Source organism: Salmo salar, chromosome 11 (assembly GCF_965601325.2).
Source record: "Salmo salar chromosome 11, fSalSal1, whole genome shotgun sequence".
Classification (NCBI taxonomy): Eukaryota; Metazoa; Chordata; class Actinopteri; order Salmoniformes; family Salmonidae; genus Salmo; species Salmo salar.
In genome coordinates, this window is record NC_138301.1 from 15,404,455 (window position 1) to 15,548,633 (window position 144,179).

The window sequence follows — 144,179 nt, forward strand, 5'->3', positions numbered from 1 at the left end:
TGGGGTGCTGGGACTAGGAAAGTGGACACAGTGTGGGGGAGCCTAGGCCTGGGGCTGGAGGCTGGGGAGCTAGTGGCTGGGAGTGTGATGGAGATATAATGAGGAGAGAGAAAAGAGTGAGGTTCGGTGTTACCATGCAGACATAGATTGTGTAGGGAGAATAGGTCGTATGGCTTATATGAACCCTAGGTCCACACCCACACTGTTCCCGTAGACCCACTTCTGAAATATTGAGTGACGTTGTGGCCTGCTGAGTCCTCTGGACCCTGAGCTTTTTGGAGGCCCTGAGAAATAATTGGCTCGATTTTTCAGATGAGCGTCCTTCCCCTTTCTTTTTCCCTCCATCCATCCTTCCATCCGTCCCTCTCTTACTGACTGTTATCTCCTTGCCTTTGCCTTGCTAACTGTGGCCTTGCTCTGTCTACAGTTGCCTTTTTAGAATCTCCCCAGTCACATTAAACAATATTTACCTTGAACACAGGGGTTCCCAAACTGTTTTACTTCGTGACCCAGCAATTGAGGTGTTTTTTGAGTCGCGACCCACCATAAGGTTTGAGCGGTAATAAAACGAACACAGACCAAAGAATAAGACCAGGCACGACTCCAACACCATCATCAAGTTTGCCGATGACACAACAGTGGTAGGCCTGATCACCGACAACGATGAGACAGCCTATAGGGAGGAGGTCAGAGACCTGGCTGAATGGTGCCAGGACAACAACCTCTCCCTCAACGTGATCAAGACAAAGGGGATGATTGTGGACTACAGGAAAAGGAGGACCAAGCAGGCCCCCATTCTCATCAACGGGGCTGTAGTGGAACAAGTTGAGAGCTTCAAGTTCCTTGGTGTCCACATCACCAACAAACTATCATGGTCCAAACACACTAAGACAGTCGTGAAGAGGGCACGACAAAGCCTATTCCCCCTATTCCCCCAGGAGACTGAAAAAATGTGGCATGGGTCCTCAGAGCAAGTCTCTCTTCCTTTAGTAGTGGTTTCTTTGCAGCAATTCAACCATGAAGGTCTGCTTCACGCAGTCTCCTCTGAACAGTTGACGTTGTGTCTGTTACTTGAACTCTGTGAAGCATTTATTTGGGCTGCAATCTGAGGTGCAGTTAAATCTAATGAACTTGGGCCTTCCTTTCATGTGGCGGTCCTCATGAGAGCCAGTTTCATCATATCGCTTGATGGTTTTTGCGACTGCACTTGAAGAAACTTTCAAAGTTCTTGAAATTTTCCAGATTGACTGACCTTCATGTCCTAAAGTAATGATGGACTGTCGTTTCTCTTTGCTTATTTGAGCTGTTCTTGCCATAATATGGATTTGGTCTTTTACCAAATAGGGCTATCATCTGTATACCACCCCTACCTTGTCACAACACAACTGATTGGCTCAAATGCAAATTAACTTTTAACAAGGCACAGCTATTAATTGAAATGCATTCCAGGTGACTACCTCATGAAGCTGGTTGAGAGAATGCCAAGAGTGTGCAAAGCTGTCATCAAGGCAAAGGGCGGCTACTTTGAAGAATCTGTTTGTTTAACATTTGTTCGTTACTACATGATTCCATATGTGTTATTTCATAGTTTTGATGTCTTCACTATTATTCTACAATGTAGAAAATAGTAAAAATAAAGAAAAACCCTGGAATGAGTAGGTGTGTCCAAACGTTTGATTGGTACTGTACATTTTTACACAAAGAAAATGTAATCCAGCGACCCACCTGAACCCCTGCCAAGATCCACAAGTGGTTCCCGACCCATCGTTTGGGAATCATTGCCCTAAGAGACAGGCTTACTCATTGGAGTGGAGTCTGCAGATCAGTTTCAGAAACAGAAAAATACTCCAGAACTGATTATGTTAACTGCTTGTCATACCTGTAAACAAAGAGCATGCATGTACGTGTGTGCGCATGCACGGGCGTGCACACAAACATCCACGTACACGGTTAACTACCAAAACAAGCAAGTGAGGTAGTGAACAGGGAAATTAGTATCATAATGCAAAATGTATTAATTTATAATGACATAAAACAGACGGAAATCACCCCTGCTGTGAAATAAACTCTTGCGGTGGAGAGACAGACAGAATGGCACGGCTTCATTAGCATGGAGCTCCCATTCGGCAGGCCATTAAATGTGCAAATTAAGAGTAAGCACAGAAACAAATGCTATTTTACATACATCAGGGGCAATAAAAGTGAAGTTATTCAAATCCGAACTGTGTATTTCACATAACAGATGGCAAAACAGCATAATTTCTTCAAGCTCGGATGGAGAATATACTTGTGCATTCCAGCTCAAAGACGTCTCCTGTTAAGCACTCCTATAAGACACATTCTCATCCTTTGTTTTATGCAGAATTTGGCTCTCTCAAATACAATCCTGGACCTCTTCCACAGCATCTCTAACATTTTATATCATCTCATAGCAACTAATATTTCCCAGTTGAGAGATAACAAACGCATCTGTCACTGTTTTGGCACACATCACCTGCCATTCCACAAAGTCAGAAGCATAGCATCAGTAACATCACCAAAGCAATGGGTTCCTGCACATTCAATATTTTACCTTGAACATACCCTCGAGTCAACAAGACGAGATTTGGAAGGATAACTCAGCACATTTCAATTGAGATAACCCATGGACCAATTCAGGTCTTGGATTGATACACACTGTGAGAGTCTGCTTTTGTCTGTTATGACTCTCCACTTCCAGGAAAGGTAAGAAACCCCTCTCCTGTAGATAAGAGCCCATCATAAAGAATATTTCCTTGACAAACATGGAGACCACTCCACTTACCTGCTCTACTGAAGAGAACTGATTGGTCTTTTGAGCAAGTGCAAGTGTTTCAGAGCTTGATCAAGACTACAGGAAGGATAATTGGTATAGACCAAGAATCACAAAACTCATCCTCCAAAAATGTGACTCGTTTCAGGAACCTCTGATTATGTCGGGCGTCACTACTTCACAGGAGTGCCATTTGAACTGAAACTTAAAAAAATAAAAAAGAATGCGTTTTTGGGCAGAAATGCCTTTTGGAACATGTGAACTTTCATGTGCCTTAATAACACACTTGTATGCCATCTGTAAATACGAATACAATTGTTAAATTACGAGCCTAGTTGGTTTAGTCATGGAAAAAGTCAGCAACCTTCCCACTACTCATGATTGGCTGAGATAATGAGTGGGCTGGACATGCCGAGAGATGAGTTCAGATTGGTCTGCCATGTAGCTCGCTTCTGTCTATAATATGAGCTGGTCAGTATGTGTAGGTAATCCTTTCTAACACAGGTTTTTTGAATGATATCACGTAGTAGAACTGCATAAGTGTTGCTCTCCACTTTCTGGAGGACGTGTTTTGAAATCAGTGGAATTAGGGTATTATAGCTAAGGAGATGGAGAAAATTCTGGCGTTTGATTGCAAATATGCAGACTAACATCTTACACATCTCTAATTGTCAGAAAGTTGTTTTCATTGCAAGTTAAAGTGTACTGTTAGCTAGCTAGCTAAAGTTAGCAGGCTGGCTAGCTAGCTAATGTTATGTGTATGATCTTTGTAGTAATATTATTCATATCTCAGAGCCATTTGCATTGGTAGTTATAGCCTAATGTTAGCTAGCTAAGAATGAACCTGGTTGGTTAGCTAGCTAGCTAAAGTTAGCAGGCTGGCTAGCTAGCTAATGTTATGTGTATGATCTTTGTAGTAATATTATTCATATCTCAGAGCCATTTGCATTGGTAGTTATAGCCTAATATTAGCTAGCTAACAATGAACCTGGTTGGTTAGCTATCTGCAGATTCATGCAGGGTAGTAACGTTATGAGTTGGGATTATGGTTCATTGTTTAGCTAGCTAGTTACATGTCGAAACAAAAGACTCCACTCGATAGACGTAGCTGGTATTCGCTCTGGCTATCTACTCAGATTTCAGAGCACTCTTGTCTGAGTGTATGAGAGCGCAGAATAACTGACGAATTTACGAAGGCTCAACACCCATTGAATAGTATGATAAAAAATAAAACATATTTAACCTTTATTTAACTAGGCAAGTCAGTTAAGAACAAATTCTTATTTACAATGACGGCCTAGGAACAGGGGTTTAACTGCCTTGTTCAGGGGCAGAATGTCACGTCCTGACCAGTAATAGGGGTTATTTGTTATTATAGTTTGGTCAGGACGTGGCAGAGGGTATTTGTTTTATGTGGTTTGGGCTATGTATTTAGGTAGAGGGGTGTTTGGTTTATGTGGTCCGGGGTTTGTTAGTCTATGTTCTATGTTAGTATATTTTCTATGTTCTATCTAGTCTTTTGTATTTCTATGTGTAGTTAATTGGGGTTGGACCTTCAATTGGAGGCAGCTGGCTATTGTTGCCTCTGATTGAGGGTCCTATAATTAGGAGTTTGTTTTCATGGGTTTTTTGTGGGAGATTGTGCTTGTTTAGCTGTGTGCCTGACAAGACTGTCCAGTTCGTTTGTGTCTTGTATACATTTATTGTGTTTTTCCTTCTTCACCAAATAAAAAGAAGATGAGTATACATTTTCACGCTGCGTCTTGGTCTTTACCCTACGACACCCGTGACACAGAATGACAGATTTTTACCTTGTCAGCTCGGGGATTCAATCTAGCAACCTTTCAGTTACTGGCCCAACGCTCTAACCACTAGGCTACTTGCTGCCCAAAATATGGCCGGTGTCAGTAAACATTTGCAAAAAAAAGCGTAATTAAATTGTTGCCAGCAGCATTGTTGCAGTTACTAACGCTCTAGATAACATAAAAACAGCCTAACCAGCTATGCTAGGGTGAGTAAAATGGTCAGAATGAGCTGTTCTCTCATTTGTGTCTGGAAGTAGCTAGCAAGTTAGCCAACGTTAGCCAGTTAGCTTTGGTCCTTGACTGCTGTTGTTAGGTCAGAAAGCTTGGATCAACCCTACTTTTCGGCCAGAGCGTCCAGTGTGCGCTCTGAATTTACCAGCGGCCAATCTGACAACACTCTGAGTTTACGAGCGCCCACCCAAAGCACACTCTGACACTCCAGATTAAATTCACGAACACACCCGTAGTATAAACCAAAAATCTTTGGTTGTTTAGTACATAGACTCATGTGAATCCTTAAAGAGATGGGTGGGGCTAAAGCTTAAAAGGGTGTGAACGATGTTGAATGGGTGAAGACAAGGAAGAGCTCTCCAGTAGGTACCAAAACATTCAAGGGCCATTTTCTCAAAACTGAGGTTACAAGTTAATCAACTTTCAAAGCAGAATTACTTTCCCATTGTTCCTAAACTTTAGTGGATGCTGTACAATTTTCTAGCTCTGAGTCTCTACTTTTATCCAATGTAAAAAACACAATTTCAAATTTTGCTACATACAGTGGTTCCTCCTTTAAAAGTTGCAAACTTACACCGCGGGACTTAGAGGTACCCAGCGTCACGGCTTCATTGCTCCAGACCACCACAAGGGGGAGTTAGAGCACACACTATGCATTTTGGGTCCCAAGGTTTGTATATGACCAATCATATCGAGTGTTTCCAATGACAAATTTCACTCGAGCCACCCGTCCCTGGTGACTTTCTTCAGCAAAGATGGCTGACAAAACATTACGGGGAAGCAAATGTAAGTAGTTATTATGGCATAATGAGTCACGCAAAAAAATGTACAATTGAGAGAAATATGTTAGTTAGACAAACGATTGTGCATATTTGTTGTCATAAAGTTAATATACGAAAATCGCTATTTAGCATGTTTTTTTCAGTCATATCCAATACCCGGTGTATCAAACTCCATTCTTTGAATGATGCTGTGTCTGCATGTATATATTACAATTATACACTTCAACAGTGTTTACCAATCTTGGTCCTGGGACATCAATGGTTACACATTGTAACTATGCAATAGACCAGAAACATGATTTAAGTAAAGGCTGATTTGTAATTCATATATACAGAATAAAAAACAGTACATCCTGCCATCACGCCCACATGCGTGCTGAATGACGCATGGAAGAGAGAGAGGAACGAGATGGGAGTAACAATCCAGGCTATTTGCTCTGAGACCGGCATAATAATGTAATGAAACAAGCAGGGAGCAGGTTTCAAAACCTCAACATTCTAGCCCGAATTCCGGCACGCTATTGACTGTGCCCAAATGTATTAACTGAGGTTGGGGCCGATTGTGGCTAAAAACACTTTATCAATTGGAATGTTTAACATGTGGAAAAGGGAAAAAGGTTGTTTTTTCCCCAGAACATTAACCGTGTGTAGGTAGATATGTGTGTTGGTAGATGTGGAAAGATACAATTTATTTGTTGCAAGTTGGGGGGGGGGTTACACCTAGCTCAAGTTGGGGAGGGTGTGGTTCACACCTAGATCGGCTATTAGAGAATATATATATATATATATATATATATATATATATATATATATATATATATATATATATATATATATATATATATATATATATATATATATATATATATATATATATATATATATATATATATATATATATATATATATATATATATATATATATATATATATATATATATATATTGGTCATGGATCCCAAGTGGCAGAGCGGTCTAAGGCACTGCATCTCGGTGCAAGAGGCTTTATTACAGTCCCTGGTTTGAATTCAGGCTCTATCACATCCGACCGTGATTGGGAGTGCCATAGGGCGGCGCACAATTGGCCCAGCATTGGCCGGGGTAGACCTTGATTGTAAATAAGAATTTGTTCTTACCTGACTTGCCTAGTTAATAAAGGTTCAATTTAAAAAACAACTGGAGGCAACCGCAGCGCAATCAGTAGCAGTAAATAGTGGCTAGTGCTGAAAATATAGCTAACTTGTTAAGCAAGTGTTTCACACCAACAGATGGAGAAAACCTACACCAGTCGAGCAATTCATTTCAACAATAATCTTCATTTTAATTTGACTTTACAAACAACAAGAGGGATTAATTGGAGTCTACTTCTTCGGAGCCTAGACCTATATAAAATAACTTAACTGGCTGAGGTAGGCTATCAGGCTTTTATTAGGCCTACTTACAATTGCAAATGGTCAAAAATGTAGCATCCTACATAAAACAATAATTTAAAGAAAAAAAGTCTGCACATTCGAACTAAAACAATGTAACTAATAATTAAAAGCGCACATTTCTAAATGCCAAACTCTAAAAGTAATTGGAAAGGTAGACACAAATTATGTGTGACATTGTGGTTACAATAACGAATGTAGCCCATCATGCATATTAGCAGGACAATATACTTTTTATAGCCTGGCTACTGTTGTGAAAATCCCTCAAACTTGCAATGTATTTGATGCTTAAGTACTCTAAAGTGTTACATTTCTAACTCAAACCTGTGAGCTCTGGAACTCTGACAGGCAGAGTCAACATACTGTACGTCACAGGTTTGTCAGGTCTTCGGTTCACCCTGGCATTTCCATTCCTCTTCTGACAACAGAAATTGACCAACTGCTCACCAGGCACGGCAAGGGCCGCCCGGACCGTTATGCTGTTCTGCTATTCCAAGGATGTGTAACCGAAGAGAGATACCACGAGTGGGCACAGAATACATAACCTTCCCGCTGTGGGCATCTATTTCAGCAACGTTTCGTGCTGCTCTGAGATAAGCATGGCGAAATCAAAATGTTAAAATATTCCATGATATTCTTAAGATATGTGTTGACTGAATATAAGCAAGTGATGTCTGCTAAATAATCAAGTTAGGTTTCTCCAGAAATAAATAATTCTAAATAACAAACTGGCTTTATTTACAAATTAGTGAGAATGGCTAACCCCATGTCCAAGAATAGGCCTTTTTCTCGCTCACTCTAGGTTAAATGAAAACGAAATCTCCAAAATATTGTACATTTTTAAACAAAGCGATTATTATTATTATTAATTTAGAATTATATAAAAGCCCCTTAGGATATGTGAGAATCTAAATGTAATTATTGTTGGAGAGTCACGTCATTGAAAACATTTTTTTCCAATATACTGTAGGCCTACCATAGGTGAAATGAGTCTCACCAGTGTTGAGTAATGTGCTGTTAAAAATGGTGTAGGTCTTATTCATTTAAAGAGCATATAAAAGCCTACAATTATTTTAGCACTGTTTTGTGCTGCTCTGAGGCAAGCATGGGGACTGGTCTTCATAAATCAATGAGATTTTATTTTCACTTAATCTCCATTTGTGTATTGGTTAGACAAGAATTAGAAAATTAGGGTGCAGAAATGTTATGCTCTTAGTGTAACCTTTATTTGACTAGGCCAGTCAGTTAAGAACAAATTCTTATTTACAAGGACAGCTGACTCCTTCCTCGTGCCCTGCGGGGATTCTTTAGCTAAATAGCCCAGTACTGTACTGCCCACCGTCACATTGTACAGCGCCATATTTTCCTTTCCATCCCAATGGAAACCCAGAGGATTTTTTGTTTTTCTTGGAATAGAAAAAACATAATATTAATCAAATGAATTAAGTAAGTACCAGTCAAAAGTTTGGACGCACCTACTCATTCCAGGATTTTTCTTTATTTTTACTATTTTTGACATTGTAGAATAATAGTGAAGACATCACAACTATGAAATAACACCGGTCTCCCGTGTGCCCTGCATTCTGTAGTACAGACATGGCCTGCTCTCCCTTAAGTAAGGAATTAGGCACTTTCCCATGTTTACTACAGTATGTATTGTAGACTGCACAGTAGCCTAATAAACAAATAAACATATTTCGTTAATAAAATAATGATGAAAAATACTCTTTCAAAATGCAGATGTTGATTTAGTTATGGATCCATAACGAATTAATATGGGAATAAATATCACTGATTGACAGAAATATTGGAACAAGGTTGTCTAATGAAGGAAAACAACTTAGAATCCTCCAATCCTGTAGCCTACTCCTGACCGTCACGTTGCACAGCGTCATATTTCCCATTCCATCCAAACAGAAACTCTGAGGGTTTCGTTTTTCATTTTTCTCTGAATAGAAACACCATAATATTAATGAAATTAATTAAGCCAAATTTCTTAAAATCAATCCCATATACTATGTTATTACAAAAAAGGTTTTAAATTCTCTGGTAATGCTAATACGGAATACTATCAAATGCTTCTCAAAGATGCCCTCTGGTGGTCAAACTAGCAATAACTTGCAGTAACAGAAAAAATGGCTGACAATTAAATGACGTGCCACAGAATGCTGCAGCAGCACTCAAGGTGTGCCGCAGTATGACGCAACTTCTTAGGGATCAAATCCCTTTAGTGGGATCGATTTGACAACATCCGGTGAAATGGCAGAGCGCCAAATTCAAATTAAATTACTATAAATATGAAACTTTCATGAAATCACACATGCAATACACCAAATTAAAGCTACACTTGTTGTTAATCCAGGCAATGTGTCAGATTTCAAAAAGGCTTTACAGCGAAAGCAAACCATGTGATTATCTGAGGATAGCACCCCACCAAACAAACACAGACAATCATAATTCAACCCGCCATGCGCGACACGAAACTCAGAAATAAAGATATAATTCATGCCTTACCTTTGACGAGCTTCTTCTGTTGGCACTCCAATATGTCCCATAAACATCACAAATGGTCCTTTTGTTCGATTAATTCCGTCGGTATATATCCAAAATGTCCATTTATTTCGCGCGTTTGATCCAGAAAAACACCGGTTCCAACTCGCGCAACATGACTACAAATTATCTCATAAGTTGCCTGTAATCTTTGTCCAAACATATCAAACAACTTTCCTAATACAACATTAGGTATTTTTTTACGTAAATAATCAATCAAATTTAAGACGGGATAAACTGTGTTCAATACTGGAGGAAAACAAAGTGGAGCCTGCTTTCAGGTCATGCGCCTCAACCACAACAATACACTTCACTCGACCCTCGTTCTGAACAGGGCTACTTCTTCATTACACAAAGGAAAAACATCAACCAATTTCTAAAGACTGTTGACATCCAGTGGAAGCGATAGGAACTGCAAGCAACTGCCTTAGAATTCTAGATTCCCATTGAAAACCCATTGAAAAGAGAGTGATCTCAAATGTTTTATTTCCTGGATGGTTTGTCCTCGAGGTTTCGCCTGCCAAATAAGTTCTGTTATACTCACAGACATCATTCAAACAGTTTTAGAAACTTCAGAGTGTTTTTTATCCAAATCTACTAATAATATGCATATCCTAGCTTCTGGCCCTGAGCAGCAGGCCTTTTACTTTGGGCACGCTTTTCATCCGGACGTGAAAATACCGCCCCCTAGCCTAGAGAGGTTAAAGGAGGAACCACTGTAAGACCGAATTGAGCTGGTCAGTCACAAATATGAAAGCATTTTACAGGACAGTACCCGTCCCCTTCATTCAAAACGTAGTCATAGCAGCAGCCGGACAAGGGGAAAGAGACATCTTCAAAAGAATATCAGAACGGGGACGGGGACTCTTTTATTCCAACGGCCATTGGGCTGTACAATGGATAGTCTATTGGTCAGCATATTGCACTTTATTGCACTTTCACTGTGAATATGTAGGCTATTGCACTTTCAAATTAATTTTTACTGTGTATTATTCTGTGTTTTTATGTTTTGTGTACTGTATTTTTAAGCACATGACCAAATTAACTTCCTTCTGGTGGGATAATAAAGTTGATCTGTACTGAAGTGCTCAACACAACACTTGGTCACGCTATTATTTGAGTGTGTGCACACAACTTGTCATTGTGTGCTCCCTCTCCGGCCTCTAGGTCACCAGGCTCCTGATAATTGCTCACCATCGTCACGCGCACCTGGACCCCATCACCTCCTTGATTACCTTCCCTATATCTGTCACTCCCCTTGGTTCTTTCCTCAGGTGTAATTGACTCTGTTTCATGTGAGTGCGTTGTTTGTGTTTGTTGTTTTATGCACCGTTTATTTATTAAACACTCATTCCCTGTTCTTGCTTCCCAACTCTCAGTGTACATCATTACAGAAAAACACCTCACCTAAGGGAAGCATCAGGGAGTGTATTTGTTTTTGTGTATGAGTTGGAAGGTATGTCAGGTCCGGGTGTCATTTACAGGAGCTACCAGGGAGGCCTCAGCCCGCTTGTCAGGCTCTCACGCCTCAGCTGGCTCGTCGGGCTCTCAAACCTCAGCCGTCTCGTCGGGCTCCTACGCCTCAGCTGGCTCGTCGGGCTCTCAAACCTCAGCCGTCTCGTTGGGCTCCTACGCCTCAGCTGTCTCGTCCGGCTGTCACGCCTCAGCCGTCTCGTCGGGCTCCTACGCCTCAGCCATCTCGTCGGGCTCCTACGCCTCAGCCGTCTCGTCCGGCTGTCACGCCTCAGTCGTCTCGTCGGGCTCCTACGCCTCAGCCGTCTCGTCGGGCTCCTACGCCTCAGCCGTCTCGTCGGGCTCCTACTCCTCAGCCGTCTCGTCGGGCTCCTACGCCTCAGCCGTCTCGTCAGGCTCTCACGCCTCAGCCATCTCGTCGGGCTCTCACTCCTCAGCCGTCTCGTCGGGCTCCTACTCCTCAGCCGTCTCGTCGGGCTCCTACGCCACAGCCATCTCGCCGGGCTCTCACGCCTCAGCCGTCTCGCCGGGCTCTCACGCCACAGCCGTCTCGCCGGGCTCCTACACCTAGGCCGGTTCGTCGGACTCTCACACGTCACCTCCTTGATTATCTTCCCTATATCTGTCACTCCCCTTGGTTCTTTCCTCAGGTGTTATTGACTCTGTTTCATGTCAGTGCGTTGTTTGTGTTTCTTGTTTTATGTACCGTTTATTTATTAAACCCTCAAACCCTGGAGGAATAAGAGGATGAGGGTCTGTAGAGTAGACATGAGACAAGAACAGTCAGCTCCTAACATCATGAAACAAACACCAGTACCCAACAATTGGTGGAGCTTGGACTGTATGTGTCTATCACTGAACTCCAACAGAGCATGCCGTCTGAACCTTACCTGCTCTCTTGGTGTGGAGGAAAAAGAACATCAGGCCGCAGTACACCCAGACAGTCTGGACACAGCAACCTGTTTATAAGCCACTTAGACAGTGAGACACAATAAGTAATCTAACATGAACCTTGACAGGCCCTTCAACAGCCCTCAGTTTCACAGCGGAGGTTGTGACCGACCGCAATACACTGTACACTGTACCTTTGTTCATTGGAAACTGAACTCACATCAACTCCATTACCACACGCTGCTTCTGAACTCTCAATAGGAGGAGAGGAGGGTGGAGGGGATGAGGAGGGGTGAGGAGGGGGGTGTTGGGTGTACACTATGACAGCCTGTGTTGTCTCTGCTCTGTGTCTGTGAGCACAGCGACATGGGGAGTAATAGACGGGTAGAACGGAGTCAGGTGACAGGACCTGTAATTACTGTCACTGAGACCAGGCACTCTGTCTTCTTCTCCTCTCTCAGGGAGAACAAAAAGCAGCTGAGCGCTCTCCTCTCACATGCTCTGTGTCGTCACATGACTCACGGAAGTGTAGCCAGTCTGCCCGCTATTGTTCCAGGGGAGAGGAGAGCCAGAGGGGCAGGTGGGCAGCAGGGAGAAATGCTTTGTGCCCCTTAATCCTCCTAACACAGCTCTAGGTGTGGCCAAACTGGGTCACTATAAAAAAGGATTTTAGTATTGCGAGTATTTTCAAGTATTGTTTCAAGTACACTCTTGGTCCCCATAGGATAACACTTTTTGGCTCCAGGTAGAACCCTTTGGTGGTGAAAAAGGTTATCCGTAGAACCTTTTTGTGGTGAAAGGGTTCCACATAGAACATTGTATGAGTAAAAGGGTTACTACTTGGAACCAAAAATAGTTATTTTCAGAGGGTTCTCCAAGGGTGACAATTGAAGAACCCTTTATGGTTTTATGTAGCACCTCTTTTTCTAAGAGTGTAGTGGAAGTCTGCAAATCTTAATCAGGTAACTGTAGCCACCCTAAGTGCTATAAACCAATGAGACAGACCTAAGATAGTCTCACAAAGCCCGTATCCACAAAGCATCTCAGAGTTGGAGTGCGAATCTAGCATTCAGTTTTGACTTTGAGATCATAATGAATAGGATTGTATGGACAGATCCTAGATCAGCACTCGTACTCTGAGACGCTTTGTGGATATGGGCCCAGGACTCACTGTGCACTGGATACAGGAGACTCAGCTTCTACTCTTTCTGTTTAACAGAGAAAACTGTAGACCAGAATGTCTGTTTTTAAAAAAACACAAATAGCCCCTTGTTGACAGAAATACTATGTGACACAGCGCAAGCACAACTGATTTGTGTCTCTTACCCAGAGGTAAGGAACGCAGTGACAGTCGGTCTAAAGGCAGGTTGAGCCCTGAAAATATACAGAAGTGGAAGTGTACATAGTTTCCTGTCAACCATAATGTATCAGCACCACACATGTATCAAATGACAGTTGATAAGGTAAAATCGTTGATACCACTACTACTAGTATTAGTAAAGTGCCAAGTACTCAGTACTTCAGCAGAAAATAGAGCTATTAATTTTCAAGAGTGTTTTGGGATATGTAGTACATGGCATGAGGGCCATGTGACACAGCGTATCTGAGAGAAAACAAAAAGACGTGGAGAAATGAAATCTGCTCTGTGAGAAATCCCAGATGGAATGTCTTTCTGTTGGATATGTCTGTGCTGAGACAGAGCTTTGCGACGCTTGGAAGGGAAGCCAAGAACATGACGAGAAAAACGCGGCGGGACTTTGATGTACGACAAGCACATTAGAGGCAAAGTAACATTTCTTTATGAAAGGAAAAGGGATGGAGTCTATTGTTGCCAGTGAGGCAATAGTGTCTATTTTTCCTTTATTTCCTGTCTGTTACATTCTGGAATCCAGTACACTCTTTTTTCACTCTGACAGCAAAGTGAGGACTTTTTTTATTCTCATTTTCTTGTTCCTTTCTTTAGAAATCCCAACTGATTGTCCCGTCACCATTTCCTAGCTGCCTCCTCACTCTGTGGGGACAGATCCCTCACAAAATGGAATAAGAAATGACATATCTAAACTCACTAGATTGCCCCAGTTTTATTAGAAGATTAGAATTTAAAGCTATCAAATGAAATTTGGGATAAAGAAGCTCCATTTATGTTTTCTCCATGCCTTTGCACTTACTGTAGTAGCCTTGTGATGATAACACATTACGAACTGCATCATCACAGCTTTGAAGTATTGATAGAATCCTGTTCAAAATGATCACCTCAACCAATCCTTATACTGTTTTACCCCTCTTTGACCCTTAACTAGCTCCCTGTTCTCAACAGTTCTCAACAGTATGTGAGATGTCCAGTATATTCTCGCACAGATGGACGGCCAGTGTCAAATTCTCTAATTTTACAACATCCGCCATAATCCATCAGCCAGTAAAGACAATATTTTTAAGAGGCCTGAACTCTGGATTAGCTCCATCTCCTTCGCACAGCCAAATTGCCATTTGTGCCTCTAGCAAGTGGGGTAATAGATTAAAGAAGACACATTAAAAAAGTCAAACCTCTCAGTTTCATTATTCATTCATGAAATCCAGGAGAAACAACTGCCCTGTTGACAATGTCTAAATTACAAATTACCTTTCAATCACGTCCAAGTTATGAAATGAACTTCTGGCCACCAGCCAACTCCAACAACGTGTGTTGAGGATACAGTATGTTGATCTCACCTGTCAGTCTCACAGTCTCAATGGCAAGTACCAGCCCTACAAGAGTCAAAATACTGGATCGTGTGTGTGTGTGTGTGTGTGTGTGTGTGTGTGTGTGTGTGTGTGTGTGTGTGTGTGTGTGTGTGTGTGTGTGTGTGTGTGTGTGTGTGTGTGTGTGTGTGTGTGTGTGTGTGCCCCTAACAGTGGGCATCTGGATGTCACCTGGAGAAATGTAGCTCCAGCTGTAAAATCATCACCCCATCAGAACACGGCTGACACACATGTAACAGCCTGTTAAAAACATAATGAAACAATGAAATAGAACAGGAAGGAAACGAACATGTAGAAGAGAAAATGAGGGCACGTGTAGGCCAGTTGCTAGTTGCGCAGCAAAAGTGAATGACACAGGCTATTTAAACATTGAAAGTCAAAAATCCTCACATCACAACGGAAAATAAAAACTATAAAATGTGAATGTTTGTGCACATGGCTTGGAGCAGAATAACTAAAATATACATGCACATACTATACTGTACATAATGTCCTTCCACACACACACACACACACACACACACACACACACACACACACACACACACACACACACACACAGGCATGTGCTCTCACACGTCCGGAGATGAAAGTGAATATCTGCTAGTCCCCAAGCATAATTATGCTCAGATCAATTTAATCTGCTCCTTTCCTGCCTCAAACCCATTAGCTTCATAATGAGAAAGGCTGAGAGATTACACAATGGACTAAATGAACATAATGAACTATGGTCTGGACTACAAACACTGACAGCTCCACAACGCAACACAGCACAGGTCTGTAGGGGGGGGGGACCCAATGTGCAGAATACACAGGCCTATTGTGAAATACCAAGACAAATCAAATCAAATTTTATTGGTCACATACACATGGTTAGCAGATGTTAATGCGAGTGTAGCGAAATTCTTGTGCTTCTAGTTCCGACAGTGCAGTCATATCTAACAAGTAATCTGACATTTCCACTACAACTACCTAATACACATAAATAGGAATATGTACAGTACATATACATGGAATAGAAATGTACATATAAATATATGGATGAGCGATGGCCAAGCGACATAGGCAAAATGCAATAGATGGTATAAAATACAGTATATACATATGAGATGAGTAATGTAAGATATGTAAACATTATTAAAGTGGCATTTAAAGTGACTAGTGATCCATGTATTAAAGTGGCCAATGACTTGAGTCTGTATGTAGGCAGCAGCCTCACTGTATTAGTGATGGCTGTTTAACAGTCTGATGGCCTTGAGATAGAAGCTGTTTTTCAGTCTCTCGGTCCCAGCTTTGATGCACCTGTACTGACCTCGCCATCTGGATGGTAGCGGGGTGAACAGGCAGTGGCTCGGGTGGTTGTTGTCCTTGATGATCTCTTTGGCCTTCCTGTGACATCGGTTGCTGTATGTGTCCTGGAGGGCAGGTAGTTTGCCCCCGGTGATGCGTTGTGCAGACCGCACCACCCTCTGGAGAGCCTTGCGGTTGAGGGCGGTGCAGTTGCCGTACCAGGCGGTGATACAGCCCGACAGGATGCTCTCAATTGTCCATCTGTAGAAGTTGTGAAGGTTTTAGGTGACAAGCCAAATTTCTTCAGCCTCCTGAGGTTGAAGAGGCGCTGTTGCGCCTTCTTCACCACACTGTCTGTGTGGGTGGACCATTTCAGTTTGTCTGTGATGTGTACGCCGAGGAACTTAAAACTTTCCACCTTCTCCACTGCTGTCCCGTCGATGTGGATAGGGGGGTGCTCCCTCTGCTGTTTCCTGAAGTCCACGATCATCTCTTTTGTTTTGTTGACGTTGAGTAAGAGGTTGCACTTCATGATGACAAAAGTGAGTGCTATGGGGCAATAGTCATTTAGTTCAGTTATCTTTGCCTTCTTGGGTACAGGAACAATGGTGGCCATCTTGAAGCATGAGGGGACAGCAGACTAGGATAGGGAGTGATTGAATATGTCAGTAAGCACACCAGCCAGCTGGTCTGCGCATACTCTTGAGGACGCGGATAGGGATGCCGTCTGGGCCGGCATCCTTGCAAGGGTTAACACGTTTAAATGTCTTATTCACGTCGGCCACGGAGAAGGAGAGGCCCACATTCCTTGGTAGCGAGCCGCGTCAGTGGCACTGTATTATCCTGAAAGCGGGCAAAGAAGGTGTTTAGTTCGTCTGGAAGCAAGACGTCGGTGTCCGTGACGTGGCTGTTTTTCTTTTTGTACTCCGTAATTGCCTGTAGAAAATATGGAGAGTGATACTCAGTAATGTGTTGCATTGGATTTGCCCTAAACATAACACTTTGTATTCAGGACAAAAAGTTAATTGCTTTGCCACATTTTTTGCAGTATTACTTTAGTGCCTTGTTGCAAACAGGATGCATGTTTTTGAATATTTGTATTCTGTAAAGGTTTCCTTCTTTTCACTTGGTCAATTAGGTTAGTAATGATATTGATCCATCCTCAGTTTTCTCCAATCACAGCCATTAAACTCTGTAAATGTTTTAAAGTCCCCATTGGCCTCATGGTGAAATCCCTGAACGGTTACCTTCCTCTCCTGAAAATGTGTTAGGAAGGACACCTGTAGCTTTGTAGTGACTGGGTGTATTGATACACCATCTAAAGTGTAACTAATAACTTCACCATGCTCAAAGAGATATTCAATGTCAGCTTTTTTTTTTACCCATCTACCAATAGGTGCCTTTCTTTGCGAGTAATTTGAAAACTTCCCTGGTCTTTGTGGTTGCATCTGTGTTTCACATTCACTGCTTAACTGAGGGACTTTACACATAATAAATAGTATGTGTGGGGTACAGAGATGAGATAATCATTCAAAAATCATGTTAAACACTATTATTGCACACAGAGTGTCCATGCAACTTATTATGTGACTTGTTAAACAAATGTTTACTCCTGAACTTATTTAGGCTTGCCATACCAAAGGGTTTGAATACTTATTAACTCAACCTTTCATTTTTTCATTTGTAATACAACTTCTTTTTTTTCTTTTTTTTTAAACAAAATTCCAGTTTGACGTTATGGGGTATTATGTGCAGGCCGGTGACAATAAAATCTACATTTGACACATTTTCAATTCAGGCCGTAACATAACAAAATGTGGAAAAACTCACAGTTCAGTGTTACATGGTTGTAGCATCCATGCTCACCCCACACAGTTATTACTTTCCTCTTCCACTGACAAACACCCATGGGAGCGAGCTGAGAGCGCACATTTCATTACCTGTTGTTAGCAGATTGTGTGCGTGGGTGTGTTGTATGTGAAACTATGTGGATATGCCTATCTGTCAATAAACCATTCCATAGTTATGTTACGTGTGTATAATGTACACTGAGCAAACCAAACATTAGGAACACTTTCCTAATATTGAGTTGCACCACCTCCCTCAGAACAGCCTCAATTCGTCAGGGCATGGACTCTACAAGGTGTGGAAAGCGGCCCATGTTGACTCCAATGCTTCCCACAGTTGTGTCAAGTTGGCTGGATGGTGGACCATTTGGACCATTCAGGTAGTGGAACCTTTTTTGATAAACAAGGGAAACTGTTGAGCGTGGAAAACCCAGCAACGTTGCAGTTCATGACACAAATTTGTGCGCCTGGCACCTACTACCATACCCTGTTCAAAGGTAATTACTGTAAATGTTTTGTCGTGCCCATTCACCCTCTGAATGCCACACATACACAATCCATGTCTCGATTGCCTCAAGGCTTAAACATCCTTCTTTAACCTGTCTCCTCCCCTTCATCCACACTGATTGAAGTGGATTTAACAAGTGACATCAATAAGGGATCATAGCTTTCACCTGGTCAGGCCATGTGATGGAAAGGTGTTCCTAATGTGTTGCATACTCAGTGTGTATTGGACTGAGGTGGGAATAGACACGAGGAAGAAGAGATTCCATAGTGTTTTTCAACACAATATTCAATCCCATTTTAGTGCAACCAACTGAAGTGAACAGCACGTCAATAGGAGCAAGACAGCGGTGTACTCATACATTAGGGAGTGATGTTTTGCCGTTGGAAGCAGACCAGGGACTGGTGTGGGAGCAGAAGGGTTCATCTATAACCAGATGGGCATCAGTAGCATGCAGCAGTGGGTAGGTAGGAGGAGAAACACTAGGTTGGACACATTGGTTGGGTGGTCAGACTGAGAATCAGAGATCGACTTGAAGTTACGAAGAACATTCCCTCTATAAACACTCTCTAGTCGTACAACCTGGTATCAGTTTAGATTTGCAATGTCATCATACTGAAGAACATTCAAATACAGTCAGGGCACAGTGCCACGTCAGTCTATCCCACTGCACTGTACTTCCACAATTCTACCATCCATTTTGTACTTTTTCTCCTGTGGCGGTGGTGTTGAGGGTGTCTGCTGAACAAGGACAGTGTGGGAGAAGAGAGAAGGGAGAGTAGAGTGAGTCCCAGAGACAGATGCAGTCAGAGCGGCCCACAATGGTGTGGTACCATGCCAGTCCTCCCAGTTGAGGGAACATCGTGGCTGTTCTCCAAACAACAGCGCAGCATATTAACAGATACATTCTGTACAGTTTCCAGTTTAAATAAACACGCACGTGCACACACACACACACACACACACACACAAATACATTCACTCACTCTCTTTCATTCTTCATACACACCGGCTCACCCTTGCTACACACATGCACACATAGGGACTAACGCAACAAATAGCATTCCAAGCTCCATCAAAAGGAGGAAATAGTATTTGAGGCTGATCTGTGATTTAGTCCTTCAACCTACATGGAACTTAATCAGAGTAGTATAACATATTAATTAAGCTTTCCTGTCTGAGGGGGTTCATATCACACACTATAATTACTGTCATGTCTGCCAGAGGAGAGCCAAAGCACACCATAGCCTAGTATTGTTGGCTCTGAGCTAAAAGATAGGCAGTTACCATTGGTCTGTCTCAATCTCATTAAAGTTCACCCAAGCGTGAGTGAGTGTGTAGGAGAGAGAGCGAGAGAGAGAGAGATACAGAGAGTGCACATGTATTGTACAAGCATAGATTCCTATAGAATTCATATTGGGATTACAATAACATGGATTTGGGCCTACATTATTTCTTACAGTATTTTTACAGTACAAGCCATACAGTAATGTGGAAAACTATTAGTGTGTGCCGGTAAAGCCTCTGAAAAAGTACGTGCAGGTCCTGCTTCAGTTGAAGAGGACAGACAAAACCCAGCGTCAGCTTTGGTAACACTCAAGTAGGCATGGTGCAGCGAGAGCAGAGACAGAGAGGAGACTTCAACAAAGACAGAGGAACAGAGGAGGAGGAAAGATAAGTGTTGTTTCTCTCTCTGCGGTGTAATCTGGGTCCTCTTCCTGCTGTCGTTCATGCTAATGGTCTCTGACTGGGAGGGAAGCCACACAGCAGAGCAGAGCAGAGAATAGCAGAGCTGGGACTCTGACTGACGCAGGGACTGAGTGACTGGGGCCTCCTCAGTAATGACCCAGCAACCAATGGGCCTGAACAGAACCTGATGCAGCATGAATCTCACACAGCCCCAGACACACTGTGTGCTTAGAGATAGAACACAACACACAGACTCAGACCCATACAATTGCACTCGCATGAATGTGACCACACAAACGTATACAACATAGCCTGGGCATAGAATTAGGCAGAAGCAAAAAAAAAAGTATGTTCTGCTCACTAACTGACACCAAAGCCCAACCTGCAAATGGTTGGTATTGATAAACAGTCTATAGCTTGGAATTTTCCCAGCCTAATTCCAATGGTCTGATCAAAGCTGTTAGACAGAACTCTCCCCTTCTCATCCTTTTCAGTCTGTTTGCTTCTATCTCTCCCTCTGTCCTTATGCACTGGGCTTAATGAGCTGTAATGAATTGTCTTCGGTACACTGGACATCAGAGAGCCATCCCAGAGCCCTGGTCACATGAGAGAGGACAGAGCTAAGGCAGAGAGGAGAAGACCGAGAGGAGAAGAGAGAGAAGAGAGGTCAGAGAGGAGAGGGCAGAGAGGAGAGGGCGGAGAAAAGAGGCCAGAGAGGATAGGCCAGAGAGATGAGGGCAGAGAGAAGAAGACAGAGAGGAGAGGAGAGAGAAGAGAGGACAGAGAAGAGAGGGCGGAGAAAAGAGGAAAGAGAGAAGAGGGCAGAGAAGAGAGGACAGAAAGGAGAGGACAGAAAGGAGAGAACAGAGTGAAAAGGTCAAAGCGGAGAGAAGCAGAGGTCTGCACTGTCAGAGATATCCAGCCATATCTGCACTCAACCTCATGACCAATACCTCAGTGTCAGCCATCAAAACATGAACAACCATATAGGTTTGAGGAAGAGGTGATTGTACAAAACATTAGGAACACCTTCCTAATTTTGAGTTGCATTCTCTTTTGCTCTCAGAACAGCCTCAATTTGTTGGGGTATGGCCTCTACAAGGTGTCAAAAGCATTCCACAGGGATGCTGAACCTTGTTGACTCCAATGCTTCCCACAGTTGTGTCAAGTTAGCTGGAAGTTCTTCGGCTAGTGGACCATTCTTGATGCACACAGAAAAGGGTTGAGTGTGGAAAACCCAGCAGCGTTGCAGTTCTTGACACACTCAAACAGGTGTGCCTGGCACCTACTACCATACCCCGTTCAAAGGCACTTCAATCTTTTGTCTTGCCCATTCACCTTCTGAATGGCACACATCCACAATCCATGTCTCAATTGTCTCAAGGCTTAAAAATCCTTCTTTAACTTGTCTCCTCCCCTTCATCTACACTGATTGAAGTGGATTTAACAAGTGACATCAAAAAGGGATCATAGCTTTCACCTGGATTCACCTGGTCAGTCTATGTCATGGAAAGAGCAGGTGTTCCTAATGGTTTGTACACTCAGTGTACAATCCTATCATATGACTCATTACAGAGTTAGGTGAATGTCACTTTATGTTACAGTACAACAGCCAAAGGATGTTCAAGTCAATGCACTGGCACAAATATAACAATGACAACAAATGCGTCCCATGTTACTCTGTCCTACGTTGTCTGTGTGTGGTGGAGTAGAGTTGACCGTGTAAAGCAGATGAGAGAGTCTAACCCTCCTGAAGCACTGGTGGCTTGTTTTGGTCTCTGAAGAGGGGGATTACATTACCAATGCCTGGCAAACCTCCCACTGTGACTGTACTGCATCATTATTCATCACCTAGAGGCAGAGGGAAGGAGGGAGATAAAACCAGGCTTTAAAGTTTAATGTGGGAGAACACAAGAGTCCTGAGGAGGACGACAAGACCATGGGAGGAACAGCTCCTGTTTGGGAAGCTTCCTGTGTGATACCATCCTGCTGACAGAGGGCTGGGAGAGGAGAGCCGTAAGACCCAGACCTCTAACAGACTAGACGTCGTAAGACTGATGGGCAATACCTTGTCTGTTGAGCAGTTTCCCAAATCATTAACACAAGGACCTAAACAACATCAATGGCGTTTCTCTTCTACCCCGAGCCGTGAATGTCACGTCCTGACCAGCAGAGGGCGTAATTGTGTTAGTTTTGGTCAGGATGTGGCAGGGGGTTTGTGTGTGTTTAATGTTGTGTGTGTGATTGGACTCCCAATTGAAGGCAGGTGTGTTGAGTTGCCTTTGATTGGGAGTCCTATATAGTAGTGTGTGTTTTTCTTTGGGGTTGTGGGTAGTTGTTTTTGCACTGCGTGTTGTGTGCCTGCAAAACTGTTCCTGTCTTCGTGAGTACCGTTTATTGTTTTCCCTGTGGATGCTTTACTTGTGTTTGGAATTAAACTATGAGTATCCACATTCCCGCTGCGCCTTGGTCCATTTTTGACGACGATTGCTACAGAACTACCCACCACAAAAAGACCAAGCAGCGGAAGAGGAGGAAGCCACAGGAGAACAGCGTGGATGGATGGACTTGGCAGGATGAGCGAAGATTCTGGGAGGACAAGTTAAGGGAGCTAAGGGAACCCGAGAGGCAGCCCCAATAATTTTTGGGGGGGGCACAAAGGCTGTTTGGCGGGGCGAGATGGGAGCCCCAGGCCAGCTCCCCGTACCCTTGTAGGGCAGAGACAGACTGGACAGGTCCCGTGCTTTGGGGTTTGGGCTGTGGTGAGGCCTGGGATTTTCAGGCCGGTAGGCACAGTACCAGCACCCCGCATGTGCCAGGGCGAGGTGAGCATCGAGCCGGAAGGGGTGATGCCAACCCTGCGCTCAAGACCGCCAATGCGCCTCTACGGTCCGGTGTTTCCCGCTATACGCACTAGCATGGAGGTGCGTGTCTCCAGGCTGGCACGTCCAGTACCAGCCCCACGCATCAGGCGTCTAGTGCGTCAGCCCAGCCTCGTCAGTCAAGAGTCGCCAGAGCTGCCCACCAGTCAAGAGTCGCCAGAGCTGCCCGCCAGTCAAGAGTCGCCAGAGCTGCCCGCCAGTCAAGAGTCGCCAGAGCTGCCCGCCAGTCTAGAGTCGCCAGAGCTGCCCGCCAGTCTAGAGTCGCCAGAGCTGCCCGCCAGTCAAGAGTCGCCAGAGCCGCCCGAGCCGCCCGACTGCCCGGAGCCGCCAGAGCGGCCCGACTGCCCGGAGCCGCCAGAGCGGCCCGACTGCCCGGAGCCGCCAGAGCGGCCCGACTGCCCGGAGCCGCCAGAGCGGCCCGACTGCCCGGAGCCGCCAGAGCGGCCCGCCTGCCCGGATCCGCCAGGGTGCCCCGCCTGTCCTCCGGCCCAGCCCGAGTGGCCCTCCTGTCCTCCGGCCCAGCCCGAGTGGCCCTCCTGTCCTCCGGCCCAGCCCGAGTGGCCCGCCTGTCCTCCGGCCCAGCCCGAGTGGCCCGCCTGTCCTCCGGCCCAGCCCGAGTGGCCCGCCTGTCCTCCGGTCCAGCCCGAGTGGCCCGCCTGTCCTCCGGCCCAGCCCGAGTGGCCCGCCTGTCCTCCGGCCCAGCCCGAGTGGCCCGCATGTCTTCCGGCCCAGCCAGAGTGGTCCGTCTGCCAGGATCAGCCCGAGTGGCCCGTCTGCCCGGCGCAGCTATCGGCGCCACCGAAGTGGGCGACGCCGAAGGTGGAGCGAGGTCCACATCCTGCACCTGAGCCACCTCCAGGATAGGTGGGTTGGGGAGGGAGGGTGTAGCACAGTGCCGTCGGTGACGGCAGCCACCCTCCCTTCCCTCCCTTATTGTTTAGGGGGATATTTTTTGTTGTTTGGGGGTTTGTTTTCTTTTAGGTGCATTCCGGGGTCTGCACCTTGAGGGGGGGGGGGTACTGTCACGTCCTGACCAGCAGAGGGCGTAATTGTGTTAGTTTTGGTCAGGATGTGGCAGGGGGTTTGTGTGTTTAATGTTGTGTGGGTGATTGGACTCCCAATTGAAGGCAGGTGTGTTGAGTTGCCTTTGATTGGGAGTCCTATATAGTAGTGTGTGTTTTTCTTTGGGGTTGTGGGTAGTTGTTTTTGCACTGCGTGTTGTGTGCCTGCAAAACTGTTCCTGTCTTCGTGAGTACCGTTTACTGTTTTCCCTGTGGATGCTTTACTTGTGTTTGGAATTAAACTATGAGTATCCACATTCCCGCTGCGCCTTGGTCCATTTTTGAAGACAGTTGTTACAGTGAAGATATCACATCCCGAAATAGACGTGTCTTGTTTTTGAGGGAAACACATCAGGCTGTCTTTCACTTCATGATTCACCTCCACCTTGGACCGTAGGTAATACTGGGCTTCTTTCATGGCACAATAGGCTTTCAAACGCTGACCCCCCCTCATGAAAAGACACAAACAAAGCAAGGTTTACATGTACACTTATAACATTTATAGAGCTAGATACAAAAAAACACTGTGGTTTACAGATCAATTATCAAAAACAACAACATAAATAATTGGCATGACCATGACAAATAACTTGGTCCCTGTAGTAGCAGATGAGTAAGCGGGAGTGATAGCCGATGTCTTATTGCTTTCAGAATGAACAGAACAGAAAGGCCTGCGCACTGAATACGCTCCCAATTACCACATCATTGGCAACGTTTCCATCCACGAGGATCTCGGCCTGACGAAGATCCTTCCGGATCAAAACCGTGCAGTGTGCAGGCCCTTTCTGTGCTTCTCTAGGACACACTTAATCAGCCCAGGCACCTACGTTTTCTTTAAGGATGTGTGTATTGACCACCAACGTTTCTTTCAGAATGAACAACCCGCTATGTCGAGAAGGTAATACTGTAGGTCTAACGAACCCATCCTCTACATAAGCACCTTGTCCCTTAGTGGTTATGGTGAGGGGACATAGCGGTGGAGGGCCCTTATTGTCCCTTCATATCCAGTCCCAGTCTCTCCCAAGAATACTACCTGTCCCTCATACTGGGAGAATTTCGCTGTCTTGAGGCTGAGCCCAAAACACTGATGAACTAATGATGACCCCAGGTGCCAGGCGCCGAGCACACACCCATAGCACAGTGACCTGAGGGCTAAACACATTCACTGTACTGAACTGTGTGTACAGCTAACGATACGAATCCAAACGCATTACGTAACATTACCAGAACACTGCTGGAACATCACAGCTATCACATCACATCCCTTTCTTGAGTGTTTTGATACATCGTGAAGGATACTGTACAACATTCACTGGGTGAAGGAACTCAGGACGCAAAGAGAAAGAGAAGGAAGGGTGAAAGAGGAGGTATGAGTTTCAGACTGAGGATTGGGTAGCAGTGTGATTGCGAGAGTGTTTCACCACTGAGGGTGTTGTAGATATTGGAGTGATGGTAATGATGGTTGGGATCTAGAGGGCTGTAGGCTCAGGCTGTAGTGGCTTGTAACTGTAGTGCACTGTGGGTGTGGTAGTGTGGTAGTGTAGTGTATTGTCAGTTGTCGTGTAGTGAGGGCTCTCTCTGGACCCCTGCTGGTAGCTCTGTAGTTCACCGGTACAGGTGGCGACGGGTTCCATGGCAACCTTGCCCATGACAACCATGTGCCAGTGTTTGTCTCTAACAGGATGAGCCAGGTCAATGGAGATCACAGCTGTCTAACTATGAGTCTGTCTGTCTATGGGACACACACGGTGTGAAATGAAGAGCCCTAAGTCAGAGTCCGTGTGTCCTTCCTTTGTTCATGGGATCTGGATCTGTAGCTCCTCCTCCTCTTCGTCTGGGTCGCTGGGCGGTCCGTCTGGGTTCTCCGGGCTGAACCGAGCTGACATCATCTTCCCAAACAGGCCCGGGCTCTTCTGCCGCCGCAGTCTAGAACAGAGGAACACAGAGGAGAGGAAGAGTGAGTGGACTTGAGTGAGAAGGCTACTTCAGGTTTTAATCTCCATTTTTCACAACTGGCACTTATTTTTTAAATATTTTTATTTCACATTTATTTAACCAGGTAGGCAAGTTTAGAACAAGTTCTCATTTACAATTGCGACCTGGCCAAGATAAAGCAAAGCAGTTCGACAACATACAACAACACAGAGTTACACATGGAGTAAAACAAACATACAGTCAATAATATAGTAGAAAAATAAGTCTATATACAAAGTGAGCAAAAGAGGTGAGATAAGGGAGGTAAAGGCAAAAAAGGCCATGGTGGCGAAGTAAATACAATATAGCAAGTAAAACACTGGAATAGTAGATTTGCAGTGGAGGAAAGTGCAAAGTAGAAATAGAAATAACGGGGTGCAAAGGAGCAAAATAAATAAATAAATAAATAAATAAATAAATAAATAAATACAGTAGGGGAAGAGGTAGTTGTTTGGGCTAAATTATAGATGGGGTATGTACAGGTGCAGTAATCTGTGAGCTGCTCTGACAGCTGGTGCTTAAAGCTATTGAGGGAGATAAATGTTTCCAGTTTCAGAGATTTTTGTAGTTCGTTTCAGTCATTGGCAGCAGAGAACTGGAAGGAGAGGCGGCCGAAGGAGGAATTGGCTTTGGGGGTGACCAGAGAGATATACCTGCTGGAGTGCGTGCTACAGGTGGGTGCTGCTATGGTGACCAGCGAGCTGAGATAAGGGGGAACTTTACCTAGCAGGGTCTTGTAGATGACCTGGAGCCAGTGTGTTTGGCGACGAGTATGAAGCGAGGGGCAGCCAACGAGAGCATACAGGTCGCAGTGGTGGGTAGTATATGGGGCTTTGGTGACTAAACGGATTGCACTGTGATAGACTGCATCCAATTTATTGAGTAGGGTATTGGAGGCTATTTTGTAAATGACATCGCCGAAGTCGTCGATCGGTAGGATGGTTTTACGAGGGTATGTTTGGCAGTATGAGTGAAAGCTGCTTTGTTGCGAAATAGGAAGCCAATTCTAGATTTAACTTTGGATTGGAGATGTTTGATGTGAGTCTGGAAGGAGAGTTTACAGTCTAACCAGACACCTAGGTATTTGTAGTTGTCCACATATTCTAAGTCAGAACCGTACAGAGTAGTGATGCTGGACGGGCGGGCAGGTGCAGGCAGCGATCGGTTGAAGAGCATGCATTTAGTTTTACTTGTATTTAAGAGCAGTTGGAGGCCACGGAAGGAGAGTTGTATGGCATTGAAGCTCGTCTGGAGGGTTGTTAACACAGTGTCCAAAGAAGGGCCAGAAGTATACAGAATGGTGCCGTCTGCGTAGAGGTGGATCAGAGAATCACCAGCAGCAAGAGCGACATCATTGATGTATACAGAGAAAAGAGTCGGCCCGAGAATTGAACCCTGTGGCACCCCCATAGAGACTTCCAGAGGCCCGGACAACAGGCCCTCCGATTTGACACACTGAACTCTATCAGAGAAGTAGTTGGTGAACCAGGCGAGGCAATCATTTGAGAAACCAAGGCTATTGAGTCTGCCGATGAGGATGTGGTGATTGACAGAGTCGAAAGCCTTGGCCAGGTCAATGAAAACGGCTGCACAGTATTGTTTCTTGTCGATGGTGGTTAAGATATCGTTTAGGACCTCGAGCGTGGCTGAGGTGCACCCATGACCAGCTCTGAAACCAGATTGCATAGCGGAGAAAGTGCGGTGGGATTCGAAATGCCCAGTGTTGTCAAAATTCTGTTTCTCCTGTAAAAGTCTGATTATTCCCCCAACAACTAAGGTAAAGTTCTTCCAGAAAATCACTGTGGAGATCTCAACAGTGAGCGAGTAAACAAAGGCATATTTCAGGACTCTGCGTCAGATAAACAAACAATGCCTAATTCACCATCGCCTAAAAGCCCAGCACAATGGAGCTGCTTCCGTTGCCAGGTAACACTCAGTTAGCCAGAAATGACCAGTTACTGAGCCAAGGCTGCTATATTGGTGGTCATACCACATGGACAACAGTGAAATACTAACATTATCTCTACAGAGGTAGAGCGGGGGGACAGGAAGAGAGAGGGAGAGAGGAATAGAGAGAGAGAAAGAGAGAGAAGGCTGAGGTCTGCGCTTTACAACCCAGGTACATTTTTTGAAATTCAGCAGAAGGTTCCCATCAGGCCTAGCTGTAATGAATCCCTCTGAGGCTCAGAGAAAAGCTTAAATTATTTATCAACAAGCCGTTTGCCGAATTGATCTTAATTTTGAGATGATTCATCACCTTGACTTGGGCCCAAAATCCTACCTGCGTGTTTGCAGTCGGCTCGGTCTGCGCCATAATGACAAAGACAAACAGGTACAAAAGAAAAGCAGACGCAGTTAATTCCTTAAACCAACACGCTCTCTCTTTCCTGTCTGTTTCGCTGTCTCTTTACCTTCTCGAGCTCCCTCCTTCTCTCTCTTCTACTTTCTCCAACTCCTTTCTTCCTCTGTGTCGTAGCAAGTTCAGTGTATCTGTTGTCACGCTTTATTAGGACACAACAGCTTAACCGTCAGGAAACTTGTTTTGAAGACAATGCCTGGCGTCTGAGGCTGGTCTGGGTAAATGGTCCGGCTATCCAGGTAAATAGAGGATTCATTAGAGAGGAGGAGCCCAGCCAAGCCCCCAGACCAGCCCAGCTCCCAGTTACACAGCTGATCAACTAGTCTAGACAGTAGCCCTCATGAACCTACGATAGCTAACAACACTAGGCCAGCCACCACTGCCTGCCTGGGACTGACTGGCGACTGACTGACTCACTGACTCACTGACTGACTAAAGGACTTACTGACTGACTGACTCACTGACTGACTGACTCACTGATTGACTGGCTGAAGGACTCACTGACTGACTGAAGGACTCACTGACTGACTGACTCACTGACTGAAGGACTCACTGACTGACTGACTGACTGACTCACTGACTGAACCACTGTCTGACTGACTGACTCACTTACTGACTGAAGGACTCACTGACTGACTGACTGACTGACTGACGGACGGACGGACTCACTGACTGACTGAAGGACCCATTGACTGACTGACTGACGGACTCACTGACTGAAGGCTTCACTTACTGACTGACTGACTCACTGACTGACTGACTGACTCACTGTTTGACTGACTGACTCACTGACTGACTGACTCACTGACTGACGGACTCACTGCCTGACGGACTGACTGAAGGACTCACTGACTGACTGACTGACTCACTGTTTGACTGACTGACTCACTGACTGACGGACTCACTGCCTGACGGACTGACTGAAGGACTCACTGACTGACTGACTGAAGGACTCACTGACTGACTCACTGACTGAAGGACTCACTGACTGACTGACTGAAGGACTCACTGACTGACTCACTGACTGAAGGACTCACTGACTGACTGACTGACGGACTGACTGAAGGACTCACTGACTGACTCACTGACTGAAGGACTCACTGACTGACTGACTGACTCACTCACTGAAGGACTCACTGACTGACTGACTCATACTGGAGAGCAGGGAATATGAGGGTGAGTGAGCTGGCTGGAAATGTACAGATAGTGAGATTTACATTATGAGCTGTCCAAGTTCATGAGTAATCAATGTGAGCTGCTGGCGCTAATCAGTCAGTAATGATACTGTGGGACCCATAGTAATATTAGGCATAAGAGATAGCCACCCTCCTTTTTAATATCATTATTATGGGTAATATCTTTAGACAATCAAATGGTACTGTAAAGCAGACTAGTATTTTAGGATATAAGATGGTTATTGTGGTTATTACTGACTAATGCTCAATATCAGCCACAGTTAGGCCAGTTAAGAGATCTCAGAGGTCTTAGGGCTCTTAGATTACTGATCATCAGTAGAACGAGACCTAGTGATGATAGAGGCAGCATGTCTGATGTGCCGTGTACACAAACGTTTGGGGTCACTTAGAAATGTCCTTGTTTTTGAAAGAAAAGCACATTTTCTGTCCATTAAAATAACATAAAATTGATCAGAAATACAGTGTTGACATTGTTAATGTTGTAGATGACTATTGTAGCTGGAAACGGCAGATTTTTTAAGGAATATCTACATAGGCGTAGAGGCCCATTATCAGCAACCATCACTCCTGTGTTCCAATGGCACGTTGTGTTAGCTAATCCAAGTTTATCATTTTAAAAGGCTAAATGATCATTAGAAACCCTTTTGCATTTATGTTAGCACAAATGAAAATTGTTGTTCTGATTAAAGAAGCAATAAAACTGGCCTTCTTTAGACTAGTTGAGTATCTGGAACATCAGCATGTGTGGGTTCGATTACAGGCTCAAAATGGCCAGAAACAAAACACTTTCTTCTGAAACTCGTCAGTCTATTCTTGTTCTGAGAAATGAAGGCTATTCCATGCGAGAAATTGCCAAGAAACTGAAGAACGCGCAAACTGGCTCTGAAGAACAGCGCAAACTGGCTCTAACCAGAATAGAAAGAGGAGTGGGAGGCACCAGTGCACAACTGAGCAAGAGGACAAGTACATTAGTGTCTTGTTTTAAAGTTCTCCAGATACAGAGAAATACACCTACTGTGTTGTATACTAACCGAGTGTCTAGCTAGCCAACTGGCAAGGTGGTGAGTCACAGTGAGATATGACATATTCTGTAACCTCGAATATGAGTGGAAATGTGAATGTGCCCATAGTATCACTTCTTCACTGTTTTATAATGTAAAGGTGTTCAGTACAAGTTTATATCCTTTTTAAGAGAATGATAATTGACATATTTGTGATACAGAGACTAATGATCATAGTCAGAAGGAGACCTAGTGATGATATAGGCAGCATGTCTGATGTGCCCTGTCTGTCTTGTGATTTAAAAAAAAAAGAAAAGTAAACATTCGAAACTTCTACACACTTGAAAGTCGGTGACATTATTCAAGTGGGCAACAATACCAGCAATAGAGGAGTGAGTGTGTTCAGTGTGTGTTTAGTGAGTGTTCAGTGTGAGTGTTCAGTGTGTGTTTAATGAAAGTTCAGTGTGTGTTCAGTGTGTGTTTAGTGAACATTCAGTGTGTGTTCAGTGTGAGTGCTCATTGTGTGTTCAGTGATTGTTCAGTGTGAGTGTTCAGTGTTTGTTCAGGGTGTTCAGTATGAGTGTTCAGTGTGTGTTTAGTGAACATTCAGTGTGTGTTCAGTGTGAGTGCTCATTGTGTGTTCAGCGTGAGTGTTCAGTGTTTGTTCAGTGTGTTCAGTATGAGTGTTCAGTGTGTGTTCAGTAATTGTTCAGTGTGAGTGTTGAGCTGTGTGTTCAGTGATTGTTCAGTGTGAGTGTTCAGTGTGAGTTCAGTGATTGTTCAGTGTGAGTGCTCATTGTGTGTTCAGTGTGAGTGTTCAGTGTTCAGTATGAGTGTTCAGTGTGTGTTCAGTGATTGTTCAGTGTGAGTGTTGAGCTGTGTGTTCAGTGATTGTTCAGTGTGAGTGTTCAGTGTTTGTTCAGTGTGTTCACTATGAGTGTTCAGTGTGTGAGTGTTCAGTGTGTGTTTAGTGTGGTCAGTGTGTGTTTAGTGTGTGTTTAGTGAGCGTTTAGTGTGTGTTCAGTGTGAGTGTTCAGTGTGTGGTCAGTATGAGTGTTCAGTGTGTGTTCAATGATTGTTCAGTGTGAGTGTTGAGCTGTGTGTTCAGTGATTGTTCAGTGTGAGTGTTCAGTGATTGTTCAGTATGAGTGTTCAGTGTGAGTTCAGTGATTGTTCAGTGTGTGTTCAGTGATTGTTCAGTGTGAGTGTTGAGCTGTGTGTTCAGTGATTGTTCAGTGTGAGTGTTCAGTGATTGTTCAGTGTGAGTGTTCAGTGTGAGTTCAGTGATTGTTCAGTGTGTGTTCAGTGATTGTTCAGTGTGAGTGTTGAGCTGTGTGTTCAGTGATTGTTCAGTGTGAGTGTTCAGTGTGTGTTCAGTGTGAGTGTTCAGTGATTGTTCAGTGCGAGTGTTCAGTGTGTGTTCAGTGTGAGTGTTCAGTGTGAGTTCAGTGATTGTTCAGTGATTGTTCAGTGTGTGTTCAGTGTGAGTGTTCAGTGATTGTTCAGTGAGTGTTCAGTGATTGTTCAGTGATTGTTCAGTGATTGTTCCGTGTGAGTGTTCAGTGATTGTTCCGTGTGAGTGTTCAGTGATTGTTCCGTGTGAGTGTTCAGTGATTGTTCAGTGAGTGTTCAGTGTGTGTTCAGTGATTGTTCAGTGTGAGTGTTGAGCTGTGTGTTCAGTGATTGTTCAGTGTGAGTGTTCAGTGATTGTTCAGTGATTGTTCCGTGTGAGTGTTCAGTGATTGTTCCGTGTGAGTGTTCAGTGATTGTTCCGTGTGAGTGTTCAGTGATTGTTCAGTGAGTGTTCAGTGTGTGTTCAGTGATTGTTCAGTGTGAGTGTTGAGCTGTGTGTTCAGTGATTGTTCAGTGTGAGTGTTCAGTGATTGTTCAGTGTGTGTACAGTGTGAGTGTTCAGTGATTGTTCCGTGTGAGTGTTCAGTGATTGTTCAGTGCGAGTGTTGAGCTGTGCCCCATGCAGCATCCCTTTGGGAGACAAAGTGACACTAATGTGACACGGTGGCTCTGTGGGGCCATCTCACCCGCAGGCTTCAGCACCTCACTCTGCACATCAAAGACCCAACACAGCTTCACATAATGAATCCACTCCCTCCTCAATTATAGATGACCCTGGTCTGAGCTGCAGCTCAACCAGCAAAGGAAACACAATCCTTATTAAAACTACACAACCACTCATGTTATTATGATGTGAGAGTTGAACTATTTCTAGAAATGTGCAGGATAGATTGGCGTGCCAGTTCGCAGTGGACCTGCAGTAGTGTGCGCGGCTGTGTGTGTTGTGATGACGCACGGCTAGAATGGCTCCAGGGTGAACTGAGCCTCAGTTTAGAAAGAGAAAGAACACAGCCTCCCACACAGCCTGGGATCACTCTGCGTCAAATTAGATTATTCAACCAGGTAGAGAGAATCAGCCTCTACGATATGTCCGCTATAGGGAAAACTAAACCCTGGCAAGTACAGAATATACTATGTTAACTATTTCCAAGAAGCAGTATCTGAGCTGCCACCCCATTTACTGCTCTCTGTTCTCATCCTCTGTGGTGTAATGCTAGCCTGGTTCCAGGTCTGTTTGTGCTGTCCTGTCAATGTCTGTGGTCATTGACTATATACAGGAGTTAGAAAGACAATACCAACAGATGTGGAATCAGGCTAGTATGATGGTGCCAGAGGCCTGGATTGACCCTCTCTGTTTCCCAGGCCATGTTAGTCTACTGGGGGGACTCACTGACAGGAACAGAGATCCTTTTAATGGCGCTAAATTACACATAATAGTGTTTTGACCACAGTCACCCACTAAACGACTAAAAGCTTTTCCATTGCCCAAACACTTAGCAAGGCCATTTTAAGGTGTCAGAGAGTACATCTGAAGGACAAGAGGGGGAGAGAGAGAGAGAGAGAGAGAGAGAGAGTGAGAGAGGGAGAGAGAGAGAAAGAGAGAGGGTGAGAGAGAGAGAGAGCGAGGGTGAGAGAGAGAGAGGGCGAGAGAGAGAGAGACAGAGAGAGAGAGAAAGAGGGGGGTGGGGTGGGGGGAGATATAGAAATGATACCCACTGGGCAAAAACTGGTTGAATCAACATTGTTTCCATGTCATTAAAAAACATAAATGTGATTTGTTAAAAAGTCATCAACGTAGGGGAATTTCCCATTTTTCCCACACAACTTTAAACTTAAATCCAATGACATGAAATGGTTTGTTGATTTCACGTTGAATTCACGTTAGTTGACAACTCAACAGAAATGAAATCAAAACTAAACAATTAAAATGCGTCTGTGCCCAGTGGGTAGTCTATATTTTCATGCTGCTACTATAATTAATTTATCAAACTCATGCCCAATTGCTTCCACAACATCTTCCACAACAAAGCCTCCGCTACAAATGCATGAACGCAAATCAATCTAATCTATAAAGCCAACAGCCTTGCTAAACTGCTAATGTGTTATTTCTGTCTGTTCACAGCTGGTACAATATCAAATAGCAATGTGGCACACACTGTGGGAATATACAGTACGAAGGCTATATGTTAGATTGAAAGGAGAGAGAAATCAAGGTTGGAAAGATCTCAAATACCAATACAATTCTAAGCCCTTCATCTTAAATCTATAGACGAAGCCAACGTTATTTTTTTCCCCTCGCTTTCCCTCTCTTTTCTAATCCTCCTCTCCTACTCCCTCTCTTCTGTTATATAACTACCTCTCAGATCACGTTAAACCCACTAACGGCGGCTCCTCGGAAAACATACAAGCCGAGAGGAGAACTTCAAATGGCAGCGCACACAACCTGCTGTCAACATCCACTGCTCTAAATGGAAGCTGTGCGTGTTAAAGCCTCTCACTGTTCAGCCAGAGAGTTTTGCTACTGTCGTTGGTGCTCCACAACCTGCGTCACATTTTGAAGTCTGAATTGGCCCCCTGATTGCGCTAAACAGACAAGCCTGCTACAGTGAAGGGAAATCAAAAGAAAAGAAGAAGCTTCATTTGATCCACTTTCTAATTGCCTTCAGAGTGCCGAGTATTTAGAGAGATCTGAACGTCCTGCCGGTCCACCAGAAATGACACAACACACAGAAAGAAAAACATCCTTTCTTACCACACGCACATGCATTTCCCATCACATGCACACATTATCCTGAAAAGTTCTTGTGGACCATTAAGCTGTCAGTCTTCAGACCAGAGGGGACACTACAAAGCAGGATCAATGAGTTAGCCAGCTAACTTTGATAAACAACCATGAATAACTATTGATTTTATGGTTCATTAAGGAAGTTAAACTTAGATATGTTGTTTTGGATGTTGAATCAATTAGACCATGCCCATTTCAAGCTTATTTTTCAAAGAAATTAAAAGTCATTTCAGAATGCAAGTTAGCTGGCTAAATCATTGATTCTGCTTTGTAGAATAGGCCTACACCTCAGCCATAGAAGTGGCTAGTTGTTTATGTCCAGTGTGACAGATTGGAGCGGCACAGTATCACAAAACGTAAAGGCCAGATCCTGGTGTAAAGATGCCTCACATGACATCACCACCCCTCCGGATCAGGACCGTTCTGTTTTAACAACGTTTTGACAGTGTCATGGCGACACGCCCCCCCATTGTTAGAGACCTTTCTCATGGTGGCTAGCTTTGTCTGTCTGTCTGTCTGTTTGTTTGTATGTCTCTCTGTTGTGTTCATCTCTTATCTCCCTCTCCATTTCTCCCAGGCCATTATATCCACACGCTTCAGCGCCGTCTGCAATTATCTTACCACTGACCCTAGGCCTGTTAACAAACCCGGGGGCCAAAGGTCATGTGTGTATGGCCTATGTGGAGTGTGTGTGTGTGTGTGTGTGTGTGTGTGTGTGTGTGTGTGTGTGTGTGTGTGTGTGTGTGTGTGTGTGTGTGTGTGTGTGTGTGTGTGTGCGCGCGCGTGTGGCATTGAGCGTGTGTGCACAGGATTAGACGATCCACAGAGGATTGATTGATAAATCGATGTGAAGGATGGACTTTTAACAAGCTACAGTAAAATAAGCATTTGGTAGGCTGGGCCACTAACCACCCCTTCCCCACCACACACACACACACACACACACACACACACACACACACACACACACACACACACACACACACACACACACACACACACACACACACACACACACACACACACACACACACACACACACACACACACACACACACACAGTACTGGCTGTCCCAGAATGCAACAGAGGTTTTCCCGGATCACCTGGCCTGGTCTGAGGTATTGATTTAGACATTAGCTTTATGATCATAGACTGGGCTGGAGCTGGGAGACCACTAGACTATTTATATCTCAGACAGACAGGCTGGGATGTGGTGGGAACTATTCCCCTGGTTAAAGGGATAGTGAGACATTTTGGCAATTACTTTTTTCTACTTTCCCAGGGTCAGATGAACTCATCAGATGAACTCAGATGAACTCATTATGTCTCTGCGTGCAGTTTGAAGGAAGGTGTAGGTCGTTTCTGGAGCCATTGCTAACTAGCGCTTGCGAAATCACTGAAAGTCTACAGGAACAGCTAGTATGCTAGTTCATCTGACTCTGGGTGAGTAGAAAAAAGGGATTTATTGTCATAATGTCACATTATCCCTTTAAAGAGCCAGAGGAGAGAGATCAAAGAAAGCATTACATATGGCTGGAAAAGATGGGAGAGAAAGAAATGACAGAAAGAGAGAGGAGTGATAGGATAGTTTAATACCCATAGGAGAGGTAGTGGACAACCACTAAATCTCAAAATCCTTCTTCCATTAATATTTCATTTTTTAGAAGCATTAATATTCCCACTTCTATCCAGCTACATCCCGTGCATCAGGGTTAATGTGGTTTGAGCGAGTTCATCCACATACAGTACCGTGTCCTACTAGGTACCTGATGGGGCCTGACTCCCTCACTGTTCCAGGTCAGGGCTCCATGAGGCGTTGTGTGTGTGTGTGTGTGTGTGTGTGTGTGTGCGTGTGTGTGTGCGTGTGCGTGTGTGTGTGTGTGTGTGTGTTCTTAAAGATGTTTCCATGCCAACACGCCTGTCACCCCTCTGCTAAGCTACAGGGGGCCAGCATCGCTGTGCTGCATGCAGGCTCTGTGTTACTACGGTAAACTATGACTGGGCGGCCCGCGATTGGCTGTCGGAGGGGATGAGCTGGGACACGGGTGGAATGATAAGGGAGAGAGAGAGAGAGAGAGAGAGAGAGAGAGAGAGAGCTGGGGGACAGGACGGCTAGCAGACAGACTGGCCTAGTGTAAGCAGGGCTGCCTGACTGACAAACTAAGACACAAGCCTCAGTGGGCTAATATCCTCCAGCTAAGATACCTGGGAGAACTAGAGTTTAGAACACAAGCATGGCAGCCATACACTGTCTGATTAAACATATTACACTACCAAAGACCGCTGAGAAGGGTATGACATTGGACGTGTGAATGTGTGCTTTTCCTGCATGTAGATAAACATAGGTAGAGCGTATGTGTGAGAGCATATATGAGAGGTGTGTGTGTGTGAGAGAGAGAGAGAGAGAGAGAGAGAGAGAGAGAGAGAGAGAGAGAGAGAGAGCATATGATAAGTGTGTGTGCGCATCCGTGTGTGTGTGTGTGTCAGAATCAGTCGTACCGGGACTGCAGATGTTCCAGTTGGACCTGGAGGTTCTCCGACTGCTCCACCTGCTCATCCAGAGACCGCTGTAGCTTCCTGGTCTGATTATGGGCCTCATCCAGCTGGGATGGAGGGAGGGAGGGAGGGAGGGAGGGAGGGAGGGAGGGAGGGAGGGAGGGAGGGAGGGAGGGAGGGAGGGAGGGAGAAATCGGTCATTGCAAATCATAGTTACACCAGACTACAAATCCCTGAATCAGTATTCTGATTTGAATACTTTGGATCAAAATCCTAAATACCCAACACAAGCACTTACTGACAGTATGTACAGTATGTGTACAGTATCTACTGTATCTACACTGCCCTCTGTAATTGTTGGGACAGTGAAGCGTTTCTTGTTCTTTTGGCTCTATACTCCAAAAGTTTGGATTTAAAATCAAACAATGACTATGAGGTTAAGGTGCAGATGGTCATATTTAATTTGAGGGTATTTCCATCCATATCGGGTGAACTGCTTAGAAATGACAGCACTTTTTGTACCTACCCATTTAAGGGGAGCAAAAGTATTGGGAAAAATTCACTTATATTTGTATTAAAGTAGCAAAAAGTGTAGTATTTGGTCCCATATTCATAGCACGCAATGACTACATCAAGCTTGTGACTCTACAAACTCTGTTTGTTTTGGTTGTGTTTCAGATTATTTTGTGCCCAAAAGAAATGAATGGTAAATAATGTATTGTGTCATTTTGGAATCACTTTGATTGTCAATAAGAATAGAAAGTTTCTGAACACCTCTACATGAATGTGGATGCTACCATGAATACAGATAATCCTGAATTAATCTCGAATAACGACGGAGTGAGAAAGTTACAGACGCATAAATATCCCACCCCCAAGAAATGCTAACCATTCACCATTATAGTAACAGGGGAGGTTGTGTGGGTCTATAACCTTCTCACTCATCATTACTCATGATTCATTCAGGATTATCTGTCATCATGGTAGCATCCACGTTCATGTAGAAGTGTAGAAGTGCTATACATATGGGATCAAATACTTCACTTTTTACTACTTGAATACACATAAGTGAATTGATCCCAGTACATTTTCTCCCCTAAAATGGGGGGACTATGTACAAAAGGTGCTGTAATTTCCAAACAGTTCAACGGATATGGATGAAAATACCTTCAAATTAAAGCCGACAGTCTGAACTTTAACCTCAACTTAACCAAATGCTTAATTGTCCCAATAATTACGGAGGGAACTGTATATGTATCCATGTATAAGTGAATGTGGTGTGTGTTGGTGCTCACCTCGTCCTCCGCCTGACCCAGTTCTTTCTTCAGCTCCTCCACCCTCAGCCTCAGCTTCTTCACCTCTGTCTCGTGCTGCTCCACCCGCCGGTTGGCGTGGGCCAGCTCGGCCATCTTGTCCTGGTACTGCTTCTTCACCTTGGAGTGGATGTGGCGCATGTCTGCCAACTCCTGAGGAGCAGAGGGGTCAGGGTCAGTCAGCTAGTCTGTTAGAGTGGATTTAAATCGGGCCTCGGGCCAGTTAAGTACCGTCGCTTATATGTGAATTTCAGTTTCAAGCATGTCAGATGGGTGTCGGATGCCGTTGGGTTCTGCTAGTCATCACTGCTACTGTTCGTTAGAGAATTGAGGACCTGATCAATAAGCAGGAGCACTTCTAACACATTCACGCAATAGAGAAGTACGGACTCCCACTGAAAATAAACATAATGTACCAGGAAAAGCTTGTGCCAAGCTGAACGCTTACAAACCATTACCCGTACAGCGAGAATAAAGAACACGAAGAAAACATAAAGGAAACCTTGAAACACTTGAACTGGACTGACCCCCTGGACAGACCCCCTGGACAGACCCCCTGGACTGACCCCCTGGACTGACCCCCTGGACAGACCCCCTGGACTGACCCTCTGGACAGACCCCCTGGACTGACCCCCTGGACTGACCCCCTGGACAGACCCCCTGGACAGACCCCCTGGACAGACCCCCTGGACTGACCCCCTGGACTGACCCCCTGGACAGACCCCCTGGACTGACCCCCTGGACAGACCCCCTGGACTGACCCCCTGGACTGACCCCCTGGACAGACCCCCTGGACAGACCCCCTGGACTGACCCCCTGGACTGGCCCCCTGGACTGGCCCCCTGGACTGACCCCCTGGACTGGCCCCCTGGACTGGCCCCCTGGACTGACCCCCTGGACAGACCCCCTGGACTGACCCCCTGGACTGACCCCCTGGACTGGCCCCCTGGACTGACCCCCTGGACTGGCCCCCTGGACTGACCCCCTGGACTGGCCCCCTGGACTGGCCCCCTGGACTGACCCCCTGGACTGACCCCCTGGACTGGCCCCCTGGACTGACCCCCTGGACTGGCCCCCTGGACTGGCCCCCTGGACTGACCCCCTGGACTGGCCCCCTGGACTGACCCCCTGGACTGACCCCCTGGACTGGCCCCCTGGACTGACCCCCTGGACTGACCCCCTGGACTGGCCCCCTGGACTGACCCCCTGGACTGACCCCCTGGACTGGCCCCCCTGGACTGACCCCCTGGACTGACCCCCTGGACAGACCCCCTGGACAGGCCCCCTGGACTGGCCCCCTGGACTGGCCCCCTGGACTGACCCCCTGGACAGACCCCCTGGACCCACACATACATTTATGCTACACACACATCACTACTGCTGCTACCAGTCTCTTATTATGATTGCTAAATACTGGACAGTTTAAACACTTGCCCCCCAATCCTCCCCTTCCTCAAAACACGTGTAAATATTGTATTATCCTGTATTATCCTGCCTTCCTGTATTATATTTACCGGTACGCTAAAATGTTTATTCTATTCTACTGAGCCATTTACTTTATGTTCGTATTCTTATCTTTTATTATTTCTTATGGTTGTTGTCAAAAACTAGAAACTTGAAAAGGAAAAGACAACCACAAAGAGAACCATGCTCACAGATCTCTGATGAGTTGAGCGTGTTTCTCATTTCTCTGCTTTGCATTGAACAGTCAGAGTGCAGTCTTGGCTTAACCCTCACATCAGTTGAGTTCTCCTGAGGATTCTCCTGTACGATCAGGGCAGAACAGCATGACCTACTGTTTAATAAGGCCAGAGAAATCAAACAGGAGTGAGGGAGGGAGACAAGAACGGGAAGAAGAGAGTGAGAGAGTGGAGAGAGAGAGAGAGAGAGAGAGAGAGAGAGAGGTGGAGAGAGAGAGAGAGAGAGAGAGAGAGAGAGAGAGAGAGAGAGGTGGAGAGAGAGAGAGAGAGAGAGAGAGAGAGAGAGAGAGAGAGAGAGAGAGAGAGAGAGAGGTGGAGAGAGAGAGAGAGAGAGAGAGAGAGAGAGAGAGAGAGAAAGACAGAGAGAGAGAGAGAGAGAGAGAGAGAGAGAGAGAGAGAGAGAGAAAGACAGGAGAGAGAGAGAGAGAGAGAGAGAGAGAGAGAGAGAGAGAGAGACAGAGAGAGAGAGAGGAGAGAGAGAGAGAGAGAGAGAGACAGAGAGAGAGAGAGAGAGAGAGAGAGAGAGAGAGAGAGAGAGAGAGAGAGAGAGAGAGAGAGAGAGAGAGAGAGAGAGAGAGAGAGGGAGAGAGAGAGAGAGAGAGAGAGAGAGAGAGAGAGAGAGAGAAAGACAGAGAGAGAGAGAGAAAGACAGAGAGAGAGAGAGAAAGACAGAGAGAGAGAGAGAGAGAGAGAAAGACAGAGAGAGAGAGTGAGAGGAGGAGGAAGGGCATTGGTATTCCCTAGCTGCATAGCCAAGCACTCAAGCAGCCCTGGCTAGATGAGCGGTCCTATTGAAACAGACGGGCCATGGTATTGATTCAGTGCTCTAGCCCTCCACTTAACAGGAAGGGAAAAAATACAACATTAAAAAAAAAACACAACAACAAAGGAAGGAAGTTGAAGTTTGCAGTTGAGGTGATAAACTGTGTAAACAATGCCTCAGTCCGCCACTGGCAGTGTGATATGCCTACTACGTACGCCCAATCGATGTGGGGCCAAGTCAGAAAATAACTTCCCCAAAGTATTCTTTTCTACATCTAAGAATCATTGACACCTTTAAATCAAAATGGCAATCCACCACCGACACCTTCATAAACACAAGCCATCACTATCATATTCAAAACCTCACTAATACGGCTGTCCCAATCAACAACAAAAAATAGATTGGTCAAAATTTCAAAACGTGTCTTTTTTCCATATATAGACACATTCTACAGAATGTGTTTTATTTAAATCAACTATATGCACTGAGCTTGTCTGGTGCTTTAAGAGCACTGTTTGATGAAATAATTAAGACCGCAATTGATTTGATTGTACCGGGCCTGGCTCAGACCTGCTGTGCTGTGTTAAAAAAAAAAGACAGCGAGTGACTTTGTGACTAGCACACGTTGTCTCTCTCTCCTCCCTGCTGCAGCGACCACCACAGAGCATCAACAGTCTTTACATTCCCTATTCCCTCAACCCTTGCTCTCTATATGTGACACATGTATGCATTGCATGCATGTGACCAATAGGGCCTGACCTATAGCATAGCATAATAATCACATTAATCATTTGGTTATATCAAACTCTGAACACCGTAACACGTGACAGCAAAACGGATGCAGATGACGTGACAAATAAACTCGAAACGGGGGGAAGTTTGGTTGCTCAGGAGGTAAAAGGGGAAGTCAGATGTGTGGAATAAATTTGATTAGTTGTGGAAAAAATCAGACGTGTCTTTTTTTGCTACTGATCGACTAAAGAAATCTTGGTCAACCAACAGTCTATCGACTAAACAATCGACCAGTCAACGAAATGGGGTCAGCCCTACTCTCTAACCATACCGTCACAGACATATCATATAGATAGAACCAGAGAAGTGGAAGATTGGAATAGTCAGGGAGACCATGGACGAACAACAGGGGAAATACATCCACTGCCACCCCATTGGTCTCAGCGGGCCGATTGAGTCCTTGATTAAAGGTGAATTATTGATGTGTTTCTGTGGCTTTCATGTGTTCTGTCAGGCTGGATATGGCTCCCACAGTGACTGCCACCTGGTCTGTACACTCGCTCACACACAGAGACACTTTCAATAACACACAGACAGGTTAGAGTGACAACAGAGAGAGGCTGTGTTGTGTAAAGGAGAAGAGAGCGAAAGAGAGAAAGAGAGAGAGACAGCGAGAGAGAGAGAGCAAGAGAGAGAGAGAGATATTAGAGGGAGCACATGGTTCATGAATAATTCAATATGATAATCAAGTGTCCACTGTGTGAAAACACATGCATGATGTGGCTTCCACAACTCCCAGTACTGCCAAGACTGGATGAGGGGATACACACACACACACACACACACACACACACACACACACACACACACACACCACACACACACACACACACACACACACACACACACACACACACAAGCACGTGAACACACACACCTTGAACCCCCAGACCACCTGGAGAGAAATGTTCCTTGATGCTTGACTCTTTGTTTCTAAGTCACATGGTCTACTTCAACAGGCCCGTCTGGGAGTCCCAGTAGAAGATACAGTTAACCCGGGAGCATGACTACCATTGCATGACTCGAGGATGACTCGCTACTGTATGTGTATTTACTTTTTTTACTGATTGTCGTTGCGTTGACAATCTTGATCATTTTTTTTAACGACGTTAATATTGTTAATGAATCATTCCATTTCCAAAGTACGTTTTGGCAATATGTACATTCTTGTCTCATGCTAATTAAGCAAATTTAAATGAAAATGGATTACTATTGTACAGCATGTAGAACAGTCCTATCTGGCCCGGGGACCGTGTGTGTGGTGATAGTGGAGGAGATGATTTACGATACAATATCAAGGTTTTCAAAAATGAACAAAACCACAAACCCTGATCCACAAAACTGCATTTGGTGTACTGTAGCCTAAATAATAATAAAACAATCATTGTATCTTTTATCAAACTAAAAGGATCAGCCTTGTTTGTAGCAGCGGTGGTACAGTGGTAACATTAGCAGTAGATGATGTGCTTTGAGCAGGAAATCCCCGGTTATATATGACCTCATTAAGCAGATAATTGTTTGGTTGATTGATGGTGAGATGTGATAGGGGTTAAGTGGAAGGGGGTCGTAAGGTCTGGATTGATACTATATACATAGAGACACACAACGACAGACAGGGAGAATGCCCTCATCAAGTGCCTAGTTTAGACAAAGGAAGAGAAGGAGGGAAACACAGGGATTTCATCTTTATTTAACCAGGTAGGTCAGTTAAGAACAAGTTCTCATTTACAACTGCGACGTGGCCAAGAAAAAGCAAAACAGTGCGACACAAACAACAACAGAGTTACATATGGAATAAACAAACGTACAGTCAATAACACAATAGAAAAAAGACAGTATACAGTGTGTACAAATGGCGTGAGGAGGTACGGCAATAAACAGGCCATAGTAGCGAAGTAATTACAATTTAGCAAATGAACACTGGAGTGATAGATGTGCCAACGATGATGTGCAAGTAGAAATACTGGTGTGCAAAAGAGCAAAAAAGTAAATAAAAACAATATTGGGATGAGGTGGGTAGATTGGATGGGCTATTTACAGATGGGCTGTGTACATCTGCAGCGATCGGTTAGCTGCTCAGATAGCTGATGTTTAAAGTTAGTGAGGGAGATATAAGTCTCCAACTTCAGCGATTTTTGCAATTCGTTCCAGTCATTCGCAGCAGAGAACTGGAAGGAAAGGCGGCCAAAGCAGGTGTTGGCTTTGGGGATGACCAGTGAGATATACATGCTGGAGCGCGTGCTACGGGTGGGTGTTGTTATCGTGATTAATGAGCTGAGATAAGGCGGAGATTTACCTAGCAAAGACTTATAGATGACCTGGAGCCAGTGGGTCTGGCGACGAATATGTAGCGAGGGCCAGCCGACGAGAGTGTACAGGTTGCAGTGGTGGGTGGTATATGGGGCTTTGGTGACAAAACGGATGGCACTGTGATAGAATGCATCCAGTTTGCTGCGTAGAGTGTTGGAGGCTATTTTGTAAATTACATCGCCGAAGTCGAGGATCGGTAGGACAGTCAGTTTTACAAGGGTACGTTTGGCGGCGTGAGTGAAGGAGGCTTTGTTGCTATACTAGATTTAATTTTGGATTGGAGATGTTTAATATGGGGGTGCCACAGGGTTCAATTCTTGGGCTGACTCTCTTCTCTGTATACATCAATGATGTTGCTCTTGCTGCTGGTGAGTCTCTAATCCACCTCTACGCAGGCGACACCATTCTGTATACTTCTGGCCCTTCTTTGGACACTGTGTTAACAACCCTCCAGACGAATTTCAATGCCATACAACTCTCCTTCCGTGGCCTCCAACTGCTCTTAAATACAAATAAAACTAAATGCATGCTCTTCAACCAATCGCTGCCTGCACCTGCCCGCCTGTCCAGCATCACTACTCTGGATGGTTCTGACTTAGAATATGTGGACAACTACAAATACCTAGGTGTCTGGTTAGACTGTAAACTCTCCTTCCAGAGTTAAATCTAGAATTGGCTTCCTATTTCGCAACAAAGCATCCTTCACTCATGCTGCCATACATACCCTCGTAAAACTGACCATCCTATCGATCCTCGACTTCGGCGATGTAATTTACAAAATAGCCTCCAATACCCTACTCAATAAATTGGATGCAGTCTATCACAGTGCTATCCGTTTTGTCACCAAAACCCCATATACTACCCACCACTGCGACCTGTACGCTCTCGTTGGCTGGCCCTCGCTTCATACTCGTCACCAAATCCACTGGCTCCAGGTCATCTACAAGACCCTGCTAGGTAAAGTCCCCCCTTATCTCAGCTCGCTGGTCACCATAGCAGCACCCACCTGTAGCACACGCTCCAGCAGGTATATCTCACTGGTCACCCCAAAGCCAATTCCTCCTTCGGCCGCCTCTCCTTCCAGTTCTCTGCTGCCAATGACTGGAACGAACTACAAAAATCTCTAAAACTGGAAACACTTATCTCCCTCACTAGCTGTAAGCACCAGCTGTCAGAGCAGCACACAGATTACTGCACCTGTACATAGCCCATCTATAATTTAGCCCAAACAACTCCCTCTTCCCCTACTGTATTTATTTATTTTGCTCCTTTTACTTGCTATATTGTATGTACTTCGCCACCATGGCCTTTTTTTGCTTTTACCTCCCTTATCTCACCTCATTTGCTCCCATTGTATATAGACTTATTTTTCTACTGTATTATTGAGTGTAGGTTTGTTTTACTCCATGTGTAACTGTGTTGTTGTATGTGTCAAACTGCTTTGCTTTATCTTGGCCAGGTCGCAATTGTAAATGAGGACTTGTTCTCAACTTGCCTACCTGGTTAAATAAAGGTGAAATAAAAATACAAATACATGAGTCTGGAAGGAGAGTTTGAAGGAGAGTCCATCCATACCCAAATGATGGGTATGGATGGAGAGATGGAAAAAAGAGGGAGGAAAGTGGCACGGGAGGGGTTGCGAGCATGAATAAACAAGACAGAGGTGAGGACTAAGAACAAAGGGGATTTTCCGAAGGAAAAAGCGGCATGAAAAAGAGAAAGAACTGGAAGAAGGAAAAGATGACAGCGTGATATCCAAGAGAAGAAAAAGAGAACGCACTGAGAAATGCATGACGGCACTGCATCACATTATCTGACAAAGAACCACTTTAGAGTTTGGAACTTTGAAGTCAGTGAGATAAAGCGGAATCAGAAAGCATTCTCTACTTTCGGATCGAAAGTTTCACTCAGCTGTAATGTGGGTCTGAGTGTCCTCTGTGAAGGGACTGCTTCGATATAGAGAGGAGGGAGAGTCGCCGGGCTAAGAGCTGAGTCTACATAAAACATGAGGGAGAGACTGATGAATGATCTATGATGATGAAGATACTCACTGGAGGTGAGGTGAGAGATGGAGATTACGCACTCAAACTGATTCACAGACACACTGCTGGGAGTGTGTGTGAATGTCTGCACGCACGCACGCACGCCCACGCACACACACACTGGAAGAATTCTGTCCAGAAAGCACATCAAATGTAACACACAAATGAAGAGCCACGCAATGACACACGCAGGAAACACCCTTACAGCTACATTTTTCACACCAGGCTTGACAGAAACACACACGAGACACCCAGCCAATCAGTAAATAAATAAAGAGAGATTGGAGGGAGCTAGATAAAGAGGGGCGTCACGCAAGACTAGCCGTTTAAATGTTTCTCCGTGACTGGCTCCAAGACCCTGAAATGTGTCATAACATCCGCTTCACTGCACTGAAACAAAGACACACACTACACAAAATACACTACACAAAATACACTACTCACTCTAGTCAAAGTGACCACACACGCTGACATTAACATCTAAGACACGACGCACAAAATGACCCAACACGTAGCGAACAGCCAAGACGGAGAAAGACTAAAAAGCTATATGCACACAGACATTCTTCGCACATGATCTCTTCCACCCACACTCCCGTTTCCCCTCCTACTCTGCCATATTTTCATACACGTATTGACACCCCCACACATACTGTGGTCATGCATACAGCACATGCACACACACAGATGCATAGCCAAGACAGAGATAGACAACGCATAGGCCTACACACACACACGCACGCACGCACGCACACACACAAGAAATCTCGCTTACACACTCCATTTTCCCCTAATAGTTTTAGCAAATGTAATATACTATTCATTTAGACGCACATACTGCACACCCACCCAATCCACACACACAGACACACACAGACACACACAGACACACACCACACACTGGATAGTAGAATTGGGTTGATTATGAGGCTGCCTGAGGGAACGGAGCCTATTGCTATGCCCCAGCACGATTGGTCAGGATTAGATCAAATCTATGGAGATGGGAGAGGGGGAGGGAGGGAGAAGATAGTGACAGAGTGATTCATCAATGGGAAACTGGGGGCACTGGGGTGGCGATGGTTCCACAGTCAGCTAAGGGCTCCATAAGCCTCTCTCTACTGAGAGCCAGTGAGCCAGGTGTGTGGTTCACTGTGGCCCCCTAGAGGAACCAGAGAGCTGCCAGAGGGAACACCTACCCTCCAGTCTCCACCTCCGCCAGACAGCCTGCTCACACAGTTCCCTGGGGTGTGTTCAGCAAGACACAACATTTTGGAGCCGTCAACAATGTTTGGCGACTGAACGTGTCCTTGGGTACTGTCTATACCTGCCATTGTACAGACGGATCCAACTGGGCTGGTTGAATACGGTCTTAAAGGCTAGACAGCTTAAACCAGTCTGCCCTGGACCATACCTAGCACAGTTTAAAATTCAGTTTGCAGGCTGCAATATCCATAATTAAATATCTGTAATATTTTCAAAGCAAACACTTAGTCATAATATAGCTAATGTTCTCCCTCTGCCTAGGATGTAGAGACTCCCTATAGGCGATAATAAACACACACACAGCTCCAAGTAGACCTGGCCCCGACCTGGGTTGCCCCCGTGTAGGATAGAAAAGCCCAACTGCAGTAATTGAGGGAGCAGGTGCATGGCCTTGGGGTCACCACCTGTAACTGCTGGAGTTCATCTCCCCACGCACCCGGCAACGGAGCAAACTCATTACCCTGGCCACGCCCTGCGACACCTGCCCCAGCCGCCCGCTCCTTGGCCTATCCTCACCTTTCTCTCCTGCTTCTCTCTTCCATACCGGTGCTCCTCCTCCCCATCCTCAAAGCTAGTGTTTAACTTCTCTACAATACCACTGCTCTGCTCTGTTCTCTACCACATCCATACCACTATGATTGCCCCCTTCCATATAAACACATTACGTTTCTCTCTAACCTTCATTTCACCTCTCCTTTCCCTCTTGTCCTGTTCCCCTCCTCCCTTTCTCATAAAGATATTTTGCTGACCCTCGCCCTGTAATGTACTTCTCTCACCCTCCTCCTCCTCCTCTCCTCCTCCTCTCCTCCCCTTCTCTCCTCATAGCTGAGAATAAATTTGAGGTTAAAAAAACAGCTCCTCGACGAGGGGAATGAAGGTAGGTCTGTCCTGTCAGAGCACACATCAGGGCCGATTTTCCCCTTTCTCTCTCTTTTGCTCTCTCCCTCTCTCTCTCTCTGTCACACACACACACACACAGACACGTTTTTCTCAGTCCTCCAGCCTGAAAACCATGTTCCCCCAAATGACCTCCGTTTCTGCATGGTATCAGTAAAATCCCTTCCTCTCTGATTCCCTCTCTGATTCCCCTGCTCACATATAGTATAGCAGTTCGTTTTGCCCTTCACACACACAGGAACACATAACACACACACAGACAAACACCCCCCTCTACAATCTCCTGTACCTGTTCTGTGTCCCTTGTCGGACTCAGTGCCACTCCAGCTCTCTCTCTCAGTCTTAATTACATCTCTGGGCTGCCTGGGAACTGCTGCATTACTTACCAGGCTCATAAATAAGCCATTCAGGCAAGCAGTAATGGAGTCATTTACACAGAGCACAGGCCACATGGCCTACCTGCAACTAACAGGCATGTTTAGGCTGAATGGACTTCAGGGGAGAGCTGCATCACACTGACTGATGTCCACTGGTTCTGCTCTGACACACTGGACACACACACAAAAGGTCACGCCCTGTGCACTGTAGCATGTTCTTCCTCTCCGTCACATGCTGTGCAACAGCATGTTCACATTCAGACGCACCTGTCATGCAAGGTTGGGCATGCTACGGGTTAACAATACGCATTCATGGAGTATTAGAGGGAGGAGGAGAGAGAGGAAGGGGAGGATGAGGCGGTGAGAGCGACGGGGATATGAAATAGAAGACTCCCTCACGGAAAGCACAGCAGGTCCAAATGGAAAAGTACTGAGACAGGAGCCCTCAATCTGAGGAACAAGACAAATCATTTCACACTAATTAATCCCAGATGTTATAACCACACACCAGGAGAGCTCATTTACATGCACACGCACATGCACGCACGGAACGACAACAAAACAATGAACGTGGGTACAGGTACACACACACACACGCAAACACTGCAACAAACACACGCATATTAAGCGTATCCGCCACAATGAAACACACACATTGCAAACCCACACAACAGACGCTGTGATGATAATGTAGCTAGCTAACTAATGTAACCTGTTAACCGGCACCAACAGTTTGAGAGAGTCAGTCCCTTATAAAAGCAGAGCAGATCAGTAGTGTGGATGGGCTCATTAATCATGTGCGATTGGTGAGCGCTCAGGTTTTATTCCTGGAGATGGGAGGGGCCTGGGGGGGTGACATCGGCAGGGTAGAGTAGGGGCAGCTGTTTCAGCGGGGGGGTGGGGGGGGGGGTGTATTGGCCCTATAGGCTGCAGCTGCATTGAATGGAGGGAGGGTAGAGAGGTTTGGTTGAGTTTACTTGTGTTTCAGAAAGATAAAGAGAGAAAGACAGAGGCATTGGATCAATGGAATGGAGTCAAACACGTTGTTTCCATGTGTTCGGTACCCTTCCATTGATTCCATTCCAGCCATGACAATGAGCCTGTCCTCCTATAGCTCCTCCCACCAGCCTCCTCTGGTTGACCTGGTGATCTCCTTCTCTCTCTCTCTCTCTCTCTGCCTGTTCTGTCGCCCACACTGCCGCTTCGCACGGTACTAGGAACTGTGCTCCCACATTCATCTTTAACCTAAGATTTGTTCATGCACAGATGTCTGGATCAGTGTATGAAGCTGAAGTAGAATCCTGCTGCGCTCCATATTAAATCTAATTTCTGTACTGGGCATCTGAACATGTGTCACATCGTTTACTAGGGCTTCATAATGTGGAAGAGAGTAGTGCTGGCAGAGAAATGAGAGAAATGTGTGAGTAAGTGTAAGTCTTTGTGTGTGAGAGAGAGAGATCGAGGTTAAACTGTACATGTCTGGTTTGTATGTAAAGTGAATGCAAGGTGAGTTCATACTGTGTGTGCGTGTGTGTGTGTGTGTGTGTGTGTGTGTGTGTGTGTGTGTGTGCGTGTGTGTGTGCGTGCGTGTGTGTCACTGAGGGCAGGGGCTTGTCTCTACACATAGGGAGATTCATCTTATTCATCGAGCATCAAAGATGAATCCCGGTGTATAATATTATAACATATAGCCGAGCAGTTCTCCTTGTCACCTTCAGCATATGTCTTGACTGAGTGATGTGGTGGATCATCTACAGAGGCTTCGTGATTAACTACCTGCAACGCAGACACACACACACACACGCACGCAGGCGCACGCACACAGACACACATGCGTAAGCACGCACGCACACACACTCACACATGCACAGATGGTGAGACGGTAGGGTAAGCCAGATCTCAGCAGGGATGCTGGCGATGGTAAAGGGTGTGTGCTTCTTGGCTGGGCCAGAGTTGGCTAGAGGGGCGGCTCATTGTTACAGACTGGCACTAGGAAGAAGGGATTCACCTCCTAAAAAACAGCGTGGATCAAAGTCAACGACAACCAACAAACAGTCAACAACCACTTCTTCAACAAAGTCAACCTACAGTACCGGGACAATTCCAGTTTAAAGGATACTGTGGAGTTACTACTGCTGATAGGCTCACACACACACACACACACACATATTGATACCAAACTGCATTCACACAGACAGACAGACAGACAGACAGACAGACAGACAGACAGACAGACAGACAGACAGACAGACAGACAGACAGACAGACAGACAGACAGACAGACAGACAGAGCGCTATCTCACATAGGGAGAGATCCCCCTGAGTCTTGGCCTTGTACAAGGCCTCTGGGAGGAGAAAGAGAAGAGATGTAGGGAGCACAGGGGTAGTGTGTGTCAGACAGCTTAGACAGCACACTGATAAACCTCTGGCCTGTTCTACAGGATGTGACCGGCACTGTGGCTCTCAGCTCAGCCTCTGATTAAATACATTTATCAAACCTCTCTTTACCCCTCTCTCTGCACTTTACTTTCTTCATTAATAGGCTGCAGTTGAACTTGTCTTCAATGTGACCAATGGAACCAATACACGCACGCACGCACGCACGCACACACACACAGGGGGAACAAACCCACAGTAGCCTACACACCAAGATGGATGACAACACACAGGCACAAACACAGTCCCATTCCCCCTCTCTCTCCTCAGGCCATCTGAATTGTATCGCGACGGAGGACATCAATCTCCTAGCTGGCCGTGAGTTGCTCAGAAAGTCTGGGCTGAGGATGGACATGATTTTGGTATCAATCACACTTTGTTCTTTGTCGGTGAAGCCACAGTGTCTTAATCGCTCTGCGTGTTTCTCTCCCCCTGTCTCGATCGATACCCTGCCTCAACAACACACAGAGTAGGACATCCATCCAGCCACACAGTCTCAGTGTCTCCAGCCTGGCCTATTTGTATACTAGAGACACACACACACACACACACACACACACACACACACACACACACACACACACACACACACACACACACACACACACACACACACACACACACACACACACACACACACACACACACACACACACACACACACACACACACACACACACACACACATCCTATTCCTTATCTGGGTTGATTTACTTGGTGCTTGGCCTCTTCTTTTCAGGTCCTCTACTCTCCACACTCTCACTTACTCCCCGTTGCCCTCTTTCTTTCTCTACCATCCTTCATCCATCCATCTTTTTCCTCCTCCTCCCTCTCGCCACCCCACCCTGGCTGACAGAGAGTGTGTGAGAATGACTGGATGAGAGAGAGAGAGAGAGAGAGAGAGAGAGAAAGAGAATGAATGAGTGAGTGGGTGGGTGGGTGAGAGAGAGAGAGAATGAATGAGTGAGTGGGTGGGTGGGTGGGTGGGTGGGTGGGTGGGTGGGTGGGTGGGTGGGTGGGTGGGTGGGTGGGTGAGAGAATGAATGAGTGAGTGGGTGGGTGGGTGAGAGAATGAATGAGTGAGTGGGTGGGTGGGTGAGAGAATGAATGAGTGAGTGGGTGAGAGAGCGAGAGCGAGAATGAGTGAGTGAGTGAGTGAGTGAGTGAGTGAGTGAGTGAGTGAGTGAGTGAGTGAGTGAGTGAGTGAGTGAGTGAGTGAGAGAGCAAGAGAGAGAGAGCGAGAGAGAGAATGAATGAGTGAGTGAGTGAGTGGGTGAGAGAGCGAGAGAGAGAATGAATGAGTGAGTGGGTGAGAGAGCGAGAGAGAGAGAGAATGAATGAGTGAGTGGGTGGGTGAGAGAGTGAGTAAATAAGTTACTAAAGGAGAGTGAGTGTTGAGTGAGAGTGTGGGAGAGAGATAGAGTGAATGAGTGATGGCTGTGGTGCGTATGCAGGGTGCTTAAAAACTTATTATGGCTGGGTGGCAGTATTGAGTAGCTTGGATGAAGAAGGTGCCCAGAGTAAACTGCCTGCTACTCAGGCCCAGAAGCTAAGATAAGCATATTATTAGTAGATTTGAAAACACTCTGAAGTTTCTAAAACTTTTTGAATGATGTCTGTGAGTATAACAGAACTCATATGGCAGGCAAAAACCTGAGAAAAAATCCAACTAGAAAGTGGGAAATCTGAGGTTTGTAGTTTTTCAAGTCTTGGCCTATCCAATATACAGTGTCTGTGGGGTCATATTGCACTTCCTAAGGCTAGATGTCCACAGTCTTTAGAACCTTGTTTGAGGCTTCTACTGTGAAGTGGAGGGGAATAAGAGCTGATTGTATCTGGTGTCTGCCAGATGGGCATGAGCTTCAGCCATGCGCGCGCCCGTGAGAGGTAGCTGAGTTCCATTGCATTTCTAAAGACAAATGGAATTCTCCGGTTGAAATCTTATTGAAGATTTATGATAAAAACATCCTAAAGATTTATTCTATACATCGTTTGACATGTTTCTACCAACTGTAATGGCCTGCGCGTCGTGAATTTGGATTTGTGAACTGAAGGCGCGAACAAAAAGGAGGTATTTGGACATAAAGGATGGACTTTATCGAACAAAACAAACATTTGTGGTGGAACTGGGATTCCTGGGAGTGCATTCTGATATAGATCATCAAAGGTAAGTGAATATTTATAATGCTATTTCTGATTTCTGTTGACTCCAACATGGCGGATATATTTTTGGCTTGTTTTTGTGTCTGAGCGCCGTACTCAGATTATTGCATGGTGTGCTTTTTCGGTAAAGCTTTTTTGAAATCTAACACAGCGGTTGCATTAAGGAGAAGTTTATCAAAAGTTCCATGCATAACACTTGTATTTTCATCAACATTTATGATGAGTATTTCTGTAAATTGATGTGGCTCTCTGCAAAATCACCGGAGGTTTTGGAGGGAAAACATTACTGAACATAACGTGCCAATGTAAACTGAGATTTTTGGATATAAATATGAACTTTATCGAACAAAACATACATGTATTGTGTAACATGAAGTCCTATGAGTGCCATCTGATGAAGATCATCAAAGGTTAGTGATTCATTTTATCTCTATTTCTGCTTTTTTGAAATCAGACACTGTGGTTGGTTTTAAAGTTTATCTTTAAAATGGTGTAAAATACTTGTATGGTTGAGGAATTTTAATTATGAGATTTCTGTTGTTTGAATTTGGCGCTCTGCACTTTCACTGGCTGTTGTCTTATCGATCCCGTTAACGGGATTTCAGCCGTAAGAAGTCTAGGCCCAGTCTATAAATCTGACGGATGGTGCTCATAACGCGCCTACACCGAGTGTTTTTATTCCTCCATAGATTCCTCAAACAGGGCACAGCTGGACCTAGAGATTACACCCAGACAGAGATAGATCGAGAGGGAAGAATGGCGGGAGGGAGGGACAGACGGAGGGAGAGCAACATATCCTCTATTCTCCTCTATTCTCTCCCAGGGGTGACCTGATGTGTTACCCGTGATCAGTTGCCACAGAGTGCGACGCTCTCATTCCACAGCAGCCAGCTAGAGACCATGTCGGATGAACACATGCGTCGTACGTGTCTGATGAAAGGCATATTTCCTACGTGTCCAACAACCAGGCAGAGACCTAACGACTAGAGATTATTCACAGCCGTACAGTGTGTAATGTAATGTGTTAGCACTGGCGGGAGATTGTATGCCATACAGTGCACTGAGCCCTATCCAGCCTAATGCATTCATGTCATCTAGTGCACAAGGACACTACCCAGTCGGAACAGGCCACCTGCTCTTGATGGATAAGGGTGCATAATCTCTGTGACATGGGCAGAATTTATGGACAGCACAGGATAATTGTGTCCTGTGGCAGTGTAGCACTGTGCATGAGGGGGACAGATTTGAACGGAAGATGTCAAGGTCCTTCCATCTCCATTTGTCTGTCTGTGTGCTCCACATTCACTTTCCTTCCCACTCCTCCCTCTGTCTCCCAGTTCATGTGAGACTATTTGGAAATAAGTATCCCTCAGGGCGGAAGGCCTGATGTGTGTTAATCCTAGAGCCTAGAGGGGTAAGCGCGGTGAGCCAGTAACCGAAAGGTCTCTGGTTCGAATCCCCGAGCCGACTAAATGAAAAATCTGTTGATATGCCGTTGCTCCTGTAATTCATTTGGGATAAGAATGTCTGCTAAATGACTCCAATGCAAATGTCCTTGTTACAGGGAGGGCTGGGAATTGCCAGGGATCACATGATATTTTATCACGATGCGGAGGTGATTTGATGTTCTGAACATACAGTATTACTCACTGAGTGCACAAAACATTAGGAACACCTGCTCTTTCCATGACATAGACTGATCCAGGTGAAAGGTATGATCCCTTATTGATGTCACTTGTTAAATCCACTTTAATCAGTGTAGATGAAGGGGAATAGACAGGTTAAAGAAGGATGTTTAAGCCTTGAGACAATTGAGACATGGATTGTGTATGTGTGCCATTCAGAGGGTGAATGGGCTGATAGTATGGTAGTAGGTGCCAGGCGCACCAGTTTGAGTGTCAAGAACCGCAACACTGCTGGGTTTTTCACACTCAACAGTTTTCCGTGTGCATCAAGAATGGTCCACCACCCAAAGGACATCCATCCAACTTGACACAACTGTGGGAAGCATTGGAGTCAACATGGGCCAGCATCACTGCTGAATGCTTCTGACACCTTGTAGTCCATGCCCTGACGAATTGAGGCTCTTCTGAGGGCAAAAGGGGGTGCAATTCAATATTAGGAAGGTGTTCCTAAAGTTTTGTACACAGTGTATGTCTGCTGCAGAGAGACAAGAGGGTGTCGGCTCACTTTTCCTTTTAAAAGGTGGAGAACAAACTATAGGATGAAAATTACCAGAGGTTTGGCGCAGCTACAGCCGACTAGCGTTAGCTAATACTACCTTGAGTTGCTCATTTTTATATATTTACAAATTGATCAAATACAATATTGTCCCAAAATATACTGAACAAAATTATAAATGCAACATGTAAAGTGTTGGTATGAACCTAGGACTAGTCCTAGAGGCATGGAGAGGCAGCCTTTAGTTATTATGCCCCCAGCCTCTGGAATAGCCTGCCAGAGAACCTGAGGGGGACAAAACTGTGGACATATTTAAAAGGGATCTTAAAACACACCTTTTTAACTTTGCTTTTCCTTAGGGTGCTTTTAGTCGTTCAGTTTTTATTGTTATTCTTTCGTTTTTAATCCTTTTATGTTTTTTGTGTAGTTTTTTTCCCCTTTGTTTGTTTTCTTTGAAGCACATTGCATTGCATTCCATGTCTGAAATCTGCTGTATAAATAAAGCTTGATTTGATATGATTTGATGAGCTGAAATCAAAGATCCCAGAAATGTTCCATATCCACAAAAGGCTTTTCTCTTAAAGTTTGTGCACAAATTTGTTTACATCCCTGTTTGTGAGCATTTCTCCTTTGCCAAGATAATTCATCCACCTGACAGGTGTGGCATATCAAGAAGCTGATTAAACAGCATGATCATTACACAGATGCCCATACCCTGATGAAGACAGCTTGCCTGTCGAAAAGTTGGACATTATATTTTTGCATCTGAGCTCTTAGAGTGTGCGGCTCTCCTTTATTTCAAGTTTTCCACTCCGCTAGCCAACACCTCGCCTAAATAAGTGTGCGTTTCTTTTTCCTCTATATTACACAGGTGCACCTTGTGCTGAGGACTATAAAAGGCCACTCTAAAATGTGCAGTTTTGTCACACAACACAATGCCACAGATATCTCAAGTTTTAATGGAGCAAGCATTTTGCATGCTGACTGCAGGAATGTCCACCAGAGCTGTTGCCAGAGAATTGAATTTTCATTTCTCTACCATAAGCTGCCTCCAACATCGTTATAGAGAATTTGGCAGTACATCCAACCGGCCTCATAACCGCAGACCACGAGTAACCACGCCAGCCCAGGACCTCCACGTCCGGCTTCTTCATCTGTGGGATTGTCTGAGTGGGGAGGGGGGTGCTGAGGAGTATTTCTATCTGAAATATAGCCATTTTGTGGGGAAAAACTTATTCTGATTGGCTGGGCCTGGCTCCCCAGGGGGTGGCTGCGCCCTTGCCCAGTCATATGAAATCCATAGACTAGGGACCAATGAATTTATTTAAACTGACTGATTTCCTTACATGTAACTCAGAAAAAAATGTGGCATGTTGCGTTTATATTTATACGTAACTATACATCCCCCCCGTCACAAGTTACAGGGTCCTCAGGTGGAAAAGCCTCAGATGCATGACCCCAGAAGTGTATACTGCAGTAAAGGAAACCCAAGGGCACAGGTATTACACAGGTATTAATGTAACATAGCACATCAAATGCAGCTGACTCAACTCCGCTCCACGGTGAAGGAGGTTTCTGATGAACAACACCAACGGACTGAAGCTGAGACCAGGCGTTGTGGTATTCAGCTCCGGCTACATCGACTCGCCCGACGTCTATAATAATTATATGACGCTTATCTTGTACCGATGTTTGTCCTCTGTAGTTGAGTGCCTTTCTTTGATTGCTGAAATCCGTATTTTTTCAATACATGTTAATCAAATACAATCAGACTGTTTGCTCATTGCTGTTTCTGTAAGATGGCAACTCAGTGCAAATGCACATGCCAATTGAATCTCAACAAGGAAACAGCCTGTGGTTGTATTTGATTCACGTGTATTGAAAGTATGAATTTCAGCAAACAAAGAAAAGGCACGCAACTAGAGGGCAAACATAGGTACAAGGTTAGCGTTTCACCATTTACATTTTATTGACATTGGGCGAATGGATGTAGCTGAATTCCACAAAGCCTGGTCTCTACTCCACTCCCTTGGAGTTCATCAGAAACTCCATTCACCATGAAGTGGAGTTTAGTCAGCTACATAAAATGGTACTTGGGTAAAAGCCTGGGGGTGTATGAAACCACTCCTGGGTAGACCACACTAGTGAACCTCCCATATGTGCCTTAGTCAGAGGTGCACGGAGGGGGGAGTCAGAGGTGCACGGAGGGGGGAGTCAGAGGTGCACGGAGGGGGGAGTCAGAGGTGCACGGAGGGGGGAGTCAGAGGTGCACGGAGGGGGGGTTCCTGCTCTCTGCCCTCACCTTATTCCTCTCAAACAACTCAGTCTGAATGGTCTTGAGGTCAGTGTCCAGGGCACTGGCCGCCTGCCGCCGTTTACGGGCCAGCTGTTCCTCCAGGTCCTCCGTCTGCGCCCGCAGCTTCTTGTTGTCTCTCTCAAGCGCCAGCTTCTCGGTCTCCAGACGCTCCCGCCGGCCCCACTCGGCAGCGTTCTCCACCTGCAGCCGCTCCATCTGAGGAGGAGTGGGGGAGGACAGGAGGGAAAACCATGTCAAATCAGAGGGAGAGGACGAGGTCAGAGGGTAAGTTGAATCAACCAATCACTGTACCAGAGAGGAATATTGAGACGCCTCCCTGCAGTCAGTCAGTCAGAGCACCAGTGTCCAGGTCGTGGCAGTAAAGCCCTTTGTAAATGCTCTACAAGTGAAGGGATGCTACATTAGCACTTTATCATACTCTCCTTTCTTTCAGCCTGCCAGCCACCACAGCAAAGCCATTAAACATTCACAGGGTGTATTCCCATGGCTGATACCTGAGCAGCGCAGAGCGGTGAGGATGTTGCTGCTGGGGCAATGAGGAAGAATAGAGGAGGGAGAGAAAAGAGAAGAGAGAGGAGAGGTGTGAGGCACGTGAGGCTGACAGTGGGCTGGTGTCCGGCCCCCGGGGGCCGCTGGGACAACGTGACACGTTCCTCTGAGGAGGGACAGGCGATGGGAGGAGGGCTCTCTAATGAACACCTCAAAGGAGAGGACTCGTTCCACTCCACCATGAGCCACAGGCATGAAATATACTCTCCAAAAATTACAACTTAGTATGTCAGTGACACACTGCCCACCCACCCAGCTCCCACTGCCACCATGTCAACTAGTTCGTCACATGGAGTCAGAGACAAGTGTGCACTTGAGTTCAATTGCTGTTAAATGGGCTGAATCACCCCCATTAAATGTAAAGGGGTTTGAGATCTATAAAACTATAGAAGTGTGTTTCAGCCTCACCTCTGCTCGTAGCTCGGCCAGTTTCTTGTCCATACTGGTGCGTGCTCCCAGCTCATCCTCCAGGTCCTCCGACATACGACCCAACTCATCCTGGTGTACCTCCTTCAACATGTTCAGCTGAGAGAGAGAGAGAGAGAGAGAGAGAGAGAGAGAGAGAGAGAGAGAGAGAGAGAGAGAGAGAGAGAGAGAGAGAGAGAATGAATACAGCCAGACAGCAGGAACTACTACAGGTGTTAAGCTCCTTGGTAAGAATGTGGGCATCCGTTGTCTTAGCATTATTTCTAGCTCCTCCTATAAACTGAGCCACCTTCAAGGATGATACACTCCCATACAACATGACGTTCTCACTCAGCTGTGCAGGCTACAGCGGTTTCTCCCTTCAACCTCGGAGATCCCACCGTGGTCCAGGCACATATTACACACATGCCACATCTCCACCTTCACCTCTCCTTCTCTGCATTCACTGTTCTCATCCCTCTTATCGCTCCTCTCTATCTTCTCCTCTCTCCTCCACCACCTCTTCTCCTCTCCTCTCTGCCCTTCATGATATCCGGAGAGATTTTTCAGTCTTCACTGACTACCCTGCCAGTCCATTCACGGTTTTCCAATGACATCGACGGGCACACACACACACACACACACACACACACACACACACACACACACACACACACACACACACACACACACACACACACACACACACACACACACACACACACACACACACACACACACAGAGCTTGTCTGCTTTGAGCACAGAGTGCCTCCCAGTGGCTGTCTCCTGTAAACACACACCCTCTCTCTGGCTCTTTGAAGCTGCTGTCTCAGCAGGTGTGTCTGTGTGAGGTGGATGTGTGCCAGTCTGCCAGGCTGTATTGACGTAGGTACGGACCATATTCCCAAGGCCAATATGATGACAACCCTTCTAAGACCACCAGGGTGAAAGGGCTGACGTTTGATGCCTTTACCCCGTTTGATGCATGGCCTCTGAGGGCACGTATTCGTCCCCTGGATGGTTGTTGGGGGATTAGAAGGTAAAGGTGACCCTAGAATCTCACCTGTTTCATGGCTTCCTGCTTGGTCTTGTTCTGCTCCTCGTATTTGAGTTTCCATTGGTTGAGCTCTGTTTCCAGCTTTTCTATGCTCTTACTGAGTGCATGCTTATCCCTGGGGAGAGAAGAGAGTTGGTTAAATACTACTCTAGCAACATAGGTAATGACTATTCAACAGAGATAGATAACAAACCTTCAGAGAACAATCTAAAACATGCACAATATTAGTCCTGAATATTTAATACAGGAAAATAGCTGTGCCTATTCAATATGTTTTTGAAGGAAGAGACTTGACAGAACCTGTGTCCCCAAAATACTATGTTACCATGATGCCATCAAAACAGAGTTGGATAGATGTTATGATTTAACTAAAAGTGACAGCTGACTTCAATATTCTGGTTGAATATAAATGTCTTCTCCTGAGGTCAGCAGGGTGCCTATGGCACTGACAGAATGAATGTTCCAGAATAGCCCAACAGAAACCAGTCTTACAGACAGACGGGCTCTGCCAGATTGTTGGACCTGAAGATGCAGACCAATCACCAGCGGAAATCAGCAGCCTCCAGAGAGCTCATAAAACAGTTATGATTCTAATGGAAAAGATAATGGGGCTGATGGTAGTGTTGGCGAGAGTGGGAAGCTGCAGCGGTGCCAGAGCTGAGCTCAGGCCAAAACAGGAGGCTCTGCTTGTAAATTATGAGACTGGCATCTCAGCCAACGATGGAACAGAGAAGAGACAGAGCAATTACTAGTCTACACTTTCTATACACTCAACATTAATGCTAATTTCCATACGAGCCATAATATATCTGAGGAAAGCACCTTCACATAATTGAACAGTCCTCAACCTCTCTAAATATTGCCCTCCTTCAGTCTCCTTTCCTCCTCCCTCGATCCCCTCTCCTTACTCGCGTTCCTTGAGCAGGACCTTCTGTGATTCGTCGAGGCGGAGCTGGAGGGCGTTGATCTTGCCGGGGTCCTCCTCCATGGCAGCGATGTCATCCCAGAGCAGCCGGCTGCGGTCCTGACGACTCAGGGCAGAACGCAGGCTGCTGGCACTACGGGCGTCCCACGAGTCTGGACCTTCCGCCTTGGACCTCAGCACTGACTCCAACAGCTCCAGCTCCTAGGAGAAGGGAGGGATAGAAAGAAAGAAAGAAACAAACAATGACAGAGGATCGAGAAAGTGGAAGGGAGGGAGGGAAAGACAGAGGGTGTAAGTAAAAGGGAGAATCCGGAAGAATGACCAGAAAGAAGAGAGGAATGAGGAAGAGGGTTATATGCAATTTCATTCACTGTTAGTCTACACCTGTTGTTTACGAAGCATATGACAAATCAAATTTGATTTGATGAACCATGCAGTGGAGTCCCCCCACTCTGAAACCCTGACGTCAGCCATCACAGCTCCACTCCAAGAGAGAAGGCTGGAGAGCGAAGCAGACTCCGAGACTCAAATATTTACTTTTCTTAATTAAACCCCACCAGGGAGACAGGTTTTTTCCTAACTCAACAGCGCCGGTACAGCAGCTATCATATTACCCCCTATCCCAATTTCCTGTCTGTAAAAATTAAATTCCCAGGACGTTTGAACTTTTTCAACCACATATTCTTTCTTCTCTTCCTTCTCTTCCTGTCTCTGGGAACCACACAGGGCTCCGGACCCTCTGCCAACCTCCTGTTACTGAGAAAGCTGAGCACAAGAGCACAACCATCAGATTGAAGGAAAAACACAGGCTGTTACCAGCGGTGGCCAGCAGGGGGACCTAGAGGTTCATGAATAAGGTGGAGGTGAGCGGGTAGCCGCTGCTCCTCTCACTCAGCCCGCCACATGTGGAAGCACTCAGCGTGTCGGTGTAAGACTGAGGGAGAGAACAATGGAGGGGCAGGAAATGGGATTGTATGTGAGCATCCCCACAATGCCCAGCTCATTTTCATGCTGCTGTTTATCCAACAGTAATTTATTATACATGGCCAGCTGCTTGCCTAGGGAGAGCTCAGTGTATGTGTTGGCCTATGGTGAGCCAATGAGAAAGAATCTGACTGGACATTCTCCTCCAGGTTTGTGTTGTACGTCTTCTCATTATTCACTTATCGTCTGTTTCCCCTTTGGCTCCAGACTGGTAAACGGAGAATGGTTATCGCCATTACCTTTCATGCCTGAAGTGGACCTCCTGTTCTGTATGAGTGTGAAAGTGTGTGTCTGTCAAGAGTGTTTCCATGAAAACAGCAGCCCACCCCATGTGTGAGTTGGCTCAAGGTCAAGTCAGATTGCTAATGGCATTGATCTGTATTCACTGCTGCTTGAGCTGCATACAGCTGAACACTCCTTGCCAATATACACATTTCCTAAAAACAGAAACCTCATCTTGTCCAACTCTCAACAACGAGTTATAAATAGGACCTGAATACACATTATGATCCCAGGTAGAATGCTACCCTACTGTAAACCTGATGAGCCAGCTCAGGGAGTCTATTGTGACCTGTGTCTAATTGACAAAGGACATCTGAGGACACCAACAGCTACAATGCCTTCCAATCATGCAAGATGACAGGCTTTTCTGTGACAGGAAGCTTGTTTAATTTCGTGGGTCTAACAGGGAATTTCCCATCCCTCCAAAATGTCTGAGAATATGAGGCTCACAGAGAGGGGACTGGGCTCCAATGATTCAGTACCCAAGCTGTGCCCCCTGGGTAGAAGATAAGGTGGTGCAGGGGGGATTCTATTTTAACAACAAAAGCTACACTTCAGCAGAGCTCCCACTGAGGCACAATGCTGGAGGTTAAGCTCTGAGACATATCTGCTGCTGGCTTTTCATTAACAAGATGAAACGCTGGCCCAAATAAGTGACTGGTGCTCTATCTTCTACCAAGAACTCCGATCAACCTTTCCCCTGGCTCAGATCTGTGCTGGGTTATAGAGTACTGTAGTGTGTCTCTGACATTGTTTGGTTCTAAAGTGTGTGACCATTCTCCCACCTTTTGTCTGTCAGGTTTCTCTGTGTCCACATCTCTCACTGGTTCCTGTTCTGGTGACCCGGGCCCCTCGCCCACCCTGTCCTGCTTGCTGTCCACAAGGGGCTGTGAGGAGGAGGAGGGTGGGGTGGAGGGTGGTGCTGAGGGGGCGTGGGAGGGTGAGGCCTGGTCAGCACGGAGACGCAGTGCTTCCTGTCTGAGTGTCTCGTTCTCGGAGGCCAGTTCCTGGCGCTCCCGACGTGCGCCCATCAGCTCCTTGGTCAGGGTGTCCAGCCTCTGGCGGAGCTGCCGCACCTCGTCCCGTGCCCGGTTCCTCTCGGAGCGCACCTTGCTCCACTTCTCCCTCCAGTTGGCCGTGCAGTCCGACCACCAGCGCATGGTCTTCTCCATCTGGGCAGCTCGCGCCCTGGCCTCCTCCAGCTCCCTCAGACGTAGCTCCTCACGGCTCTCCCAGTCCCCAGACTCGCCCAGGCCAGGGGAGAGCAGCAGGGGAGGGCTGGAGCTGGGGGTGCCTCCCGTGGGGCTGGGCGTGTGGGTCAGGCTATCAGGAGAGCGGACCCTGTCCGGCCCCAGGCCCAGGCCACAGAGCAGGCCCGCCCCGGACTTAGCGGCCTCGGCCATGTGGGGGCTAGGGGTGTGGTTCATCACAGAGCCGATGATGATCCAGGAAAAAGCAGGAAACGAGCGATGCTGTGCACTCAGGAGTGCATGGTCATCTTTACTCAGTTGGCTACCTGCAGATTCAAACACAAAACGGAGACACTGGTTAGCTGAACAGTATTAGGGCTGTTGCAGTGACCATATTACCACCACACCTGCGGTCACAAGTCATGAAGGCAGTCAAATTCCACATGACCGGTTAGTCACGGTAATTAGGCTTCTCCAAGCTCTGATGCTGCTGGTCATTAGTAGCCTACAAAACGTGCTAACTGCCTGGTACTCAGCAGTCCATTGTCCCTCTAATCACTCTGACATCAATGCAAATGTTTTCAAAAATCTAATCAAACACTTCATGGGAGCCCATGAGCTCATGTTGCGCAACATTTCTATAAACTATGCAATTGTGTGAGAAAACAGAGTGATGGCCTCTATTAAAAAGAAGAGGATCCCATCAGCTTTCTATAGGCTAGGCCAACTATATTTATTTCTCAACTTTCCTAATATTAAGCACATTGCTTATATTTACAACAGGACTACAGCCTACCTGGTTGGCATGAAAATAAACCACGAGGAAAAGTGTCCTCCATTCGCTATTTAAGTGCATAGATGACAAGCATTTTTTCCCGCTGCCCGTTTCAATACAGGTGCATGATAATGGTCCGTTCTAAAGCAAAACAAATGTCACACATATATTATTTAGAATATGTGAAAACAAGATTAAATCAAGAATAGTCTGATGGGTGACAATATTAGCCTATCACTTGTGAATTATATATCATCACTTGTGAATGACGCCCAGCATAAGAAACAACGCCTTTTTTCTTCTTTACTTGTTCGAATCATAGTCGCACACCTCATGTAGCCTAGCCCACAGGCCTATATATTTTAATGAGGCTTGTATCACAACTAAAGTGGGAAAATAATAAAAGCATTACATGCATAATTGCATTTGCGGTCACTTTTGATAATGGTGTTTTCTGCTAATGGAACATTCACGCTTATATTCTACAACCTTGTGCGCATTGCTGCGCTCATAATGTGAAGAAATGGCCTAATAGTTTATCAACATTTTAAGTGAAATGTTCTGATCTGTTGCATCAGCCACATTGCATAAAAGGGTTTGTATTAATTTGGGATCTATCGCATCCCACAACTGTCCCAAACTATGATTGGAATATTTATTTATCGCACAGAATAGAATACTTCAACTTTTGTACTATGGGGGATAGTAGATTGACATAGGCTAGTGCGTTTGCTGTTCGTTAGGCCTACTCATCTTGTTGGCTGATGAAAAAATATCTTCAATATGCACCTCGAAATTGGATAAGGAAGTGCGGAGTTGCGTCTCCGATGTGTCTGTATTAACTTGTAGCCTGTGAGAAAGACCTGATCATGTGACCGAGGGCCGTGTGAGGGAGTGACACTACGAGTTGCACATCACACACAGGGAGAAGGGCACAACGCAGCACTGCGGGCCGCAAAAGGCATGAATTTATTTAGGGTGCATTACGGCCACAAAGGGGATGCCGCCTTAAAATTTGTGGCATTATTAAGTGCTTGTCAAATTGTGAATGAGAGACTATTGGAGTGTGTACAGCCTGCGCAAAAAACACTAAAGCAGAGCTCATGCCTTTCAAGCTACTTTTTTCCCCAAATCATCATAAGAGTCTCATCATGCAGCCTTACCATGTACCACATCCAAACATACAGCCCAACGTTTGTAGAACAACTAAATGAAGCGTATAGGAGTACCTAATTCTTTGTTAACCGCTCAACACAGAATAGTTGCATGTGTGCACTCCCCCAAATCGTTTGGAGAAAATATTTATATTTTATTCAGCTTTGTTCAATTGTATTTTATATACTATAAAATAATGCCACGGAATTATAAGCAAATCTTGTCTGCTAAATGAACTAGTGCAGCCCACAGCCATTTGGCATAGCCAACTCAGAGTATGCTATTCTTTTCTGAAATAGACTACATTTTCTACAACATGCTTCTTTAGACCTGTCTAAAATAAATAGTGGATTAATTGTGAAGGTGTAGGCTATATTACATGGATTTATTAGACTTTTTCAAATGGTTTGTAGGCTAAGTGTGGAAGCCAGGAGATGCTAAATGTGTTTATGTTCGTTAACTTGAGGCTGACAGTTATTTGCTTGACAATCACCGACAATCACACGCTCTAGTCTACTCCTATTCTATGATCATTAACCACAACTGCCACAGCAAAACATTCTGGTCGATAAATGAGTAACATAAAGTTCAGTGTCCCTGTGGAGTTCAGAAATACGTTCTCCTGCTAGGTGTGATCTGGGGCCAGTCTGAGTAGGTGAGATACAATGGGCCATCCTCTTCATACTGTTCTGGTGCCAGTTACAGGAGGTGATGAATGGTCACACGTTTGAGATTGCCTAGAGCCAGTACAGCTTGAAGAAAATTGCAAAGGTAATTTGCAAACAGCCCAGGATGAGAAATGAAGCTTCAACTAGCACCATGGCAACCCAGTAAACCCATTGACCTCACGCATGTCCAGACTCAGACTTCGGCTTAACACCATGGCAACTTGCAGTCCCTAGACACCGATGAATCGGTTACCAGAAAGGAATTTATGCAGAAAGATAGAATGAAAATACTCTACAGACAGGTCATCACTAGAGTACCACACACCCAACAGTCCCCGGAAGGCAGATTTGAACAGGTCATAAGACATGGCAAAAATGTTTACAATTATAGGAAATTAGCTGTAAAACTACAAAATTGTCTCTCAGCCTCATTGCAAAATGTGTAGAATAGCATGTAATTAGCTATAAAACTGCACATTTTCTCTCTGCCCTGTGGCAATATGTGTAGAATTGCAAGAAATTTGCTATAAAACGACACATTTTTGCAGGGTCATGGCCCTTGCCAACAACATCAAGAATACATGTGCATTTGCTGACAGTGAGGGATGGGTAGACTTGATGATGAGACCGTTTTAGCTGGTTTCTTGTAAGGGCAGAAACCGAAACTCTGATCATTAATTTCCAATCCCCAGAGGCAGCGACAGCATGGTTTATCTATGTATGAGAATGAGGCGAGTGAAGAGTCTGAGAGGACTTTGGTGTAAAAGGATATGAATTCTCAAATCAACACCCCCAAAACCAACTCTCTGGGGTGTAAAACATGAGATGAGCCGGGAGTCTAGTGCAGAATCCCTCGCCTGATCACCATCAGAGCCTGTATCTGACATGTTTACTGCAACTTAATCACACCAGACCTGTAGCACTGTGTGTGTGAGGGAGACTCATGTAATGGATCAATTGCATGGCTGAGCCATAATTATTTGCTCTGGCTTAAGGGAAGCTGTTTATATGCTGATGAGAGAGACTAAATATAAAAATACACCCACCGTAGGCTACTAGCGTGGCACACCAAACGTACAAAGATGCAAATTGTGGAATAAACATAGCAAGGATTCTGCAGTAACAGACCAACACATTAGTCCTAAACACTGAGCAGCAAACTCACCAGTTCCCTGTGAGTAACAAATGTATGAAGGACGCTCATTCACCATGCGTTCTCTCAAAGATCTTGTCTAAAATACCATCTCTGTCTCTGACTGTTCTCTGCCCGGTCTCTGTACTAGTGGATATCTTGAGGAATCTCAAACACAAAGGAGATTGTGAGCAGTGCCGTCAGAGATGTATTATGTACCTACGTAACGCCTTCACTGCCTGCAGTCTCCTTGTGATCCATATTCTCCATTTCATGTTCATTAAGATTTCAGTGGGGGACGATCTATAACATCTCATTATGCCATGCCATTTTAATGTCCCCTCCATATAAACTCTCTGCCTAAGCCCCCTAGTAGGCACCCACCTCTCTCACTAGCTTACTCTGTCACTCCGCACCAGGGCTCACGCTACAGCTCAGAGATGGTGGTTGGAGTCAGCTGAGGGAGTCCAGTAGAGGAAGGAGATAACCTCTCGCTTCTTTTCACCTACACTGAGCACTATCCTCTGAGGGTCTTGTCTCGTGCTCTCTAAAAGGGAGGCAGCGACAGAGACAGAGAGGGAGATGGTTTGGGCCCTGTCGCCTTTGTACGACATATCCGTCAGGGATAGCAACATACACAGAAACACACACACAATGGCTCTGTCTGGACCACAAACCATTTCTGTTGTCCCCTCGCATGGAAAGGGATAGTTTTTATGGAGAGAAAAAGTGAACATATATAAGTATGTGGAAGAAGAGGAGAACAGGTGAAGAGGCTGCTACAGAAAATAAGAAGATAAAGTGGAAAACGAGACACAACTCTTCTTCTATCAGCTAACTGTGGATGTAATCTGAACTGAATCAAGTGAAGACACAGGAACTGGGTCTAGTAATACAAAAGGGAGACAGAGAAAGCCTCATCAGACGCAGACAGGAAGGTAGAACGAGAGCAGGAACGAGAGAAGAATGAGAAGGTAAGAGAAAGTATGAAACAGAGGGACAGAAGAAGAGTGCAGAAACCCAAAGACAATGACTGGAAGAGATTGCATTTGGGTATAGAGGAGATAGGCTATAAGAAGGGAAATGTTTGGTCTGTGTCTGGCTGGCAGACAGAGGGTTTTGAAGGCTGCAGCTGGTGTTTTCGCTGTACATACACAGTGGTTTTCACCTAGGCCTACATGGAGGGGACAGTACTGTATGGCTTCAATTAATCAATCAAGCACTAAGTTGCTCTTCAGGATCAGGATTGCAAAGAAAATGATCTCGAACTCCTGCGTAGGAATGGTCTATTTTGTAACTGTCTACTTAGAGCGTAAAAGGAGGTTGAACAGTCTGGTAAAATACGTTTTTTCAAACAGACAGACAGGCAGACATTGCACTTAAATGTGGTTACACAAAGGAAACATGCATACATTTCTATGGAGCGCAGTTGAGCAGCCTCTACCACAGCAGCCTCTTCCTGTCACTTCATTTCAGAGGTCAGGGGTGAAGGGGGTTTGTGTCTGTTTCTGGAATATCACAGAGTGTGTACGGGTGCTGAGATCATGGGCTAAGCTGTTGCGTCTCTCTGCATAATGATCAAAGACCCATCTCAACAATATCAAAGCCTACTGACAGACTAACATTTGTCAACATGCCAATCAAAAGTTCAAGTTGTTCTTCAGACCCATCCATTTACCTTTTTACATTTTAGTCATTTAGCAGACACTCTTATCCAGAGTGACTTACAGTAGTGAATGCATAATTATTATTTTTTTCCTGTGCTGGCCCCCCGTGGGAATCGAACCCACGACCCTGACGTTGCAAACACCATGCTCTACCAACTGAGCTACAGGGAAGGTCAGCTGCTGTTCTATGAATTATGTCATTGGTTTGAATGGACTACTTGTTGTCTCCCTCTTATGCCTCCATGGGGTATTTGTTCACCTTCACCGATCCGAATCTTGTAGGGAAACATCAAAGAGGTGAACAAGGTATTGAACTGGGAAGTGATCCTAATACTGAGTGACTACTGCAGACAGATACAATAAGCACAAACAAAAGTCTAGTCAACAAACTCCAAGAGAAAAAAGTGGAGCAAATCAACATGGCTCTACAACGGGTGAGTGAAAGAATGAGTGCAAAAGGGAGCGAGTTTCAAAAAGACTCCAGATGGAGAGAAGAGATGGACAGAGACTGAAAACTAGAAAAGAAAGAACAAAGTAAAAGCTGGAGCTGAGTTTCTGCATTTCAATACAATCTGTTCCAAGACAGTGGTATCATGGGTCAGCGATCCCAAAATGAAATGCCTCTATAAATAAGCCAATTTCTCTGGGGAACTTCCATTGGAAACTGGTTCCAGCTGGAGGATCCAAGCTCATGTGGGATATGTGGAATCCAGCCGATAGCTGCAGGATATTGAGAAATGAAACGCAGAAAGAGAGAGTAGAGTAGCCTTCACTGGAACCTACCACACAGACGCACCACCACTCAAAGTAACATAAACTAATATGAATAGATATGTCTAACTATAAAGTGTTTTGCGATTTTAAATGCACTTTAAATCAAGTTTGATTCCATTTATACTGTAAGACAACCATGACATGTATATGCTAATTCTATTCCATCAAGACTTGTACCTACAGTGGGGAGAACAAGTATTTGATACACTGCCGATTTTGCAGGTTTTCCTACTTACAAAGCATGTAGAGGTCTGTAATTTTTATGATAGGTACACTTCAACTGTGAGAGACGGAATCTAAAACAAAAATCCAGAAAATCACATTGTATGATTAAGTAATTAATTAGCATTTTATTGCATGACATAAGTATTTGATACATCAGAAAAGCAGAACTTCATATTTGGTACAGAAACCTTTGTTTGCAATTACAGAGATCATACGTTTCCTGTAGTTCTTGACCAGGTTTGCACACACTGCAGCAGGGATTTTGGCCCACTCCTCCATACAGACTTTCTCCAGATCCTTCAGGTTTTGGGGCTGTCGCAGGGCAATACGGACTTTCAGCTCCCTCCAAAGATTTTCTATTGCGTTCAGGTCTGGAGACTGGCTAGGCCACTCCAGGACCTTGAGATGCTTCTTACGGAGCCACTCCTTAGTTGCCCTGGCTGTGTTTTTCGGGTCGTTGTCATGCTGGAAGACCCAGCCACAACCCATCTTCAATACTCTTACTGAGGGAAGGAGGTTGTTGGCCAAGATCTCGCGATACATGGCCCCATCCATCCTCCCCTCAATACGGTGCAGTCGTCCTGTCCCTTTTGCAGAAAATCATCCCCAAAGAATGATGTTTCCACCTCCATGCTTCACGGTTGGGATGGTGTTCTTGGGGTTGTACTCATCCTTCTTCTTCATCCAAACACGGCGAGTGGAGTTTAGACCAAAAAGCTCTATTTTTGTCTCATCAGACCACATGACCTTCTCCCATTCCTCCTCTGGATCATCCAGATGGTCACTGCTTGAGCAGGGGGACCTTACGTTCCCTGCAGGATTTTAATCCATGACGGCGTAGTGTGTTACTAATGGTTCTCTTTGAGACTGTGGTCCCAGCTCTCTTCAGGTCATTGACCAGGTCCTGCCGTGTAGTTCTGGGCTGATCCCTCACCTTCCTCATGATCATTGATGCCCCACGAGGTGAGATCTTGCATGGAGCCCCAGACCGAGGGTGATTGACCGTCATCTTGAACTTCTTCCATTTTCTAATAATTGCGCCAACAGTTGTTGCCTTCTCACCAAGCTGCTTGCCTATTGTCCTGTAGCCCATCCCAGCCTTGTGCAGGTCTACAATTATATCCCTGATGTCCTTACACAGCTCTCTGGTCTTGGCCATTGTGGAGAGGTTGGAGTCTGTTTGATTGCGTGTGTGGACAGGTGTCTTTTATACAGGTAATGAGTTCAAACAGGTGCAGTTAATACAGGTAATGAGAGGAGAACAGGAGGGCTTCTTAAAGAAAAACTAACAGGTCTGTGAGAGCCAGAATTCTTATTGGTTGGTAGGTGATCAAATACTTATGTCATGCAATAAAATGCAAATGAATTACTTAAAAATCATACAATGTGATTTTCTGGATTTTTGTTTTAGATTCCATCTCTCACAGTTGAAGTGTACCTATGATAAAAATTACAGACCTCTACATGCTTTGTAAGTAGGAAAACCTGCAAAATCGGCAGTGTATCAAATACTTGTTCTCCCTACTGTATGTGGGGTATAATGGTTAGGGAATACAAGAACACAGTGCTGTCACTACACACAGCCTAGTGTTGCTGTGAGAAAACAGTGTTCTGCCATCAGAAATAGAGGAGAGACAGAGTGACAGAAATTGAACATTTTGAGGATGCAGGCAGAAAATTCTACAACTGTATTCAAGTGAAAGATAGAAAGGAACAATATAATTCCCTGCTGCTGGTGCTACATTGCCAATGCACTTTCCTAATTTTAACAAGACACACAAACAGTATCTTTATACAAAAGGCACAACTGCTTTAGTTGTTACAGGCTGTATCGTGCGTTCCAGTTGCCTACACGACAGCACCTTGCGGTTTTACACCTGAAACTACCAAAGGAAGCCAAACAGGCTGTGCAGCCTGGGTCTACAACCGCAGACTGAGAAAGTGTTGTTTTTATATCTTTCTTCCATCTTGGTGAAGCGGAAAGCATTTTTTTGGGGGTCACCGCTTTATTCGTTCTTATCTGAAAACACACAACACAAACATGTGCCTATTAACCCGAGTGCTTGTCTCTGCATCATTTTACGTAGAAGTGCAGAAAGCTACAGGACCAGATCTGAGATGGTAGTGGTGCTATCACTTTCTCTAAGATCTTTGAGATGTTGTGATATTGGTGCTACTGTAGGTAAGACAAGACTATCTGGGGCAGACACTTCAGCATAGGAGAAAACAGTTCACTTCACTATAGTACATCAAGTGACTTAAAAAGTACCGCGCAATAGCCTCACCAAATATATGAAGGAGTGATGAAGTGAGAGCTTCTGGTTCATTTTAATCTAGCTCATGTTATTCAACGGAGAAAATCATTGTACCGTGACTTTGGGCTCACTAACGTTAAATCCAACACCATCAGGAAAATGGGTCATGATTTGGTCATCTTGCTATTAAATCTTCAACAGACAGCAACAGCAGAGGGAAGCGTTTTGCAAAACATAAGTACTAGAGACTTAAAAACATATGAACAGTCTCTGATTAATATTTTTTCAGTGATGCTTGTCCAAATACAACAAACAAAGTGTCATTGCTCATTAAAATCTCTTAGCCTGTAGTGCCTAACTGATTTGGCAAGCAAAAAAATCTCCCAATTCTAGACTCCAGTAAAATAACAACAATCCATGGATTTTAGGGCTTCTTGTTTCCTGTTGAGGCCCTGGATAATGGAGAGGGGGGACAGGAATCAGGATCGGAATATCACACAGCTGGCATAGCAGTCTCCATCTTCTACATATCAATGATCCGAACAACCTGCCCTGGCTGTGACTGTGCTCTTAATAGGGTCTCCACCCAGCAGGATGAGGGGGGACAATGAGAGGGCCAGGGGACAGCTGACCAGCAGAGAGAGTGGAGTCTGCATCTCAGAGTCAGGGTCCAATGGTAACAGCCAGGGTGAGAGAGGGGCCTTCTGCACTGCAGAAACTGACTGGTACTGCTGCACATATCAGCAAATTAAAGCTTGCTTTCACTGAGGACAAAAAGGTCAACACTAATGTGTGACATTTTATTAGTCCTCACAAGGTCAACTGCTATATCTAGGGTAGAGGTTGACCGATTAATCGGAATGGCCGATTAATTAGAGCCGATTTCACGTTTTCATAACAATCGGTAATCGGCATTTTTGGACACCGATCATGGCCGATTACATTGCACTCCACGAGGAGACTGCGTGGCAGGCTGACTACCTGTTATGCGAGTGCAGCAAGGAGCCAAGGTAAGGTTCTAGCTAGCATTAAACGTATCTCATAAAAAACAATCAATCTTAACATAATCACTAGTTAACTACACATGGTTGATGATATTACTAGTTTATCTAGCTTGTTCTGCGTTGCATATAATCGATGCGGTGCCTGTTAATTTATCATTGAATCATAGCCTACTTCGACAAACGGGTGATTTAACAAGTGCATTCGCGAAAAAAGCACTGTCGTTGCACCAATGTGTACCTAACCATAAACATCAACGCCTTTCTTAAAATCAATACACAAGTATATATTTAAAAACCTGCATATTTAGTTAACCTGTTATGGATAGGGGGCAGTATTTTCACGGCCGGATAAAAAACGTACCCGATTTAATCTGTTTATTACTCCTGCCCAGAAACTAGAATATGCATATAATTGTTTGATTTGGATAGAAAACACCCTAAAGTTTCTGAAACTGTTTGAATGGTGTCTGTGAGTATAAGAGAACTCATATGGCAGGCCAAAACCTGAGAAGATTCCAAACAGGAAGTGCCCTCTCTGACCATGGAACGTCTAGATGTAAGAGGTTAAAGGAGAGTCTTGTCTTTAACCTCTTACATCTAGACGTTCCGCTAGCGGAACACCTGCTCCAATATCCAATGATAGCCGTGGCGCGAATTACAAATTCCTCAAAAATCCCCAAACTTCCATTTTTCAAACATATGACTATTTTACACCATTTTAAAGACAAGACTCTCCTTTATCTAACCACACTGTCCGATTTCAAAAAGGCTTTACAGCGAAAGCAAAACATTAGATTATGTCAGCAGAGTACCAAGCCAGAAATAATCAGACACCCATTTTTCAAGCTAGCATATAATGTCACAAAAAACAAAACCACAGCTAAATGCAGCACTAACCTTTGATGATCTTCATCAGATGACAACCCTAGGACATTATGTTATACAATACATGCATGTTTTGTTCAATCAAGTTCATATTTATATAAAAAAAAACAGCTTTTTACATTAGCATGTGACGTTCAGAACTAGCATTCCCACCATTCCCATTTTCGAGGAGTTTGTATTTCGCGCCACGCCCTATCATTGGATATTGGAGCGGTGTTCCGCTAGCGGAACATCTAGATGTAAGAGGTTAATATTGCCTTCTAACATGAATTTCTTTTAACTAGGGAAATTGTGTCACTTCTCTTGCGTTCTGAGCAGCAGAGTCAGGGTATATGCAGCAGTTTGGGCCGCCTGGCTCATTGCGAACTGTGTGAAGACTATTTCTTCCTAACAAAGACAGCCAACTTCGCCAAATGGGGGATGATTTAACAAAAGCGCATTTGCGAAAAAAGCACAATCGTTGCACGAATGTACCTAACCATAAACATCAATGCCTTTCTTAAAATCAATACCCAGAAGTATATTTTTTTAAACCTGCATATTTAGTTAAAAGAAATCCAGGTTAGCAGGCAATATTAAACTAGGGAAATTGTGTCACTTCTCTTGCGTTCATTGCATGCGGAGTCAAGGTATATGTAACAGTTTGGGCCGCCTGGCTCGTTGCGAACTAATTTGCCAGAATTTTACGTAATTATGACATAACATTGAAGGTTGTGCAATGTAACAGGAATATTTAGACTTATGGATGCCACCCGTTAGATAAAATACGGAACGGTTCCGTATTTCACTGAAAGTTTAAATGTTTTGTTTTCTAAATGATAGTTTCCGGATTTGACCATATTAATGATCTAAGGCTCGTATTTCTGTGTGTTATTATATTAGAATTAAGTCTATGATTTGATAGAGCAGTCTGACTTGAGCGGTGGTAGGCAGCAGCAGGCTTGTAAGCATTCATTCAAAGAGCACTTTCCTGCGTTTGCCAGCAGCTCTTCACAATGCTTCAAGCATTGCGCTGTTCATGACTTCAAGCCTATAAACTCCCGAGATTAGGCTGGCAATACTAAAGTACCTATTTGAACATCCAATAGTCAAAGGTATATGAAATACAAATGGTATAGAGAGAAATAGTCCTATAATAACTACAACCTAAAACTTCTTACCTGAGAATATTGAAGACTCATGTTCTCATGTTCTGAGCAAGGAACATAAACGTTAGCTTTTTTACATGGCACATCGTGCACTTTTACTTTCTTGTCCAACACTTTGTTTTTGCATTATTTAAACCAAATTGAACATGTTTCATTATTTATGTGAGACTAAATTGATTTTATTGATGTATTATATTAAGTTAAAATAAAAGTGTTCATTGTTCATTCAGTATCATAATCGGTCGATCTCTAATCTAGGGGGTTTAGGGTTAAGGTTAGACTTAGTGTTATAGTTAAAATTAGGTTCAGGGTTAGGAGCTAGGGTTAGTTTTAGGGTTAGGGTTAAGGTTAGTTTGTGGTTAGGGAAAATAGGACTTTGAATGAATTGTGTGTCCCCACAAGGTTAGTTATACAAGACTGTGTGTGTGTGCGTGTGTGTGCGTGTGTGCGTGTGTGCATGTGCGTGTGTGTGCGTGTGTGTGTGTGCGTGGGGGATGCCGGTGACTGCGGGGGAAAGTGACTGAATAGAATCTGACGGAGGTATGAGGATGACTGAAGAAGCTGGCTGTTTTAATCCTGTTAGCTGGCGTCAGGGCACAAGAGGGACACGACACAGAGGGGATGTTTCAACACTAATCATCCATCAAATAAAGAACCATGACTTTCAGGGGCCCAAGGGAACATACATGTACACTACTGTTCAAAAGTGTGGGGTCACTTAGAAATGTCCATGTTTGTGAAAGAAAAGCACATTTTTTGTCAATTTAAATAACATCAAATTGATCAGAAATACAGTGTAGACATTGTTAATGTTGTAAATGACTAGTAGCTGGAAACGGCAGATTTTTTTATGGAATATCAACATAGGCGTACAGAAGCCCATTATCAGCAACCATCACTCCTGTGTTCCAATGGCACATTGTGTTAGCTAATCCATGTTTATAATTTTAAAAGGCTAATTGATCATTAGAAAGCCCTTTTGCAATTATGTTAGCACAGCTGAAAACTGTCCTGATTAAAGAAGCAATAAAACTGTCCTTCTTTAGACTAGTTGAGTATCAGGAGCATCAGCATTTGTGGGTTCGATTACAGGCTCAAAATGGCCAGAAACAAATAACTTTCTTCTGAAACTTGTCAGTCTATTCTTGTTCATGCGAGAAATTGCCAAGAAACTGAAGATCTCGTACAACGCTGTGTACTGGCTCTAACCAGAATAGAAAGAGGAGTAGGAGCCCCCGGTGCACAACTGAGCAAGAGGACAAGTACATTAGAGTGTCTAGTTTGAGAAACAGACGCCTCACAAGTCCTCAACTGACAGCTTCATTAAACAGTCCCCGCAAAACACCAGTCTCAACGTCAACAGTGAAGAGGCGACTCCGGGATGCTGGCCCTCTAGGCAAAGTTGCAAAGAAAAAGCCATATCTCAGACTGGCCAATAGAAATAAAATATTAAGATGGGCAAAAGAACACAGACACTGGACAGAGGTACTCTTCCTAGAAGGCCAGCATTCCGGAGTCGCCTCTTTACTGTTGACGTTGAGACTGGTGTTTATAGTCAATTTCTCACTTTCTTACTTGTCAATTTCTTACTTGCCAGCCAAAGGTAAACCCAGAGAGAGAACCTTAACTTCATTAGGGTAGGGGGCACTATTTTCACCTCCGGATGAAAAGCGTTCCCAAAGTAAACTGCCTGTTACTCAGGCCCAGAAGCTAGGAAATGCATATAATTAGATTTGGATAGAAAACACTCTAAAGTTTCTAAAACTGTTAAAATAATGTCTGTGAGTATAACAGAACTGATATGGCAGGTGAAAACCTGAGAAAAATCTATCCAGGAAGTGGGATTTTTTTATGTTTGTAGTTTTCCATAGACTGCCTATACAGATTCCATTGTCTTAGGACTCAAATTGCACTTCCTATGGCTTCCACTAGCTGTCAACAGTCTTTAGAAATTGTTTCAGGCTTGTATTCTGAAAAATGAGGGAGTAAGACCACTCTGAATGAGTGGACACTGCAGTGTCCCAGACTAAGCTTTTGTCCAGTTGAAATATTATTGATTATTATGACTAAAAACAACCTGAGGATTGATTATAAACATCGTTTGACATGTTTCTACGAACTTTACTGATACTTTTAGGATTTTTCATCTGCCTGTTGTGACTGCCTTTGAGCCTGTGGATTACTGAACAAAATGTGCAAACAAAACAGAGGTTTTTGGATATAAAGAGGGACTTTATCGAACAAAACAAACATTTATTGAGTAAATGGGAGTCTTGTGAGTGCAACCATATGAAGATCATCAAAGGTAAGTGATTCATTTTATCGCTATTTCTGACTTGTGTAACTCCTCTACTTGGCTAGTAACTGTTTGTAATGATTTGTCTGCTGGGCGCTGTTCTCAGATAATCGCATGGTATGCTTTCGCCGTAAAGCCTTTTTGAAATCTGACACCGTGGTTGGATTAACAAGAAGTTAATCTTTAAACCGATGTATAACACTTGTATGTTTTATGAATTTTTATAATGAGTATTTCTGTTTTTGAATTTGGCGCTCTGCTATTTCACTGGATGTTGGCCAGGTGGGACGCTACCGTCCCACACCCCCTAGAGCAGGGGTGTCAAACTCATTTTAGCTCAGGGGCCACATGGAGTAAAATCTATTCCCAAGTGGGCCGGACCGGTAAAATCATGGTATATATAACTTAAAAAGAACAACTTCAGATTGTTTTCTTTGTTTTAATACGATCAACATAAAACATAAAGCTGGAGCCTGAGGACAGTGTGTCCACAATAGTACAAGCACAACATCACTATTAATCATAAAACACCTCAAGTTTATTTGAAAATTCTAAAGAAAAAGAACACACAAACACACAATGCCTCAGTGATTCACAGAAGTATATCACAGATCACAGAACTATATCAGGGTGTCTCATGCAGCACTTTAACCTGTTAGGGCTAGGGGGCAGTATTTGCACGGCTGGATAAAAAAATGTACCCGATTTAATCTGGTTACTAATCCTACCCAGTAACTAGAATATGCATATACTTATTATATATGGATAGAAAACACCCTAAAGTTTCTAAAACTGTTTGAATGGTGTCTGTGAGTATAACAGAACTCATTTGGCAGGCAAAACCCTGAGACATTTTCTGACAGGAAGTGGATACCTGATGTGTTGTATTACCTTTAAACCTATGCCATTGAAAAACACAGGGGCTGAGGAATATTTTGGCACTTCCTATTGCTTCCACTAGATGTCACCAGCCTTTACAAAGTGTTTTGAGTCTTCTGGAGGGAGATCTGACCGAACAAGAGCCATGGAACGATGATGGCCCATTAGACACCTGGCGCGCGAGTTCATGTTGGGTACCCTCGTTCCAATACGTTATAAAAGAGAATGCATTCGTCCACCTTGAATATTATTCATGTTCTGGTTAAAAAAGGCCCTAATGATTTATGCTATACAACGTTTGACATGTTTGAACGAACGTAAATATATTTTTTCCCCTCGTTCATGAAGTGAAGTCCGGCGGGCTTAGATCATGTGCTAACAAGACGGAGATTTTTGGACATAAATGATGAGCTTTTTTGAACAAAACTACATTCGTTATGGACCTGTGATACCTGGAAGTGACATCTGATGAAGAGAATCAAAGGTAATGGATTATTTACATAGTATTTTCGATTTTAGATCTCCCCAACATGACGGCTAGTCTGTATCGCAACGCGTATTTTTCTGGGCGCAGTGCTCAGATTATTGCAAAGTGTGATTTCCCAGTAAGGTTATTTTTAAATCTGGCAAGTTGATTGCGTTCAAGAGATGTAAATCTATAATTCTTTAAATGACAATATAATATTTTACCAATGTTTTCTAATTTTAATTATTTAATTTGTGGTGCTGACTTGACTGCCGGTTATTGGAGGGAAACGATTTCCTCAACATCAATGCCATAGTAAAACGCTGTTTTTGGATATAAATATGAACTTGATAGAACTAAAAATGCATGCATTGTCTAACATAATGTCCTAGGAGTGTCATCTGATGGAGATTGTAAAAGGTTAGTGCATCATTTTAGCTGGTTTTATGGTTTTGGTGACCCTGTCTTTGAATTGACAAAACATTACACACAACTCTTGTAAATGTACTGTCCTAACATACTCTAAATGTATGCTTTCGCCGTAAAACCTTTTTGAAATCGTAAAACGTGGTTAGATTAAGGAGATGTTTATCTTTCAAAGGGTGTAAAATAGTTGTATGTTTGAAAAATTTGAATTTTGACATTTATTTGGATTCAAATTTGCCGCTCTTGAAATGCACCTGCTGTTGATGGAGTGCACCACGGGTGGGACGCTTGCATCCCACCTAGCCCATAGAGGTTAAGTGGGGTCAAATAGTTTATTTGACTCCTGATACCTGGCATCTTTTAGCTTTCACCAACGCATCAATATCAGGCGTCACATCCTGAGTGGCAGCCAACTTCAGGATGTGATTCAAGTGCTTGTGCGTGAGCCTTGAGCGCAGCTTTGTTTTTTTTATGCTCATTACAGAGAAAACTTACTCACAAAGATATGTGGTTCCAAACATGCACAACAGTTTTGCAGCGAGGGCTGTCAAGTTGGGGTAACCTGGCAAGAGATTCTGATAAAATGTGTCCAAGCCAGCTGCGGCAAATTTGCCCTTCATATCCGAGTCACACTGCAAGTCTATTATTTCAAGTTGGATGCTGACGGGCAGATCAGAGGGATTCACGGTGAATGGCGAGCAAAAAACATTGAAGTCTTTCTCCAGTTCACCAAAAATCTGAAAGCGTTGCTCAAACTCCCGTAACAGTGCCGTTATTTTATCTTTGAACCGCTTCATGTCTGCCACATGTTGGGTCGCGCACACATTTTTCAGACAGGGGAAGTGAGCTGCATCACCACCGGCGAGTTGTGTCTCCCACAATGACAGCTTCAACTTGAAAGAACGTATGCTGTCATAATACTGCGTGACGACTTTGTTGCGCCCTTGCAGCTGTTTGTTCAAGTTATTCAGGTGATCTGTAACATCCACCATAAATGCAAGGTCCTGCATTCATTCTGCGGAATGAAATTCTAACACTGGTTTGCCCTTTTCTTCCATGAACTGTTCAATTTCTTCTCGTAAATCAAAGAAACGCCTAAGCACAGCACCTCGGCTTAACCATTTTACCTCAGTGTGGTATGGCAGGCCATAGATGTGGTCTTTCTCTCTGAGAAGGCTGTCAAACTGACGGTGATTCAGGCTTCTGGATCGGATGAAATTAACAGTTTGGATGACAACCTTCATGACGTTATCCATCTTTAATGACTTGCAACACAAAGCCTCCTGGTGCAATATACAGTGAAAAGTCCCAAAATCACGTCCTCCATTTGCAGATTGCACTTTCTCTCTGAACTTTGTCACAACGCCTGCTTTTTTCCCGATCATTGAGGGCGCACCATCTGTAGCCGGGCTGACAGCGCAGGACCAGTCCACTCCGACCCTGTCCAGCGCGCCGACGAGTGCGGTGAAAATATCAGCTGCTGTCGTTGTATCTGTCATCGGCACCAACTCCACGAACTCCTCGGTGACGGTCAATGTGTCATCAACTCCGCGGATGAAAATGGCCAGTTGTGCAACATCTGTAATGTCCGTGCTTTCATCAATTGCAACTGAAAACCCAATAAATGACTTTACTTTTTGCTTCAACTGGCTGTCCAAATCCACTGAAAGATCGGAAATCCTGTCTGCAACTGTGTTTCTTGTCAGGCTGATATTTGCAAAAGCCTGGCGCTTTTCAGGGCACACAATCTCCGCTGCCTTCATCATGCATGTTTTTACAAATTCACCCTCACTAAATGGTTTTGAAGCTTTCACTGCAGCGTCACTGATGTCTCGGCTGTGAGTAAACACAGACTGCTGTTTCTTCAGACCCGCCAACAGTTCATTCACCTTCTCTCTTCTCCACTGTCCTTGAAAGTTGTCATATTTGTCGGCATGAAGACTCACATAGTGGCGACGAAGGTTATACTCTTTCAGCACTGCAACATGCTGTGAACACACCAAACATACAGCTTTCCCATTCAATTCCGTGAATAAATAGGAGGATGACCATTTTTCTTGGAACACTCTGCACTCTGCGTCCACTTTTCTCTTTTTTGACAGAGACATATTGGGGCAATGAGGGTGCCAAAGCACATAATGTTAAAAGTAGAAGCCGTAATAAATATCGCGGGCAAAACAAAGTAGCTCATCCGGACTGGCTGCACTTGCTTGACCTACTTGCTCTGCTCCGGTATAAACAGTTTGCTTGCTTAACCTCTTATGGCTAGGGGGCAGTATTTTCACGGCTGGATAAAAACGTACCCGATTTAATCTGGTTACTAATCCTACCCAGTAACTAGAATATGCATATACTTATTATATATGGATAGTAAACACCCTAAAGTTTCTAAAACTGTTTGAATGGTGTCTGTGAGTATAACAGAACTCAAATGGCAGGTCAAAACCTGAGAGATTCCTTTACAGGAAGTGGCCTGTCTGACCATTTCTGGAACTTCTTTGCCATCTCTATCTTTTACTAAGGATCTCTGCTCTAACGTGACACTTCCTACGTCGTCCATAGGCGCTCAGAGCCCGGGAAAAACCTGAATGTCGTCATCCCAGCCCCAGGCTGAAACACATTATCGCCTTTCTCAAGTGGCCGATCACGGGACTGTGGGCTTAGGCGCGTGACCTGACCGCCCCCGTCTTTGTGATTTTTTCCTCTGTTTGCCGAAAAGGAGATTCCCGGTCGGAATATTATCGCTTTTCTACGAGAAAAATTGCATAAAAATTGATTTTAAACAGCGGTTGACATGCTTCGAAGTACGGTGATGGAATATTTAGAATTTTTTTGTCACGAATTGCGCCATGCGCGCGACCCTTCTTTACCATTTCGGATAGTGTCTGGAACGCACGAACAAAACGCCGCTATTCGGATATAATGATGGATTATTTTGGACCAAACCAACATTTGTTATTGAAGTAGCAGTCCTGGGAGTGCATTCTGACGAAGACAACAAAGGTAATGAAACTTTTGTAATAGTAAATCGGAGTTTGATCAGGGCTAAACTTGGTCGGTGTCTAAATGGCTAGCCGTGATGGCTGGGCTATCTACTGAAAATATAGCAAAATGTGCTTTCACCGAAAAGCTATTTTAAAATCGGACATATCGAGTGCATAGAGGAGTTCTGTATCTATAATTCTTAAAATAATTGTAATGTTTTTTGTGAACGTTTATCGTGAGTAATTTAGTAAATTCACCGGATGTTTGCGGGGGGTATGCTAGTTCCGAACATCACATGCTAATGTAAAAAGCTGGTTTTTGATATAAATATGAACTTGATTGAACAAAACATGCATGCATTGTATAACATAATGTCCTAGGGTTGTCATCTGATGAAGATCATCAAAGGTTAGTGCTGCATTTAGCTGTGGTTTTGTTTTTTGTGACATTATATGCTAGCTTGAAAAATGGGTGTCTGATTATTTCTGGCTGGGTACTCTGCTGACATAATCTAATGTTTTGCTTTCGCTTGTAAAGCCTTTTTGAAATCGGACAGTGTGGTTAGATAAAGGAGAGTCTTGTCTTTAAAATGCTGTGAAATAGTCATATGTTTGAAAAATTGAAGTTTTTGTATTTTTGAGGAATTTGTAATTCGCGCCACGCCTATCATTGGATATTGGAGCAGGTGTTCCGCTAGCGGAACGTCTAGATGTAAGAGGTTAACACAATTGCTATTGCGCCATCCAGTGGACGCAATTGGAACAGCAGTTTCTTTTATTGAAAAATTGCAGATCATTTTTATACTTTACAAAATCATCTCGCGGGCCGGATTAAACCCCTTTGCGGGCCTGATCCGGCCCGCGGGCCGGACGTTTGACACCCCTGCCCTAGAGAGGTTAATCTGCAGGAAAACGGCTGTGTCTTGGAAGTTTCACTAGGGGGCGATAGGAGGTGATGTGCAGTGCCTCCCTGCAGGCAGTCTGAATACATGAATGACTAAGCAGCAGCAGCCAGCTAATTAACACTGGGGCAGATCCTGTTAATGACCACAGCACCTGGCCACAGGGCTCTGCTCTACTGCCTACAGGGATAACATCACAATGTCTCTGTTGCTAACAATAACCAAGGATCTGAGGGCGAGAAGCTAGCTACCTTCAGGCTACATTGATCTTGCAGTGTTGTCATCCATCCAGCACGTCTGACAGTCTGAGCAGTAACTAATGAAGAGAAGCAGAGCTGTCTTTAACTCAATATACAGTATGTTAACCGTAATCTCTCCCATCCCTTTCAATCATTTACTTACACGTGTATTTCTCTCCTCCCTATGACCAGGGCTGTCTTCCTGAAGGGCGGAGTTATTCTGAGCTCGAGTTTGTGGTCAGGTGGTCATTTCCCTCTCTTGAATCTTCCTCACTACACTTTATCATCCTGTCACTGTACAGGACATAGCGCCTGTGGACACCTGGCATCACCGCTTTAACAGAGTTACTGCAGCTATCCAACAGTCACATCTGGCACCATTACAAGGACACACTGGACTGCAAGATAGAGGTTTGAGGAAAAAGACAGGTGGAAAACAGTGAGGAAATGTTAAAGCAATAAAAGACTGGGAAGATTAAAGAAAAACTTGGACTGAAGGACAAAATAATGTGTGTGATGGGTCATTGCAAAATTCCCATTCTGAACCCTATGTGCTTGATTAAATGGCTTCTATGGATTGTATGACGACACATGGATCATTGTTAACTTGCTATATTAAATATGTTGTGCAGTATGAATCATTGGCACTGCATAACGGGACACGTGTGATGGATAATATATGACGTGAGTAACGATGTGAATTGTATTGCCTTAACTCCCTCCAGCTATGTAATGGAATTTTGCAAAGACACAAAGACAGAGAACTGGAGACAAGTAGAATTGTCAGTATTCACATTCACAAACCGTGAAGCCCTGCATATCGAGACTTGTGAAGGAAATGGACAGCTTCAGTGTCTGGATAGACCATGTGGTTACTGAGATCCGTAGGATGGAAAAGTGACAGCATTGATAAGGAATAGGGAATGATGTGGTGAGCGACAGACATTTCGTTCAGACAACGACAGAAGGAGCAGAACAGACCATGTGAGGCAGTAGCTGAGGGAGAGGCGGAGGAGACAGGGAGGGAGGAGGCCTTTGACAGGGCAGCCGACTCAACCGTAGATGAGGGGAGTGTAACAGGCCTTTGAGAGGGCAGCAGATGGGAGAGTAGAGGCCACTATTGATGGGGTTTCCCCTCTGGATATAAAAACATACAGGTTATTTAAAGCCCAGATTCAGCCTGCCCTGCCGCCATCCACCCCGCAGGCATAGACACACCCATTTGATTTATTACCGGCCCCACTACCCAGAGAGAGGAGAGAGGCAGATGAGAGATGGGAGGTTATAGGTGAAAGGAGAGCAGGGGAATGAATAGGAGATGTCACGGCTGTGTAAGTATGAGGGTGTACCATGGAAGAATGTGTGAATGAGTGTGTGACTCATCGTGCGAGCGCTTGTGGTAACATGTGTGTTGGGTTGGAGTGCAGAGACAAAATTCTCTTCCTTTCACCACCCGTTCTGACACTATGGGCCCTTATGAAAATCCTTTTGTGTGTACAAAATGTGGGTGTAAGGCGTATGTTTGCGTGTGTGTAGTTGAATGACCCGACACTTTCTCTCTTTTGCGGAAACTAAATGAAGCTTGTTTGGCATCCCAATAAACACGCTGTAAAAGTTCTCCACCAAAGGGCCACGGCTCTGTGGCTCTTTTGTTCTGAGGGAAGTTTGGGAAGCAGCAGAGGGGAAATAGACACAACCATGTGACCCATAAAGGAGACGCAGAAGCTATGGAGCAAAACAGACAGGGTTGGCTTCGATTATTGAAAACATGTTAACTACATTTGGTCTCCAATGTTCATTGAAAACATAAATAAAGTTGCAGAATGAGCACTTCTTATCTCTCAAATACATTGTTACAGTTGTTTGTTAGCTAGCTAGTGGATTTTTGCCATATTAGCTTAGACGTGACATCAGTCAAACTACCTCATAACAAGACATGGTATCAAGAACAAGCTGAAACGAGCCACTTACGATTCCCCACATGGCAGCTTCTTGTCATTGTTGCTAGTTATCTGACCATCCAGAATCACAACAACACACTGCCTTCTGCCCCATTGAAGCGTGTGCATCGTTTTCGTGACGTTCTCAGCTAACCCGTCTATACAATAAATACTTGCATCCCTGTTTGTTCTCATAATGTCTGAGCAAGAACAGACATGCTTGACAGAAGACCCAGTTCTATATGTAGCAGTCAACCGCTCTCCATCTACACTGCAAGGTAAGGCATGCTGGAGGGAGAACTCCAATATGAGGTAAACCCACACACCCTTCACTCGCAAACACACACTCTTAGAAAAAAAGTTGCTATCTAGAACCTAAAAGGGTTCTTCAGCTGTCCCCATAGGAGCACCCTTTTTGGTTCCACGTAGAAGCGTTTTGGGTTCCATGTAAAACCCTTTCCACAGAGGAACCCGAAAGAGTTCTACTTGGAACCAAAAAGGGTTCTCCTATGGGGATAACCGAAGAACCCTTTTTGGACCCTTTTCCGTAAGAGTGTAAAGACAAGGAGAGAGATGAGAATGAGAGGAGTGAAGCACTGCCAGATCTGCAGGAATGGTACTCAAAGTCATTGTACAGGAATCGATGCTGTGGCAAAGCCAGAACAAGCAGCAGCCACTCTTACTTCAAACCGTCTGTTCTATGATCCTCTTCCTTCCTGTCTCTATAGCTGAGATTCCTGAGATTTGATGTCCTCATGCAACAGATGGCTCAAAACAAAAACATTTCTACATCCACTCTATTAACAGGTCTCTCTGTCCAACAGGTGCTCCTTCCTCATACTCTTTCTGATTCTTCTCTTCCCCACACTCTTCTCTATTCTTGCTGTTTTTACTCTCTCCAAGTCTTTCTTCTCCTGACCTCTCCCACTGTACTATATCCCCATCTGGGTCTCTCCCACTCTCTCTTTCTCTGTCCCCGACCGTAGGACCATAAATCAGCACCAGTCTTTGACAGGGACATGTTCTCTGACCCAGAGAGATGCGCTGAGCTGTGGCTCAAACACCCCCAAATGACTCAAGTACAACCCACACCAATATCAACACCAAAGCTAGCAGAATGACAAACACATGTTAGAATACATTGGAAAGAATGTCAAAATACTGTATCTTGCCTCTTTGATTCCCACCACTCTCTTCCCCCTTCTCTTTAACTGTGTACATACAGCCCCCCACCCTTCTTGTAGCCGTGTTGTAGCCGTGTGACGACTCCCACTCCCAGTCCAGCCAACAGCCTCTTTATCACTGCAAACTGGGCCATAAACATTTCCGCCCCATAAACACACTTTACAATCCCTCCACAAAGTGAGGGGTTCTTATCTATTAGAGATTAATACAAGTTAAGGGGCTGGTTTTGCGTCAAGGCTAAGTTTTTAAAAATACCATAACTGGAGGACATTTATATCAGGTCTGGAATAGTGAGAGGCGTTTTATGTTAAAAGCAGGGGTTTGTGGGAATGTGGTCAGAGTGGATTTAATCAGAAGAGTTTCAGAGGATTCCCTCACTTCCACAGAGTTGGAGTATACATTTTAAAAACTGTGCTGGAGCAAACATAGCTCTGTGATTTTGGTTTGACCACAACCCTTTCTCTGAGACCCTATATAGGGCTGGGCCTGTAAACAGTTCCCTTGACCGCATGAGTCAGAGGGGAGGGAATGTGTGTCTCGCTGTGACCGTTCACTCTGGTTTTGGGACTCTGGTTGATCTGGGAGCCCTTCATTAGCAGTTTGCTTAGCCAGAGCACCTGGTCTATAGCACTATAAACCAACAGACATTTGTGTAAAAAAATAATTTGAAACTGACCACTCAGAAGCAAACATGTGGGAGGAGAGAGACCTATTTAGTTAACTATGGATCCAATTTAAAGCTTTGTACCCAAGCCAGCGTGAGATGTTCCAAACTTCAAACGGTCTGAGAAAAGAAATGCTCATATGAAGTAGAGCACTTCACAAAAAAAGATTTGTAACTCGATACCTGCACTCAATATATTTTCCTCAAACAAAACTCACCAGAATTAGGACGTCCCCCTTATGACTCGTCAAAGGAATGTCCATTGAGGATGTTCAACTGCCTGTGCAGCGGAAGCGGAACGGTGGGATGGGTTTTGCTGATTCATAACTCGTTACATTTCAGTTATCATCCTCAGAAGGAAGGGAGCCTCACAGCTGTGATAAAGACCAGACAGGGGTTAGAGGTCAGCAGCGAGTTATAACAGGACAGCCTGCTCTACCTGCCAGGCAGCAAGGAACAGCAAACATGGGTAGGCTCAGAGGCTCTCCAACTCAAACTACCAAAGTTGAAAGGCTCAATTCAATTAGATCTGTTTAAGTCAACGTCCGTATACCGGTTGTTCTGACGGTGTCGGAAGTCGAACTGTGTTAGAGCTGTCAAATCCACAAGTGCCTCCCGGCATTTATACCTAAAGCAGACATTGCCATTGACTACACAGTGAGACATTAACATACATCCCATGCAGCCTTGTTTACGAGTTCGAACACTGGAATGTGAGATGTAATCCACACCTCCATTATGACGATAAAAATCCTCATTATTTTGTTCAATGATTTTTCAATTTGAGCGTCATTATTTCTATATAGCCTACCCTTTCTCTTTCTGCATTTTTAAAGTAGGGGTTCGCAAACTTTTTTGGCCCACTACCTCATTTTGACATCTGAAAATTCTCACGAGCCCAACCATGTGAAAAAAATGATGTAATTAACAGCCAATGGTAACTTCTTTACTTGGGGCTATGGCAGTCAATTAGAAAACATTCTAACAGTATTTCTGATTGTCTTCTCAACTCACCATTACATATCTTTCATGGGGGGCTATGACAGTCAACTGCAAATTAGACTGACAAAATGTATCTTCTCTCATCACCACTAATGAAATGGGTGTGCTTAATGCATATCACGTCGGCGCTTCTCAAAATCAGGAGGCGTGGTTGACACTGCGCACCTCATCTCTGCTGTCACATCCAACTTGGATCGATATTTGGTTTTAATGCAGACGAGAGCACTGAATACATCTTCACACAGATACACTACATTACTAAAAGTATGTGGGCACCAACTCGTCAAACATGTTGTAACATTGCTGTGGGGACTTGCTTCCATTCAGTCACAAGAGCATTAGTGAGGTCAGGCACTGATGTAGGGTGATTAGGCCTGGCTCACAGTCGGCGTTCCAATTCCTCCCAAAGGTGTTCAATGGTGTTGAGGTCAGGGCTCTGTGTAGGCCAGTCAAGTTCTTCCACACCGATCTCGACAAACCATTTCTGTAGTGACCTGTAGTGACCTCGTCGCCTAGCCCGAACCATGAAAAACAGCCCCAGACCATTATTCCTCCTCGCCGACGCTTGGCATTGCGCATGGTGATCTTAGGCCATGGAAACCAATTCCATGAAGCTCCCGACAAACAGTTATTGTGCTGACGTTGCTTCCTGAGGCAGTTTAGAACTCGGTAGTGAGTGTTGCAACCGAGGACAGACGATTCTTACGATTTTTACGCGTTACGCGCTTCAGCACTCGGCGGTCCCGTTCTGTGAGATTGTGTGGCTACCACTTTGCGGCGTTGTTGCTCCTAGAGGTTTCCACTTCACAATAACAGCACTAACAGTTAACCAGGGCAGCTCTAGCAGGGCAGAAATTTGATGAACTGACTTGTTGGAAAGGTGGCTTCCTATGGCGGTGCCACGTTGAAAGTCACTGAGCTCTTCAGTAAGGCCATTCTACTGTCAATGTTTGTCTATGGAGATTGCATGGCTGCGTGCTCGATTTATACACCTGTCAGCAATGGATGTGGCTGAAATAGCCGAATCCACTCATTTGAAAAGGTGTCCACATACTTTGTATATATAGTGTATGAGCTGGCTTAGGGTACACATTGTTTTCACCATATCAACTGTGGCCTGTAATTTCAAAGTCTGATTGAATCTAGGCTAAAGACATCTTAGACTAGCTAACCATTCCCTATTTATAGTGCTAGCTGTGGTGTTGCCATGGCAACTGATGAACAATGGATGATAGACATAGCAATTGAGAATCTGTCATTTACATCCAGACACAAAAATTGGTTAGTACACTCTGAGCCCTGGTCTAAGTCCATCGCCAATGGAAACCCTAGTCACAAAGAGTAAAAAACTGTCTGTCTTCTTTACCTCAAAATAACATTTCTGAAGCTTGTTTCTATGGTTACACCTCTAACTCAATGTGTGTCTCGTCATCTATGGCATGGGGCCTAACTCATCTGAACCCACACAGTTCATTCTAGTTTCCCTCTGTCTGACACTGCACAACAATAGGAAGAGTCGTGTTCCATGTGGACCTACACTCTTAGAAAAAAAGGTGCCATCTAGAACCTAAAATGGTTCTTCGGTTGTCCCCATAGGAGAATCCTTTGAAGAACCCTTTTTGGTTCCAGGTAGAACCCTTTCCACAGATAGTTCTACATGGAACCCAAAAGGGTTCTACCTGGAACCCAAAAGGGTTATCCGATGGGGAAAGTCGAAGAACCCTTTTGGAACCTTTTTTACTAAAGAGTGTAGGTTTCGTGGCTGCAGTGGGATCTGGGTCTACCATGTATAATACACTGCATTCCTGAACCATGACTCACTAACATCCTGTCCTCATGCACAGAAACTTAGACCCACACATTTGCTTGTAAAAATACATGTCATGCATCACACACACCAGACACCTACGCACATGCACGCACGCACACACAAGTGCGCACATAAACCACACCCTATTACTGCAGAAGATGACATGAGATTTGGTCATCGATGTTGACATTCTAACCCCATCGCTAAACTGTTGGGGTGGGAAGTGTGAAATTTTCATTTCACATTTTCCCTCAAACCTCACAAAGATGCTTTAGTCACACCACATTCAGGGACAAGATCAGAGAGAAGATGACTTGAAGGAGAGGAAATGGACACTGGACAGCCATACAAAATGAATAAAAGCAGAATCACTAAGCTCCATGAAATTCCAAAGCACAAACATTAGTGGATGGAGGTCATTTGGAAGATTTTTTTTTTTTTTTAAAACAAACACTCATCCCACATGCAAACACATGAACCCACAAATAAACAAATACCAAAGAATGACTCACAGACCGAGGTCGCAGGCCCCTGTAACTACAGGGACCTGCGAGTCCCTATGACAGTCGTCCACATTAAAAGTCTCATTGATGTGATCAAAGAGCAAAAGGCAGTAGAGCTGAACTGGAGCAGAATCCCAGCTAAATTCACAGGGAGCAGGATATAAACTAGATCTAATTAAAACAGTACAACTGCAGTCAGAGGAATGTGTGGGGGATTTTTTCCAGACTTGGAAGTGGGATGAGGATGAGGTGAGAGTAATTACATTGCAATGGGCTTTGGACACCTTAAAAGTGCTACTGTACATGACTACAATCCCTTATAATCAATTCATATTGTCTACTCGTTTAGAGGATTGGTTACCACACACCTATACATGTCTGCATAAACAAATGCACACATACAATGTACACAACACGACACACATATTGAACATATTTTGAAGGCTTCACTGATATGTAATAATCATTTGAGGTACATATATGTGTCCTATTTCACACATGTACAAGAATGTATTACACAGGTGTGAATTGGAAATGTGTATTTTGCGTATCCCAACTCCCCACGAGACACTCTTGGAGAGTGGGGTCACAACCAGCCAGACCCTGAAGCAATTAGGGCTATGTGCCTTTCTCCAGGGCACAGCGACAGATTTTATACCTTGTCAGCTCGGGGATTCAAAGTAGCGACCTTTTGGTTACTGGCCCAATGCTCTAACCGCTAGGTTACCTGTCGCCTGTGTTGTTGCGATAATGTGTTGTGTTCAGCATAGTGGCCTTGCTCTGTCTCAGAGTTGTCTCTGTATTGCTGACTGAGTGTCCAGAGTCTAGAGCGGCTCTGCACTATTAAATAGCCATCATTTATTCAGCAGCCAGCCCAGAGCCCAGGCAGGCCAGGACGTGATGGAGGACTGGAGAGATACTATTTGACAGCCTGTTTCACTGCCTGCTCTCTGCAGCTTGGTGAGAGTATATATCTTTCAACCCTGTGTTACAGCTCCTAAGCTAAGAGTAGATCACATCTGACTGCAGGGTATGAGCTTCAAAGCGTGAAGCAAATGAATTCATTTTGATGGGCAATTTCTGCATACTCTTTACAGTTACGGTTAAGGTTAGGTATTAACTCCGAATGGTTACGGTAAGGGTTAAGGTTTGGGATAGACTCAAATCTCAAAAACAACTTTCTACCGCTGGATTCAAACTTGAAACCTTTTGAATCGGAGGCAATCTGCCTCTGATTCTGCAATCTGCCTCTGATTCCAAAGGTTACAAATTCGAATCCAGCGATAGAAAGTTGTTTCTAGTTGTATGCCTTATCCAAATGCCCTATCAAAACCGAAACCTACTTGAAGGTAACAGAACTCACTGTTGCCCCTAGAGGCCAGTTTCCACGTCCTGACGACCTCAGACAGGGATGGATGTCGAATACTGACCTGGCAGGTTAATGCCGCAGTACAAACCCCAATTTATCTCTCCCCATTAGGGGGGTCAAACTGTCTGGGATTAGGGGCTAGAGAGGGAGGAGCATATCACCCATATAAACTCCAACAGAAACACACATAAAGTTGGTCGTAAAGGCCATCTGGTCTGTTGTTAGGTTGCTTCCTTGTTGGAGCAGAGTGACACAAGGCTCAGATCTGTCCTGTGGGCTGGGGGATGAGACGACTTAACCCCCCTTACAGGCATCTCCTACAAGCACTAAAATGACCCAGCAGGATTAGGACGTTTTTTTTTTAACGAAGCTGGGGGTGTAGGGAGAAGACACCAGTCACAGTAGGTTCAAAGATCTTCTGTCAGGAGATGTAAAAGAAACACCCCAATATATCCACTATCCCCCTTTAGTCATTTTCTCCTCTCTTCTACCATCACCTCAATCCCTCTCCTTGTCCACTCGTACCTCTCCTCTATTCTTCCCACTATCTTCCCCATCCTCCTCCTCCCTCTCTGCTGTCACTACTGGGGCTACAGTGGTTAGAGCAGATTCTGAGTGGCAGAGTGAATCCTGCTTCTCCTCTCCTCCTCAGTGAAGCTGCTCCTCTCTGCAGAGCCTGTCAGCTCAGTGAGGAGTCCTGCTGTTTCAATCAGAGGAAAACACCAATCAGTCCACCACACCCTCCCATCTGTCCCCCTGCCTCTCAGCTCCCCTTACCTTAATCATTCCTGTCCCCAAAACAGCTTTTCTTTTCCCATTATTTTCCAACAGTATCGATAAGCATGCCAGCACAATAAGGAATCATGTGCTATATACCAATTTCAGCTTGCACGGTTTCATTTAAATTGGAAATGTATGCTGTTAGGAACGATTCAATAAAAACCCCAACTCACTCCATGGAGCAGAAAATATTATTAGTCATGGGACGACTTTACCTCCCAGGATGGGTCTCGGTGTTTCTTCACTCTCAGTGTGAAGTGTGCTCATGAACACATCAGCCAAGTGGATGAGTGTACAAGCTGTCCATTATTTACACACAACTTAAAGGTTAACTCAATAAATTGCCTAGGCAGATAGGGTGTTAAGGAGAACAAGAGAGAGCGAGAGAGATAAAGAGAGATAGAGACTCTCAGTTAGTTTGCTTAACTAGAGGCAAGTCCAGCGGGACGGTAAATACTGTGGCTGGAACATCAAGCTGGCTACGTTTTTTCCGCTAAGTGCAATAAGCCCAACCCCTCACCACAGGATTGAGTCCACACTAGTGCTATAACACAGTGGGGTGGGGTAAAAGACAATCACTAACGCTGGGGTGGGGACAGACCCTCAGTCCAGTTAGTAGTAGGAGTTAAGTTGCAGTAAAAGGATACAGGCTGTGGTGTAGAGTATGGATTAAGGCACCGTCCCTCTATTGATCTGACTGTACTTTATTTAGGCATGAATCACAGCTTTCTGCCAGACAAAGGGATAGGTAGAGATGGCTGGCGCAGTGCAGAGCAACTGTGCAGAGCTTGTGTTACTTGTTCTTACTTTCATCAAATAGAGGGTCCTATTTCTGACAGGGGGCCCCTATTAGCCGGGCATCATGGGTAAGTGGTGGCGGCTGTAAGGCAGAAGTAACTGAGCATTAAAGCTCTCTAAATCTGTCTGCACATAGGCGGACGGAGAGAAACTACAGGATCAGACGTTATGATAGGCTCTCCCAGAAGGAAAGGTTTTACTGTGACACCAACTGCCAAAAGAGGGAAACAGAATACCTCCAGGAAGCTCAACAGAGGCTGACCAACGTTATTGTCTAAGACTTTAAATGATAACTCACATGTTGTCCCAGTTGGTGGTGGGATGTGTTGGCAGTCCCCCACATCACAACAAAGCCCATTCAGTCAGTGCGGTCAGACTACCTGTGGGTATTTCTGTGTAACTGGCTTTGAGATCAACTAGTCCTGCACAGCAATCTGAGGAGGCTTCAGAGACCTTCATGTGATTGCACCTACAGGAACATAGTCCTCCCTCATATCACTATGAAAGGCAGAACTGACACCAGACCAAAATAAATCCTTCTCATGGTCTTCTCATCAACACATACAGAGGAAACAGGACGACAATAAAATAAGGCATACCAGCATTTATGAGCTCATATTATAGCAACCGTTTTTGGCTACGTCGACGGCAAATTTTGTCTGGTCAAGGCTGATGGCAGTCTTGGCCTCCACCAATGAAAAGTTAAGGAAAGGAAATACAATTTCAATACATTATCCAGAAACACATATCGCCTAAGACTTGTTTACTTCAGTGCTTTTATTAACCTATTACAGTCATGTACCTACATTTGGTTTGCATGACACACTTGTGTCTTTAATAGACACCAAACACACTCATAAATACACAGCGCCCAATGGAATCTGGGCTGCATTACATCAGGGAGAGCAGAGCTAGGTTCTTCAATGTAGCCGAGGCCTGGTCCTCCTCACCATTCGTTCCACTGACGGACCAAACCAGGGCTGATGTCTGCGCTCTGTGGACGTAAATAGGGGCCTCTTCCTCTAATAATGAAGCACATAGCATGCCCCAGTCCCTCTCAACCTAAAGCCACTAGCAGCTGCTTCTGGTGCATCTGGCAGACTGCTTAGAGAGGCACAGACTGTCCAATGATGTCAGTGTGTTTGTCTCACCCAAAAGGCTACAGGGTGACTTACAGCCACTCCCTGGAGAGAGGGCAGCCAAACTTGTTTCCAGGTTGGAAGGAGAGGGAAGGGAATAGGGGGTTTGTCAGTGGTGGTCAGTCAATTTCCCAACTCTGCTGTCTGCTCCACCCACATCTCCATCCTGTGGTCTCCGGACAACAACATAACAATCTCTGAAAACAACGTTAAAGTCACTCTCTCACAACACACACTCGGGTTAAAGAAGCTAGAGTTAAACAGAAGGTTGCTTTAACGGCAGCAACCACAGCAAGATTGCCCGATAGTGATGCCCCATTGACAGACCAGACCAAAGGCATTCCATGCCTTGCTCAAATGTAACATTACTGCCAAACAGTAATAACAATGTCTTATATAAAGCTAAAGTTAGGCATTTTGTCAGATTCACATGGAAAGACTTGCAGGCAGTACGGAGTTCACATCAACAGCCAATGAATCAGAGCTTTTTCTAAACTGTTGTGATGCTCTATTCTTTTTAATGCTTAAACTCAGAAAGGAGCAATATTTCAACAATCCACTACTCTTTGTAACAGCTGATGTTATGTCATCAAAACATTCCCAGGAGCCATGTACCCCTGAGGCCATATTCATGGCAAGCAAGGTCCTTCTTCCACTTTGTTCCAGTGAAAAATGCAGTCTCCGAGGGTGTCTTGGAGGATTTGATATGCAAAAAAAACATATTCCAATTCACACATGCGTATAATACACACTAGAGGTCGACCGATTAATCGGAATGGCCGATTAATTAGGGCCGATTTCAAGTTTTCATAACAATCGGTAATCGGTATTTTTGGACACCGATTTGCCAAATTGTTTTATTTTATTTTGTATTTATTTATACACCTTTATTTAACTAGGCAAGTCAGTTAAGAACACGTTCTTATTTTCAATGACGGCCTAGGAACAGAAGGTTAACTGCCTTGTTCAGGGGCAGAACGACAGATTTTTACCTTGTCAGCTCGGGGATTTGTTTTTGTAACCTTCCGGTTACTAGTCCAACGCTCTAACCACCTGCCTTACATTGCACTCCACGAAGAGCCTGCGTGGCAGGCTGACTACCTGTTACGCGAGGGCAGCAAGAAGCCAAGGTAAGTTGCTAGCTAGCATTAAACTTATCTTATAAAAAACAATCAATCGTAACATAATCACTAGTTAACTACACATGGTTGATGATATTACTAGTTTATCTAGCGTGTCCTGCGTTGCATATAATCGATGCGGTGCCTGTTCATTTCTCATTGAATCACAGCCTACTTCAACAAACGGGTGATGATTTAATAAGCGCATTTGCGAAAAAAGCACTGTCGTTGCACCAATGTACCTAACCATAAACATCAATGCCTGTCTTTAAAATCAATACACAAGTATATATTTTTAAACCTGCATATTTAGTTAATATTGCCTGCTAACATGAATTTCTTATAACTAGGGAAATTGTGTCACTTCTCTTGCGTTCCGTGCAAGCAGTCAGGGTATATGCAGCAGTTTGGGCCGCCTGGCTTATTGCGAACTGTGTGAAATCCATTTATTCCTAACAAAGGCTGTAATTAATTATGACATAACATTGAAGGTTGTACAATGTAACAGCAATATTTAGACTTAGGGATGCCATCCGTTAGATAAAATACGGAACGGTTCCATATTTCACGGAAAGAATCAACGTTTTGTTTTCGAAATGATAGTTTCCGGATTCAACCATTTTAATGACCAAAGGCTCGTATTTCTGTGTGTTATTATATTATAATTAAGTCTATGATTTGATAGAGCAGTCTGACTGAGCGATGGTAGGCACCAGCATGCTTGTAAGCATTCATTCAAACAGCACTTTCGTGCATTTGCCAGCAGCTCTTCGCAATGCTTCAACTCCCGAGATTAGGCTGGTGTAACCGATGTGAAATGGCTAGCTAGTTAGCAGGGTGCGCGCTAATAGCGTTTCAAACGTCACTCTCTCTGAGACTTGGAGTAGTTGTTCCCCTTGCTCTGCATGGGTAACGCTGCTTCGAGAGTGGCTGTTGTCGATGTGTTCCTGGTTCAAGCCCAGGTAGGAGCGAGGAGAGGGACGGAAGCTATACTGTTACACTGGCAATACTAAAGTGCCTATAAGAACATCCAATAGTCAAAGGTATATGAAATACAAATCATATAGAGAGAAATAGTCCTATAATTCCTATAATAACTACAACCTAAAACTTCTTACCTGGGAATATTGAAGACTCATGTTAAAAGGAACCCCCAGCTTTCATATGTTCTCATGTTCTGAGCAAGGAACTTAAATGTTAGCTTTTTTACATGGCACATATTGCACTTTTAATTTCTTCTCCAACACTTTGTTTTTGCATTATTTAAACCAAATTGAACATGTTTCATTATTTATTTGAGGCTAAATTGATTTTATTGATGTATTATATTAAGTTAAAATAAGTGTTCATTCAGTATTGTTGTAATTGTCATTATTACAAATAAAGAAATAAAAATTGGCCGATTAATCGGTAACGTTAATCGGCGTTGAAAAAGCATAATCGGTCGACCTCTAATACACACGTGTACATGTGAAATAAAACAAATATATTACTATGCAAAGCCCAGCAAATTCCTCCTAGATCCTCTCATCATTGATAAAAAAGTATTTTCTTCTCTCCATTCCCCCAGGTTTGGCCCCTAGCAGGTTCTGGCCATAGCTACAGAGAGAGAGAGAGAGAGAGAGAGAGAGAGAGAGAGAGAGAGAGAGAGAAACAGAGAGACAGAAAAAGGAAGAGAAAGACAAAGAGAGAGCGACAGAGAAGTAAAGACAGACAGAGAGAAAGACAGCGAGAGGAAGACGGAGAGAGACGCTAACACTAAGTGCTTTCATAGACACAGTCCTATTGTGAGATATCATCGACATCTGTCTTATCACAGCTCCTCATCAGAGCCACAAGTCTCAATCTGACACCAAGGTTAAACAGCTCACCAACCTAGCTGCTCAGAGCATGGACAGACTGGACAGACTGGACAGCCAAAAACAAATGACACAAACCAACCCTAACTGTCTCAAGATCTCAAGTAAAATAGTGATGTATGCTGGTTATTGATACATGATCCTCTACATACAAGATAAGATCTAAACCTGTGTGATAGTGCCATACTGAACACTATGCAGACCTCTGGGTGTCAGCCATATCATCCGTTATCACAGTGCTGTGTCACGAGTGAGCTCTGCAGAAGGCTGATAATTCAATTGAGAAATTAGGACACCAACAAGCAATCAAGAACTGTCTCTTATCTCTTAACCTTTTCAAGTGTGAGTTCCAAATATCTCTCCCCAGCGTGAGTTTCTTTATGCGTGAGATGTCAGAATGCACTCACTGTTCCAAAATGTGATTGTTACGCAACAGGAAAGCCCGTGCTGCCCTCAAACAAAGGCCTGCTAATTATCTATAGGCTATGTTTCAACTTGGTAATTTTTTATTACCGTAAATTCCGGACTATAAGCCGCAACTTTTTTCCCAGGCTTTGAACCTCGCGGCTTAAACAATGACGCGGCTAATATATGGATTTTTTCCCGCTTTCAATTTAAAAAAAGAAGAAAAAAAACACATTCTGTGACGTGCTCAGTTTTTTGCCGGCATGAAGCTTTCATTAGACCAATGAAATTGCCGAACGGGTTAAGGTCAAACAACTTTTTTGTTTACTGTTTAGATTAAATCGAGCGCTCTCAAACTTCCCATCATTCTGATTACGGTAGTCATTTTGTCACCCTCATCATGGCAAAGACACGGAGAAATGCATATGATGCAGCTTTCAAGTTGAAGGCGATTGATCTGGCTGTTGGAAAAGGAAATAAAGCTGCTGCACGGGAGCTTGGTCTTAATGAGTCGATGATAAGACGTTGGAAACAGCAGCGTGAGGAATTGGCTCAGTGCAAAAAGACAACTAAAGCTTACTGCAAATTTTTTATTTTTTGTTACAAGCCGTGTTTCGTTAAAGCCTATTTATTTTTGTTACAAGCCGTGTTTTGTTAAAGCCTATTTATTTTTGTTACAAGCCGTGTTTCGTTAAAGCCTGTGTAAAGTTCATTTGTTTCAATGTACCGGTAGGCACCTGCGGCTTATAGACATGTGCGGCTTATTTATGTTCAAAATAATATATATTTTGTTAATTCAGTGGGTGCGGCTTATATTCAGGTGCGCTTAATAGTCCGGAAATTACGGTATTATGTTTTGTTTTCTAACAACAGTTTGAATTGAGGTGTGTTCCACCTCCTCATGAATTCACATAGAAGTAGCCCATTTCACTGTTAGACTGTAGGCTTTAATGAGCAGGACAAACTTCTCTCTTCCAAGAGAGCCCAAGCACTTCCCCAGTGTTTCCCCAAATTAAGTACGCAGACATTTTCGCAGTCTTGCACAAATTTCCCCCCCCCAGCACATTTTCTGGCTGGTGCGTTGTCTTTATTGTTGTTTTCCTTACAAATAATAACTTTGGACATGTGTGAGTTCCTATCAAAGTAAGTGCCTTATTTTCTGAATATCATGTTGTAATTTCTACTGTAGCATACCGTATGTATGGAGCATAATATATTTACTGTTTTATTCATGTTTTCAAGGACTGGTGACAAATCCTGCATTTCGATTCTTGCATAGATTGTAATGAACACATATGATGTGTGTAAAATACTTTTTTGAACGTTGTATGGGTTAAGAACAGCTAATGTTAAGCTATTTGCCTGCTGTCAGACCAAAGATGTTATAACAAAATGAGGTGAAGGGATAGTTTGCTCATCTTTCGAGTAAACTTCCAGAAGTGAATGAAGGGAAGTGAATGATGGGTGGTGACACACTCCCTTCAACATGCATACTAGAGGTCGACCGATTATGATTTTTCAACACCGATACCGATTATTGGAGGACCAACAAAGCCGATACTGATTAATCGGCCGATTTCTTTTATTTATTTGTAAAAATGACAATTACAACAATACTGAATGAACACTTATTTTAACTTAATATAATACATAAATACTATCAATTTAGCCTCAAATAAATAATGAAACATGTTCAATTTGGTTAAAATAATGCAAAAACAAAGTGTTGGAGAAGAAAGTAAAAGTGCAATATGTGCCATGTAAAAAAGCTAACGTTTAAGTTCCTTGCTCAGAACATGAGAACATATGAAAGCTGGTGGTTCCTTTTAACATGAGTCTTCAATATTCCCTGGTAAGAAGTTTTAGGTTGTAGTTATTATAGGAATTATAGGACTATTTCTCTCTATACGATTTGTATTTCATATACCTTTGACTATTGGATGTTCTTATAGGCACTTTAGTATTGCCAGTGTAACAGTATAGCTTCCGTCCCTCTCCTCGCTCCTACCTGGGCTCGAACCAGGAACACATCGACAACAGCCACCCTCGAAGCAGCGTTACCCATGCAGAGCAAGGGGAACAACTACTCCAAGTCTCAGAGCGAGTGACGTTTGAAACGCTATTAGCGCGCACCCGCTAAGTAGCTAGCCATTTCACATCGGTTACACTAGCCTAATCTTGGGAGTTGATAGGCTTGAAGTCATAAACAGCGCAATGCTTGAAGCACAGCAAAGAGCTGCTGGCAAAACGCACGAAAGTGCTGTTTGAATGAATGCTTACGAGCCTGTTGCTGCCTACCACCGCTCAGTCAGACTGCTCTATCAAATCGTAGACTTAATTATAACATAATAACACACAGAAATACGAGCCATTGGTCATTAATATGGTTGAATCCAGAAACTATCATCTCGAAAACAAAACGTTTATTCTTTCAGTGAAATACGGAACCGTTCCATATTTTATCTAACGGGTGGCATCCCTAAGTCTAGATATACCTGTTACATTGCACAACCTTCAATGTTATGTCATAATTACGTACAATTCTGGCAAATTAGTTCGCAACGAGCCAGGCGGCCCAAACTGTTGCATATACCCTGACTCTGCGTGCAATGAACGCAAGAGAAATGACACAATTTCACCTGGTTAATATTGCCTGCTAACCTGGATTTCTTTTAGCTAAATACGCAGGTTTAAAAATATATACTTCTGTGTATTGATTTTAAGAAAGGCATTGATGTTTATGGTTAAGGTACAGTCGTGCAACGATTGTGCTTTTTTCGCAAGTGCGCTTTTGTTAAATCGTCCCCCGTTTGGCGAAGTCGGCTGTCTTTGTTCGGAAGAAATAGTCTTCACAGTTCGCAATGAGCCAGGCAGCCCAAACTGCTGCATATACCCTGACTCTGTTGCAAGAGAAGTGACACATTTTCCCTAGTTAAAAGAAATTCATGTTAGCAGGCAATATTAACTAAATATGCAGGTTTAAAAATATATACTTGTGTATTGATTTTAAGAAAGGCATTGATGTTTATGGTTGGAGCAACGTGTACCTAAGCGATTATATGCAACGCAGGACAGGCTAGATAAACTAGTAATATCATCAACCATGTGTAGTTAACTAGTGATTATGATTGATTGATTGTTTTTTATAAGATAAGTTTAATGCTAGGTAGCAACTTACCTTGGCTTCTTGCTGCATTCGCGTAACAGGCAGTCTCCTCGTGGAGTGCAATGTAAAGCAGGTGGTTAGAGCGTTGGACTAGTTAACTGTAATGTTGCAAGATTGAATCCCCGAGCTGACAAGGTAAAAATCTGTCGTTCTGCCCCTGAACAAGGCAGTTAACCCACCTGTTCCTAGGACGTCATTGAAAATAAGAATGTGTTCTTAACTGACTTGCCTAGTTAAATAAAGGTAAAAAAAATGTAATTTTCTTTTTAAAAATCGGCCAAATCGGTGTCCAAAAATACCGATTTCCAATTGTTATGAAAACTTGAAATCGGCCCTAATTAATCGACCATTCCAATTAATCGGTCGACCTCTAATGCATACCGCAAACAGACCAAACTCATCTTGTCTCCTCTTCCTATCTTTGGTTGGGGCGAAAAAACAAATATGGCGGCGCGCACAAACTACTCATCATCGGATTACTTGAACGTTTTTTTACTCAATTATTTCGATCAATAGTGACCTCACCTGTGATGTGATGAATTGTAAATAGTAATTGCTATTAGCTCATTCATATTATGGCTTCTGTCAGCCGAGCCACAGCGCTAGGACTAATGTAGCCTACATTTTCCGGTTTGGATGATTGTGTTACGCTGTCGATACTTCTGTGAATGTCTGAACATTGCATCCAAAAATAAACTGGTCACATTCAGGACATAACGTTGTAAGGACTGTGTTTATGCAAAATGTTTCTGTTAAAAAACAGTGTTGCCAGCTCAAACGCTGACTGTTGCGTCAATCGAAACTGGACGTTCTAAATAACTGTTCTAATTGGTTTGAGCGTACGCTGCAGGGACCACTGTAGAATGATCACACCCGTGTGTTGGTACGTGTCAAAGCGTTAATGAGCTTCTGGATCAGTCATTAAGCCAAGCCTCAGACTGTATACCCATCCTAAGACTGATGATATGAAGACAATAAGCATGGTCATGGGGCTGGCTGAGATAGCACTGCAATCGGAGCTTCTAGACATCAATCTGTCATAGGGTCTCTGTCCCTGACCATGAATTTACCAGCGCAGAGCTGATAGAGGAAATGGCTCCTTAAACATGTATTAACAGTCATTACTTATTGCACCCAGTGCCACAGAGATCTACTGCCGTCAGCTCTGATTGGTCACTTGTTTTTCTTCTGGACACGTCTTCCAGTCGGGAATAAATAACAATAGTTATAGATCTCCTGTTGACAGCAACTTGACTTCAAAGCCCAAAGACATGTCAGTCAAATAACTGGATTAGAGAGAGAGAGAGGTTAGGGGGGGAGAGAGAGAGCGAGAGATAGAGAGCGAAGGGGGCTTGAGGGGAGAGCAAACACCACGAGAGGGTAAAGAGCTGGGTGTGGAGGAATGGAATGCATTTAGCGAGGATGATTGTAGGTACACTGTCAATTTGGCATGCAGGCTACATACCAATTGCTCTTGATTTCACCGAAATAAACAGAGTATAGCCTCCAGTATTTATCCTGGACATTCACTAAGAGTAGCCATGCTAGACTTAACCACCATTACTCTATGAGCCATTGTTATAGTCGGACATTGTTTATGTAAGTGTTGAGATGGGTGGAGAGGTATTGGAGGATGTTGATATTCCACACAGGAAATAAGACCAAGGAGAGGTCTTTTCAAAGCCAAAGGCATAGTCTACTCTACATATAGCGTAGAGTCTTTGGGTTTTCAGAAAAGCGGTACATCAATCCTGTGTAGTTATTGTTACTACTCACACACACACGCACACACAGACAGATTCAGAATATCAGTTCACAGACTCACAGTCTGATGCATGTGGCATGCAAGCAGATGGGTCTCTGCTATCCTAAAAATGGGGTGTTGTCATGACAACCACACATGGTGGAGCTGTCCATCTGCATGTGTGTGTGTGTGTGTGTGTGTGCGTGCGTGTGTGTGTGAGAGAAGAAACCCACTAGAGATGTGAATTATCTCAGTATTTGGGTCTGTCTGGTTAGCTGACCCATGCATCAGGTAGCCTTTAAGTAGCTTACTAAAGCAAGCCCAGTTAGAGTTAGGACATTCATTCAGGGGGTTATGTGCCTGAATGTTGGGAGTAAGGTTGTAAAGAAAAGATCAGCTGGTCTCATCCCCATCATCCTCATTCTTGTCATCTTCATCAACAGTCATCCAGTAGGTAGGCAGACTATAGTAGGCTAAACAGGGACATCACTGGGGTGGACAACAACCAGAGTGGCAAGGGTTTCAGTGAGCATGTCTCACTCAGCCCCAAGCCTGGTTAGTCAAGACAGGAGCAATGAGAAAATAAGCGGAATAAAGGGGAGAAAGAGAGAAATCATGACATCTGTGGGCGACAAGAGGCCTCAAGATTATTTTGAAAAGAGGTGGAGGTGGACAAAGGGGAACATGGTGAGAGTTATTGGGCCGGCTGTACTATAAATCCATTTTCACTTTTCCGCAAGATTTTATTTAAATGCTCTCTACTTGAACTATTTTTAAAACGGAAACCAATATGCAAAGATGACAAACTACCATTATAATTTAGAATGATGGGATTTATCGTGGAAGAATATTTTCTGTGGCCTTGGAGTTGCTATTACAAGTGTGGAAAATGTGAGAGTGACCTGGGCTTAATAAAACTTGTCTGGCCTCACGTTAACACTGTTTTGAAGTGGAAAACCAAGGGTGTGTTTTTTAAGATGGGTGTAAAGGCAGATGGCCTAGACCCAGACCCAGCCTGGAGGAAAAAACATGTTTTTAAAAACCTGAAGGCTATGTCTATTCAATCAAAACCGCTTGGTATATTTGGGAAGGGGAAAAGAGATGAATGAGAGATGAAGAGAGATACATGGAGATAGAAAGAGGAATGGAGTTCACTTGAAAACAAACCATAATAAACATGTCCCATTGATTCAATGTGACTTTCACAGTATTATGGAAAATATAACAACAAAAAACATGTAACGCAGTACCCTAAAATATGATTCTACAGAATAGTAGGCTACAGAGCTGGCATCATCTTCTGGGAAACACCCATTCATTACAAACAAACAAAATTAAAAAGAAGGGAAAAGTTGCATGCAAGCCATGTAACAATGGAATTTCCAACAAAGTAGGCCTAGACAAAAATGTCTATTTAGAAAAAGATCATGCAGAAATTTCCAGTCCTGTAGAACTAACTTCCATGCTGATTTTAACACAGTTAACACAGTTAACATCATTTTAACATCATTTAACACATTGACAACAATGATGGCACAAAACTTTCAGCAGATGGATTCCCCAAGAACGATACCTCTGAATGTAAAAAACGTGTCACTCCACAAACCTGTTATTCTGTGTCATTCAACGGTATCATTCAACAGTCCTCTAAAATTCTCGTGGCAAATACTGTAGTGTAGCATGATTGTTTCTTCAATAAGAGATACAGTATCAATCAAACCTCTGAACTTGTCACTTTGTTGTGAGATTGTAACACACGCGCCTCGTTATAAACGAGTTATACGTGCGTCATTGCAGTTCATAAGCAAAGCCATTTCACAGGGGAAATATCGGTCAACTCAAACAGAGAAGAATTTACCCCCTGACAGCTACAATACTACTAGCGAGCTAGGTGGAGTGACGAAAAATATCATTCCATTATATCAACTTCATGATGTGGTCATTCTGTAGTAAAAGCGAGCAACGTTGGGTTTGTAACAATGTATCAACATTGTCAAGTTAGTCAACACACAGACACACGTATTATATTAATTCATGAATGTTGAATAATATCCATGCACACACAAGGACAGAAAGGGATCAGACTAGGCTTTCCTGCATGGAATTCTGCCGTGTTGTCTGTCATTTGACACCCCAGTGTTGAAAGCAAGCTGTGGCTTTTTAAGTGAAACTAGCTGTCCACTGCAGAATAAAACACATATATGCACATACCTTTTATAATGGCACAGTTTATTCTAAATGCCACTTGAAGCGATATTTGTTGGATAGAAGTCGCTATTCTCTCCTCGCTAGTCTTACCGTCATTCTTCCGACAGGAATTTTTCCTTGGGAATTGGAGGTATGGCTGACCGAGTGGGGAAGCGAAAATGGGTGGGAACTGGAGATGAGGGCGGCGGCAAAGACGACGCTTTGAAACCGTCCATCTAGCCCACTGACAGTTTGAGAATTTCCTTAAATATGGAACGCCGTTTGGGTCTTTGCTGTCCCCCTCAAAAATATACACGTCAAATAACACTATCTGACGTGTCGAGTAAGCTTGTCGACCAATCAGGACCCGAATATGACTGCAGGTCACATAATAATTGAACACGTTCATTCGTTGTCGACGTAATTATTGCACATTGATTACACTGTCACTCGTATTTCATATGTCACAACGATGCACGGATACGTATGCTATGACGCTGGTCAAGTTTTGTCTGGCGCCGGTGCCGGTGCCGCACGAGCGTAGACACACTTCCCCAAGCTCTGGACAGTGCTGGTCGTTAAAAAGCTAGCTGATGGACGCAAACAATGTTCTTCACCAAAAACATAGCAAACGACATAATCTGTTTCAGTAGCTATAGTTAGCTATCGATCTAGCTAAGTGTCATCATGTAAAATAGCCCTAATTTATAAGACTGTTCTTATTTGATTAATGGTGGTCGGACCCACCTATGTGAAGCTAGCCACAATAGGGGAATTTGTGGTTTGCCTTTAAAATAAAAGTGTCTCACTGATAGTCATGCAAATAATACAAATAGTGGAATCATGCCATAATGGAATAGATCATGCTAAACGAGTTTGGAATGTTCTTATATAAAATCAACAAAAGGCAATAATTTGTTAATTTGACAAAAATCTGTTGAAATCACACTGGACGTATTAGACTAGAATTGCATTGAGGGCATACTTATTTCTCTTTACAGCCTTCGCTATGGATTGTGGATCATTGACAGTCTACTCAGTGACACCCACAGAACATTAGCGTCGTAGCTCTTATTGCGGGACTCTGAAACCACTGTGAATTGAGCCACATTTATTGTACCAGTCAACCTACTATGTTGTATTGAACACTATTCCAGAGGAAAAACAATATGACCTGGATGTTTTGGAGCCTGATAACTCCTGAGGAGGACTTTGGGGGGAAAAAAGCACTTGGGTAATGAGTAGGCTGATACCCCATTTCATTGATCCCCAATCGTTATGTAAGGCTGTACAGTGCAATAAGACTGTCAATACACACAATAGGCTGACTGGCGAGGTGATTTCCCACAGTCAAAGTCCTGCAATAAGAGCTACGACGCTAATATTTCCGTAAACTCTTCACAGTTGTGTTCTCTGGGTGTCACCGAGTAGACTGATACCCCATTTCATTGCTCCACATTCCAACACTCCAACCATGTTTAACATTATCAATTCTAAATATGGCATGATTTCACCAGTTGTAACCTTTTCCATCACTTTCCAAGAGGGATTTTTATATTAAAGGCGAACCGCAAATAATTATTGTGGCTAGCTTCACAACACATAACCCGGTCCGGTCAAGCCATAGTATTGTAACGACCCTGGGTTTATAAACGAGGATATCGACTCTGCCGCTCGAGCATGCTTTTGGGGCACAGTCGATATCAAATTAAATCAAATTTTATTTGTCACATACACAAGGTTAGCAGATGTTAATGCGAGTGTAGCGAAATGCTTGTGCTTCTAGTTCAGATAGTGCGGTAGTATCTAACACGTCCCCAACAACTACCTAATACACACAAATCTAAAGGGGTGTGTCACACCCTGACCTGAAGAGAGAGGGTTTGTTTCTCTATGTGGTTAGGTCAGGGTGTGGGGTGGGCATTCTATGTTTTGTATTTCTTTGTTTTGGGCCGAGTATGGTTCCTAATCAGAGGCAGCTGTCTATCGTTGTCTCTGATTAGGAATCATACTTAGGCAGCCTTTTCCCACCTGTGTTTGTGGGTAGTTGTTTTCTGTTTAGTTTTCTGTACATGACAGAACTGTTGGCTTGTTTTTGTTTGGTTATTTTTGTTCAAGTGTTTCATAGTGAATAGTATTTGTTTTATATGGTTCGGGGTGGTTGTGTATGTAGAGGGGTATTTGATTTATGTATTCCGGGGTTTTTGGGTTATCGTTCTATGTTAGTTTATTTTTATGTTCTGTCTAGGCGTTTGTATTTCTATGTTTTGGTAATGGGGATTGGGGCCTTCAATTGGAGGCAGCTGTCTATCGTTGCCTCTGATTGAAGGTCCTATATTTAGGAGTGTGTTTGTTTTGGGAATTGTGGGAGATTGTTTGTTTCTTGTTTTGCTGTGTGCCTGACGAGACTGTCTAGTTCGTTTGTTTTTTTTATACGTTGTTTGTGTTTTCCTTCTTCACTAAATAAAAAGAAGATGAGTATACATTTTCCCGCTGCGTTTTGGTCTACACCCTATGACACCTGTGACATATGCATATGATATGAGTAATGTAAGACACAGTTGAAGTCGGAAGTTTACATACACCTTAGCCAAATACATTTAAACTCAGTTTTTCACAATTCCTGACATTTAATCCTAGTAAAAATTCAGTTTTAGGTCAGTTAGGATCACCAATTTATTTTAAGAATGTGAAATGTCAGAATAATAGTAGAGAGTGATTTATTTCAGCTTTTATTTCTTTCATCACATTCCCAGTGGGTTAGAAGTTTACATACACTCAACTAGTATTTGGTAGTGTAACCGATGTGAAATGGCTAGCTAGTTAGCGGTGGTGCGCACTAATGGCGTTTCAATCGGTGATGTCACTCACTCTGAGGCCTGAAGTGGTTGTTCCCCTTGCTCTGCAAGGGCCGCAGCTTTTTGTGGCGCGATGGGTAACGATGTTTCGTGGGTGTCAGTTGTTGATGTGTGCAGAGGGTCCCTGGTTCAAGCCCAGGTTGGGGCGAGGAGAGGGACGGAAGCTATACTGTTACAGTAGCATTGCATTTAAATTGTTTAACTTGGGTCAAACGTTTCGGGTAGCCTTCCACAACCTTCCCACAATAAGTTGGGTGAATTTTGACCCATTCCTCCTGACAGAGCTGGTGTAACTGAGTCAGGTTTCTAGGCCTCCTTGCTCGCACACGCTTTTTCAGTTCTGCCCACAAATTTGCTATAGGATTGAGGTCAGGGCTTTGTGATGGCCACTCCAATACCTTGACTTTGTTGTCCTTAAGCCATTTTGCCACAACCTTGGAAGTACGCTTGGGGTCATTGTCCATTTGGAAGACACATTTGCGACCAAGCTTTAACTTCCTGCCTGATGTCTTGAGATGTTGCTTCAATATATCCACATAATTGTTTTTCCTCATGATGCCATCTAGTTTGTGAAGTGCACCAGTCCCTCCTGCAGCAAAGCAGCCCCAAAACATGATGCTGCCACCTCTGTGTTTCACGGTTGGGATGCTGTTCTTCGGCTTGCAAGCCTCCCCCTTTTTCCTCCACACATAACGATGGTCATTATGACCAAACAGTTATATTTTGGTTTCATCGGACCAGAGGACATTTCTCCAGAAAGTACGATCTTTGTCCCCATGTGCAGTTGCAAACTGTAATCTGGCTTTTTTATGGCGGTTTTGGAACACTGGCTTCTTCCTTGCTGAGCGGCCTTTCAGGTTATGTCGATATAGGACTCGTTTTACTGTGGATATAGATACTTTTGTACCTGTTTCCTCCAGCATCTTCACAAGGTCCTTTGCTGTTGTTCTGGGATTGATTTGCACTTTTCGCACCAAAGTACATTCATCTCTAGGAGACAGAACGCGTCTCCTTCCTGAGCGGTATGACGGCTGCCAATTTGGCGCTCTGCAATTTCACCGGTGGTGGCCAGGTGGGACGATAGCGTCCCACACCCCCTAGAGAGGTTAAAGGCACAGTCAACTTAGTGTATGTAAACTTCTGACCCACTGAAATTGTGATACAGTGAATTATAAGTGAAATAATCTGTCTGTAAACAATTGTTGGAAGAATTACTTGTGTCATGCACAAAGTAGATGCCCTAACCGACTTGCCAAAACTATAGTTTGTTAACAAGAAATTTGTGGAGAGGTTGAAAAACTAGTTTTAATGACTCCAACCTAAGTGTATGTAAACTTCCGACTTCAACTGTATGTAAACATTATTAAAGTGCCATTATTTAGAGTACATTGTATAAAGTGACTAGTGATCCATTTATTAAAGTGGCCAGTGATTGGGTCTCAATGTAGGCAGCAGCCTCTCTGAGTGAGTGATTGATGTGTAGCAGTCTGATGGCCTTGAGATAGAAGCTGTTTTTCAGTCTCCTGGTCCCAGCTTTGATGCACCTGTACTGATAGCGCTGATCTTCGGGCTAGAAGGTCAGAGGCTTCGAGACCTGCTCCCTGCCAGTTTCATTACAGTATAGTAGTCAGATGAAGCTAGCTGGATGGCTACCTAGCTAATACTCACATGGATTCCTAAATCATTGCTATGAATATTGAAAATGACTGCAGATTCTATTGTTCATTGTTTTCAGGCTGCTTGCAGTGGTGCTAGCTATGTACTAAGCTAAAGCTAGCTAGTTACCGCAGAAGTTGCTAACATCTGTATCAAAGATATTTGCAAACCTTTTTGATCCTGCTCGTTTGATCCTGATTTAATATCAAATGCTTACACAGACGTTTTCACATTCAGTCGAACAAATCATGCCTTATTACTACCAACACAGTATTGTACAGCTTTGACAGTGATCGTAATGGTGGCGCTTGGCTTTCACGTGCAAATTCAGCACACACAACATTCTATAATAGAATTGACGTGCATCTTTTTTGACACGCAAAGACCCAAACGGCGTTCCAATTTAAAAGGCCAATCGAATTGTGCATTCACACTTTGATTGGGCATAAATCACAAACCCTGTGCAAAAGTTGTAAAACCATTTAATCCCATCCTTTTTCATGAACATAGCAACTGTATCACTCACATTTTACAACATTGTATTTATGAGTCATGGTTAAGACCAGATTCCTTTTCACAAAAATACTTTGTTTAAACAGTCAAGGAGATAAGAAAAAATAAGTAAGGACATAATGTAACCAACTGTGAATATCTGTAGCCTACCCCTTGTAGAATGGAAGTATGGGAAGAATATCCATGATTATGTAATCATATCCATGGTTAAATAAACAGCCAATGTAACTGTAACACGCTTTACTGAATTGCAAATGTCTGTTACATATCAAAGACGATGCAGATTAAAAGTGTTTCTCTTCCAACTTTTTAAGGAAGAGGATCCAAGCTTTCTCTCTTTATGTAGGCTACAACTTCACAGAGTGCGACCTAGATACCTCTATGGTGTGTGTGCTTTCTCACCAGTAATTGTTTTTTCAGTGCATTACATCAGCTGCACTGTTGGAACTCAAACATCTTCCTTTGATAAATTATGTATGTGATCTCCGTTCTCCAGAACATTTGTGGTAAACACATAAAGTGATGCTAACATTTCGACACATTATACACTCTTTCAATGGATTGAACATATATCTCCACCAAACTGTTAGATCTTAAATTACCCCAACATTGGGTGTATCCATGGAGACTATAACACTTAGCAGGGTGCTAGATCCACAAAAAATGCTTCAGCTGATTGATGATGGTAGGCGTGGATTACTCTTTGCACAAACTCTGCAGTACAGAGAGAGGGCCTGCTGTCAAAGTAACTCTCTCTCCCTAGCCTATCATTGTCTGTGGGAGCCTGTCCATCAGTGTGGTGTGGTCTGCACCCCCTCCCAGGGAGACAACCAAGGAGCCAGAGGGAGTAAATGAAACCAGAGGGGCTGAGGAGAGACTATAAAACCCCTGCCAGAAAAATATTGTATTCATTTAAGAGGAGATTTTAATATCTCGCAGAAATCTATTCCATGAGTAGGGGCAAAGAGGATACTAGCCTCTATTACACAATACTAGAATATTAGTGTAATAGTCTTAGCATGGGGTTTAGCTATAACTAGTGCCTATAGGTTTTCCTGGTTGGGTCAAGAGGTCAGGAAAAACTCCTGACTCTACCCATAAGGTGTGGTATTGGGCGTACCTGAGGTTAGAGGTGAAGGAGGAGGTGGAGGTGAGAAGGTGAGCGACGGAAAGAGGCACATCCCTTCAAATCAATGATTTCATTGTGTTATGTATAATCCTGTCTAACTGTTATCTGTTACAACAATTGCAGCTTTTCTTCACCCTGTGGGGGAAGAGGGGGTGGTGAAGAATGCTTCAGAGACGAGTGCAACAATATGGAGGCCAAGGACAGAATGACATGTGCACTGCAGTGGGCGCTCTGACTGTACTCTTCTCTCACAGCACTCTCTCTCATGTTCCCTAGGGAGCCGAGCAGGCCCACAGGCCCTCTTAGGATGATTGTTAATAGCTGATGATGAGGTCACTTCTCCTGGGGTTTCCTCTCAGTCTCCACACAGCCAGGAGACTCACATAACTGTGGTCTGGGTGGGGGGACTAGGACACTGATAAAAATTAGGAAAGGGGGAGTCCATCCTTTTTCTAACCCATTATTACTACAGGTTTGCGTTGTTACTCAATTTGTTCTGTTTTGTTTGCCTGGCTGATTTTCGTTTTTGCAAGTCTCAGCTGGACTGTACAGGAAGTATGAGCATTATTTATTTACATTAGCAACATGTGAAACATAACAGGACATAAAATTGCATTGTCACTTCTATTCAGCCATCAGCTTTTAACAAGGGATGGGAGACCATCCACACAAATCAAGCAGGGGATTCTTCAGGCAGAGAGTCTAGTATACTCTGTGAACAGCAAGAAAGGAAGAACCCTGTGAACAGCAAGAAAGGAATACATATTATTTCTTGTTCTCCCCTGCCTACTGCGCCACAGCCAGCAGCCCTCTCAAATGTTTGGGAAAATGCATGTAATACAAACGCAATTTCAGTCAAGCACATCTGCTCAGGCCTAGTTTATGCAGTGTGGAGCAGGATGGGGCTAGGCGGAGAGGGAGGGAAGGGTAGATGGGGCCAGGGGGTTCTCCTCCTGTTCTTCCCCAGCCCAGCAGCTAGTCTCTGGGGCTCGCTGTGCTGAAAGATCAGCATGTCTTCTGTATATCTGGTTCATGAGAAGTCATACAAACCACAGAAGGAGTCATCATCATGTATACATGAATGAATATTCCACCCGCACTCCTACTTACTCAAACATTCATAGAGTACACGCACACAAATAAGCACACACAAGTCAATGCAAAAAGTCATGCACAGGTCGCTTCCAAAGCAAACAAATGAATGCTACGTCACATTGTGGAGCCCTGGAGTTGTTTTCAAAGCCAGGAAACTTTCACTGAAGAGCTGCCCAGCCACAGCAGGGAGACATCCAAGAAGAGGAGGAGGGACATGCGGAGTAGAGAAGGAGAGAGAGAGTGCAGATAGAGAGAGAGTAAGTAGAGGGGACACCTCAAAGTAGAGCTCGTAGAGAGAAGCCGAGCCTCTGAGTTGTTAGGATCAGCGTGATGGTGGTGTACACTTCAACAACGATTCACAGAGACCACACAATAATACACTCAGATCTAGAGCAGAGCACAGGGACTTTCCTGGGCTAGCTAAGAAACTTAGATTCTGCTCCCCACCCAGTGCTATACAAGTTCACTTGATAGTTCGAAGCCAAGATGGCCTAGCAGTCGGACATGTTTTGTCTTGTCCCGTCCTGTCCCGTGTAAATATTGTTTTTTTGTATATATTTTGTATATATTTTAATCTCACTTTCCATCTACGGACTGAATATACTCTCCTGCAACCCACCTCACCCAATGTGGTACGGATCTGCTATTTTTATACTTTAGAACCGGAACCCCCATCAGAGGCTAGCCACCTAACTAGCTACTAGCTAGTAATCAGTTAGCCACTGCTAGCGGTCTTCACCGTTAACTCGGACTCCAACTAGCCTCAGCTCGGCCAGTCTGCACAGCGCGATATCAACCCAGAGCATATCGGACTGCTTTTTCTCTACCACATCTCCGGATTCCTACCGCAAGCTCTGAACCTTTACACCGGATCATCACAACTAGCTTGCTGCAATTCGAGTGGCTACTCCTGGCTAACGTCTCTGTCCCGAAGCAAGCACCAGTTAGCCGTGAGCTAGCCTCGAGCTAGGCCCATCTCCCGGCTAGCTGAAGAGGTCCACCAGCCAATTCTTGGGCTACAATACCTCTTCTGCCAATTGGTCTGGACCATTTATTGCCGACTCAGAGCCCCACCGATCCATCACGACTGGTCTGCCGACGTAATCGTCCGAGGTGGTTTCAACAGGCTCTTCCATTGCAATGTCGCCGGAGCCCCATCTGCTAGCACCGGCCCGCTAGCTGTCTGAATCGCTGTGTCTCCAGCTCGCCTAGCATAGTAGCAACTACTGAATCAGCCCTCTGACTCATCTATTGCTACTCATTGAACGCTATTATCACTCGGCTACACATGCCTCTCCCTAATGTCAATATGCCTTGTCTATTGTTGTTTTGGTTAGTGATTATTGTCCTATTTCACTGTAGAGCCCCCAGCCCTGCCCAATATGCCTTAGATAGCCCTTTTGTTCCAACCCCACACCTGCGGTGACCTCACCTGACTTAACTGGTTCCTCTAGAGACAAAACCTCTCACATTGTCACTCAATGCCTAGGTTTACCTCCACTGTACTCACATCCTACCATACCCTTGTCTGTACATTATGCCTTGATTCTATTCTTCCACACCCAAAATTCTGCTCCTTTTACTCTCTATTCCGAATGCACTAGATGACCAGTTCTTATAGCCTTTAGCCGTACCCTTATCCTAGTCCTCCTCTGTTCCTCTGGTGATGTAGAGGTTAACCCAGGCCCTGTAGCCCCCAGCACCACTCCCATTCCCCAGGCACTCTCATTTGTTGACTTCTGTAACTGTAAAAGCCTTGGTTTCCTGCATGTTAGCATCAGAAGCCTCCTCCCTAAGTTTGTTTTATTCACTGCTTTAGCACACTCCGCCAACCTGGATGTCCTAGCTGTGACTGAATCCTGGCTTAGGAAGGCCACCAAAAATCCAGAAATTTCCATCCCCAACTACAACATTTTCCGACAAGATAGAACTGCCAAAGGGGGCGGAGTTGCAATCTACTGCAGAGATAGCCTGCAGAGTTCTGTCATACTATCCAGGTCTGTGCCCAAACAATTTGAGCTTCTACTTTTAGAAATCCACCTTTCCAGAAACAAGTCTCTCACTGTTGCCACTTGTTATAGACCCCCTCAGCCCCCAGCTGTGTCCTGGACACCAAATGTGAATTGATTGCCCCCATCTATCTTTAGAGTTTGTACTGTTAGGTGACCTAAACTGGGATATGATTAACACCCCGGCCATCCTACAATCTAAGCTAGATGCCCTTAATCTCACACAAATTATCAAGGAACCTACCAGGTACAACCCTAAATCCGTAACCATGGGCACCCTCTTAGATATCATCCTGACCAACCTGCCCTCTAAATACACCTCTGCTGTCGTCAACCAGGATCTCAGCGATCACTGCCTCATTGCCTGCATCCGTAATGGGTCCGTGGTCAAACAACCACCCCTCATCACTCTCAAACGCTCCCTAAAACACCAGCGAGCAGGCCTTTCTAATCAACCTGGCCCGGGTATCCTGAAAGGATATTGACCTCATCCCGTCAGTAGAGGATGCCTGGTTGCTCTTTAAAAATGATTTCCTCACCATCTTAAATAAGCATGCCCCATTCAAAAAATGTAGAACTAATAACAGATATAGCCCTTGGTTCACCCCAGAATTGACTGCCCTTGACCAGCACAAAAACATCCTGTGGTGTTCTGCATTAGCATCGAATAATCCCCGCAATATGCAACTTTTCAGGGAAAGTCAGGAATCAATATACACAGTCAGTTAGGAAAGCTAAGGCTAGCTTTTTCAAACAGAAATGTGCATCCTGTAGCACTAATTCCCAAAAGTTTTGCAACACTGTGAAGTCCATGGAGAATAAGAGCACCTCCTCCCAGCTGCCCACTGCACTGAGGCTAGGAATGAGTCTACATGCTGCTTGTGCATTTTGTTGCTAACCTTACTTTGCTACCTGCCAACTTTAGGGTTTTTACTTTTTAATTACCGTTTATATTTTTAGTTTTTCCCTCGCTCAAATTTTTGCATTCAACTTTTTCACTCCGGACGCTTTATCTGGACGTGGTTCGTCAGGACCTCCACCAGCCGAAGCTAAGTAGCAACATTAACATGATGCCTTCTAATTGCAGTCGCTGTACTCAAAATATACAGGAGAACGATAGCTGTGCTGCAAGCCCAGCTTCAGACGCAATCGTTAGGCAAGGGTCATTTAAGTGTAGGAAAGGATGAAACAGAGTGTGCCACCAGTAAGTACAGATAGTAGTATAAATCCCCTCGCACAGTCCCCGCAGCCAAACAACTTTCTCATGGTTTCTGGAAGGAAATGCTGTAGGAATGCTCAACTGGTGTCGCTCATTCAGCCGACAGAAACTTTCAACCGGTTCTCCCCATTAAGCAGCGAGTCGGAGTCAGAGGCCGAGTCTTCTCTGGTCTCTACTCCTCCCGTTACGGGGGCTGAAACGCTCAGCGTGTAAATCAGCTAGAAAGATGTGTCAGCATCGAGTAATTGTCTCTGGCCCCCTCCCAGTTAGGGGGAGTGATGAGCTCTACAGCAGAGTCTCACAACTCAATCGCTGGTTGAAAACTGTTTTCTGCCCCTCCCAAAAGATAGAATTTGAAGATAATTTGCCCTCTTTCTGGGACTCACCCACAAACAGGACCAAGCCCGGCCTGTTGAGGAGTAACGGACTTCATCCTAGCTGGAGGGGTGCTCTCATCTTATCTACGAATATAGACAGGGCTTTAACTCCCCTAGCTCCACAATGAGATAGGGTGCAGGCCAGACAGCAGGCTGTTAGCCAGCCTGCCAGCTTAGTGGAGTCTGTCACTACCACAGTCAGTGTAGTCAGCTCAGCTATCCCCATTGAGACCGGGTCTGTGCCTTGACCTAGGTTGGGCAAAACTAAACATGGCAGTGTTCGCCTTAGCAATCTCACTGGAGTAAAGACCTCCTAAATTCCTGTCATTATTGAAAGAGATTGTAGGGCTACTTAATAAGAGATTGTAGGGCTACTCAAAATAGGGCTACTTAATGTTATATCCCTCACTTCCAAGGCAGTTATAGTCAATTAACTAATCATAATCTTGATGTGATTGGCCTGACTGAAACATGGCTTAAGCCTGATGAATTTACTGTGTTAAATGAGGCCTCACCTCCTGGTTACACTAGTGACCATATCCCCCGCACATCCCGCAAAGGAGGTGTTGCTAACATTTATGATAGCAAATTTCAATTTAGAAAAAACCCCAGATTCTTTTGAGCTTCTAGTCATGAAATCTATGCAGCCTACTCAATCACTTTTTATAGCTACTGTTGTCACGTTCATCTCTGGAAGAAGGAGTAGACCAAAGCGCAGCGTGGTACGTGTTCATGATGTTTATTATAACTGAACACTGAAACAAAAAACTAAGTGGAACAAAACGCATCAGCTCTGTCAGGTGAACACACCAAACAGAAAACAGCTACCCACACCAACCCTGTGGGAAAAGGCTACCTAAGTATGGTTCCCAATCAGAGACAACGATAGACAGCTGTCCCTGATTGAGAACCATACCCGGCCAAAACAAAGACATACCAAAACATAGAAAAAGCAACAGAGAATGCCCACCCTGGTCACACCCTGGCCTAACCAAAATAGAGAATAAAAACCTGTCTATGGCCAGGGCGTGACAACTGTTTACAGGCCTCCTGGGCCATATACAGCGTTCCTCACTGAGTTCCCTGAATTCCTATTGGACCTTGTAGTCATGGCAGATAATATTCACATTTTTGGTGACTTTAACATTCGCATGGAAAAGTCCACAGACCCACTCCAAAAGGCTTACGAAGCCATCATCGACTCAATGGGTTTTGTCCAACATGTCTCCGGACCTACTCACTGCCACAGTCATACTCTGGGCCTAGTTTTGTCCCATGGAATAAATGTTGTGGATCTTAATGTTTTTCCTCATAATCCTGGACTATCGGACCACCATTTTATTATGTTTGGAATCGCAACAAATAATCTGCTCAGACCCCAACCAAGGATCATCAAAAGTCATATTATAAATTCTCGGACAACCCAAAGATTCCTAGATGCCCTTCCAGACTCCCTCCGCCTACCCAAGGACGTCAGAGTACAAAAATCAGTTAACCCCCAAACTGAGGAACTAAATTTAACCTTGCGCAATACCCTAGATGCAGTCACACCCCTAAACACAAAAAAACATTTGTCATAAGAAACTAGCTCCCTGGTATACAGAAAATACCCGAGCTCTGAAGCAAGCTTCCAGAAAATCTGAACGGAAATGGTGCTACAACAAACTGGAAGTCTTCCGACTAGCTTGGAAAGACAGTACCGTGCAGTATCGAAGAGCCCTTACTGCTTCTCGATCATCCTATTTTTCCAACTGAATTGAGGAAAATAAGAACAATACTAAATGTATTTTTGATGCTGTCACAAAGCTAACTAAAAAGCAGCATTTCCCAAGAGAGGATGGCTTTCACTTCAGCAGTGATAAATTCAGGAACTTCTTTGAGGAAAAGATCATGATCATTAGAAAGCAAATTACGGATTCCTCTTTAAATCTGAGTATTCCTCCAAAGCTCAGTTGTCCTGAGTCTGCACAACTCTGCCAGGACCTAGGATCAAGGGAGACACTCAAGTTTTTTAGTACTATATCTCTTGACACATTGATGAAAATAATCATGGCTTCTAAACCTTCAAGCTGCATACTGGACCCTATTCCAACTAAACTATTGAAAGAGCTGCTTCCTGTGCTTGGCCCCATTATGTTAAACATAATGCCCTGCTAACTATATCTACCGGATGTGTACCAAACTCACTAAAAGTGGCAGTAATAAAGCCTCTCTTGAAAAAGCCAAACCTTGACCCAGAAAATATAAAATACTATCGGCCTATATCGAATCTTCCATTCCTTTAAAACATTTTAGAAAAAGCTGTTGTGCAGCAACTCACTGCATTCCTGAAGACAAACAATGTATACGAAATGCTTCAGTCTGGTTTTAGACCCCATCATAGCACTGAGACTGCACTTGTGAAGGTGGTAAATTACATTTTAATTGCATCAGACCGAGGCTCTGTATCTGTCCTCGTGCTCCTAGACCTTAGTGCTGCTTTTGATACCATCGATTACCACATTCTTTTGGAGAGATTGGAAACCCAAAATGGTCTACACTGACAAGTTCTGACCTGGTTTAGATCTTATCTGTCGGAAATACATCAGTTTTTCTCTGTGGATGGTTTGTCCTCTGACAAATCAACTGTAAATGTTGGTGTTCCTCAAGGCTCCGTTTTAGAACCACTATTGTTTTCACTATATATTTTACCTCTTGGTGATGTCATTCGGAAACATAATGTTAACTTTCACTGCTATGCGGATGACACACAGCTGTACATTTCGATGAAACATGGTGAAGCCCCAAAATTGCCCTCCCTGGAAGCCTGTGTTTCAGACATAAGGAAGTGGATGGCTGCAAATGTTCTACTTTTAAACTCGGACAAAACAGAGATGCTTGTTCTAGGTCCCAAGAGACAAAGAGATCTTCTGTTGAATCTGACAATTAATCTTGATGGTTGTACAGTCGTCTCAAATAAAACTGTGAAGGACCTCGGCGTTACTCTGGACCCTGATCTCTCTTTTGATGAACATATCAACACTGTTTCAAGGACAGCTTTTTTCCCATGTACGTCACATTGCAACAATCAGAAACTTTCTGTCCAAAAATTATGCAGAAAAATGTATCCATGCTTTTGTCACTTCTAGGTTAGACTACTGCAATTCTCTACTTTCCGGCTACTCGGATAAAGCACTAAATAAACTTCAGTTAGTGCTAAACACGGCTGCTAGAATCTTGACTAGAACCAAAACATGTGATAATATTACTCCAGAAGACAGAGGCCTGCGTCACAAGATGCAGGCCTCCTAATTGCCCTTAGAATTTCTAAGCAAGCAGCTGGAGGCAGGGCTTTCTTGTAACGCTTACTGTAGTGGGTGTGGAGTCAGGCGCAGGAAACAGGAGTGTTTGCTATCGGGCTTTAATGAAATGCACCGTCAAAAGAATATACACCCAAGAAACAACAACAGGGTGTAATCCAAAAACACAAGATCCAAAAACACGTACCACTACACGAAACACAGTGAACAACAGAAATAAGCCCGCACACAGAACAGGTGGGGAAACGGGCTTAAATACCTAACTAAACACTAATGAGACACAGGTGAAACCAATAAAGACAAAACCAACAGAAAAGGAAAAAGGGATCGGTGGCAGCTAGTAGGCCGGTGATGACGACCGCCGAGCGCCACCCGAACAGGGAGAGGAGTCACCCTCGGCAGGAGTCGTGACAGTACCCCCCCCGACGTGCAGCTCCCGCAGCGCGCCGACACCGGCCTCGGGGACGACCCGGAGGGCGAGGCGCAGGGCGATCCGGGTGGAGGTGATGGAAATCCCTCAATAGTGCTGGGTCCAGTATGTCCCCCACCGGCACCCAGCACCTCTCCTCCGGACCGTACCCCTCCCAGTCCACGAGGTACTGCAGGCCCCTCACCCCATACGCCGGGGACCCCTCGATGTCCAGAGGGGGCGGGGGGACCTCCGGCACCTCACCGTCTTGTAAGGGACCAGCTACCAGCTACCACCGGCCTGAGGAGAGACACATGAAACGAGGGGTTAATACGATAATACGAAGGGAGTTGTAATCGGTAACACACCTCGTTTATCCTCCTCAGGACTTTGAAGGGCCCTACACGCTGCGGACCCAGCTTCTGGCAGGTCAGGCGAAGTGGCAGGTTTCGGGTCGAGAGCCAGACCCTGTCCCCTGGTTGGAATGCGGGGGCCTCACTGTGGTGGCGGTCAGCGCTCCTCTTCTGTCGTCCCCCTGCTTCTTTAAGGGCCTCCTGGACAGCCCTCCAGGTCTCCTTGGAGCGCTGCACCCAATCCTCCACCGCAGGAGCCTCGGTCTGGCTCTGATGCCACGGTGCCAGGACCGGCTGGTAGCCTAACACACACTGAAATGGTGAAATGTTAGTGGAGGAGTGGCGGAGTGAGTTTTGGGCCAGTTCGGCCCAAGCTATGTACCTGGACCACTCCCCTGGCCGGTCCTGGCAGTACGACCACAGAAACCTACCCACCTCCTGGTTAACTCTCTCCACCTGCCCATTGCTCTCGGGGTGATAACCGGAGGTCAAGCTGACCGAGACCCCCAGGCGCTCCATAAATGCCCTCCATACACGGGACGTGAACTGGGGATCCTGATCCGAAACGATGTCCTCCGGCACCCCGTAGTGCCGGAAAACATGGGTGAATAGAGCTTCCGCAGTCTGTAGGGCCGTAGGGAGACCGGGCAACGGGAGGAGACGGCAGGACTTAGAGAACCGATCCACAACTACCAGGACCGTGGTATTCCCCTGAGACGGGGGAAGATCGGTGAGAAAGTCCACCGACAGGTGGGACCACGGCCTCTGTGGAACGGGGAGGGGTTGTAACTTCCCTCTAGGAAGGTGCCTAGGAGCCTTACTCTGGGCGCACACCGAACAGGAAGAGACATAAAACCTCACGTCCTTAGCCAAGGTGGGCCACCAGTACTTCCCCCTAAGGCCTAGCACTGTCCTCGCCACCCCAGGATGACCCGACGAGGGTAACGTATGAGCCCATCGAATCAATTGATCACGGACACCAAGCGGCACGTACTTACGGCCTGCTGGACAGTTGGAAGGCGCAGGCTCCAACTGTAGCGCCCGCTCGATGTCCGCGTCCACCTCCCATACCACCGGTGCGACCAGCTTAGAGGCTGGAAGGATGGGAGTAGGATCGATGGGCAGATCCTCAGTGTCATAAAGACGGGACAGTGCGTCGGCCTTAGTGTTCATGGAACCTGGTCTATATGAAATAGTGAACTGAAACCGGGTGAAGAACATGGCCCACCGTGCCTGACGCGGGTTCAGTCTCCTAGCTGCCCGGATATACTCCAGGTTCCGGTGGTCAGTCCAGATGAGAAAAGGGTGTCTAGCCCCCTCAAGCCAGTGTCTCCACACGGTCAGAGCCTTGACCACAGCCAACAGCTCCCGGTCCCCCACATCATAGTTACGCTCCGCCGGACTGAGCTTCCTAGAAAAGAAAGCACAGGGGCGGAGTTTTGGTGGCGTACCCGAGCGCTGAGATAGCACGGCACCCACCCCAGCCTCGGACACGTCCACCTCCACTATGAATGGTAAGGAAGGGTCCGGGTGCGCCAACACAGGCGCATCAGTGAACAGTGCCTTCAACTGGCTGAAAGCCCTGTCCACCTCTGTTGACCAACGCAAATGCACCGGTCCCCCCTTCAGCAGTGAGGTAATGGGCGCCGCCACTTGGCCAAAACCCCGAATAAACCTCCGGTAGTAATTGGCAAAACCCAAAAACCACTGCACTTCCTTCACCATGGCTGGAGTCGGCCAATTACGCACGGCCTTAACGCGGTCACACTCCATCACCACCCCCGAGGTGGAAATGCGATAACCCAGGAAGGAGACGGCTCGTTTGGAGAACTCACACTTCTCAGCCTTGATGTATAGGTCATGCTCCTGCAATCTCCAAGCACCCTGCGCACCAGGGACACATGCTCGGCGCGGGTGGCGGAGTAAATCAGGATGTCATCGATATACACTATCACGCCCTGCCCATGCAGGTCCCTGAGAATCTCGTCTACAAAGGATTGAAAGATGGCTGGAGCATTCTTTAACCCATACGGCACGACGAGGTACTCATAGTGGCCCGATGTGGTACTGAATGCGGTTTTCCACTCGTCTCCCTCCCGAATACGCACCAGATTATACGCGCTCCTGAGATCCAGTTTCGTGAAAAAACGCGCTCCGTGAAATGATTCCACCGCCGTAGCGATGAGAGGTAGTGGGTAACTAAACCCCACTGTGATGGATTTGAGACCTCTATAATCAATGCACGGATGCAGACCTCCCCCCTTTTTCTTCATGAAAAAGAAACTCGAGGAGACGGGTGAGATGGAGGGCCGAATGAACCCCTGTCTCAGAGATTCCGTGACATATGTCTCCATAGCCAACGTCTCCTCCTGGGACAAGGGGTACACGTGACTCTTGGGAAGCGCAGCGTTTACCTGGAGGTTTATCACACAATCCCCCTGTCGATGGGGTGGTAATTTAGTCGCCTTCTTCTTACAGAAGGCGAGAGCCAAATCGGCATACTCAGGGGGAATGCGCACAGTGGAAACCTGGTCTGGACTCTCCACCGACGTGGCACTGATGGAAACTCCCAAACACCTACCCGAACACTCCTCTGACCACCCCTGGAGAACCCCCTGTTTCCACAAAATCTTGGGATTGTGACTGGCCAGCCAAGGCACTCCCAGCACCACTGGAAACGCAGGCGAATCGATAAGGAAGAAACTAATTCGCTCCTTATGATTCCCCTGTGTTACCATGTCCAGTGGCACCGTAGTCTCCCTGACCAGCCCTGACCCTAATGGCCGGCTATCTAGGGAGTGCACGGGAAAGGGGGAATCTAACGGTACTAGTAAAACTCCCAGCTTAAGGGCGAGTCCGCGATCCATAAAGTTCCCCGCTGCGCCTGAATTGACTAGCGCCTTATGTTGGGAACAAGGGAAAAAAATAAAGAAAAAATTTTCAAACAAACATATGACCAACAGAGGGTTCTGGGTGAGTTTGGTGCTGACTCACCTGGGGTGAACGAGGAGTGTTCTGCCTGCCTTCTCGACTCCCAGAGGGACCCCCCCAGCATCGGTCGACCGTGTGTCCTCAGCGACCACAATTGGTGCAGGAGGAGCGCCCTCCTCCGGTTCCCTTAGATGCAGCCACTCCCAGCTCCAGAGGAATGGGCACGGGAGGGCTAGGAGGTGGAACTGACAGGACCCCTTCTGAACGCCCACGGTCATCCAGCAGATTGTCCAGTCAGATTGACATGTCAATCAGTTCATCCAAGGAGAGTGTAGTGTCCCGACACGCTAGCTCCCCGCGGACGTCCTCCCGGAGGCTGCACCGGTAATGATCCATTAGGGCCCTGTCGTTCCACCCGGCCCCCGCAGCCAAGGTCCGGAACTCCAGAGCGAAGTCTTAAGCGCTCCTCGTCTCCTGCCTGAGATGAAACAGTCGCTCACCCGCCGCCCGGCCTTCTGGAGGGTGATCGAATACGGCCCGGAAACGGCGGGTGAACTCAGGGTAATTCTCTCTTGCTGAGTTGGGGCTGTTCCAGACAGCGTTGGCCCATTCCAAAGCTCGCCCCGTTAGGCAGGAGACGAGGAGGCTGACACTCTCCTGAGGGAGTCGGCCTCACGGTAGCCAGGTACAAGTCAATCTGCAGCAGAAACCCCTGGCATCCCGCTGCTGCTCCATCATACTCCCTCGGGAGCACAATACGTAATGCTCCAGAACCAGACGTAGGAGGGAGCAGAGTAGACCACTCCTCTCCCATCGGTCCATCCTTTCCATCATTTGGTCCATCGCCGACCCGATTCGATGGAGTACGGTGGTGTGGTGGAGGACCCGTTCCTCCATAGAGGGGAGAGGGGTGGCGGCTGCTCCTGCTGACTCCATACTTGATGGTGCGGGCTTCTGTAACGCTTACTGTAGTGGGTGTGGAGTCAGGCGCAGGAAACAGGAGTGTTTGCTATCGGGCTTTAATGAAATGCACCGTCAAAATAATATACACCCAAGAAACAACAACAGGGTGTAATCCAAAAAAAAACAAGATCCAAAAACACGTACCACTACATGAAACACAGTGAACAACAGAAATAAGCCCGCACACAGAACAGGTGGGGAAACGGGCTTAAATACCTAACTAAACACTAATGAGACACAGGTGAAACCAATAAAGACAAAACCAACAGAAAAGGAAAAAGGGATCGGTGGCAGCTAGTAGGCCGGTGACGACGAGCGCCGAGCGCCACCCGAACAGGGAGAGGAGTAACCCTCGGCAGGAGTCGTGACATTTCTCCTACAGAGCTCCATTTTTATGGAATGGTCTGCCTACCCATGTGAGAGACGCAGACTCGGTCTCAACTTTTAAGTCTTTATTGAAGACTCATCTTTTCAGTAGGTCCTATGATTGAGTGTAGTCTGGCCCAGGGGTGTGAAGGTGAATGGAAAGGCACTGGATCAACGAACCGCCTTGCTGTCTCTGGCTGGCCGGTTCCCCTCTCTCCATTGGGATTCTCTGCCTCTAACCATATTACAGGGGCTGAGTCACTGGCTTACTGGTGTTCTTCCATGCCGTCCCTAGGAGGGGTGCGTCACTTGAGAAGGTTGAGTCACTGACGTGATCTTCCTGTCCGGGTTGGTGCCATGGCAGAGATCTTTGTGGGCTATACTCAGCCTTGTCTCAGGATGGTAAGTTGGTGGTTGAAGATATCCCTCTAGTGGTGTGGGGGCTGTGCTTTGGCAAAGTGGGTGGGGTTATATCCTGCCTGTTTGGCCCTGTCCGGGGGTATCGTCGAACGGGGCCAGACTGTCTCCCGACTCCTCCTGTCTCAGCCTCCAGTATTTATGCTGCAGTAGTTTATGTGTCGGGGGGCTAGGGTCAGTCTGTTATATCTGGAGTATTTCTCCTATCTTATCCGGTGTCCTGTGTGAATGTCAGTATGCTCTCTCTTTTTCTCTCTTTCTTTCTTTCTTTCTCTCGGAGGACCTGAGCCCTAGGACCATGCCTCAGGACTACCTGGCCTGATGACTCCTTGCTGTCCCCAGTCCACCTGGCCGTGCTGCTGCTCGTTTCAACTGTTCTGCCTGCGACTATGGAACCCTGACCTGTTCACCGGACGTGCTACCTGCCCCAGACCTGCTGTTTTCAACTCTCTAGAGACAGCAGGAGCGGTAGAGATACTCTGAATGATCGGCTATGAAAAGCCAACTGACATTTACTCCTGAGGTGCTGACCTGTTGCACCCTCGACAACCACTGTGATTATTATTATTTGACCCTGCTGGTCATCTATGAGCATTTGAACATCTTGGCCATGTTCTGTTATAATCTCCACCCGGCACAGCCAGAAGAGGACTGGCCACCCCTCATAGCCTGGTTCCTCTCTAGGTTTCTTCCTAGGTTCTGGCCTTTCTAGGGAGTTTTCCCTAGCCACCGTGCTTCTACACCTGCATTGCTTGCTGTTTGGGGTTTTAGGCTGGGTTTCTGTACAGCACTTTGTGACATCAGCTGATGTGAGAAGGGCTTCATAAATACATTTGATTGATTGATTGATTGATTGATTAATAGGAAACACTGTCACCACCGATAAATCTACGATAATCGATCATTTCAATAAGCATTTTTCTAAGGCTTGACATGCTTTCCAACTGGCTACCCCTACCCTGGCCAAAAGCTCTGCAACCCCTGCAGCAACTTGCCCAAGCCCCACCCCGCTTCTCCTTCACCTAAATCCAGACATCTGATGTTCTGAAAGAGCTGCAAAATCTGGATCCCTACAAATCAGTTGGGCTAGACAATCTGGACCCTCTCTTTCTAAAATTATCTGCTGAAATTGTTGCAACCCCTATTACTAGCCTGTTCAACCTCTCTTTCGTATTGTCTGAGATCCCCAAAGATTGGAAAGCTGCCGCGGTCATCCCCCTCTTCAAAGGGGGAGACACTCTAGACCCAAACTGTTATAGACCTATATCCATCCTGCCCTGCCTCTCTAAAATCTTTGAAAGCCAAGTTAACAAACAGATCACCGACCATTTCGAATCCCACCACACCTTCTCCACTATGCAATCTGGTTTCCGAGCTGGTCATGGGTGCACCTCAGCCACGCTCAAGGTCCTAAACGATATCATAACCGCCATCGATAAAAGTGCAGGAGTCTTCATTGACCTGGCCAAAGCTTTCGACTCTGTCAATCACCGCATTCTTATCGGTAGACTCAATAGCCTTAGTTTCTCAAATGACTGCCTCACCTGGTTCACCAACTACTTCTCAGATAGAGTTCAGTGTGTCAAATCGGCGGGCCTGTTGTCCGGACCTCTGGCAGTCTATGGGGGTGCACACAGGGTTCAATTCTCGGGCCGACTCTTTTCTCTGTATATATCAATGATGTCGCTCTTGCTGCTGGTTATTCTCTGATCCACCTCTATGCAGACACCATTCTGTATACATCTGGCCCTTCTTTGGACACTGTGTTAACTAACCTCCAAACAAGCTTCAATACCATACAACACTCCTTTCGTGGCCTCCAACTGCTTTTAAATGCTAGTAAATCTAAATGCTTGCTCTTCAACTGATTGCTGCCCTCACCCGCCCGCCCAAATAACATCACTAGTCTGGACGGTTCTGACTTAGAATATGTGGACAACTACAAATACCTAGGTGTCTGGTTAGACTGTAAACTCTCCTTCCAGACTCACATTAAGCATCTCCAATCCAAAATTAAATCTAGAATCGGCTTATTATTTCGCAACAAAGCCGCCTCCACTCATGCTGCCAAACATACCCTCTTAAAACTGATTATCCTACCGATCCTTGACTTCGGCAATGTCATTTACAAAATAGCCTCCAACACTCTACTCAGAAAACTAGATGTAGTCTATCACAGTGCCATCCATTTTGTCACCAAAGCCCCATATACTACCCACCACTGCGACCTGTATGCTCTCGTTGGCTGGCCCTCGCTACATATTCGTCGCCAAACCCACTGGCTCCAGGTCATCTATAAGTCTTTGCTCGGTAAAGCCCCGCCTTATCTCAGCTCACTGGTCACCATAGCAACACCTACCCGTAGAACACGCTCCAGCAGGTATATTTCACTGGTCATCCCCAAAGCCAACACTTACTTTGGCCGCCTTTCCTTCCAGTTCTCTGCTGCCAATGACTGCAACGAATTTCAAAAATCACTGAAGCTGGAGACTTATATCTCCCTCTCTAACTTTAAGCATCAGCTGTCAGAGCAGCTTACCGATCACTGTACCTGTACACAGCCAATCTGTAAATAGCACACCCAACTACCTCATCCCCATATTGTTATTTATCTTCTTGCTCTTTTGCACCCCAGTATCTCTATTTGCACATCATCATCTCCACATCTATCACTACAGTGTTAATGCTAAATTGTAATTATTTCGCCTCTATGGACTATTTATTGCCTTACCTCCCTACTCTTCTACATTTGCACACACTGTACATAGATTTTTCTGTTGTGTTATTGACTGTACGTTTGTTTACGTGTAACTCTGTGTTGTTGTTTTTGTCGCACTGCTTTGCTTTATCTTGGCCAGGTTGCAGTTGTAGATGAGAACTTGTTCTCAACTGGCCTACCTGGTAAAATAAAGGTGAAATAAAATAAAAATACCAGTATTGCAGAATTGGCGCATAAAAAAGGAAGTCACTGGGCCTCCCAAGTGGCACAGCAGTCTAAGGCACTGAGTTCGATCCCAGGCTGTGTCACATCCGGCCGTGACTGGTGGCGCACAATTGGCACAGCATTATACAGTATGACTGTGAATCCGTGGATCAGAGTGCATATGCTGGCACAACAATTACTCTATTTTCCACACCATCCCTCTTTCTTCTGTCTTGCAGGGAAAAGGCTGTGTATGAAGTTTCTCTCTCTCAGCTTTAACTTCAAAGAGGATGGTGAATGTGCAGAGAGACTGAGCTCTCTTATGTCAGCCATGTGTGGTATGTGAGAAACTGGAGGAATATGGTTTTGCTGAGAATAAGATAATCACTTGCTGCACAATCAACTCTTTCTCATCCTGTGGGACCTGGAATTGTGCTCTCTTCCTCTGCATCACTGGACACCACAACTGTCAGCTGTGCTTTACCTACAAACACACTGCAGGGGAGGACTATATAAACATGTAAATCAAATAACAGTAGACAGGCGTTATATGGAATGTTGATCTCTGTGCTTTTCCTAGTTAATTGCATGCAATATACATTTTGTCCAAACGTGGCGCTATATACTCACTTTTGTCTTTTTAGAAAGTTCACTGTAGCCTCAGTGCAATTGCTTCATTCACTGTGTAGACAGACATACAGTCGACAACACAATACTGTTTCTAGGGGCCGAGGTTAATCTGAGGCAATATCTTTTAAAGTCTATAAAGTATGAAAACCAGCCAAGAATACGCCATATCTGGTACTGAAACATTCTCAATGGTGCTGTGTTCACATTAGAAAACCATGAAATGACTCAGTGCCCGTGCCTAGTATGATGAGGGATAACCAGTAACATCTGAGTCACAAGGATTGGTATGTAATGAGGAACAATACTCCAATTACATATTCAGGGTTAAAATTAAACTTGAAACATACATTCTGACTGTTAAGGATAACTTAAACACATTTCTACACATTTCAATGTCATATGAGAACGGAAATAATCAAATCAGACACACGCCTGATCACACCGATATGATTGGGAGGAAATGCTGAGGGGATGCAAAATATATTAAATCCCAGCTGAGTCAGAAAGAATCTCTTTCTATTAAGGCACAAAGACTGATAAATTATTCTGCCTCCCCATCCCCCTCTTCCCCATGTGACTTCCTGTAAAACAGACGTCCCTTACAAAAAAAATGCATTTTTGTCACATTTGCATTTTCACAAGTGAAATATCTGTTTTCAAATGTTGAGCTTAAATTTTACATGTGAAACAATATTTTCATATGCACTACATTTTCACGTGAGGAGAATAACTTGTAAAAAAAATGGTATTCGTCACATGCTTCGTAAACAACAGGTGTAGACTAACAGTGAAATGCTGACTTACGGGCCCTTCCCAACAATGCAAAAAGAAAGAAAATGGAGAAATAACGGAAAAATAATAACACGTAGTAATAAAAGTAATAATAAATACACAATGAGTAACAATAACTTTGCTATATACACAGGGTACCAGTACCGAGTCGAAGTGCAGGGGTACGAGGTAATTGAGGAAGATACAGTATGTAGATATAACTAGGAATAAAGTGACTAGGCAACAGGATAGATAATAAACAGTAGCAGCAGTGTACAGTATGTGATGTGTCAAAAAGTGTCAATGCAGATAGTCTGAGTAGCTATTTTGTTAACTACTTAACAAACTATTTAGCAGTCATATGGCTTGGGGGTAGAAGCTGTTCAGGGTCCTGTTGGTTGCAGATTTGGTGTATCGGTACCGCTTGCTGTGAAGTAGTAGAGAAAGCAGTCTATGACTTGGGTAGCTGGAGTCTATGGCAATTTTTAGGGCCTTCCTCTGACACCGCCTGGTATAGAGGTCCTGGATGACAAGGAGCTCAGCCCCAGCGATGTACTGGGCCATACGCACTACCCTCTGTAGCGCCTTATGGTCAGATGCCAAGCAGTTGCCATACCAAGAAGTCATGCAGCCAGTCAAGATGCTCTCAATAGTAGAGCTGTAGAACTCTGAAGGCCCATGCCAAATCTTTTCAACCTCCTGAAGAAAAAAAATGTATTTATTGTCACATGCACCAGATGTGTTGTTTTACAGGGTAAGCCATAGAAGTTAAGTTAAAGTTAAGGTTTAGTGCCTTGCTCAAGGGCACATCGACAGATGTTTTACTCTAGTGACTGAGTTACTTTTGTGCCATTAATATCAAGCAAAACCTCAGTAGTCGAAAACAAAATTCTTAGTATTGCAAACAAAAATAATGATATTGAAAGAAACAAAGATAAACCCTAAAGTAGTGATAGCAACAACAAAATAATTGCAAGGATATCCTTTTTAAATGCCAGAGCAAATTCATTGTAGCTCAAAAAAATATATATGTTTTCAGGGTTCAACGCAATTAAATAAAACACGTTCCTCTTTCCTGCAATTTTCCCTATCTTTGGTTATGTTACCCTCGCCTTTGCTTTCACTGCCTTTTGTCCAGGTGTAAGTTCTGGGAAATTCATTCCATCAACATAGCACCCTGCATCCCACTGCTGGTTTGCCTCTGAAGATAAGCAGGATTGTCCCTGGATGGGACACCAGCTGTAGTTGAAAGTGGTCAAAAATAATAATAACAATAATAAAAAATGTGGGAAAAAAAAAATCACATGGGAATTTATTTTTCACATGAGGAAAAATTAACATGTGAAACTTCACACGTGTCCGTAAACCACAGCTGTGTTCGAATACTCATACTAACCGCACTAAACATACTATTTATGTCGTACTAAATTCGCCAAAATATCAAGTATTCACGCAGAGGACACTATTTCCGTACTTTAGGGCCCATAATGCAATTCTTCAGGAAATGGGCGTGGCTTCACATCATTTCCAAATTTGAAGAAAATGGCAGAAAATATGCAGTCGAAGTACAACGAGGGCGGATACAAATTCATTGCTTTAACTAATTATGACAAATGTTAAGAAAAGGTTGAGCAATGTAATAAAGTAATGACTTTTCAAATAAGTTACCTTATGTGTTATATTGGCTGACAATTTGTTAGCTATGCTGTCCTTACGAACCACATAGAGTATCATTACAGCAGTATGTCCCAGTATATTGTTAACTCGCTACCTAATGTTAGTTGGCTACTTATACATCAAACTTGCCAGTATATTAACTATAGACTAGCTAACTACCCAACATTTATTGACTTGATTATTCCCGTCATTCTTAGCTTAGCTAAATGGTATAGTCGTTGTGCGTTCTCAATGGACATTCGGGTGCTTTCGTAAATTTGCTCTGGCAATCTACTTCGATTTCAGAGCACTCTCGTCTGAGTGTACCAGAGCGCAGAATAATGAATTGATGAGTGCTCAACACCCGGCTAAAAAGCGTAATTAGCAGCACAGTTACGGTTACCAATGCTCTGGATAACATGAAAACTGCCTAACCAGCTCTGCTAGGGCGATTAAAATTGTCAGAGTGGTCTCATTTGTGTCTGGAAGTAGCTAGCAGGCTTGGGTGCTTGACTGCTGTTGTAAGGTCAGAACGCTCAAATCAACCCTACTCCTCGTCCCGAGCTTCCAGTGTGCGCTCCGAGAGCAAAACGCTCTGAATTTACAAACTAACAATCTGACAAAGCTCTGAATTTACGAGTGCACTCTGGCAATCCAGATTGAAAATGTCTAACTAGTCATTTGTTATGCTAACTAGCTAGCAAGAGGTTGCATAGCAACAGCATCAACTTCCGGTAGACAGACTAAGAGCTAGCAGCTAAACTGAAAGCATACTGTTCATTGACAGTATACTAAAATGAACTAATAATATATAGTATATACTCATTCTGTATGTAGTATACAGTATGTTAGTAAGGGTATTCGAACACAGCTCACATGTTTTTCCACAAGTTTCTTTGTAAGGGGTGTCAGGATCCTTATCAAGTAAGGCCAGGGAAAAACAGCAAATAATTGATCAGTTAAGCACAGAATTTAATGTTTTTCATATAACCTAACTGAAGAGCATACTAGAGTGAGGCAGCTGGAAATGAGTGAGTGAGTGAGTGAGTAAGTATGGAGTGATATAATGGAAACCTTAGCATGTCTACTCTGTAATCATGTAGACTCTCTTACAAGCAACAGAGCTGGTCTCCACACGTTCTTACAACTTCCCCGGGTTCGATGGTTCTGAAATATACACACTACTCAGTAGCCATAAACCATAGCATTGGGATCCTTTATCATAATGGCCAAAGTACAATCTTATCAATATGGCTATTTTGTGAGATTTGTTTTTTTATGATACAGAACTCCAGTATAAGTGATACAGTCATTCAATGGCTAAACAAGCTCTATCTATATGGCAATGGCTGTAAAAAGGCAGCTCAGTGGCTGACTGGCTGCAGAGAGAGAGCCTGGGGGAGGAGCAACGCTGACCAGCTGGTCCCTGGGCACACACTCATCGCCTTGGTGACAGGACACAGCAGATGAGGACCTTATGTAATCGCAGGGTCGTTCAGTGTCCTAGTGAGTCCCTATGTTCAGTTAAAATTGTTTAATAATGCAGGGGACAAGGTCCATCTGTGGTTGTCTTTGTCAGCCCAGCCCAAGCCAAACCCCTGCCATCTGTCTACAGTGAGAGATGCCACTGACCACACAGTCAGTCAGCTACAATGTTGCTTGTGGGCAGACATAGAAAGGAGAAAGGAGAGAGAGAAAGAGAGAAAGAAAGAGAGAGAGAGAGAGAGAGAGAGAGAGAATATTAGATGCTGGCTACTGCCTCAGGACAGAAATTCTCAACAGAAGATGGTGGGGAAGGGGGAAGAACATTTGTTATTCTGCTTTTTAAATAAGATAACAGCGGCAGAAGAATGGGAGATAAAAAAATTAAAAAGTTGGCTACCCACTGAAAACATCAAACTACCTATCTTTGAAAATTGTGTGGGTGATATGCACATTCCAAATTATTAAACTGGTGCTTGGCAGCATGTTGGAGCAGAATTTAAGATCGTCTTTCCTTATTCAAATGTTATATCATACCAGACACATACAGTTGAAGTCGGAAGTTTACATACACTTTTCAACCAAAACTATAGTTTTGGCAAGTCGGTTAGGACATCTACTTTGTGCATGAAACAAGTACTTTTTCCAACAATTGTTTACAGACAGATTATTTCACTGTATCACAACTCCAGTGGGTCAGAAGTTTAAATACACTGTTGACTGTGCCTTTAAACTGCTTGAAAAACTCCAGAAAATTATGTCATGGCTTTAGAAGCTTCTGATAGGCTAATTGACATCATTTGAGTCAATTGGAGGTGTACCTGTGGATGTATTTCAAGGCCTACCTTCAAACTCAGTACCTCTTTGCTTGACATCATGGGAAAATCAAAAAAATATATGTTTTAGACCTCCACAAGTCTGGTTCATACTTGGGAGCAATTTCCAAATGCCTGAAGGTGCCACGTTCATCTGTACAAACAATAGTACGCAAGTATAAACACCATGGGACCACGCAGCCATCATACTGCTCAGGAAGGAGACGCGTTCTGTCTCCTATAGATGAACGTACTTTGGTGCGAAAAGTGCAAATCAATCCCAGAACAACAGCAAAGAACCTTGTGAAGATGCTGGAGGAAATGGATACAAAAGTATCTTTATCCACAGTAAAATGAGTCCTACATCAACATAACCTGAAAGGCCGCTCAGCAAGGAAGAAACCACTGCTCCAAAACCACCATAAAAAAAGCCAGACTACGGTTCGCATCTGCACATGGGGACAAAGATCGTACTTTTTGGAGAAATCTCCTCTGGTCTGATGAAACAAAAATTGAACTATTTGGTCATAATGACCATCGTTGTGTGGAGGAAAAAGGGGGAGGCTTGCAAGCCAAAGAACATCATCCCAACCGTGAAGCACAGGGGTGGCAGCATCATGCTGTGGGGGTGCTTTGCAGCTGGAGGGACTGGTGCACTTCACAAAATAGATGGCATCATGAGGAAAGAACATTATGTGGATACATTAAAGCAACATCTCAAGACGTCAGTCAGGAAGTTAAAGCTTGTTCGCAAATGGGTCTTCCAAATGAACAATGACCCCAAGCATACTTCCAAGGTTGTGGCAAAATGGCTTAAGGACAACAAAGTCTAGGTATTGGAGTGGCCATCACAAAGCCCTGACCTCAATCCTATAGAAAATTTGTGGGCAGAACTGAAAAAGCATGTGCAAGCAAGGAGGCCTACAAACCTGACTCAGTTACACCAGCTCTTATTGTGGGAAGCTTATGGAAGGCTACCCGAAACATTTGACCCAAGTTAAACTATTTAAAGGCAATGTTACCAAATACTAATTGAGTGCATGTAAACTTCTGACCTACTGGGAATGTGATGAAAGAAATAAAAGCTGAAATAAATCATTCTCTACTATTATTCTGACATTTCACATTCTTAAAATAAAGTGGTGATCCTAACTGACCTAAGACAGGGAATTTTTACTAGGATTAAATGTCAGCAATTGTGAAAAACTGAGTTTAAATGTATTTGGCTAAGGTGTATGTAAACTTCTGACTTCAACTGTAACTCAAATCAAATTTTATTGGTCACCACATGGTTAGCAGATGTTATAGTGAGTGTAGCAAAATGCTTGTGCTTCTAGTTCCGACAGTGCAGCAATATCTAAGAAGTAATATCTAACAATTACACAACAGATACCTAATACACACAAATCGAAGTAAAGGAATGGAATAAGGATATATAAATATACGCTACTGTTCAAAAGTTTGGGGTCAATTAGAAATGTCCTTGTATTTGAAAGAAAAACACATTTTTTGTTAATTAAGATAACATCAAATTGATCATAAATACAGTGTTGCAATTGTTAATGTTGTAAATGACTATTGTAGCTGGAAACGGCAGATTTTTTATGTAATATCTACATAGGCGTACAGAGGCCCATTTTCAGCAACCATCACTTAATTCTAATGTGGACTACTTATAGAAAATGCTCCAGATACTCAACTAGTCTAAAGAAGGCCAGTTTATTTGCTTCTTTAAATCAGGACAACAGTTTTCAGCTGTGCTAACAGCAAAAGGGTTTTCTAATGATCAATTATCCTTTTAAAATGATAAACTTGGATTAGCGAACACAACGCGCCATTGGAACACAGGAGTGATGGTTGCTGATAATGGGCCTCTGTACGCCTATGTAGATATTGCATTAAAACAATCTGCCGTTTCCAGCTACAATAGTCATTTACAACATTAACAATGTCTACACTGTATTTATGATCAATTTGATGTTAATCTAATGGTCAAAAAAAAGTGCTTTTCTTTCAAATACGAGGACGTTTCTAAGTGACCCCAAACTTTTGAATGGTAGTGTAAATATATGGATGAGCAATGACAGATCGGCATAAGCTAAAATGCAATTGATAGTATAGAATACAGTATATACAAATGAGATGAGTAATGCAAGATATGTAAACATTATTAAAGTGGCAATATTAAAGTGACTAGTGTTCTATTTATTAAAGTGGCCAATGATTTCAAGTCTTTATGTAGGCAGCAGCCTCTCTGTGCTGGTGATGGCTGTTTAATGGTTTTATGACCTTGAGATAGAAGCTATTTTTCAGTCTTTGATGCACCTGTACTGATCTCGCGTTCTGGATGGTAGCGGGGTGAACAGGCAGTGGCTCGGGTGGTTGTTGTCCTTGATGGTCTTTTTGGCCTTCCTGACATCGAGTGCTGTATGTGTCCTGGAGGGCGGGTAGTTTGCCCCTGGTGATGCTTTGTGCAGACCGCACCACCCTCTGTAGAGCCCTGTGGTTGTGGGCGGTGCAGTTGCTGTACCAGGCAGTGATTCAGCCCGACAGGATGCTCTTAATTGTGCATGTGTAAAAGTTTGTGAGGGTTTTAGGTGGCAAACCACATTTCTTCAGCCTCCTGAAGTTGAAGAGGCGCTGTTGCGCCTTCTTCACCACACTGTCTGTGTGGGTGGACCATTTCAGTTTGTCCGTGATGTGTACGCCGAGGAACTTAAAACTTTACACCTTCTCCACTGCTGTCCCGTTGATGTGGATAGGGGAGTGCTCCCTCTGAGGTTTCCTGAAGTCCACGATCATCTCCTTTGTTTTGTTGACGTTGAGTGAGAGGTTATGTTCCTGACTCCACACTCCGAGAGCCATCACCTCCTCCCTGTAGGCTGTCTCGTCGTTGTTGGTAATCAGGCCTACTACTGTTGTGTCATCTGCAAACTTCATGATTGAGTTGGAGGCGTGCATGGCCACGCAGTCATTGGTGAACATGGAGTACAGGAGGGGGCTGAGGACGCACCTTTGTGGTGCCCCAGTGTTGAGGATCAGCAAAGTGGAGATGTTGTTTCCTACCTTCACCACCTGGGGATGGCCCGTCAGGAAGTCCAGGACACAATTGCACAGAGCAGAGATGAGACCCAGGGACTCAAGCTAAATGATGAGCTTGGAGGATACTATGGTGTTGAATGCTGAGCTGTAGTCAATGAACAGCCTTCTTACATAGGTATTCCTCTTGTCCAGATGGGATAAGGCAGTGTGCCGTGTGATGGCAATTGCATCGTCTGTGGACCTATTGGGGCGGTAAGCAAATTGAAGTGGGTCTAGGGTGACAGGCAAGGTGGAGGTGATATGATCCTTGACTAGTCTCTCACAGCACTTCATGATGACAGAAGTCAAGTTATCTTTGGCAGCTTTGCAAGGGTTAACACGTTTAAATGTCTAACTCACGTCGGCCAAGGAGAAGGAGAGCCCAAGTACTTGGTAGCAGGCTGCGTCAGTGGCATTGTATTATCCTCAAAGCGGGCAAAGAAGGTGTTAAGTTTGTCTAGGAGCAAGACGTCGGTGTCCGTGACGTGGCTGGTTTTCCTATTGTAGTCCGTGATTGTCAATAGACCCTGCCACATGTGTCTCGTGTTTAAGACGTTGAATTGCGACTCCACTTTGTCTCTATACTCACATTTTGCTTGTTTGATTGCACACAGGTCATGTAGACTAGAGGGGAAGTTGTCACGGTTGTCCTAGGAACGGGACCAAGGCGCAGCGTGTGTAGAGTTTCACATCTTTATTCCAAAGTGAAACTTCAAGCAAAATCAAATAAACGAACAACTAAACGTGACTACGTGGTACACAAAACAATATCCCACAAACACAGGTGGGAAAAATAGCTACTTAAATATGATCCCCAATTAGAGACAACGATTACCAGCTGCCTCTAATTGGGAATCATTCAAAACACCAACATAGAAAATATAAACTAGAACACAACATAGAAATATTAAACTAGACTACCCCATAGTCACGCCCTGACCTACTACACCATAGAGAAACAAGGGCTCTCTATGGTCAGGGCGTGACAGAAGTGTTTGCATTCTATCTAAAATAAGAGATTCTTATCAGCGTTTGACTGTTAGATTATCTCCACCTGCCAGGAACTATACAAACAGCACCCAATCATAAAGCAGTGGTGGGAAAAGTACCCAATTGTCATACTTGAGCAAAAGTATAGATACGTTAATAGAAAGTTACTCAAGTAAAAGTAAAAGTCACCCAATAAAATACTACTTGAGTAAAAGTCTAAAAGTATTTGGTTCTAAATATACTTAAGTATCAAAAGTAAATGTAATTGCTAAAATATACCCAAGTACCAAAAGTAAAAGTATAGATCATTTCAAATTCCTTATAATAAGCAAAGCAGATGGCACCATTTTCTTGTTTTCCAACACTCAGAAATAATTTACAAATGTAAGAATATTTTAAGATAATACACAACGCAGAGGACTAGAGGTCAATAGGGAATTAACGATCAATAGAAATAGTTGTTTTTCAGTTCAACATCTGTTTAGAATCTGTGTAGGGGTTTCCGTCCTGGACTCATAGCGACATGTGTCAAGTTTTCATTGGTTCGAATGATCTATACGTTGAGCCTGAAACAGGATACTTGTTATTTGGCCATTGGACCAATTTTACTGTAAGGAATTCTAATTGGTCAACCACAGGCTAGGGTTGGGGGTTATAAATTACATCCTGTCACTTTGTTCTGTGAAGAATCATTGAGGACAGGGAAGAATGAACATCTACCATCTACTTCCCAGCATAACTACTATGATTTGTTCTCTTTGAATAACATATTTTCCTCCCCGATTTACTTTGGGGTCTGTGTTATTGAAGAATAACATCAACTGCTAACATAAACAATGCATTTGTGTTTAGTGAGTCTGCCAGATCAGAGGCAGTAGGGATGACCACATGTTCTCTTGATAAGCGCGATAATTGGACCATTTTCCTGTCCGAATACTTTTGGGTGTCATGGAAAATGTATGGAGTAAAAAGTACATTATTTTGTTTAGGAATGTAGTGAAGTAAAAGTAGTCAAAAATATAAATAGTAAAGTAGAGTACAGATACCCCAAAAAAACTACTTAAGTAGTACTTTAAAGTATTTTTGCATAAATACTTTACACCACTGATCATCAATACACACTCAACTAAATTTTGATGAACATAGGCTATAGTCTGGGAAACACTACAATATGAGCTTTAAGTGTGTGGAGTCTCTCACATAAACAGACATTATCTCTCCTGTGAGGCCACCACCTGGATTTCCCCCACATTCTATCACCGTTGGTAGTAGGCGTTAGACAAAACAGGTGTGGGAGTAGGGATACGGGCGGTGGTTTTAAGAAGTCTGCTGGCACCTCATTGGCAGGTAGCCAGTCTCAATGTTCACCACCCTGGAATAACAACTACAATACATACATGTGTAGTCATGATTGGGCCTGTGGTGACAATGAGGGCACATAAACTCAGAGATGCCAAAAAGCTGTGATACCAAAGTGTAGTGAACTCAGCATTACAGGTCCAAAATACTATTACATCTTTGTGTTTGCTGTGAATGTGGTATTATACTCTTTAGTGTGGCCTTAGGTGCTATAACCATTGACTGGAGTTAGTGGTGAGGCCCCAAATCACCCAAATTGCTATGAAACCATTGACTTGGACAATAACAAGAGGAGGCCTCAGAGAACGTGAGTCCAAGTGTCTTGGTTTGCATCCATAAAATATTTAATAGGGTAAGACCTAAGACACGTGTGTGAGTGTGTGTGTGTGTGTGTGTGTGTGTGTGTGTGTGTGTGTGTGACCCTAGGCACAATACATCAGTGTTATTAACTTGGGGCGCCACGGCATTCCAGGGGTGAGGGAGGGAGAAAGGGTGTGAGGAGGTTAACAAAAGTATCTCGGAGCACAAGGCACCTGCTGTATTTGAGCCATAGCTGTGAGTGTGCAAGTGCATGAGGGGAATCTACCTGATACTGTCTGACGTAATACGGAATGTTTTAAGCTTTGAGCTTCAGAGCATTAACAAGTGAATGAAACCTCCTACAAATGACATGATGTTCAAAGAAAGGTTTGAGGAAGTGTAGGTTCCTTCAACACCAAGTTCACGTCATATTTCTACATTTTTATGACTTCTCTGCAAAAAATGACAGACAATTTTTTCACAAGTGGTTAAAAGCAAAGCACATTTGTGTTTGATATTTGTTTATGAAAGGTTGAAGGTGAAAACCATAATTGCAGGATGTTGGAGTCCAGACAGAGGCCACCAAACCTATAAAGGCATGCAGCAGAGCTGACTCATCACTACCTATTGATCTCCCAGTGAAAAACTACACCAACATGCAATTTTAACAAAGACCATTACTGTTTTACAAATCTTTAATAAATGACAGACCTTCTAGAACAGATGATAGGCAAGTGTGTGTGCGTGTGTGTGTGCTGAGGAACCATTGTGAAGTTGTTACTTAACTGACTGCCACAGTTAATAGCCTACTTCCTTCACCACAAAAACACTATGTCCTAATAGTGAAAAAGCCTAATCATCAACCATTATAACCACTGTCTGGAGATTGGCAAAGAAATAGTGATGTTTGTTTAATCTTCCTCTTTGTCTCTGATATGGAGACTTGACAAATTTCTGCTTCCCTTTTTAACTCCTGGGGTAGGCTGGACAGTTATTGGGGTGTCAGGGTGCATGCATTGCTGGACAGACGGCCAGTTGTGACTCTCAACTGTAGCCCCCTATGCCTATATTAATTCTGTATTGTCCTATTCCCGCTACCAAACACAAAAACAAGCCACAGAGAATCAGCAGACACCTTTCATCACCAGTGAAGTGGGACTTATCCTTATCGCGTTGAGGGCAACAGCCATATAATAAAATAAAACTGGAAAATACTTCCACTCCACAGACAAGTATCCCTTTGTTAGCTTGCTTTCTTCACATGCACGCATGTGCACACCCTCCTGTACAGACACACAAACACAGACAGCTGAAGAGAGAAGAGGAGCCTCTACCTCATTCTCTCTCTCCTTCCTGTGAGGTTTTTCATCGGAAAATGTGACTTGACAAAATGTCAAATGTCAAAGTCTACAGGTAATTGTTACCCATGGTTAAACATTAACGTGGCACAATATCACAGTTGGCGAGCCTACTGCTGATAACCTTGGGGAAATAACAGTGCATAACAATAAGACATACTGTAGTATGTAGACTTCACTTATAGATAATGACGTTCTCTAAGAAAACATTACAGAAAGTGAGAGCTAGGAACACGTTATAGCCTAAAATAGATTGTATAGTGAATAGCCTATTACTTTCTATTCTTCTTGCAGAGAGAAAGCTTACCAAACAGTGGCCCTCTTACCAACCACCCGCAGGCAGTCTGGCGCTCACACGTTGTCCGTGCTGACAGCTATTCCCTAAGGAGTGTACAGGGTTAGGCAGCTCAAACAACACTGGACCTTTTCTTTGTGGCTGTACTGTGTAGCACGGGTGCCAGTGCAGTGTCGTATGGTCTGGAAGTTGCCTAATGACATTTAAAAATACCCGAGTCTTTGAAAGAGTAACTTTCAGTCATGTATGACTGAGCTCATTTTCACACGCTGTGAGTGAGTGTCTGAGCTTTGGGGAGGAATCCGGTTTTTTTTCGCCTTCCATTTCAAACCGTCAGTTTATGTTTCTGTCACCAGTGTATAGTCCGCGTGTGGAGTTGTGGAGAGCATCGCTTATAGGAGGACCTCTAACACAGATCTTTAGACATCGACGGAAAACAATCGACGGAAAACCATAACCACCACGTTCAGCAGAGGCGCAGACGGGGTCCGATTGTGTAAAGGTAACAACAACAAAACAAATGTAAACCCGTTTTTTACTGCATTAATCTGTGATATTTAATTGTTTTCCTAATTTCACCAGAACACATGTGTAGCCTACCGGTTAATAAATGCAGTGTGGAGACAATTCATTTATTGACAAAGCAGAGGCAGGTGTTTCTGTATTTTAGGGTCTAATAGTGAACGTCAGATTTGGCCTGCTATACATTGTGCTAAATGAGTCTACAACTCGTTACAAACCAGTTCTTACATTTGTGTTTTCTTTAATTTCTTATTTTTTTTCTGTTGTTGATAGGAATATGTTACGTTAACTTGATAACTTTCTTTGTCAGGTTGACCAAAACATAAATAACTTGCTCTGAAGTACGTGACAGTTGATTTTGGCTTAATTTCTATCTGTTCTTACTTTTAGTAGGCATAATTGTAATGGTATTACGTATTACTATTATGAAATGCAGAATCGAAAAATGAGGTGCTGCTAGTATTTATACCAATGCTTGGGTGATGGGTGATGGTTCTGGTGCAGTTTAATGTTTGTCCGCTTGCTTGCAAGGTTGGCAAAATAATACAATTCCTGTATCAGGATAAGCCTTTTAACCAGCAGATTACAATTGTTGCTATAAACACTGGGACAAAATGCCTGTGAAGACTGCAAAGTTCAATAACTACTGGCATTAACTAAATGCACCTTAGGAAATGGGGACATCTAGTCAGCTGCACAACTGAATGCATTCAACCGAAATATGTCTCCCATATTCAGCCCAAACCCAACCCAAACCCTCTGAATCAGAGAGGTGCGGGGGTCTGCCTTAATCAACATCATAGGCGCCCAGGTAGCAGTTGTTGTTGGGGGTTAACAGTTGACAGTGCATGTCAGACCAAAAACCAAGCCATGAGGTCGAAGGAATTGTCCGTAGAGCTCCGAGACATGATTGTGTAGAGGCACAGATCTGGGGAAGGGTAACAAAAAATGTCTGCAGCATTGAAGGTCCCCAAGAACACAGTGGCCTCCATCATTATTAAATGGAAGAAGTTTGGAACCACCAGCACTCTTCCTAGAGCTGGTCGCCCGGCCAAACGGAGCAATCGGGGGAGAAGGACAACCATCCCTACGATGAAGCATGTTGGTTACAGCATCATGCTGTGGGGATGTTTTTCAGCAGAAGGGTCTGGGAGACTAGTCAGGAGTGAGGGAAAGATGAACGGAGCAAAATACTGTACAGAGAGATCCTTGATGAAAACCTACTCCAGAGCGCTCAGGGCCTCAAACTGGGGCGAAGGTTCACCTTCCAACGGGACAAGGACCCTAAGCACACAGCCAAGACAACGCATGAGTGGCTTCAGGACAAGTCTCTGAATGTCCTTGAGTGGCCCAGCCAGAGCCCGGACTTGAACCCAATCGAACATCTCTAGAGACCTGAAAATAGCTGTGCAGCGACACTCTCCATCCAACCTGACAGCGCTTGAGAGGATCTGCAAAGAAGAATGGGGAAAAACTGCCCAAATACAGGTGTGCCAAGATTGTAGCCTCATACCCAAGAAGACTCGAGGCTCTAATCACTGCCAAAAGGTGCTTCAACAAAGTACTAAGTAAAGGTCTGAATACTTATGTAAATGTGATATTTCAGTTGTTTTTTTTTGTCATTATGGGATAGTGTGTAAATTGATGAGGGAAAAAAACAATTTCATCAATGTTAGAATAAGGCTGTAACGTAACAAAATGTGGAAAAAGTCAAGGGGTCTGAATACTTTCCATATGCACTCTATCTCTAGGTTAAACTGATAGATTTTTATGGGGATTTTTTTATTATGCTAATTAGATTCCCGCAGGGGAACAGACATCGATTAGAGCGCTGGAGTAGTAACCGGAAGGTTGCAAGATCGAATCCCCGAGCTGGCAAAGTAAAAATCTGTCGTTCTGCCCCTGAACAAGGCAGTTAACCCACTGTTCCTAGGCTGTCATTGAAAATAAGAATTTGTTCTTAACTGACTTGCCTAGTTAAATAAAGGTAAAATAAAAATAAAATCGACATTGGCAATGTTGATGCTTACTGGGCCATGGCTTCCTCACAGAAGGAATCAATATTAAAGTCATATTAAATTACTGGATGAACTGTATACCCTTAAATTAAAATGTAGTAAATGTGAATATTTTTGGCACTTTCATCTTTGTTTTGGCCCTCTTGAAACAGCTGAGTTTCCTAGCATCTCTGATCTGAACCAACTACTCTGCCCACCTGTTCATCTAAATGGCTGAAATCAGGTCTTTGAGGGGACACTGGTCAACATAGCTAAAGCAGATGCTGGACCATCGTTTGACCCTTGAACTTTATTCACGCTCTTTGTCTGTTTAGCTTAGGGCCCCAACAACAGAGCTTTTTTGTTTAGCTCTGATGTCACAGACCAGGTCACATTTCTCTGCCATAGCGGGGCGTTTATGCTCTGTTTACTCTTCTCAGACAAAAGGTGGTGGAGTAAAGCCTGTTGCATGTCTGTCTGACTCACAATTGCTTTGACTGGTTTGCCACTCAGAGCTATACTACTCTGAAGTGATATACAGATGCTGTCCATGACAGACAGGATGAATCACTGTTGTTGAATACATCGAAACACTGCAGCTTAAAGAAAAAAGGTTTGCAGTTTAAAATACTGCTGCTTATTAAATAAATAAAAAATTGAACAAGAGTTCAAGGGATAGCGGAAGTTTCAATTGAGGCCACAATGTCACACATGCAGCATCTTTGAAAAGAAAGGGTGAAACGGGTGGGGGAAGTGTGAAAAGAAATTACAGTAAGTAGTTCAAATCTTTTTTATGATCGTGTGTGTGTGTGTGTGAATTTACCTCTGTCACATCAGAAGTATCAAAATGTAAACTTAAGTTGCTTACACAATGATAAGACTCATATTTGACACCAAGCTCATGAGTTATTTGGCTAGCTACTATACAATATGCTTTGTGGCCTTGAGCATTTATAACTGCCTGAACCGTGTCAACACACACACATACACACACACACACACACACACACACACACACACAAAGTTGAGAAGTGAAAAGGGACATTCTTTCACTGCATTTAGGCCCTCGGCTTGAACAATGGAGAGGGGGTGGGGGCAGAGACTGGGTGGAGGTCGGGTTCGCCCTTCTCAAACAGAAGAGAACTGAGCACCGTGTGTGCACTTGTTGATTATGTGAAGTCTGATTATGTGGTGGGGGAGACTGTGCATTTCTTATAAGTATGGTTAAGGTATAGTCCACTGTATAATCCATAAAGACCATGCTGTTGACGATTGTCTGATATTTGACGTTGTCTTCATACTTTCAAAAATGTGCTGTATTTCATTTACTCATAGACAAATAATCAAGACCTCTCTTATTGTGCTCACTTTTTGCATGATAATAACACTACTGTTACATTGTTTTTATACTTCAACTTGTTGGCAAATGATCTTAAGCCCACTTTAGCAGTAATGTGACAGATAGGGAAGGTGTGCAACACTGCTTGTTGAGGTGGCTACAAGGGAGTTGGTCATGCAAGGGCGATAAAAAACATCAAGTTTAGACCTGCCTGGTGGGTTGATGCGTAGATCTTATTGGTATGTTCAGCAGTTTCACATAGACTCACAGTGGTATTCAAAGTCGGGGTCGCCAAATTATTATTTAGTATTTATACATTTTTTAGGAACAAAAAATTCAGAATACAGATTATTGTATTGGACAATATAAAAACATTTGAGAAAGACAATAAAAACATATATACAGTACCAGCTAAGTTTGGACACACCTACTCATTCC

The 144,179-nt window shown here is 44.3% G+C and overlaps 2 protein-coding genes across 4 annotated transcripts in view; one reads left to right on the top strand and one right to left on the bottom strand.

The window, feature by feature from the left end:
• Positions 1-24,442: 24,442 nt before the first annotated feature.
• Positions 24,443-105,079, bottom strand: LOC106562045 (coiled-coil domain-containing protein 102A). 3 transcript variants are annotated; one of them, XM_014126581.3, is made up of 9 exons: positions 104,741-105,079; positions 62,673-63,403; positions 60,605-60,822; positions 59,703-59,811; positions 58,642-58,758; positions 57,670-57,879; positions 38,426-38,596; positions 37,134-37,237; positions 24,443-25,891 (listed from the first exon to the last, which is right to left on the bottom strand). In XM_014126581.3, the coding sequence occupies exons 1-9, from the start codon at positions 105,036-105,038 to the stop codon at positions 25,762-25,764; spliced, it is 2,088 nt and encodes a 695-aa protein (XP_013982056.1). In that variant the 5' UTR covers positions 105,039-105,079; the 3' UTR covers positions 24,443-25,761. The 3 variants fall into 3 exon arrangements, with proteins under 3 accessions (XP_013982056.1, XP_013982055.1, XP_013982057.1); XM_014126580.3 differs by having other exon boundaries at positions 104,654-105,071; XM_014126582.3 differs by lacking the exon at positions 104,741-105,079 and adding an exon at positions 86,965-87,105.
• Positions 105,080-139,742: 34,663 nt separating this feature from the next.
• The window catches only part of LOC106562046 (adhesion G-protein coupled receptor G1), a 19,246-nt gene continuing 14,809 nt past the window's right edge, over positions 139,743-144,179 (top strand). Inside the window, exon 1 of the mRNA XM_014126583.3 lies at positions 139,743-140,385. The gene's annotated coding sequence lies outside the window, so the exon portion shown is untranslated. The remainder of the gene's footprint in view (positions 140,386-144,179) is intronic.

Excerpts from the sequence above, each read along its gene's own strand:
- LOC106562045 (XM_014126580.3), bottom strand. The coding sequence starts at position 105,038 with ATGAACGTGTTCAATTATTATGTGACCTGCAGTCATATTCGGGTCCTG. Across the intron at positions 38,597-57,669 it reads AGTTGTTTGAGAGGAATAAG|GAGTTGGCAGACATGCGCCA; the intron begins GTGAGGGCAGAG and ends TCTGCTCCTCAG. Across the intron at positions 25,892-37,133 it reads CTGGAACATCTGCAGTCCCG|ACTGCGGCGGCAGAAGAGCC; the intron begins GTACGACTGATT and ends CCTCTGTTCTAG.